The 123,469-nt window shown below is 41.2% G+C and overlaps 2 protein-coding genes across 6 annotated transcripts; both read left to right on the top strand.

Annotated features, from left to right (window-relative positions):
• The first annotated feature begins 15,891 nt into the window (after window positions 1-15,891).
• On the top strand, window positions 15,892-54,016 carry timm50 (translocase of inner mitochondrial membrane 50 homolog (S. cerevisiae)). 5 transcript variants are annotated; one of them, XM_029518246.1, is made up of 12 exons: window positions 15,892-16,113; window positions 18,373-18,383; window positions 19,580-19,734; window positions 19,891-19,922; window positions 28,143-28,164; window positions 39,465-39,523; window positions 43,095-43,214; window positions 45,714-45,818; window positions 46,252-46,350; window positions 51,283-51,439; window positions 52,030-52,136; window positions 52,227-54,016. In XM_029518246.1, the coding sequence occupies exons 1-12, from the start codon at window positions 15,904-15,906 to the stop codon at window positions 52,323-52,325; spliced, it is 1,176 nt and encodes a 391-aa protein (XP_029374106.1). In that variant the 5' UTR covers window positions 15,892-15,903; the 3' UTR covers window positions 52,326-54,016. The 5 variants fall into 5 exon arrangements, with proteins under 5 accessions (XP_029374106.1, XP_029374104.1, XP_029374103.1 ...); XM_029518247.1 differs by lacking the exons at window positions 15,892-16,113; window positions 18,373-18,383 and adding exons at window positions 17,681-17,852; window positions 18,804-18,844 and having other exon boundaries at window positions 19,578-19,734; XM_029518244.1 differs by lacking the exon at window positions 18,373-18,383 and having other exon boundaries at window positions 15,892-16,119; window positions 19,578-19,734; window positions 46,288-46,350.
• A 5,531-nt stretch (window positions 54,017-59,547) lies between these two features.
• LOC115052732 (delta-like protein C) lies at window positions 59,548-74,441 on the top strand. The gene is made up of 10 exons (XM_029517029.1): window positions 59,548-59,830; window positions 60,291-60,533; window positions 60,714-60,774; window positions 61,168-61,425; window positions 62,644-62,832; window positions 65,277-65,446; window positions 65,696-65,912; window positions 70,739-71,486; window positions 71,720-71,840; window positions 72,879-74,441. The coding sequence occupies exons 1-10, from the start codon at window positions 59,780-59,782 to the stop codon at window positions 72,882-72,884; spliced, it is 2,064 nt and encodes a 687-aa protein (XP_029372889.1). The 5' UTR covers window positions 59,548-59,779; the 3' UTR covers window positions 72,885-74,441.
• Window positions 74,442-123,469: the final 49,028 nt, after the last annotated feature.

The following is a 123,469-nucleotide window of genomic DNA, read 5'->3' as shown; positions in this document are numbered from 1 at the left end:
AACATACACACAGTGGCCCAAAATACAAAAACACAGAGTGGCGGAGGCTGGCTGGTCGTAGCAGACAGAATGACACTGGAGATAAACTACAGCAGCAAGATTCACCACTCCTGCCACACACACCGCAGTGCACAAAAGAAGGAGGGGGAAGAAGGAAATAAGAAAACAGAAAAAAAAGAGTCCCACACAATGTACACCAAAACCCAGATGTTTTTTTTATTGTTGCTCTATGATTAACCTGCTGATGTTAATCATTGTTTTCACACTTTGTTTCCAAGTTCCATTTTTCTCCTGGCCCCCAGACTAATGTTCTTTTCATTTAGCCTACATGTAGGCTATGAATGATAACTTTGTATGTGTCAGGATTTTTTTTAATGAATGTAGGATCTGTATTGCCAATGAAGGCACTAACAAAAATAGGCATGAAAAGGAAAAGTTCTAGTTTGTCGCACCCCACCTGTCATGTCTCTATTCCCCACTAGTGGGGTGTGCCCACACTTTGAGAACCACAGCTACAAAGCAAACCACTCCACAGAGGATACCATTTCCACAGCTCTACACACAGCACAGAAAGACCTATTTCAGAATGTTTTTTGCAGATTATAGCTCTGCAGTCAACACGTTGTTCCCTGAAGGCTGGATCTAGTAGCAAACTGGGAATATAGATAAAGGAGCATTTAAACTAACGTCCACAAACTGAGTGTAGACTCACACCTCTATTTCCATCTGTCCCTCAACATCCTATAGATTTTGTTCTGAGTCCTTTGTTCTATTTATTATATAAACTTGATTGCATGTCCACTCATCCTTTGAACACATTAATTAAATTAGCATACAACAGAATTGTACTGGGACTAATCTCTAACAATACCTACAAGACAGACCATAGAGATTTAGTATAGAGTGTCAGAAAATGGAGCAAAAACAATTGTCTCAAATTCAAGATAAAAAAGAGCAAATAGTTCATCTTTAGCTATTGAGTACATCTCAGTGCTATCTGTTCCAGTCATTGAAGACGTGCCTGAAGCTGTGACCCAGTGGTGGTGTCCAACCTTCATCAGATGTTTCGACTCTCAACCACAATATCCTCCAGTTGGCAGGTTGGCAGTGCTGGCCAGTCACTACCCGTCTAGTCCTGGTCCACAGCTCACGTGCTCCCTCCCACTCCAAAGCCAACAAAAGGCTCTCCACCCCCTACTCCAACTTACAGATGACCCTCTTTCTCCCTCAATCCCCACTGGTGCAGATTTGTTGGTGATGGGAGGGTGTCATACACTGAGATAGAAAGAAATGCAAAAGCGTTCCTTGACTTTTGGAGTCAATGCATTGTCCCTGCTCATCTAATTATTAGAGGGGAGGAGGTGGAAAGGGTCCTCCTCTGGGTACCCAAATCATTGAGGCTCTCACAAGGACTGTCAACAGTATTGCTCTGGTTAAAAATAATTGAAATAACAAAGTGCCATCAGAGCTGCTCAGGGCCTTCGACTGCTGCCAGAGATAGTTGGATTGCCCCTACCTCCTCTGGAAGATATATTCAAGTCACGCTATCTATGCAGAGCCAACAGCATCATAAATGGTGAGACCCATCTCTGTCATCACTCATTTTTCATTAGTGATGTGTCGGTCGCAAATGATACGGCCCTTAGAGTTGGCTCTTTGAAATGAACGACAGGAACCGGATCCTGCTTGGCTTGGACTCGCTTCATTTTCTTTCTGTTCAAGCTACACGTGAATGGTCAGCTACATGAGCACTGAGCAGGAGGGGGAGGGGCGGGGGCTACACACAGAACAGAGAGAGAACGGTTATCAGCACAGCCACACAGAGACGCTGGAAACAGACATGGGAACTGAAAGTGAGTGGCAGGAAAAGAAGCAAATTGTTGATGCATTTCAGTTTCATTGATCAAGCAAAGGCAGAATGGGTGACCAAGGCTTCAGTCTACCCATGTCTTGCACATGGGATGGCACAGAGACTGTGTATTGTGGCCACATCCCTCCCCTCTGAGCGAATCTTCTAAAAAACAGGGCAAATAATTACAGAGAGAAGGAACAGAAGCAGCCCCTCAAAGCTCAGGCACTTGGCCTTTCTCAATGCCAATCTTCTTGAAAGACTGGCTGAAACTGTTACCTGTTTTTCTTTTTGTTTTACAAATTTTTATTTATTGTTATTGTTTTTATTTTATTCTTTTTGTATTTATTGTTGTTTCACACTAAATAGTTAAAAGTTGATAAATAAATAGGTATACAATCAGAGATGGGACCTTTTGTCTAATTATGAAGGGTCTTTGCTTTTGCACTTAATTATATGTATTTATTTTTTGGAGTACTCCATGTTGAGTAAAATAAGCTTTGTGAATAATGAACATTTGATATAATGTATACATATTACATATAATTTGACATTATTTATGGTAATAAATTAATTAAGCAACAAAAAATCTGAGGAGCCGCTTGAGAGCCGAAAGAGCCGTCTCTTTTTAGTGAGCCGTGCCAAAAAACTCGGCTCTCTAAGCAGAGCCAGAATTCCCATTAAAATTTTTCATGCTTCCCTCTGGGGGGTGCTGCAAAGCCATCAGAGCACGCATCTCAAAGCTGAAGAACAGATTTTTTTCCAGGAATTATCACTGAATTAAATAGCAACAGATTCTGACCATATGACCATAAGAGCATAAAAGAATCAAAATAAATTGTTGTTGTGGCTGTTTTTTTTTTTAAATCATTATTGTCATTTTACCACCATCTGGTGGTATGTTTTTTTCCAGGACTTATCACTGAATTAAATAGCAACAGATTCTGACCATAAGACCATAAGAGCATAAAAGAATCTAAATAAATTGTTGTTGTGGCTGTTTTTTTTAAATCATTATTGTCATTTTACCACCATCTGGTGGTATGTGTAAAAATATTAGTAGGATTTCCTTTTTTCAACAAACAAAAACTCATTTCACCTTATTATCTATACCGAGTATCAGTCAGGACTGCAGGGGGTGCTGCAGCCAATCGCAATTGACGCCTGGTGGGGTACACCCTGACAGGTTGCCGGTCCAACCAATATATAGTGACAACAAGCATTTACATTTACATTCATACCTATAGGCAATTTAGAGTCACCAGATAACTTAAATGTGCATGTGTTTGGAATGTGGGAAGGAGCTGGAGTATCTAGAGGGAACCCACAAGAAAATATGCAAAGTGTACACAGAAAGGCATCAGCAACAGTAATCAATCCCAGGACCTTCTTGCTGTAAGGCATCAGCCCTAACCACCAGCTGAATATCTTAAGTTACCCTATATTTGTGAAGGACAATCAGTATTGGAAAGTTAAAATTGCACTACCATGGCGTGAAATTTATAAAATTTAAATAAGTTCTGTATCAAAAACTTGAGTTGAGAATTTGAGTGTTGTGACTGATGCATTCATATGGATGCAGTATTTTACTCTAATATCTGGCAGGGATTAAACAGTTTTAGAACCATTACATCTACAAAAGTTTGTAGTTCAGCACAGCACTTGAGTAAATCCCATGGTTAGAATCATCACTGACAAAAGTAGTGCTGGAAATGAACAGACCCAACCTCAGAAAATCTGTATTGGTTGTGCATCTTTTGAAGTGTAGCATGAACAATAATCAATGCCAGCTTACTCCTTTCTGTAATTCATTAATTCATGTTTCAAAAACAAATCACCAGAATTCAAAGGTTGTACTGAAAGCTTAATAATTTATTAAAACTAAATGCATCAGTGTTGCACCCTGAAAGTCAATGTGGCCAGGTCATCTACATGAAAAACAGGAACAAATACTCCAATCTTCATATTGAACAGTCAAATCTGACCCAACTTACAAACTCACAGCACTAAAATGGGTGTAGACATTTTTTTACGATATAAATCCCAGGTCGGCTGAAATATGCATTCTTCAAGAAAAAGGTTGGGAACCACTAGTTTAGAGGATTCTTGCTGATCCTCCATGTGTATCAGTTAACCCTCCTGTCGTGTTCGGGTCAAATCTGACCGATTTACAACTTAAAACACTCATAAATATTGTGTTTTACATCTGATTGCCTCAAGGCCTGATGATATCATCCACATTATGCACTTGAACATATAAAAGTGATGATCACCTCTTTCATTGAATTTTGAGTGTTTTAATCAACCTTGTTACACCTGTGCTGTTCCCGGTCAAAAGTGACCGCCATAGGAAATGAATGGGTATCATGACTATATTCATCCGTCAGACAGAAAACATCCCCATACACACCACCCCAACTCACTCACTCACTCACACACACATTTCAGATTGAACAATGTGTTTTGCGGGTACACATCTCTTTCCCACGTTTATGTGCCGATCCTCCCATGTGAACCAACTTCCCGATGAAACAATGTATCATATCTTCACACAGACTAGACAGGTGTCTGTTATGTGAACCCATCTCTTTCCCACGCTTTTGTGCCTATCCCCCACGTGAACCACACCTTCCAGACTAATCAATGTATCATCTTCACACAGACCCCATATATATAGCATGATGTTTGCCTTGCACTCCTTTTACTCTGAGCACAATGAGTAGGCCACTGACCAAGAGGTTCTCTGTCGAAGAGGTTCTGGTCCAGCTTTTTGGACATGATGAAGAGGGCACTGAAATTGAACCAGAGAGAGAGGAGGATGTCTCGGAAGTGGAAGACAACCTAGATTTTGATCCAGACTTTGAGGAGACTGACCAGTCAACAGATGGAGAGGGAGAGGCACCTGAGGAGACATTCCAGTCCAAGAGTGGACACTTGTTCTGGTCTTCATCCCCCCAGGACAGAGGAAGTAGAGCAAGAGTGGAAAACATCATAAAGATGACGCCAGGGCCAACATGGTATGCGACATCTCGTGTGGATGACATCAAGTCCAGCTTCCAACTCTTTTTACCAGAGTCCATTGAGGAAATTATACTCGAGATGACAAACCTGGAGGGGACGTGTGTGTTTGGGGACACCTGGAGAGAAATCGACCTGGTAGACCTCCAAGCCTACGTAGGTCTGTTGATTTTAGCTTCCCCCTGCACTGGTATCAACCAGAGGAAGAGAGGCACTCTCATCAAAATTAGCTTTCACTGTCACACACACTGTGTCATATGTTCCCAAGAAGAATAGAAATGTCATCCTGATGAGCTCACTGTCAGCACCACAGAGGACAGGAAGCCCCTTATGATCCAGGAGTACAACAAGAACAAAGGAGGCGCTGACTGCCTTGAGAAGGTAATGCAAAGTTTCATCCATCATGCATTTTATTTTATTTTTATTTATGTGAATCATAGCATTTGGTGTACGACAGATTCAATATTTTTCCCAACCTCTTATTTATTGTTCCTTTTATTGCAGCTTACTGGTACATACACCTGCCAGCAAATGACAGCCCGCTGGCCTGTGCCACTGTTCCACAACATCCTTGATGTGTCTGCTTTCAAGGCATATGTGGTGTGGACAGCCATCGACCCAACCTGGAATCAGGGGAAAAGTTTCAAGAGGAGACTTTTCCTAGCAGATCTGGGGCAAGCTTTGGTGACTCCTCTTATTCAAAGGCACCAGCACATTTCCTTTAAGTATTTAGTTAAGGTGCAAATTAATATATCTAGAAATGACTTATATTTGATGAAGGAAATGTGCTGGCGCCTTTGAATAAGAGGAGTCCCCTCTAACTAGTGACATAATGTGGTCAAAGTAAGAGCAGTATAATGTTACTGTAGGAGAATACAACATCCTTGTGACAGAGAAAGGATGGCTGATTTTGAGTTTTATTTCCAATATCAACCAAGTACTCTGTTTCTGAAACTTAAGCAATGTCTGTAAAATCTCACCTCTTGTCACAAGGAAGGTGTCCATCAAGAGTTTCAGACTTTGACCAGTTACTCTTCATGGACTCACATCTGGTTTCAGAGCTATGCACAAGCGCAAACATGTAGTGCCTTTGCCCTTCCTGGAGCATAGGAAAAATACACACATTCACAGGGATTAAATAGTTTTCTCTTGCTACAGGTATTCTCTCTAACAAATGAACTCTTGTAGTAATATGAATTATGACTGCCAGAGTCAAAGCAACAGTATTATAGTTCAATAGGCAAGAAACAATGTCAGGAGGAAGGAACAGACTTTAAAATATACAAGGAGTTTGGCTACAGAGACAGGCCTTAATATTCTGTCTTGAAAGAATTTTAAACAACAGCTTTATATCTATTCCTCATGCCCTAATCCATGCAGCACTAGACCACTACCACATCCCGCAACACATCAAGGGAATGATCACCAGCTACTTTGGAGGGATCCAGATGCGATTCAAGGCGGCCCATTTTACAACTCGGTGGCAGAGCCTAGAAAAGGGCATAGTGACTGGATGCACAATCTCCCCCATCCTTTTTGTCATGGGAATGAATCTGCTGATTACGGCTGCAGCAAAGGAGGCAAAGGGTCCAAAGATGGAGTCAGGCATTCAACAACCCTCAATAAGGGGTTACATGGATGACCTTACTGTGACAACCAGGACCCATGTGGAGGCGAGATGGGTGCTAGCAGCTCTGGACCATGTGGCAACATGGGCCAGACTGAAGTTCAAACCAAAGAAATCCCGTAGCATGGTGATCAGAAATGGGAAATTGACCAACAAGTTTAGGCTGCATGTGCAAGAGGAACTGATCCCGTCATTAGAGGAAAATCCCATCAAGTGTCTCGGAAAGTGGTTTGACAAATCACTGGCCGATCACAACAACATCGTCAATATGGAGAAGCAGACAGAGGAATGGTTGAGGAGAATCGAGAAGTCAGGACTGCCAGGGAAATTTAAAGCGTGGCTCTATCAACATGGACTGCTGCCAAGACTCACATGGTCACTGACTGTGTATGAAGCCCCGATGACAAGCGTGGAAGGAATGGAGAGAAAAATCAACAAGTATCTCCGGAAGTGGCTGGGGATTCCTCCAAGCTTCACCTCAGTAGGCCTGTACATCAGATCGGGACAACTTCAACTTCCTCTGACGTCTGTGGTCGAGGAATTTAAGATTGCCAAGTGCCGAGTCGTTATGACCTACAGAGACTCCCACGATGACCAAATCAAACATGCCGGGATCACCACGAGATCCGGCCGCAAGTGGGGAGCTGAGTCAGCGGTCGCACAAGCAGAGAGCATGCTGAAGATCCGTGACATCATCGGAGCACCGTGCATAGGAAGGCAGGGTCTTGGAGCAGCCCATTTCCAGCAGTGGAGCAAAGCAGGAACCAGGGACAGAAGAGCAATGATCCAGGAGGAGGTTAGAAGTCTGGAGGAGGAAGGGCGAAGGTCAAAGGCTGTGGCGCTATCTTCCCAAGGAGCCTGGACCAAGTGGGACGTCCCCAAGCGGAAGATTACTTGGGCAGACCTATGGAGGCTGGAACCATTTCGCATTTCCTTTTTACTGCGCTCAGTGTATGACACACTCCCAACCCCAGCAAACTTGCACAGGTGGGGACTGACTGACAGCCCACTGTGCAAGCTTTGTGGGGAGAAAGGAACCATGGCACACATCCTGTCTGGGTGTAAAACCGCACTTGCCCAAGGAAGGTACAGGTGGCGCCATGACAAGGTGCTCATGACACTTGCTGACACCCTTGAGCAGGAGAGGAAGAAGAAACGGCAGAAACATCTAAAGGCCACAGCAATCCAGTTTGTAAGGGAAGGGGGAAAGCCACCAACCACAGTTACAGCAAAACCCAGTCTACTGCAAAAGGCCCAATCTTGGGAAATGAAGGTCGACCTGGGGGGAAGGCTGAAGTTCCCGCAGTTTGTCCAGACATCCCTGAGGCCGGATGTGGTACTGTGGTCAGAAGAGGCGAAGAAGATCATCCTCATAGAACTGACTGTCCCATGGGAAGAGGGGTGTGAGCAGGCGTTTGAGAGAAAAAGTGCCAAGTATCAGGACCTTCTGCACCAGTGTAGGGAGAAGGGATGGCAGGCATGGCTGTTCCCTGTTGAGGTCGGCTGTCGAGGGTTTCCTGCCCAGTCGGTGTGGAGAATGTTCACAGCCATCGGACTGGGAGGGAGGGACAGAAAGGTTGCAGCTCGCAGGATGGGGGAGGCAGCGGAGAAAGCCTCGTGCTGGTTATGGAGTAGGAGGGAGGAGGTTAGCTGGAAGCCAGGAGGAGGAGATGGGCAGTGACTTGGCCACCACTGCCGGCCCGCCACAGGTAGGCTGTTGTGGTTGAGGGCCGAAACAGCCAGTGACCAGTGGATACCACCTGAAGACATCAAATCCTCCTGGCCAAGGCTACATTCACTCAAGGTGAATGAAGGAGAAGCATCCCCGGATGTATATGTAATCTAGAACCTCTGGGCAACCAGTGACTCCCAGGAAAGTCTGGGTGGCAACCAAGGAAGATTGGTGACGCTGGAAAGACAGTTGACCTCCAGGAAAGACTGGCGTGGGTGCATGAGGTTAGCAACCTCATTGCACAGCACTCGCAAGAGGGCACCAACCCAAGCTACAGAAACTAACACAGAGCAATACCCCCAGAGTCTCCCGAGAGGGGGGGAGGATGAGGGACTCAACCGGACTGATTCAATGGTAACGGCCAGGAACGGACTACGGACACAGAGACTGCTCACTCAGAAAACGCTAACTGGAGAGGCGTTGGAAGTAAAGTGTCATTGTGGAAAAATCTGCAAGAACATAAGAGGGCTCAATATCCATCGGAGCCGAACTGCCTGTGGAAAGGGGGGAGCACAGGTGCAGCGCACAGTGGTAACACCTGGTGAGACGCAGGTGAACTCCAGGCAGGATCAACCCCACAGTACCGGAGATCTCTCAGCACCTGAGTTACCTCAAGACCGCAGGAGGGACGAACCTGATGCCAATCCAGTGAGCCAACCACACCCTGCGAGGGAAAGAATACAATGGCCCAAGATGAGTGATAACCAGGAATGGAACCAACTAGATCAAGACCTCGACAAGATACTAGAAGCCACACGGGCGGGAACAGCCGAGCAGAAAGTTAGCACTCTTACAACGATAACCTATAACCTGGCAAGGGAGCGGTTTGGAGTAGAGGAGAAGAAAGTGGAGAGTAAGTCTGTACATCAGCCTAGCAGAAGAGAGAGAGAAATCAAGCGCATGAGGGGAGAAATTAAGGCACTATCCAGACAATTCAAAAAAGCCCCAATGGAGGAAAGGGAAGGCCTCAAGGACCTGACGAGTCAAATCCGGGATCGCTTACGCAGACTCAGAAGGGCAGAGTGGTTACGGAAGAAAAATAGGGACAGAGAGAAGAAACGGGCCCAGTTCATCAAAGACCCTTTCCAATTCACCAGAACTCTTCTAGGTGAGACAAAATCCGGGAAGCTGACCAGCCCGAGAGAAGAGGTGGAGGCATTCCTGGAGGAGACTCACAATGACATCTTCAGGAACCAGCGCCTGGAAGGTAACCCAACCATCAGCAGCGTAGAGGCCCCAGAAAAGGAACTCGATACCAATGATCCAACGTGGAAAGAAGTCCAGGAGGTAGTGAGGAAGGCCAGAACAGGATCTGCCCCCGGTCCCAGCGGTATACCCTACAAGGTATATAAAAAGTGCCCAATGCTCCTTCGGAGGATGTGGAAGCTGTTCCGAAGAATTTGGAGAAAGGGTGCCATTCCATCGTGCTGGAAGAGGGCAGAAGGATGCTTTGTACCAAAGGAAGAGAACTCCTCAACCATTGAGCAATTCCGAACCATATCTCTACTAAGTGTGGAAGGAAAAATCTTCTTTTCTGTATTGGCCAAAAGGATGACCTCTTACATGACGGACAACAAATACATCAATACGGCTATCCAGAAAGGCGGAATACTTGGCTTTTCCGGATGCCTGGAACACACGGGTGTTCTTACCCAGATGATCCGCGAGGCCAAGACCAGAAATGGCAACCTGACAGTAGTCTGGCTTGATCTGGCCAACGCCTATGGATCTATTCCTCATGCCCTAATCCATGCAGCACTAGACCACTACCACATCCCGCAACACATCAAGGGAATGATCACCAGCTACTTTGGAGGGATCCAGATGCGATTCAAGGCGGCCCATTTTACAACTCGGTGGCAGAGCCTAGAAAAGGGCATAGTGACTGGATGCACAATCTCCCCCATCCTTTTTGTCATGGGAATGAATCTGCTGATTACGGCTGCAGCAAAGGAGGCAAAGGGTCCAAAGATGGAGTCAGGCATTCAACAACCCTCAATAAGGGGTTACATGGATGACCTTACTGTGACAACCAGGACCCATGTGGAGGCGAGATGGGTGCTAGCAGCTCTGGACCATGTGGCAACATGGGCCAGACTGAAGTTCAAACCAAAGAAATCCCGTAGCATGGTGATCAGAAATGGGAAATTGACCAACAAGTTTAGGCTGCATGTGCAAGAGGAACTGATCCCGTCATTAGAGGAAAATCCCATCAAGTGTCTCGGAAAGTGGTTTGACAAATCACTGGCCGATCACAACAACATCGTCAATATGGAGAAGCAGACAGAGGAATGGTTGAGGAGAATCGAGAAGTCAGGACTGCCAGGGAAATTTAAAGCGTGGCTCTATCAACATGGACTGCTGCCAAGACTCACATGGTCACTGACTGTGTATGAAGCCCCGATGACAAGCGTGGAAGGAATGGAGAGAAAAATCAACAAGTATCTCCGGAAGTGGCTGGGGATTCCTCCAAGCTTCACCTCAGTAGGCCTGTACATCAGATCGGGACAACTTCAACTTCCTCTGACGTCTGTGGTCGAGGAATTTAAGATTGCCAAGTGCCGAGTCGTTATGACCTACAGAGACTCCCACGATGACCAAATCAAACATGCCGGGATCACCACGAGATCCGGCCGCAAGTGGGGAGCTGAGTCAGCGGTCGCACAAGCAGAGAGCATGCTGAAGATCCGTGACATCATCGGAGCACCGTGCATAGGAAGGCAGGGTCTTGGAGCAGCCCATTTCCAGCAGTGGAGCAAAGCAGGAACCAGGGACAGAAGAGCAATGATCCAGGAGGAGGTTAGAAGTCTGGAGGAGGAAGGGCGAAGGTCAAAGGCTGTGGCGCTATCTTCCCAAGGAGCCTGGACCAAGTGGGACGTCCCCAAGCGGAAGATTACTTGGGCAGACCTATGGAGGCTGGAACCATTTCGCATTTCCTTTTTACTGCGCTCAGTGTATGACACACTCCCAACCCCAGCAAACTTGCACAGGTGGGGACTGACTGACAGCCCACTGTGCAAGCTTTGTGGGGAGAAAGGAACCATGGCACACATCCTGTCTGGGTGTAAAACCGCACTTGCCCAAGGAAGGTACAGGTGGCGCCATGACAAGGTGCTCATGACACTTGCTGACACCCTTGAGCAGGAGAGGAAGAAGAAACGGCAGAAACATCTAAAGGCCACAGCAATCCAGTTTGTAAGGGAAGGGGGAAAGCCACCAACCACAGTTACAGCAAAACCCAGTCTACTGCAAAAGGCCCAATCTTGGGAAATGAAGGTCGACCTGGGGGGAAGGCTGAAGTTCCCGCAGTTTGTCCAGACATCCCTGAGGCCGGATGTGGTACTGTGGTCAGAAGAGGCGAAGAAGATCATCCTCATAGAACTGACTGTCCCATGGGAAGAGGGGTGTGAGCAGGCGTTTGAGAGAAAAAGTGCCAAGTATCAGGACCTTCTGCACCAGTGTAGGGAGAAGGGATGGCAGGCATGGCTGTTCCCTGTTGAGGTCGGCTGTCGAGGGTTTCCTGCCCAGTCGGTGTGGAGAATGTTCACAGCCATCGGACTGGGAGGGAGGGACAGAAAGGTTGCAGCTCGCAGGATGGGGGAGGCAGCGGAGAAAGCCTCGTGCTGGTTATGGAGTAGGAGGGAGGAGGTTAGCTGGAAGCCAGGAGGAGGAGATGGGCAGTGACTTGGCCACCACTGCCGGCCCGCCACAGGTAGGCTGTTGTGGTTGAGGGCCGAAACAGCCAGTGACCAGTGGATACCACCTGAAGACATCAAATCCTCCTGGCCAAGGCTACATTCACTCAAGGTGAATGAAGGAGAAGCATCCCCGGATGTATATGTAATCAGAAGATTTAACAAAAGTCAAAGGACAGGTTCACAGTCAGTCACACTCTTAGCAATTATCTGACCACAAGACCATGTGCAAACCCAGTGGCTGTACAGACCATGCTTAATAAAACAAAATTTGGACCAATTTGCTGAAGACAGGTTAGACACATGGACTAAAATGATACTGCGGATACACAAAACCAACTGCAAGAGAGCAACTCTACTGCCTCTACAGGCCATTCTAAGAAAAACGGTGATAATTGATATGTTGATGTGTGCACCCACATCATCTCAAATTTTAACCTCTGTCTTGGGTGAACCAAGCTTTATATTTTAACACTATCTCAGCTGCAAATTATCAGTGGGCCACAACAAAAAAATATTTTTGTTTGGTATGCTTCTAAGCAGCATGGTGGCATAGTGGTTAGTGTTAGTGTTGCCCCACAACACAAAGGTTGTGGGTTTGGCTCTCAGATCTGGGACCTTTTTGTGCATGTTCTCTCCATGCTTGTGTGGGGTTTCTTCCGGATGCTTTGGGTCCCTTCTGTGCTGAGTTTGAGTGTGAGTGTGAGTGGTTGTTGGTCGCTGTCTGTCGGCACTGTGATGGACTGGAAACCTGTCCAGGGTGTACCCTGCTCTCGGATTGGCTGGGTTTGGTGGAAGAAGATAGGTGGATGCCATGCTCCTTATTGCAAGCAAGTATGACGAAAAGGTTCTTATGAGGATATGAGAATCACATTTCTGTCAATTCAGTCTGCCTGTGAGTTTGAATAAGAGAACAAAACTGACTATCATCCAACTCCAAAACAAACCCATTAGCAGCTAGCACCAGCAACCAAACCATGGCCAGCCTTGGACCAGCCTCAGAGCCAGCTGCACCATCAAACCGTTAGCAGCCAGCAAGTGGAATACTGATGCCAAAAATTTTTACTTTACTACAGCCCTTAACCTTATGTCAAAGCCTCATGGAATGCTTCCTTTTACACAAGGAACTTGCAAGTGTACACAGGACAGCCATATGAAAAAATACATGTTAAACCACAAAAGGAAACTCTTCCTCTCGTTTGTTGGATGGATCACAGGGGTAGACTATGAATTCAATTAAGCTTGTGATGTGTAGTCAAGATAGTGTTCAATATCTAATTAAATTCACCTTGTCTCATGAATATTTGTTTTTCAATCCATATCTAAATTATAAGAGTCTTTTATCATTGCATTTCATCACAAAAAACTAACTTCATTTTATTACACACCAGCTATGCATTTTGATAATTTAGTTTTTGCCATGGAGGTAATCTTATGGCATATAATCAGAATGGCATGGTCATATGATTGGCTTATCATGGTAATTGGTCCAAATATCAAAAAAGAAAATGAAAGAAAAATAACCTGCTGAGCTCATCTAAATGGAACCCTAGTTCCTGGAAACATAGTTTTTCAGTACCCCATAATGTTTTTACCTATGTTTTGTTAGTGGAGTGTTGTGCATCTTTAAAACCAATCACTCTTCAAGGATACAGTGCTGAGGTCAGGGGACTCTCTTCATCTTCTTATCTTGTCATATGTGTATATTTAATAATCGGACCACAAGTATAAACATAACGAAATTCCAGTTTTAAGGTGTCCAAATCCGGTCCTGGAGGGCCACTGTCCTGAATATTTTAAATGTTTCCTGCTCCAACACACCTGGTTCAAATGAGTGGCTCCTGATCAGACTTCAGCAGAGCTTGATCACGAGCTGATCATTTCAATCAGGTATGTTGGACCAGGAAACATCTAAAACATGCAGGACAGTGGCCCTCCATGACTGGATTTGGACACCTCTATTTTAAAGATTTCTTTAATTATTTCATCTTTACTCACGAAAAGTAAAAGTAAGTTATTAGAGTTCTTAGTTTACCAACAGTAGGAAGAAGACATTAGAGAATGTGATTAGGAGAATTATATTTACTTCAATTATTCCTTTCAGTGGTCCTCATTTTGGCAGGTCAGGTAGTGTCTTAAACACATTCACCTAGAAAAAGGTCAGCTCCATTCCTCTTTAAGGACTTCAGTAGAAAAGACCCTGCTGATCTCCTTCATGACACATCAGTTTGGAGGCAGCAGTCACGTTCCAGCAGCTTAATCAGACTTTGAACTGGTCTAGCCAGTCTGATGAGAAGAGGTGTCATCATGGTGGCAAACTGCATCCTCAATCATGAATTAAACAGCAGGCTAATCAAGTTTGAATTGTTTGTAAATACAAGTGGCCTTGTGTGATTTTAGTCTGTCTCTTAATTAACTGATTGATTAAACCGTGGAATATCATTTGAGTCTAATGAACCAGAGACCTTTCTAGTGGCATTAGAAAACACTGGCATGAAAATGAAACTAAAAGAAATGTAAGACTGGTTCATAGGCACCTCCCCTACCTTTGTATTCTGTCAAATTCCAAACTGAAAACCTGATAGTGTTTGAATGTTTAGTTTGGAAATGTTTCAATTAACTTTCAGGTAGACCAGAATTTTTTTTTTTTTTTTTTTTTTTTTTTTCGTCTTCAGTGTTGTTGCCATTGCACAGTGTTTTCAAAAGTTCCAACTATTAAACATTGGAAAGTTCATTCTTTCATCTTCTACCACTTATCCATTTCCAGATCACAGGGCTGCTGGGGCCGATCCCAGCTCACAGTAGTCGAGGGCGGCGTCACCAGTCCATCACAGGGCCAACACAGAAAGACAGACAGAGACCAACAACCACTCACACTCAGACCTACAGACAATTTAGAGTCACCAATCAACGTAAACATGCATGTCGTTGCATGGTGGGAGGAAACCCACTCAAACACGGGGAGAACATGCAAACTCACAGAAAGACCCCAGGCCTGGGACTGAACCCACAACCTTCTTTGTGTGGGGCAACAACAATAACCACAATGCCATTATTGGAAAGTTCATTCATTCATTTTCATCCACTTATCAGTTTTTAGGTCTTGGGGGTGCTGGAGCCAATCCCAGCTCACACTGGACGAAGGCGGAGTCACCCTGGACAGGTCACCAGTCCATCACAGGGCCAACATACAGAGACAAAACACCACTTACACTCAGACCTGCGGACAATTTAGAGTCACCAATTAACCCAAACACAATTAGCCCTTGGATGGTGGGAGGAGCCCCACGCAGCCATGGAGAGATGGAATCAAATCAAATGAAATCAGATTTATTTATATAGTGCCAAATTATAACAAAGTTACATCAGGGCACTTTACACATAGAGCAGGTCTAGACCAAACTCTTTATAAAATGAGAAGACGCAAACTCTGTACAAAAAGGCTCTAGGCAGGCAACAGCGTTAACCACTATGCTGCCATTGTTAAATAAGTTGTGATATTATTGTGTATAAAAAAACAAATTGGTGGAGAATGCATATTATTTGTACATTGTTTATTTTACATGCCTGACATACCTTTGAAACTCATTGTTATATATTTGATTATAAAGATTCTTATGTAAAATAACATATTCAGTTATTACAATGAATAACTACAATGTACAATGAATTTATTAATATATATTTTTTATGTTTATGTCTGACGATGGTTTTGTTTGAACATGTCTTTGATAAAGGTGTCATAAGAGACCACACTTTGGGCATTTTCCATCAACCGTCATGACGGCTACGACACAATCGAAGGTCAGACTCACTCAAGCCTTTGATTCGACAGAAAACTATATGGCCCGCCTTCCTCCTGCTACACGTGGCCTGTCTCTTCTGTGACTGCACCTCCCGGCCTGTCACTCAAATAAGCACGAGCCAATCGAATGCTTTTGCCCTTTAGACTCCCTTCACACACGTTCGCCGGCAGCTAGCTATGCTATCCAAGATGTCGGCTACGTCTGTGTTACCCATGTGTGTGCGAGCGAGCCGGGGCCTCCTGAGGCTGAGGAGTGGTTCGTCTTCCACCGCCGCGGTGGACATCATTCGGACACTCTCCGTGGATAAGCCGACAGCCGGAACGGGGAGCGCGACGGGCGGACTGGCTCAGGCTATCCTCCAGGAGAAACTCCAACAGCAGCAGCAGGTCCAGGTGAGGAGAAGACTGTAGGTGCACTCGATTCTGAACTCAGCGGACTGCGATTTTGACAAGGGGAGCGGGTATTGCTGTGTGTGAGTTCGAACGTGAAACCCCGGCCTACTCAGCTGCCCATGTATTTGAAATTTTGGAACCACTTCTCTGACATTTCAAACCTTTGGGACGCTGAAAGCTAGCTTACATCCAAATATTAAGCGGACATACGAGAGACGCCAGCGGCAGTTGAATGTTTGTGGTGTGTAGGCTTTTTGGAGATAAATGTCAACTTTTGAGAACCGCCAGGATTTCTTCTGCTCCGCTCTCTTGTTCTCGCAGTACACTGAATGAATGAGCATGGGATTAGCCAGCGAGCCGGTTAGCGGGCTAATGTTAGCAGGCGGTTTTTTTAAGGGATTGCTGGCTTCTCAGTCTGTGATGGCTCAAGGGGAAAAAAACTAAGTGTGACAGTAACTTTCCGAACCCAGTTGGTTCAGTTTCCCAACTCATAGATTTCCATTAATTTCAGGGTGTTGTAATAGTCAGGCATTTTAAACCGAAGTTAAAACGTGACTGACATCAGGGGCTTCAGTTCACGGCTGTAATGTTGCGGATCCCCAACACACACATTGAAGCAGCTGTGTGTGGACATGTTATCTGTACGGACTGTGAGATAAATGGCGATGACTCCCAAGGTTTGTGTAGTTTGAAGGTTAGAACAGACATCCGTCCCCTCCCTCTGCTCCCCCCGTTCAGCCTTCTCCCGTAGTCGTAGGCCACACACACACGCACAGTGTGTGTGTGTAGCCTACTACAGATCAGTTAGTTCAGTGGCACTATATTTTAAGTTAAATTATTTTCCTTAAACAGTGCTGGAAAAACTCACACTATCATTACTACTGGCGTTCTATTCCGATATACTACTAAAAATCGTGTTAATATACCTATTATTAGATGTTAATTTTAACTGATGTGGCCCCATGAGAAAATAGTCTCTCACAGACTAGATGGCTGGATCTGCTCGTCTGTCCTGCCTGAATGATGTGGAGCGGGTGCTTTATAATGTATGATAAAAGAAATGAGACTCCAGACTCCTTTCAATCAGAGACCCAGCTTTTCTCGTCTCTTTGTATTGTTGTCTGAGATGCTGCTGCCCCAACAGACTGCATTAAAACTGGACATCAGGTGCTACTGACTGATATGGATAATCAGAATATATATATCGCTGAAACTTCTTTTGTTTCATGCATTAACTGAGCCCCCTTTTTCATAATAATCTTACTGACAGTTATTTTCAACATGCATGGATCCTCTTAAATCAGAGATACTTATTGCGCGGCTCGTCGAGCTTGGTGGCTCGTGTGGTAGCCTATAACAATATGGTAACCCAGCCAATATTCTTTTTTTTTCTTCCAAATTTCCTACATAAATATTCAGTGAACACTGCACTACAAATATTTGCAGTATACCTCTCCTTTGCTGTCAAGCTTGGCAAAGCAGCGCGTTTACGGCATTGATTACGACACCGTCACACTTGGTGACGTTACTGTAGCTCTACTAGCCAGCGTGAGATGCGGGCGCAAAATTGAGCGATTTTTAATTAAAAACAGGGAAAAAACCGGGCGGACAGATACACAGCGTTGTAACGAATAGTGAGGATAAAGAGTCTGAGGAAGCAGCAAACGAAAATCAACATGAAGATACCGGAGAGGGGATGAGCAGTCAGACGTCAAGTGTTCCAAGCAAAAACTGTGTGGCTCTCCCCTTGACTTTGCTTTGCTAATGTGGCTCTTGTGAAAAAAAATAATGAGGATACCTGTCTTAAATGGTGACTTAAAACTGCCACGTGAATTTGCTTTACTGTTTGAGATGATACACGGATGATACATAGATTAAAACTGTGAGAGCCAACAGATGCTGTGTATACTGATAGATTTGAGTCCATAGCATCCTATCCCTGGTTGATACACAGCCACCCTTTTCCAATGTTGTCTTTTCCATATAACAGGGGACAAAAATTCACCTAAACAGTATGATCTGAATTCACTTTGGGTCAGATGACTCTAAAGTAGAGTATTTTTCAGCCCCAGTTCTGATGAGCAGTGATGTAAATGTAACTCTTAGATCATGATGCAAAAGGACATGTCCAATCAGACTCTTGGGAGGCTAACTTTGAGCATGTTCAGAACTGTTCACCTGTTTGGCCAAGATGAGGCTCATGATCGATCTTGCAAAACATGGGTTTGCCAGAATGACCATGACCTACATCAGCAGAGTGGTGGGCAGTCATACTACTTGGTTGCCCATTATGTGAAGGGATCCAACAGTGTGGTGACGGGTGCCTTGACCAGGGGCTCCTCAAGTGAAAAAATGGATGCTGGAACGTTGAAGCCGGTCACATTCCCTTAAGAGAACTGTTGGTTCAACAAGAAAGTTGGCTAGCTTACTGAATTTCAAGGTGGTTGAGTGCCACATCATTTTGGGGGAAATATTAAATGCAAGCATAGGCTATTTTGGTTATAAATTGTGTTTGGATGCTGGGGATCCTGTTAGGACCCTGCTGTTGAGAAGGTGGATGTGGCAGTCCCTAGATCCTCAGCTTGTAGTTATACAGTTTTATGTTTTTGAGTCTTCATAGGCCATTTTCTTCTTCTTTTTTTTTTTTTTTTTTTTTTTTTTTTTTGCCTGTGTTGGATATGTAGGTGGAGTCCTCTGACGGCAGTAGCTGAAACACCTTGGCCAGGTGCTTCCTCAGTAGTATAAATGAGCTATCCTTCCTCAGTTATTGTCCCTGTCCCCCCCATCCTGTGATTGATTGATTTCTGGCATCAAATGTTCATCTTGCACTTTACACTCATGCACACATGTACTAAATTGGATAAAATCTAGAAATATAAAACCAGTGACTTTACTGATGACCACCTTCTGTTGTTTTTCTTGATTTATTTTGTGAAAATTGGGCTGTTAGAAAAAACGAAAAACATTTGAATATGAGTAAACCAGAGCTCCGCTATCAACCAAAAACATAATTGCTGCCTTCGAATCATATTCTCCAGATGTAAAATGAACATGTTTGTTTAGTATAAGATGGTTCATAACTTTTTTTTCTTTTTTTTTTTTTCTGCAATGAAAATGAAATTGAAATTGCCAATGCAATTGTAATATGGCTTTTTGTTTGTCAAAACGTACATCCCTTAAATAAATCCCCCCACACTGGGGAAGAGATGCATTGCATGTTTTAAGTTGATAAATATGCTTACTCTTACTGATATGCACCTCCTTGTATGTCTTCAAAGTCAGAAATAAAAAATATGAAGTTAAAATATGTTAGCTTGGGTGTTCAAGCTTTCAATTCATGACCACATGCCAATCCTGCAGTGCACACATCTGTTTTATTGACTTCATTGAAGGTTAAATTGAACCTTGAATGAGGTTTGTTTAGTTTTTTTAATTTCTTTCTTTCTTTCTTTCTTCAGAGACAGTCTCTTCCTGAAGGAAAGGAGGGGGAGAGGGAAGGAGAACAGACAGATGACAAGAAGCAGAAGGAGAACACTGCCTATGCTAAGAAGATGGTGCTACGGTTGGCGGGATTCATGGGGCTGGGCGGGGCAGTTGGCATCGTCTACATATTCGGTAAATGTGTTTTGTAATCTCATTGAAAACAGTCTTCAGTGAGTTTTGGTGCAAGGAAAATGCTTGTGTTGAAAACACAATGTTCTCTTTGTTTCACCTTTTTTAGATGTTTTCCTTGACATACTAAATGAATGCTTATTTTTATATTCCTTGCAGGCACCAATTCAGTGGACGAGCAAGGAAACACAGTAAGTTTGTAACTAACACACAATTCCTCAAGGTGTGATCCCACACACTCTACCAGTAGTACCTGACTGTGCAAATGCTTTTAGCTGAGAATGGTTGGAAAGCTTGTGTCCACACAATAAAGGCACATTTACTCATCTGATTAAGTTGAAATGGGGTGTTATCTGACCAAGTCAAGCTGGCATGGGTTTTTGCACGCTGGTGTTAGCTTTGTCTTTTAGTTACTTCATTTTGATGCGTGGTGAGGGAGATCCACTTCCTGCTCTGTAGGATGCTGCAGGGCACACTTCACATCTCTGTGCAACGTGTGCCTGTCTGGGAACCTTCCATTAAAACTGCCACTTTTCCTGAAAGTGACAAGAAAAGGCATTTGTGTGAGAAAGGAAGGGACCACACTTGTAGCACACTTATGTCACCTACAGCACCTCCTTTTGTTTCGTGACTGGAACATAATAAGGAGAGGGCACACTTGACTGCTAGCTGAGACATTAGGATTGTCTGAGCTGTGACAACATCAAAGGGCACGCTGACAACTCTTAAGTACGCAAGTTCACACCCATATTAAGAATAAGGGTAAATTTTGTTGTTATTATTTTATTTTTATTTATCCCTAAGGGGAAATGTGTTTTGAACAACAGTGACATGCAGGTGCATAAATCTACATTTTACATACAACTAACATATACAATGGGCATAACACTAGTGTTGTCTACACAATCATGAGATGTGAAAGAAAAGAGGGGAAAAAACAGGCCTTATGTTGCACCTTCCTGGACTACTGCACCACCCCACCATCAAATTGCACAGAGAATAACGAAACGAAATAAATAAAATGCCAGGTCTTCCAAGAATATTCATTCATCTTCTACCGCTTATCTGTTTACGGGTCGTGCGGGGTCCTGAAGCAAATCCCATCTCATACTGGGCAAGGGCGGAGTACACCCTGAACAGGTCCAGTCCATCACAGGGACAACACACAGAGACAGACAAAAACAAACCACCACTCACACCATATTTTGAGTCACCAGTTAACCTAAACATGCTTTTTTTTTTTTTTTTTTTTTGGATGGTGGGGGGAAACTGAAATACGTAGAGGAAACCCATGCAAGCCTGTCAGCTTGTCAGCATGCTCTGTTCACGACTATACAATAGGCAAAAAGAAAAAACTGACACTGTTGGTGGCCGTGTGAGGCCAGCTCTAAGCCTGCAGGCAGGATCTGCTGGAGGTGATGGCCTGGGAAGATGAGTGACTTCAAAGGGCACACTTTTCTCACTTCAAGATCATTTTATCAGCACCCAAGAGTCAAACGTGCTGGGATGGCTTCCTGCTTGGTAGCTTTTGTCCTTGCCTTTGAAGCTGAGCGGAAAGTGGAGTGATCCTTAGGAAATTGCATTTATTGTTGTTATTTAACCTCCTACAGCAAAAGGCTGAGAAATCAGATATACCTTTCACTGGAGTACTCAAACAACCTCCCAGTCCTTCAGTTTTGTCATCCATCATGGTGTTATTGGTACCTGACACCTGAGAATAAGAGTCTCCGTCCCATGGGTTTGCTGCCCAGATTAAAAACAGTCAAATGTTATGGGAACAAGACTTAAGACAGTGACGTTTGATTACCAGCAGGCCAAACTGTCATCCACCTCATGATATTCATGACCTTATGGTCTTATTTCAGAATCTTTTTACATAAGCATAATTTCTTTGGACACCAAAAGTTTTAAGTTTGCAGTTTTGATTTTCATTGTTTTTAGCAGATGCAAGCATGTGCAAGTGAAGTGTAACTGTCTTGTGCCACTTATACTTATCTCCTTATCTCTCCAAATTAATTAAATAATTTGTTGAACAATGTTATAAAATGTCACAATTTTGATTCTTGTGCCCACAACAGTTTTTGATCCAGGGGACCGAGACTCTCATTCTCAGCCCAGGCAGACAGCCCTTTCAAAATGGGACAGACTCAAAATAAGTTGGCAACAATTCTCTGTCAAGTTCTCCAGTCTCGCAGTTCATCAGCTCATTCATCTGCTACCATTTATCCATTTCTGGGTTACAGGGGATCACAGCCAATCCCAGCTCACACTGGGCAAGGGCAGAGTACCCCCTGGACAGGTCAGCAGTCCATCACAGGGCCAACACACAGAAACGATCAACCACTCATGGTTATACTTAGACTTATGGGCAGGTAACTTAGTCATGCACGTATTTAGGCTGTGGGAAGAAACAGGTGTAAACGGAGGAAACCCACGCTGGCATGTGGTGATCATGAAAACTCGACACAGAAAGGCATCAGGCCTGGGAATTGAAACCACAACCACCTCACTGTGAGGCAACAATCAGATATCGTTTTCCACAATATCTGAAAAAGACAACAAACTTTCTGTGCGAAATGTAGATGACAGTGAAATTCTTTGTGGTGGAAGTCATCAACAACATTACCATCAACCTCATTGCTAGACAGTATACCAGCGTTTAAATGGAGGATTCCCATCCCCCCACCAACCTGTAACCAATGATAATCAGTGATTGGCCCTGAAAAAGCATCTCTATTGGTGTGTGTGTGTGTTTGTTTATGACCACATATTCCCATTTTTACACAATGTAATGCCACTTGCTATTGTACTTATTCTATTTTGCTGAATGTTCCTTCCTTTTTGGGGCCAAAGAGTGTCGTCTACATGCACATTTGTATATTTACTTATAGGAATATCATTGAGTCTTTTTTTTTTTTTTTAATGCAAAGTGCTTAGTGCTGCTAATTTTACTTACTGGTTCAAAATAAAACTTATTGAAATGTGTCTATGGATTTTTCCAGTAGATTTTAACCTTTTATGCGCATTTTAATAATACTGGCAACCATGATATTTTTGATCACAAAAACCATGACATTTTCATGTAATTACATCCCTAGTGACAGGATTTTAGCGCCCATTTGAATCTTTAATGTTAACTATCTGACAGACATAACAAATACTGGTATTTGTTTATTTAAAAGACTCTTACTGGCAAGAAACCTTTGTAAATCTTGTACCTCTTACTTATGGCTTTCTGGATCTCACTCCATTTGATTTGGCGATTTACAGTTTTTAAGGTATCTCATGTCTTTTCTGAACATTGTTAACCAATATTTAAATTTTATGCTCAGATTTCCTGGAATTTTGTCCAGCACTCCCTGAGTTTGGAGTCTCATCCCTCTTTACTAGAATTCTTACATTTAATAGCTGACTGCCGTCTATCAACTTGCAATGTATTTTAAATTCTCCTTATTCTTGATTTTCTCTGTACGTACAATCGTTGTCGCTGTAAATGAGGGAAACTTCACTTAGCTACGAGTTAAAATGAGGTTTAAATGAATAAAAAAAATAGGTAAGAGTGAACTACCTGGCTGCAACTGCATTATGCGAACCACAGATTCAGCATCTGACCCATTTGTAATGCATGATGCAGTGCCTAAAGAGAGAAGACCATTTGACTGTCATTAACCAAAAGTGATTCTTCACCTTTTCAGAGAGCAGCATTTTAAAAACTTTTTTTTCTTTCGGAATTATTAATTTAATAGATTTAAAGCTAACACACAGTTTCTTCAACAGATCAACAAAGGCAACACCCTTATTTTCATTATTTCCTGAATTATTCATTTCTACAGTCTCAGTGCTGCTGCAGTGGTTGCATTTCAAAGCAGCCACTCATGCACATGAAGGGCAATTCATTTACCTTTTGACAGCAGGTACATGAAGCTGCTGTTTAGTTGCTGCCATTGGTTGACCACTGTGAAAATTAGGAATTTTCTTTGCTGTGACATCAGCTTCTTAAATTCAGAGCATGGTGGAATGAGGAGTGTGCTGTATTGTAAAGACCACCTCCTTCCCACTATCACACATTATAAACTCCTTGGCTGCATCCTGTGTAGGCACTTCAAAGTTGAGACACACTTCTCCCACTTGACCCCCCCTTCTTAAAAAAAAAAAAAAAAAAAAAAAAAAGCTGTCAAAGAGATTCTTCAAAGGACAACACCCCTCTCATTAACTTTGTCTCGTGTCAAGCTGTGTGGGAAATAAGGACTCTTCATCATACATTTATTTTCTCAGCAAATTGTTGCAGCTGCATGTGCAATAGGACAAAAAAAATAGTGGCTGTCAGAATGATAATGAAGTTAGGCAAGAAAAATGCATAATAAAATGTATACATTTGAATAAAAATAGTTTAGAAGCCAAGTAAAATAACTAAGACCTGGATCACCAGGCCAAGCTGGATCACTTGTAGCTCTTGCCAAAGAGTGTTGTGCACAGTTTAAAGCCTGTTTCTTTTTTTTTTTTTTTTTTGCCCTAATGTTATCTGCTGTCTAAAAAAAAAAAGTGGCTGGAAGGTGCTGTTCATGACTGTCATGAACAGCACCTATTTTCATAGTTTGTTTTTTTATTTTTACCCCAACTGAAACTGACATGCTGAAGAGACCACTCACACTATAATCATGACTCATAAATCCTACTTTGTTCTCATTGACTGGCTTAAAGACATAAAAATTGCCTGTATGGGGAAAAAAATTCCCTGTGTTTCCCTCACATGGAGTTTTCTGCTACATTTCCTCCTGACTCCTTTGGGTGGCACCATTGATTAGCTGAAAAAATGGGCATTCAACATTTGATCTTCAGAGCTAAGAGTTTTGAAATGTATATAATATTTGCAGTGGGGCAGTTGCCCTTTTCTGTGAAATATGTGTTTTCTGCTTCTGAAACATTTTATTTTTGTTGGTGTTTCAGTTGAAGTGGTATTTGTCTGCCTTGTATTTGAGTTCATTTGTAGTAATTAACAGTGTTTTTTGTGTGGGAACCTGGTTCCTTCCTGCTCTCCCAGGCTACAGTCCTGCAGTCATAGGTGTCGATAAGGGTTTAACGACCACTTTCACACCTCAGTCCACACTGACCCACACAATATAACAGCTCAGAACAACAAGAAGCAGCTGAACTCTGTCCCACATCACCACTGTATGTTAACATCTGCCAGGTCCTCCAGGATCTAGTTTTTTTTTTTTTTTTTTTTTTTTTTTTTTCTTCTGTGCTTGTTGCTATCCCAAATGCTTTATTTTGAGCGTTTCTCAAAAACCGTGCAATTTGTGTCATTTCTATGTGGCCCTTTTTTTTGGGGGGGGGGGGGGGGCAGTAAAATTGGCAAAAAAAATGCAATTGTAGTGCACCAAGTCATTGTTTGCGCCTTAATTCTGTCAGCTAATGTTTTTGTTTTTAAAAATTACAAGCTACCCCAATATTGTTGGGTTTGCTTTGCCTTACAAATAATTGCGTTTAGCAATTTAAATGTCTCATAAATTCACGCTGCTATTATAGTATAATATCTACACTTAAAATTTAATTCATGATGCTAATGTCAATATATGCTCATTGAATTGTGGCCATTGAATATTAGAAATGAAGCCATTCTAGATAAACAATGTGGGGCGCTAATTGTCTTCATGTGCCAGTAAACCATAGTAGAAGAAGGGGTTGCAATGAGAAGATGTCATTAAATGAGCAGCAGTCAAAACTCAAACAACAACGAGAATATTGATTGAAAAATGATTGACATTTCTGTTAGTTTCATTCAACAGGTTTTATACAAATGAATTGAAACAAATTTTAATGATTAGTTAAACGATTGTGGTTAGCTCAAATTAATCTCATCAGGCAATTATGAAATAAGTTTGGGACAGTGAAAATTCTCTGAACCCAAATTATTACAATTTACGGAAGTATTGTGAAACATGGATATGTGCCTTAAACTCATAGACACAGCATGTTTGTGTATTTCTTATCATATGTAGAATGTTCTGTATGTTGTATGAATGTTGTGTTTTACTGGACTATGTCGGCAGTACCTGCCATGTCATATGTGTTTGTGCTGCTTTGGGTACAATCGATCATAAATACAAATTTATGATCTGTTCCTGGATAGAAGTGTTCATTAATATGTACTGCACCTCCCGCATAAACATTAAATTAAAGTCCAATGTAGAAGTTTGGCTTTGTTTGAGGACACCTGCAATTGAAAGAAGTAGTGTCATCCTATGTATTTACAGAGACACAGTCACGGACCACCCTGAGCTGCTAGCTGCTGTCTAAACTGCAAGCAGCATCACCAGGTCGTTACCCCTATTAAGGACTAGGAGCCTATGAGAGATGAGAAGTTGTCATTTGAAAGGGGTGTGACTGCTGCCTATAGCCTTTACAATTAGAAAAAAATACTTTTTTGACCAGTGGAAAAAGAGCTTTAGAATTGAAATTGGACGCGAAAGAGCTGCCCTCTAACAGAGGGTCAAACTTTTTTCACTGGCCAAAAAACTGCTGTAGGCCTGATGTGTTGTGGCTTTGTTTTATCTATATTCTGGTCTTTTTATGCCTTTTTATTTCAGACAATAATTCGCAGATAGGCAACAGGACGACAGAGGGAAATCAGCTACAGCATAGGTTATCAAACGTTACAACACTTGTGTAGTGGGTTTGAGTTATGACTGACGATCCCCCTGTTCATTGTGTTCCTGTTACCACTAGCTGTGGTTTGTGATTCTTCAGACGAATTAAATCAAAAATGGGAGTGATCCAATATCATTATTGGGTGCCAACACTGTTTGCTTTTGTCCTCATGTGCTCACATTATAATATTGGAATTGGAAGCTTTATAAAATGCACAATGATAGCAAATATTAGTCAAACTGAGGAAAGGCAAAAGTGGGTGGCTTTCAGGTATAACACCATAATTTCTTTTTTTCTCCAGGAATTCTAAGTTAGAGGTATAGGCAGAGAGCTACACCATTAGTTGGCGAACCACTGAGGGCACATCACTGAAATTCTCTTATACTTTGGAACTTTTGTATAGAAATCTACTTACTTGTATTTGATTATGCATTGCTGTGCGCTTGATTGGTTCAAGCTTTTAATTTTGTTAAAAAAATGCATTTGAAAATTAAACTCCTGCATCTGTTTATACAAAGTCATACGGAATTGCAGTAAAAAAAAATCCTTTGGAACACATTTAGATTTCATGCATTAAATGCATTTTTGCATCTTGTTTGCAATGCAGTTTGTAGTAGGTTGTGTAACTAACTAACAAAAATAATGATAAAATCATAGAAAAACAAATACTCAGGGCATCAGTATCAGCAGATATCCAACTTCAGGAATTGGATTGGAATTAAAAAAAAAAAAATGGATCTCTAGTTTAAATTCCTGGAACCTAGTGTAGAAAAGTCTTGTTTGTTACAGGTGGTACTGGTTTTGTGTGATGGTTACATTTCAGATTTTAGACATGGACCTTATCATCTGACCAGTAGAGAGGAGGTCATGCATTAGAGGCTAGGGGAGGTTTTCTCTCCCATGTGGATTGTTTTCTTGGTCGAGCAGGAGAACTAATGAGGTGTTGGAAACAGCCACAGTCAGTGTGATTTACGGTTTTATCAACAGGTGGAGCCCCTCACCAGAGTTCCTCCTCATCAGAGCCCTTCAGTCATAGTGCTTCAAATCAATTCAATTCAGATTTATTTGTATCGCGCTAAATCATAACAAAGTTACATCAAGGCACTTTACATATAGAGCAGGTCTAGACCAAACTCTTAATTAACCCATTACTTAATTTAAAGAGACCTAACAGATCCCTCGATGTGCAAGCACTTGGCAACAGTGGCAAGGAAAAACTTCCTTTAAGAGGCAGAAACCTCGAGCAGAACCAGGCTCAGGGGGGTTCACAGTTCCTAATCACTGAATCCGTCACATACATTCACTGCTCTTGGGTGTTAATAGTCTCTAGCTACTGAGTCCTTCATACTGTTACTTCACCATTGTTCAGTCATTTAGTCTTTCAACACTGCTCCAGGCTGTCTCTGGTATCCTTGAACTTTTGTATGTTTCTGGTCATATCCTTCCAGGCTTCTTTCAGCTTCCTTCCCAGCTGACGCTTTTCTTTCTGTTCACTCTTCTGTTTTTTTTGTTTTTTTTTTTTAATTCGGCATTCCTTAATTTCTACTTCTCAGTCACTTTTCTCTTACTTCCATGTTCCTGTTTATTAGTTGTGAAATTGCTGCGACTCAGGTTTCTCCAGCCATTTGACTGTGCACTGATGCGGTCCTGATGTGCTGCTGACGTATGAACTTTCAGTGTGATTTGTAAACAGTCGTCTGTTGTGTGTAATGATTTTATTTTATTTTTTTTCTTCTTTGTTTCTCTTTTCTCTTTAACAGATTCCAGATGAGTTTGACAGTGGTGAGTATGAACACACTTAAATCTATATTTGTATGTGTGTGTTTAGGCACATTATACATTTTTAGTTCCTGGTAATTCTCTAGGAGTGACTAAAAGCTTCCTGCCAAGTGTTTCAATCAGACTATGGCCTGAAGCCCTGGGCAAATGATGCAAATCAGGCCTATGACTTGCGAAAAAACAAAGTAATCACAACTAAAAGTACTACACCCGAGCGGGAACTTAATTTTTACGTTTTACGTCCATCAATTGGTACACACAGGGTTCCTCGAAAGATTCTTGCTTCCTGGACAAAGTTTGTGTGTGTGCGCATGCGCGCGATTATGCTGAATGTTAAGATAATCATGGGAAAATATTGGGGGTGTAACAAATAAGCTATTTGAATCAAGACAATTGGTTTTGATTTAGAAGATGTGAGTGGATTGGTTTGATTGTTGCATGAGCCAATGGCAAAGTTATGGATTTGTTTTATTCTGTTGGTACAGTGTGCTGCTGAGTCTGAGTATGTCTGCTCAGTGTCTCCATCTCTATCTCTCTCGTTGCAGTAACGTCAGATAACACTCAGACAAGTATGGTGGCCAATCCATTGTCTGAAGCCATTAGCACATAGTCGTTAGCTTTTAGCAATGCTGTCTCCATGCTATGATTTATTCTAAAGCTTGACTGAAACTCTTCTAACAGGCCATTCTTATGGCGATGTTCACATAATTGGCTTGCAACTGCTTTTTCAGGATTTGTAGAGAAGAAAGGGAGGGTCTGTAACTAGCCAAAACATCTGGATAATAATTTAATTTTTTTTTGAGGAGAGCAATCTTGAAAGGCTGTGGTACATAACCAAGATATAAACTCACAGTGGTCAGATCCAGAATATACCTGTTTAATTAGTGGAAAAACCTCTTTAAGTAGTGTAGTAGGTACAGGTACTGCAGAAACCAGCTCAGAGAGATTTCAAGTTAAAAAAGATTCCAAATACCGAGCAGGCGTGACAGTTGATTGAGAAGCTGCTGCATTTGATTTGTTCTTGTTCTCTTCTATCAGCACGAAATAGTAAGAGCTTCTGGCTTTTTTATATGTTTTAAAGCTTTATTTCCAGGCTAAGTAGAATTCATTTGCATCACTGGACAGCCTTTCCAATTTTCCAATTTTGGGGTTTGCTTTCAGGCATGAATTTGAGGGCTACACCCATTGATAATCTAGATGCGGGTACTATTCGGATAAGAACTCCGATGGTAAAGACCAAGTGGAAAATATACTGCGACTAGCAGAACTAGTTATTCAGTTTTCAACTTTGAATGGGAGAGACTAAAGGTAAGGTTTTCAAGATGCCTATAGCCAGATTTTGGTCTAGGGTTGCTTAATTAGCTGGATTGAAATCGCAGCCACCCATCCTCCTCAACCTATGGTGTGAGGAATAGGGATGCAATGATAATAGATTTTGGTTGTACGATTATAGTCTGAGGAATAATCACAGTTTCACAATTATTATGCATGAATTAATTTCACAACAATACTCATGAACTAATGCATAAAATCACATGAGCATTCTTTAGAGATTTTCCTTTATTTTTATTAATAAATAATATTATTTATTGCCATCAGAAATAAGTAAGAAATCAGTAATAAAATTATGCAGTACAAAATAATAAACAAAACAAAATAAAGTCTATCTCTGCCTTTGGAATTAAAAAGTGACCTCTGCTCTGTAAACATTTGTCAGTATTTTTCTTTTGAAAAATATAAATGGAATCAAAGGCTGCAGCACCTCTGTCTGCATGGCTCTTTTGATTAAAAATATCACAAAATCATTTGGTATTTTCAGTTTGTGTATTCTTTCTATAATTCTTTTAGACCTGAGTAGAGAACAAACAAGGTGGGGAAAAAAAATGTCTAGTTGGCTTTTGTCTTAAACAGTATAGCTGCTTTTCTTAAACATAGATAACGCTAACATTGAAAATAAATAAAACACTGAACACTAATGTAATTTAACTCAGTTATTACCTGTTACCTTTACTTTGGCATGTTAAGCTGGGTGGTGGTCCTGCAAATGCTGCATCAAGTTTGATGCGTTTGAACCTTTAGCCGCAACTTATTTCTGGCAGGTTTTGCAGTGGGTGGATCTATCGTCTTGAAGGACTCCCTGATCATTCTTGCTGTATCCGAAATACTCCCACACTGCCGTCTTCACTTTTTTTTCGGTAGAGACTAAGCTTCGCTGCTTGTTCCTTATGCCATTGTTTAACTAATTTCGTGGAGCCTCCATGCCCCTTGACACAGCTGCACCTATGTTGCAACTTTGTTTTTGTTCCATGCAGGTTGCGCTGAAAATATTGTACCAACATAGAGTCTGTTTTTTGGGATTAAATTAACCGTGACGTTTTAAAGTGCGGTTAGTAAAATAGGTTAATCACTGCATCCCTAGTGAGAAATATGATAGTTAACATGATTGGAGAATGTAGATCCATTTATACTAACATACTCATTCTGCTGCAGCAAGTTTCAGTCATACAGAATAAATTCACAATATGATCAGTGATCAGATCATTAACTAACAGCAATTTCGATGATAGTGATCTAATATTTAATATTCCACATTTAAATTTTTGAGCATTTAGAACTGAATTGGTGGTTTTTATTTTAAACAAGTTTTTGTTATTAGCTCCTCCTCTGTTTACTTTTGGTTTAATATGTCAACTAAAATTAGGAGGTCGAGGGACAGACGCAATTTCTATAGACATAGTTTTTATTCTGTTCTGGGCATGCAACCTCTGTGACTGAGGTGCAGTCTAGTAAATTCAGTCAGATTCCTAGATATGAGAGTGGCCCCTTCCACGGTGGGACGGAAGCCATCTCTCCTAATCAGGCCCAGGTCTTCCCCAGGAAGTCATCCAGTTATCTATTATCCAAAACAATCATAACCAATCATCACTGGTCAGATTGGGCACAGGTCCAGACAAAACTACAGTGTCCGACATTGTTTTTGCAGAATAACACACGGACTCCATATTAATCTTTGTGACCTCCAACTGGCATAGTCAGGTATAGTTACTGCTGACATGATTTACCACTTTACCATATTTATACTTATCCATAGCGGGCAGTTTGAGATAAAATTGGATGAGCTGCTGTTTAATGTTTATCTATTTACATGTGTTCATGCATGCAGAAATTCATGAAGAAATGTAATTCAAATTAAAGGGTTGTCCACTGACTGCCTGCCATAGCTGGTCCACCAGTGAGCCCTCACATCTCATAACACATCATAAATCAACTACAAATTTTATGCAGAAACAACTAAATTCTTGCCTAAAAAAACTGCATTGCATGACTTAACAGTTGTTTGGAGCAAGGCATGTATAAATGATCCATGAAAAATGTAACTGTACAAAAATAAAAATGTATTAGTTAAAATTAAAAGTCAAAACTTCAATATCTGGCAGTTTATGTGAAAAGTGTATTGATAGTAGACAATGAACAACCTCTCAACTTTCAGAAACCACTGGAACTTCTCCGATAAAGCAAGCATTTGCAAACTTGCGTTAATTTGAAGTGTGTTTTTGCCAATGTGCTGCTGGTGGCATGCTCAGTTGAAAAGGGTTAGTAGATTTTTAATACATATTTTTAATCTTGGCAGTGTTGGTCCTCCATAACCTTTCACACAAGCACACACACACGCCATGGATGTTTTAAGGTGGTATCATGCTCTGTTTGCTGAGAGCCAGAAGCCTCCTTTTGACATTAAATGGCACGTTTATCTGGTTCACTTAACACTGTGACTGGCCAGATGTCTGGGATTAAAGTCTGGTGATAGGTAGGATGCAAGTTTGAGGACCAATATCAAATCAAACTTTATTTATATGACACCTTTCATACAAAAAAGTAAAAGTGCTTCACAATATAAAAGCAATATCTCTCCCACTTGCCCCACCACCACACACAATATACACACAATAATCACCAAACTCACGGGAATGAGGTTTAAGTTGGGTTAGTCAAAAGGACATGATGCTGGGAATAAAAATTGGGCTAATTTGTTTGTTGGGCTCATCATTGCGGTTTAAACATTTTCAATGCGTGTGTTTACCTATGATCTATATAAAGCAATATCTTCTACAAGTTACCGTGAGCCCACGTGTTATTGCTTAAGTGCTGCTCGACATTGTAACACAACCTCTTTAGCTGACATTGCCGTATGTTGGGTTAGGGTCACAGATAAAATACTATCAGGTTCAGTGAGTGGTTCTTCTCTATATATCTGCCCTGTGATGGACTAAGGACCGGCACAGGGTGTACCTGGCCCTCACCTAATGTCAGCTGGGATTTGGCCTAGCCCCACATTGATCCTAAGCAATAAAATCAATATGGATGGTTTTGGAGAGAATGAAACCTGAACTGCTGAACAACCTGAACAACTTCAGTTTGTTTTGTCATTAAGAGTAAGGCTCAGCTAGGTGGATGCTGAAACAGACAATGAATACCTCAAATGATCATGACATCATGATATGATCATCATATCATCATGTATTGATTTTACTTATAGGCGATAAACGATTTGACGTAAATGCTCCCCTGCACATTTCCCCTCAGCTCTCTCAGAACAATGAGGGCCAATCATGACTTCAGAGACCTATTAGGGACCTCAGGGACCAGGGCCATATCATCTCTGAGCTTAGAGACCGTGGGCAAAAGTTTACTATTCCTCTGGGGAGAGACATGGAAAAGCTCAACTCCTTCATCTCCTTCATCTTCCACTCCTCAGTGGAAGTGGAGTCTTATTCTCCTCTAAACTTGTTCTTTCCTTGCCACCTCCATCCTCCTCCTCCCCATTGCTCTTCCTCTTGTATCTTTTCTCGACCAGTTTCTCTCAGTCAGCCATGCCCTGCCATTTTTTTCCTCCTCTCCCTCCCCCAGCTCTTCCTCTGAGAGAAGCAGAAGGTGAGTGGAGGGATGGGCGCTGGATTGATGGATGAATGGATGTATAGTCTTCTGGGACTTGTTTGGCTACAGACTCTTTGTGTGCAAAGTGGCGGCATTTGTGTGTGTGTAATACTGAGGCGCGTCAGATACCATGGCAACCAGGAAACGCCAGGAAACACAACACGCAAAGCAGCCCCCCCACCCCGGATTTAATAACATTTAAAATAACCCTGTGTGTGTTGTCTTTGTGAAAAATACACATACACCTAAGAATAGATAAGGGAGACCAGAACTTCGTCTTCCGGCATTTAAATTATAATAGAATAAATCTTTCAGAGTGAAGTATCCAAAGTGAAACTGGAGGGACTCACTGAAGTGAAAATGGCACTTTTTTGTTTTTTTTTTTTTTTTGTTTTTTTTTTTTTGTTTTTCCTAAGAAAAGTTCACTGCTTGTAATTCAATATGTTCCAATCCCCGGGGTGCTTTGTGTTCTCTGAACAGTCATGTCCAAAACTAACTCTGAACACGAATCCTGTAGCTTAAATATCCCAGTTTTAGAAATTAAGTCCACTGTCCACACTACTGCTTGTCGTCCCTGTCCAGGCGAACGTTTTAGTTGCTTATCTAGCTCCGTATCTCTCCCCACAGGAACACACATGAAAGCACACACATTCTATGACATTGGGCAATTGCAAGCTCATCTAAATAGGAAGCAGGTTGTCTGCTTTCACTTTTACTCAGCTAATTAATTGTGGAAAATACCAGAAGGAAAATTGAAGGCAGTTGTAGCAACATACAGAATGTTGGTCAACAACAGCTGCTGCAAAGATAAGGTCAGTCACCCCTAAGGTTTGTTAAACATTTTGCTTCCACTCTGGTAAACATGTCATCAGGCAGTGAGACCATGTTTCAGTATGTCATTGTGCTACATTATGATGTAACCCTGAAGTTTTCAATGCGGTTGGTCACCAACCTTTCCAAAAGACTTTAAACCCTGCTTTAAACCCTGGACTAATTAACAGGAGGAGATAAAATAGCAAAAGAAATGTGCAGTGTAGAATTATCCTCAAATCCGAATTAAGTCAGTGCACTCAGAGGTAATAAATTGTGTAATCACAGATGAAGTGTGCAAGTTTCAACAGTTTTGTGAAGAGTGTGTGTGTGTGTGTGTGTGTGTGTGTGTGTGTGTGTGTGCGCCATGCCCTTATGCTCCCTGGGTGAACGTTTGCCCCTTCTCTGTAATGTCTCTCAGAGAAAAGACTTGTTGCCAATAACTTTTTAAAAACTTGATCACTTGCACATCAAATCAATGCTCTGCACAGGAACACCAACACTTTTATACGTGTTTTTTTTTTTTTTTTTTTTTTTTTTGTGCCGCTCAGTGTTTCCGTAAGAACAGAAAGAATATTTTACCTGAGTAAGCATGCTAAAAAAAACAAAAAAACTAAACAAAAACCTGGGTGTACTGAGTAATTTAGTTGGAAACGGGGGGTCATTAACTCATAGCGACTGCTCTGAATCTTCCCACTGACCTCCAAAGCAGTCCAATTGTCTCTGCAGACTCTTATCATTTGAAAATATGTTCAATTCATCTCAATATGTTATTTTAAATGCCTCACTGATGTGGTAGTTGTCCAGTCTGCTCACCTCTGGCGCCCATCCACATGCTTTATTTCAAGCAACTCCCCAGACACGCACACACGCGCACACACAGACACATTAAAGAGGCCAAGTCATGCTGCCGTTTATCACCCGGAGAGAAAAGACATGATTGACAGTGGAGGGAGGAGGTGTTGTTGTACAGCAGATGCTGACGCTAACCACGCCTTTTGTTAGGGATGGAGGCCCCTTCAACCATCTCTCCACAGTTCCCTCCTCTTTCCCTTCATCCCTCCTTCCTCATTTTTCATCCCTGATTACCTTCATTTTTGGGTTTGCTCCCTATGCTAGTTTTTGTTCCCTCCTTTGTCTTTAGTGTCTTCAAACTTTATCTACCCCTCCCTTATTCCTCCTCTTCTCCTTTTCACTGGTATGTCTTTCATTTCTATTTTTCATTTCATTCATTTTTTTCATTTTTTTTTATATCTATCGTTGTTTCTGCTATTTGTATCCCTCCTTTTTCCTTCCTTTCCTTTTGTTCATCCTCTGTCCCACATTTCATTATTTGCAAAGCCGCTTTCATCTGCTTCATTCACCAGTCCTAATGTCTGGTCTGCGCTCCTCTTTCCCAGAAGATTCCTCTTTGTGCCATTGTTGATTTCAAATTTCAGATTGGCAGCTGTAGATCCCACCTTCTTTTATTTTGGAGGACTGACACCCAAACCTGCTGTTTAATGTTGTTGTTACACATCACAGAAATATTTCCTTTGTCAAGCTTCCCAGGAGCTGGAGGATTACTTGGTACTGACAAGATTATGACAACTAATGTAAACAAAAGTACTAAATACAGCTCAAAATTGTTTTTTTTGTTTTGTTTTTTTTTTTATTAAGTTCCAGTATGTTTTTCCTGTCAGAGCTTTTTTTGTCAAGTTATTCACACCACATTATTCTGGCCTTTCAGGATGTTGTATAATGTTCATTGGTTGAAGTTGCACTGGTTGTGTTTCTACGCTATGCAGCACATGTACATTAGACTTCTTAGTAGGTAAAAATTCCCTTCTCCTCCTTTGAACCCTGAGCCTTAATCCTTGTACACTGAGCATGCCACTGGTGGCACATTTGCATCCCCACTTCTACTTACATGAATGTTTGGTCTATCTGAGTCAGCAGCGGTTTATGAAAGCTGGGAAGTTGCTCTTCACAGCTAATATAGGGACATTATGGTAATTCCACTCATGATGTTGCAGTTAACATACTCTTTTGACATACTGTAAACTGATGGATATTGAAGGTTCTAACTGTTGTGGAAAAATACTTACTCACAGGACATTTTATGTCCCTTTTTTATAGTTAAAATAAATTCTAGAAAGACAATAAAAACCTTTAGTGTTAAGGCGTTAATTTGATACTGATACTCAGATTTACATGGTTGCTTGCTTCCCTCCCTGTGTGACTAGGTGCATAAGAGTAGTCCAGTTTCTAAAACTCTTTTCTCACCCTAAACTCAAACAGGGGTGACCTCTACGTCTGCCCCATCTCCTTGACCACAATCATTCAGTCATCAGTCTTGTACTCCTTCTCTGCCACTGTGCTCCTCAAAGGCATGTCGACTGACATCGTCATTCCCATCAACAAGAAGAGTTTTAACCAGGCTGGTCTAGGGTTAAGGTTATCTAGGGTTTTGCGATGTTGGAACAAGCTCCTGAATCCAATCAGAGCAGGGGCCCTCCTCTCTGCCTACCTACAAAGCGTTTTAGTCTGCATAACTGAAAGATCTGCCTCCCGATAAATCTACATCTAGGGAGCGAAGTGACTGCCTGGGAGCATAAGGAACTATGAGCTCTCTGAGATATGATGGAGTTTGGTCATTCAGAGCTTTTGTACGTTAGGAGAAGGATTTTAAATTCTATTCTGACTTACTGCGAGCCAATGAAGAGAAACTAGCACAGGAGAAATGTGATCTGTTTTTCCAGTTCCTGTTAATATTCCTGCAGCAAGTTCTGAAATAAGTGAAGGCCTTTCTAAGGATTGTTGAGACATCCTGATAGCAGTGAATTAGAGTAGTCCAGTCTAGAGGTAACAAGCACATGCACTAGTTTTTCTACATACTCTTGAAACAGGATGTTTCTGATGTTTGCAATATTGCGTAGGTGAAAGAAGGCTGTCCTAGAAACTTGTTTTATATGACGGACAGTGCGAGTACAATGACTTCAGTTTTGCCTGAAGACAGATTAGCTAATAACATTTGTTTAGCAATGGATATTGATGCTTTGCCTCCAAATAACTTTGCCTAAGTGAAGCATATATAGGGTGAAAAGTTTTGGTCAAAAGAGAGAACCCTGTGGAACTCAATGTTTAACTTAAGCGTGTGAGGGGAGAAGTCATTTTTGACATGACCAAAGTGATATCTGCATGATTTAAACCAGCATAGTGTGACTCCTCTGATCCCAACTTCATGTTTCAGCCTTTGTAATAGAATATTGTGGTTTCAAAAGCAGCACTGAGATTCAACATGAGAAGTATGGAGGTCAATCCATTGTCTGTGTCCATTAAAATGTGGTTGGTAACTTTTATCAGTGCTTTTTCTGTGCTATGATGTATTCTAAAACCTGATTGAATCTCTTCAAACAAGCCATTCCTATGCAAATGTTCACATTATTGGCTTGCAACTGCTTTTTCAAGTCTCAGGCTGGGGTCTGGCTCTCCCTCCAGTCTGCGTGTTAAGCACAGCAACTGCAGAGGTGACGTTCAAATTAGTCATTTTTTTAATTAATTTCTTTATTTGTTTATTTACATGGTAAAATTTACTAATGACTTGCCAATGTCAGCTGGAGTTTGTTGGTTCATACCAACATCGTTGACCTCAGCAGTGATTCCTGCTGCCTTCTTGCATCCTTTGTTTCCACTTTTCCAGCTGCAAAATAAAACCACCTTGTTGCTTATCACATGCGATGATGATTTCAGTTTCTGCTTCAGAACAAAATTTTCTTCTTGGCCCTATTCTGCGACTTCATGCCGTAAAATGCAGGGGCACAGCATCTTAATTGAGAATATTTATTGGCAGGACATTCAAATTAAGATTGTTTTCGGCCAGTGCACTTTTCTACACCCAACCTTTCATCCACTGTGATTGAAAAGCTCAGTGAATCACACATGAAACCTGTCATAAAATAATTTTTACACCCATATCTGCAGTACACCTGTTTTATGCTTGTTTGATAAATGAGAACCAATCTGTTTTGATGCAAAATCCAAAATCCACATTACTTAATTTTTGTTATAAAGCTTTTCACCATTGTGGAAACACTGCAGGATCTGCTTTAGTTTGAAATGTCCACTCTCTTGTTGTGGTCTTGTGCTTGCCTTCCCTCTTGTACCCTGATTAGGTCGTATGAGCCTTGTCACTTTTAGTAAATTTGTTGTCATTAGCAAGGCTGTGCAGTTTACAGATGATCATTATTTTGATTATTGGTCATTTTGAGGCATCTGCAATTCAATTTTTGTATTACATCCTAAATATGATGCTAGGACTGGTACCAAAATAAATGCATTTTTTCTTAAGCTTTTCTGATCTGAAGAATATAATCTTTAGACTGAGGCATCTCAATAGCAGGTCAGTACAAACAATGTTTTGATACATTTTATATTTCTACATTTAAATTTTTTACATTGCATTATCATGATCAAGGAAATAACAGCTTCTGAACAATCTTCTTAAGGTTGTTTTAGTTAAAAAAATATATATATTTTTTGTGGTTGTAGCATCATGAACTTTTCACTATAGACCTCTAGACACTGACATTAAGACGAACATGAGACTGTGTGTGTAAAGTCTTTATTTTGACGAGCTTCAATTTGCTGTAAAAATAAATGAAACACTTTTGTTGGATGTTTTTCTGATAACGTAGAATTCACTAATTCTCCATCATCTTTTGACCCCCCCTACATCTGATACACATTACATATACTGTATACATACAATATACACACTCCCACATACAAAAACGTTTGTACAGACTCGCGTCATCACAGCAGGACTGTGGCAGATGGCCTTTGCTCCCTGCTTCAGCACGCTTTTATGAACTCTGGGGGATCAAGTCCTCTGGGATCCAAGCGTTCTAGCTTTGGCAGACATGTTTAAAGATGAACAGAGAGCATGCGTGCTTGTGTCTGACTGGCTATTGTGATCCCGTTTGTAGTAATGAGCCTACAGCCCCATGGGAAACAAAGTCTTTATTTTTATGTGTCATCAGCATGTTGTCAAATGCAGAAGCCATGAGCAAGACACATCTAGCTGGCTTGTCCACTGCTCACACCTCAGCCTCATTGATCAGATAGAACCATGTGACTTAACTGATCACCATACTGATAACTAATCCGCTGAGCCTCATGTTGGAAGCATTAGTTGTAGCACGTACCATGAGCCAACCAGTGGCCCTTTTTGCTGCATGTCACCTTCCTAATGTTCCTTTTCCTTTCACTGTGGCTTTTAAAATAGAGGTATAATATAGCTCTCAAATGTTGTTAAATTCAATGAGCATTGTTACATTAGGGAGGGCTATCCTACAACAAAATTTCCCCCATGTTTTCTGTTCTAAAACAGTTCAAACCTATAAATACAGAAGTTGTATGTCTTTTGTTTGCCTTTAATTCTAAGTTGTGTCAAGTTTTTAGTTTTTTTTGTTTGGTCGATGTAATATTAATATGTGAATTGTTTTGATTAATCATCTTTACTCAGACCATGAAAGACTTATACTTTTTTCCTGTGTGGATTCTGTTCCTCTTCTCAGACCCTCCAGTTGTGCAGCAGTTAAAAAGAACCTTCAAATACTTCAAGGACTACAGGCAGGTGAGCACTTGTCTTGTAAAACCAGGAGGAAATAATGTTTGAGCTTAAAGCAATTTAGTTTGTAACCCCGGAAATTTGGAGATGTGCAGTAGTATATAATAGGTTTTCCAAGGCATGTTAAGACAGTGTCTTTGAATTTGGTAATTTCAGGGTAAAACTAATGAAAAATCATGATGTTGGTTCCTGCACTGTACTATATGTATTAATTATTAAAATCATTTAGGCTTTAAAATGTTGCTAAGAACCTTGGCTCAATTTTCAACAAAACCATAAAGATGGACATGTCTTGATCAGACTTGTTTATCTTGAATATATCCTGGAAGCTGGTTTCTCTGTCTGCTGGACAGCCACCTTAAATGGGTTAGTTTCTGCTTCTGGTGAGGCCATGAATTCTGTTTCAATGGATTATGGAGAGGCTTTCCCCTAGGGATGCAACGGTACAGTTTTCCCACAGTTCAGTATGCGTCACGATTTTTGATGCATACTGAACATTATGCGGTACGGTTTCAATATGTTAATATAAAACTACTCACTAGAAAAGTCAATATATTGCATTTAAAAATAATTAAGCGCAAGCACAGAAATAGGTTGGGTGATAGTAAAATGGATGCAGGACAGTACATGATAATGAGGTTCAATTGTTTTCATCATATGACGAAATCCAGTGTTCTCAACCACCAAATATGGCTCCAGGTCTTTCACTCTGAAGACACCCACTGCTTTTGTTATCACTTTGTGTTTTTCTGAATTGGTTGCAAACCAGTTGGAAGGCAGCTGCAATTGACGACTGTGCTCTAATGTTAGCTGTTGAAAGCCGACTCTGACCTGCTCCAAGCTTCTCCAAGTGATACAGACTGGTAACGGCTGTTGCTTGTGTTACCTACGGAGTATTCAATAGCTGAAAATGACCGTCATTTTGCCCTTGTCATCGTAACTGACACTCAATCCAAAATGATCCCACATCATGGACTTGTAAGACGACGGCGCCTCTTCAAATTTCTTTTCATTTTCTTTTTCAGATTCCTGCTCACTCGCCATATTTGCTCAAGGTTTACTCTCCACTCTCTTTTCCAGTTATTTGCATCCTAGCACTGATTGGCTCCTGGGACATTCAGGGATCTCTGATTGGCTCTGAAGGCAGCATGAACAAAGCATTCCTGCTCTCTCTACTGTGTCTGCTCCTTGTGTAGCTAATCACACAGCATGCGCTGTACAAAGTTTTGATAAAGTTTTGTGACAGGCTGAAACACTGTTGCTTGCCTTTGTATTGAACCACACAGGGCATATTGAACGGTTCAGTAAAATATTGAATATTGTTTCATCCCTACTTTCCTCAGTCTCATAGTAGTATAACCCTTTAATACCGAGTGTGCCGCCAGCAGCACATTCACATAACACACACTTCAGATTACTACAAGTTAGTAGATGTTGGCTCTCCTGAATTTCCAGCGGTTTCTAAAAGCTGAGATGTTGCACTTCAGTCAATATAGGGTCCTTACTAGGGATGAGCGAATATACCACTATCCGTATCTCTTCAACCATCTACATTTTTTGTATCGTATTCGTAATGACAAGGGGCAAGACTTTAACTGGCATGGTTGAAGTGGGCATGATTTATATGAATGTTGTATTTTTAAGCCTGAAATCGATATAGGTTGATCAGAAGTTACTATATTTATTGCAAGCCTCAATATTTTTTATTTACAGCTTAATTTGTATTACACAAAGGGAAGAAGAGCAGTGAGAATGAGAAATGTGATATGGGCTACATGCAGCACCGTTTCTGTGATGAATCAAGTTTTTACCCCATAAACCCATAAATGGGGCAGATTTGAAACATTTGGGTTATAAAAAGCTATTTTAAAATGATGATGTAGTAGTGTGCATGTAGCCTACCTTTATTTCACGTTAAGGTTATTTGATGATCTTACCGGGTGACTCAATCAGGTAGTTGTAAATATTGATGTATGTCACCTCCGGCCATTCAGTGGAATAATTTCTCCATGAAAATGAAAGCAAACAGAAGGGACAATGAGAAAGACCCACATATGTGTTTTTCATTGTACCATTTTTTTCTCTCGTACAGTTAGCCTGTTAAAATAATCATCTGACATGTTTATGTTTTAAGCTAACTACTAGCTAACTACTGGACATTGGACTGGGCAATATAACGATAATTATCGCAAAATAACTTTTCTTAGACAGAAATATAAGACATAGTCAATAGAACTCATTCCATCCATTTTTTTACAGACAACACGAACAGCCAATGATAATGAGAACAGCGCCGTGCTGAACCAATCACACAGCTGGAATGGAGTTACAGCCACGTCAGGCTAGGTTGACACACACATAGAAGAGAGTAAGTGATGCAGCCGGCTTAAACGTAAGCACACGTGCTTATGTTTTGGCCACCAGTCTGTTAGGAGCGGAAGCGAAATACGTGAAAATGGCAGAAAATCTTAACACAAGCAACAGCGTCCCCAAAGAAGACACTCCAACGGACACAGGCCAAGGCTCAAAAGACAAGGACATTGTTGAGAAGAAAGGTCCTGATTTGGTAGTGTGGGGATATTTTGGCTATTTAAAGTCCAACAAGAAGCAGAGTAGTGTGCACTTGTGTTGAGCATTTGACTGGTCAAAATTAAGATTTTTGTTTATTATATAATCATTTTATTGTTTTTATTTTTTTTATACTTTTATGCTTAAAATAAGCAGCATCTCCAGGTGGACAATAGGAATCTTCAGTGTTAAGGGTTGAAAAGATATTTCAGGTTTTTCCTATGGAACAACTAATTGCTGCAGTAATGACATATGTTGTGACATGTAGTAACCACTCCTTCCTTCCTAGCTTTCATTTTGCCAACAGTCATTTTTTAAATAAAATATTATTCATTTGTGTAATATTTTGTTGTTATAAACATAACTATTAATATCTAATGATATTGATAGTAACTAAATGGTTATGATTATTTATATGCTGACAACCCTGCACGCACTGGTCTATTGTATTGTAAAATATATATGTAGACTAACATATTCGGAGACAATGGGTCCAACACTCATTTTTTTGCAACTTTCGTGACTTTTACTTTCACTCCTCTTTTGAACACGCAAAAACTGATTCACAGAAACAAATGCAAGCTCGTTACTTCCCTCCCTGAATAACTGAATGTGAAAACATTCAGCTGCGTGAACAGAATGAAGTTCATTTTGCTCTGTCCTTTTCTTTGTTTTAGCTCTTCCCAGAAGTCCCAGAAGACTGGGATTTAAATTGGGTTTTACTGTGAAAACCACGCTTTTAACTGTAAATAGCGAAATGTTTTTATGTTTACTGAACAACCCCCCCCCCTTTTCTCTTTAGCTTCATCTTGTTGCTATTAGAAGGACTTATTAAAAATTGATTATGTGTAGCTTGGATTTTCCCCCTCAAACTTCCAGTATTTACTCAAATTTGCCAACTTCCTCCTCTGACTCTGGACAGTGTTGTGAAATATGTTCATGTTCATAAATGTGCATTAATTTCCATAGGAACAGTGTGACCTGCTCTGTTTTTGTGTGTTATTTTTAGATGATTATTGAGCCAACAAGCCCAAAGCTGCTCCCCGATCCCCTCAAAGAGCCATACTACCAGCCTCCTTACACTCTGGTGCTAGAGCTCACTGATGTCCTGCTACACCCAGAGTGGTCGGTATGTGTTTTCACCCTCTCTGCTTGTATAAGAGTCTGTTCTTGGCCTCTCAGAACTGGTTCTTAAGATGTACTTTCATAGAAGAAATAGAGTGAAGCACAGTTCCTGGCTGAAGAGCATGTTGCCTTCATGAAGTTATTCCCTATTTCCACCACAGTAACCATGTATACCGGGTAATTATTTTAGAGTTTTAGCTGACTTTCGTGGGAATGAGCTGCAGTCTTTCTGGTTTCACACCATTGTACTAAACAGGTGACAGGTCTGTGTCTAAGTTCTGAAAGATATTACAACGGAAGTAGAGAAAATATGTTCACGTGTCCAGTGTATTCATCTGGATTATGTGTTTACACCATTGAAAACTGTTAACACCCTCTGCAGTAACCCTGGGTCTGAATGCTGATTGTAGCCTTTTCCATTACTAAGAAAAGCTAAATCACTCTTTCTATGACATTTTTCTGTGTAAATTGTTCCCTCTCTATAGCCCCCTTTCTACTGGGTAGCAAACCCAAGAAAACTAGGCAACAATTAGAAACACTAAGGAGTAAGGGGCTGAGTAGGACTGTTGGTGTTGTGGGGGGTTATTGGTTTTATGGGACAGGTGGAGTGTGTGTCGGAGTTGTACCCCACCACCTGTCATCTTGTTGACTGACTCTCTCCTTTTTATACTCATATACACACACACACACACACACTCTCCTCATACTCTCGGCCATACACTTTGTTGACTTACCTGACAGGTGTGCACCAGCTGTAACTCGACACCTGCTACCTGTTAAACAGATAAATGCAGAAAAGATAATACAGTGGCCCACAGTTGGGACTCTTTCATTCTTATGTATCACCCCCAGATACTCCATTATCATGTTCTCTGCACCCCCCCCAAAAAGTCCCAGCTTTTTCTTTAATCTTTTTCCTTGCTGAACATATTTAGAATAACCCACCCCCCCACCCCATCCTCTCTCCCCATTTCGCTCCACCAACAAACATTTTACAGCTGTAATCATGGCTGCAGATTACCAAGGAGTCCTGAGTCAGGGAGTCACTCTAAGACAACTCTCTATCTGAAAACATCAGTCTGTTCACTATCACTACAAAAACACAGATTGGCAATAACCCTAAGGCTGATGTTGATGCTATTTGTGTTTTTACTCAAACCGCAGCAAACAGGAGCTGACCTGAGTAGAGAAGGCTGTGATCTCTAAGCGTCTGACTGTCACAAAACAACGGACACAACACACACACCTTCTTACTTTTTCTGTCTCATTCCAGCTACAGTTTCAAACACTCTTTCCGTCAGCTTCAGCTTCACAGCTGTCATGCAAATAATGACACGTTTCTTTAATCAAGTGATTAATTAAAAGAAAACTGTCACATGGTTCACAATCACTATAATAAATATTATCTTGATAAGAATGATGAAAGTATGGTTTTTGGGAATGAGCAGGAACCAGTTTGCCTTCTCTGGGTTGACTAGCAGAATGTATTGTTTATTTTCATTCATTCATTCATTCATCTTCTACTGCTTTTCCATTTCCGGGTAATCCAGTTTTTTCCTCCAGTTTTTTTCATTTAGTCGTCACTTTCCTACATTTTTGAAAATAGAGGAAACTGTGTTTAGTGGCCTGAGATTCTTAAGTCTGAAAAGTGAAGCGAATGCTCAAATGCTTATCATCAGGGGACAACTCCACTGACATCATATTGCATTAAAGCCTATGTGAAAACAGCCCTACTTCCCATTTGATTTAGTATCTTAGTACATTATTTTAAAATTCCTTTCAGAGGAAATTTGGTGAGCTCCTTTCCTGTGAAATTAAATTAGCTGGAGGAATATCATTTCCAGACAGACATTTCTTTTCCTCTGCAGGTTTCTACAGGCCTGAGAGACTAACAAAAGCTTCACCTGCTGTTGTGAAGTTAATCATGAAATCTGTCATTCCTTTACTTCCTCTAGCATATGACTGGACAAGCTTTAGCTCTGTGTGACAAACGGCAGCTCTCTGCTTTGTGCAAGAGTACATTCTGTATGGACTGTATTCTTCTGTTATAGTCTAATGCATTATTGTCACAATGAAAGATAAAGCTTTGAAAGTGAAGTTTGACTACAACTAATCCTCAACTAACTAACTAACACACTGTTAATGTAGCTGGAGCTGTGTTTCATGTCTCATCTGTGCCTCAAAGTAATAGTTATGATTTTGTGGTCTGGGGTTGTGTCATCTACAGTCTGGTTGACACTTAAATTTCGAGCCACAAGCGTGAACTACTGTTTTCCAACATAGAATCCTCCTACACTCCTCATATAGGAGCTTAATGTGTGATGTAATACAGTGCATGCTCTAGGTACAAAGACTGCATGTGGTATACAAACTGCCCTTTCACAATTCTATCCTTTACTAGTACAATCTAATAGCCAAGTGTTTAGGGCGCATTAACTCAGAACAAGAAACTTCACTATACTGCAGTGTGTCAGTAATTACTTTCACTTTTTGCTGTCTCCAGTTGGCAACCGGCTGGCGCTTCAAGAAACGTCCAGGTATTGACTACTTGTTCCAGCAGTTGGCACCGCTCTATGAGATTGTCATCTTCACTGCAGAGACTGGCATGGTAAGACACGCACACTGGCAGATCATTTAGCTGTGTTTATCTGTAAACAGTCCGCAGAGACCTCAGTGTCATGCTGATTTGAGCTAATTGATCAACTCTGCTGTCTGGTCTTGAGGATCTTTAAACAGTCTCTCAGATCTTTGCTTTGTTTGTGTGTGTGAAGTGTGTTGACTTGATGAGTTTGTAACACTAGTTGTTTGTTATTATGGATTTAAAAAGAGATTAGTTTAGCTATGGATTAATCTATTTGAAGATTAATCGGCGATATATATATATATATATATATATATATATATATATATATATATATATATATATATATATATATATTTATTTTTATTTTATTTTTTATTTATTTATTTTATTATTTTTTTTTTATCAAAAGATTTGGGGGGAAAAAGTGACATGAATGAATGTGTGTGTGTTTGTTCAGACAGCTTACCCGTTGATTGACAGCATCGATCCACAGGGTTTCGTCATGTATCGTCTTTTCAGAGATGCAACTCGCTACATGGAGGGACATCATGTTAAGGTACGTTGTGTGTTTTTATGAGTATTTACTTGTTATTTTATCTTCCTAAGAATCAGTTTGAGTCAGATATTTTGTACGTCTTTAAGAAACCTTTGGAGATCAGTTTGAAGGTCAAGACTTCGTCCAGGTGAGAGTCCAGCTTAGGATCAGGCATTAGAATTGTATGTAGCTGTGATGTTTAAGGTTGGGATAAATGTTACAAACAAGGACAGTGTTTGCTTTTTACTAAACTTTTTAACTTTTTACTTGTATTGTGAAGATGGATGAAATGATGAGTAGAATTTTAACCGGTGCGCCTTATGTATGAATTCTTGTTGTGCTTACTGACCTTGAACCATTTTATGTCATACACTGCGCTCAAAAATCAGTCAAAATGTTTCAGTGTGACTTTGGTAAGTGACGAAGCCACTCCGCTTGATGGATTGTCAGAGCATTCCCAGCTGACACAGGGATGTTGTGTTAACGTTGGTCCTTGGTTGGATATGGGTTGCAACATCAGACAATGTTAGATAAGTATTTATGTAGTGCTGGCAACCAACCACCATCCAACATTTAGTCAGTGTTACCTTACTATAATTAGACGTCAAGCCAACGTTAGGTTTTTAACGTAAACCCAATTTTTAAATCCATATCATAATTCAATTATAATCAAATGTTTTAAATTGTTGTTCCAACGTCACACTCACTTCAGGTGTTTGCTATCGCTGGCAAAGATAAACCAATCAGCGAACAGAATGCAGTACACTTATCTCTGCCACTTTTTGTAATAACGGTACGTACTGTGCTTTGCTTTATGTTTTATCATGCGCCTTATAACCCGGTGCGCCTTATGTATGAAAATAGACCCGTTAATTGATATTGCGCCTTATAATGTGGTGTGCCTTATGGTCCACAAAATACAGTATTTATACAGTCCTTCGTTTCATATCAGCAAGCTAAAAAAAATCAAAGAATCATTATGATGTGATTTGATCCATCTATGAGACAGACATTTTGCTTTGTTTTTCAGATTTCCATCTGTATTTAACCTTATTAAGCACTTAGCACAGATGGCTATGCTATGGCTATATCTCCATCAGTGGTTTGCAGCTTACCACACGAAGGCCTTATTGTTAAATTTAAGACCAATAAAATTTTTGACCTGTATACTGCTGACTTACTCAATTGAAACTTACTATACAGGGAGGGCAACACATTTGTGGTAATGTCCTAAGATCCAACCTGCTTGGCATTTGGTAATGTCATTCCAGCATACTAATTAAATACTTGTCTCTCGTGTCTGATATTAAATAATCCCCCCCTGTAGGGAGTTATTGCTTTGGTGGGAGGTGAAATTTCTGGGAACTCTAAATGAGGATGAAAGAGTTGACTTTGTTAATGTTTGCTGCCTGTGGTGTATCCTACACACACATAACATAGCTTATGTAGTTCTCTTGTAGACTTGTGAACGATGTTGACATAAATCTGGGGGAAAGCTAAATATTTCTACCCTGACGATTACATAAGTGGGTTCAGTTCAGCTATAATGTGTCTTCAATATCAGCAGTTTCTTTTAACTAGTTGCAAATTGAAGTTAGAGGAGGTAATTTCGACTTGCCATATTTCCCCAAGGGTGTTTTCGTTTTCCCCTTCTTGACACACCTGTGGGAAATAATATTTCGCAGGTCAAAACTGCAATGTTATTTCAATTGATTTTTCCAACTTACAGTTGAGATTCTGACACTTTGAATACAGTTGTGAAGGAAGTTCGTGAATTTTTGGATCAGTCTGACTCTGACTGCAGCATTGCTGTTTTACTGGTGTTTGTCTCATTCAGAGCCCTTTTTGTCAGCTGTTTGTATAGCAAAAGTCTCTCAGATCAATCCTGTATTTTTCCGATGTCAGAGTGAGGAGAAGTTAGTCTGGGTTAAATGGGTTGTAGTTTACTGGAGCATATTTTTCACAATTACTGCTGAAAAGAATGAGCAAAACTCATGAACAGATAGAAAGTTCAAACCAGATCTTGTACAACCCATACGTGTTAATTCTGTTAGTTTTCTCAGTTTGTTATTTTTTTTATCTAGAAAATTAATAAAATTCTGTGTAATTTCTTTTGTGAACTTAATTAACTGAGGTTGCGCCAATTCTGAGTATGTAGTGACATTTTGAAATGTGGCTATGAAAGGGTTAAATTATTCATTTTATCAGAAAAGGCCTAAATTCATTTAAGTCATAGTTTGAAGCCGTGTTCATGTTATGCAGACAGATAAACGCCTGTACACTGTTGGTGTGTTATCCCCCCAGTATCTCCTCTCTGTAGCTGCCTTCTGCTGCTGATTTCTCCTCCTCCCCACTTCACTCCTTCCCTCCTTCATCCCTGCCCTCTCTCTCTCTCAGGCGTCAGTAACCTTCTGCCTCCAGCCCTTAGTTTCTCTCTCTCTCTCTCTCTCTCTCCCTGCATCTGTCCCTCCTCTTCCTCCTTTTTCACCATCCACCCTCATTCACCCTTGCCCCTTCCTCTTCTCCCCTCTTATTTATTTTTCATCCCTCCTTCATCAACCCCCTGCCTCCATCCTTTCTTCTGTCTCCCTCCAACTGTCATCTCTGTATGTCCTACTGAGAAACAGTCTGGAGGTTGTAAGGAGATGGTTAACCTACTTTCAAGAAAGAAGACACTTATCTCATCTCCATAATGCCAAGACAAGGGCTGAAGGCAACAGATGCCCATTGAGAGTTATTAAAGCTCCATATGCCAAAGGAGAGTCAGGAAACATATGTTAAGAGAAAGTTCTTCAGTGTGCTGTCAAATTCAATCATTGTTTATATGTTTCTGACGATGTACGTTTTCTGTGATGGCTGCGATGACATGACAGGAAGCCTCTGTGATATACAGATGGAAATGTCTTTGTGTGTATGTGTGTGAATGTGTGCATGCATTTCAGGAGTGTGTGGTGAAATAGCGGATTTTCTAAAGTTATACGTCAGTGCTGGGAAATGGGGAAGTATCCTGATTTAGGTGTACAGAGATGTGAAACAACAGGTATGGATCTGTTGATGTGTGAGTGTTACAGCAGAGGAACGGGGATGCCGTTATTACATTAATTCCTTTTGGCCAACCATGTACCACAACGTTGTGACACAAAATCCATTTATTTGCATTTATTTTTGCTTTTCAAGGGATTTGGATGTTGCATTTTGCCACATTGGGATTTAAATTATCTTGGGATTCACTGTGCAATCCAAGTTTACCTGTTTATTTAAAACAATTGGGACCAAACAAAGTGATACAAACTTTTGTGGAAGAGTCTTCTACCTATTGTATTCATTCTGCCAGTTGCTTCATTGTCTAATATTGCCCCAATAAAATTAATTTTGAGTTTAATACCATTAATTCCTCATGAGTTGTACTGTGTACTGTGTCGAAAACCTGACCAGCATCTAGCTGTTGACTGCTGCCCTGCATCTGAGCATCAGACCTGAAATGGATTAGATGTCTCATTGTCTGTAGAGTTAAGAAATACAACAGGACAGTTGGATTAACTGTCCTCCTTGACAACTGCTTGTTTTTATTGTGGCCTGCTGCCTGAACAGGGTTTACTTTCAGGATCTTCATGGAAACTGAATGGGTTTGTGTGATTCTGCTGTCAGAGGAGAGACAAATATTATATGTAATATATAACAAATATTCTAATAAACGCCATTACTTTAACTTAAGAATAGTATAATACATTAAGTACCTATCACGAATGTGATATGAGGTCATTTCACTCGAGCTGGATGGTAGAGCAACTGATCAGAGAAAGAGTTTAGTATGCTTTGATGTGATCCCTTTTGGGGGACATGTCCCAGAACTGTAAGATTTGAGTTCCACAGGGTGGGAATCAAATGAGATCTGACTGTGATGTCCTATGCTGACCAAGATAGGGTCAGCTCCTCACAGCAGTAGATGTCATCTCTGGTGTTCAAACAGAGGCAGCAGAGACAGATGGCTCCTGCCAATAACATGACACCACAGATTTGACAGAGGCATTTTATTACAAAGATATACAGAGAGGAACGGCAGCGTGGTTGCTGTAGTGATAGGAGATGAGGTATGAAAGCCTGGATGTTTTCGGGAGTGAATCTCAATTAGTGGAGCATTTGCTGCTGACATCTGCTTACAATGGTGAGACATTGCAGCTATGTGTTCAGAAAGTCACTGCTGGTGTGTGACCTTACTTTGCAACCTGTTCAGCTAAACTCTGAAATATTTGGGGCTTTAGTAATGGCCGATCGTTTTGATTTGTTGTTTTGATTTGCAGGGATATAGTACACTGCTACACCATTGTCTTTAAACACCTCAAACTGTTTTTATGACGTCATGGTCTCAACAACTTGGAAGTCAAAGTGCAGAGGTGATTCCTGTGAAAAATATGTATGTGTGTGTAGATGCTTCAATTTAGGTTATAGCCTTTCACATCACACACATGCTCTGAAGGAAGACAGATGCCTTTTATTCATTGGATTTGAGGAGGATGGACAAATATGTCCACTGGGGTTGACACATACACAAGTTTTTTGGTGGGGAGGCTGGGCACTAGATTAGCTTGGTGATAGTGACAAGAAGAGCATCCCTCTCCATTTGTTTCACATATACAAATGTACTCACATACTCATACCAGCTGGGGCTAGCAGAGAAAGTGTATGTGGGTTTGTTGGCTTTAATCTAGGTGGGTATTAGGGATTATTAGGCCAAAAAAAGGTTCTTAAAAGGATAAACAGCATCTGAGGGCTTCTGTTTGGCTAGAGGGAGCAAGGAGGGTGGTGGGTGGGGGGTGGATTAGGGACCCTAATAACCCCAAAGAATTCTATTATTATTTTCAAGATCAGGGCTCATAATTTATCTGTAGTGTAGGAAAATAGATTCTCCGCCACCCTTGCCTCATATTTTCATGTCTGCCTCTTGTCTCTCAGGACGTGTCCTGTCTGAACCGAGACACCAGTAAGGTGATTGTGGTGGACTGTAAGCGAGAGGCATTCAGTCTTCAGCCCTTCAACGGCATGGCTTTGAAAAAGTGGGATGGAAACTCAGAGGACAGGACACTTTATGACCTTGCCAACTTCCTCAAAAGTAAGACGCAGAGAGCAGGGTGTTCAGAGGCCCATCCCTTCCATCTGCCTTTTCATTTCCTTCCATCCATTTCCTTGTACATTGCTGTGTAGCGACACACTGAAACAATTACGGTGTCTGCTGAAGTAACATTTGAATGTTTAAGTATGAATTACAAAAAACAAATGGGGATCTTCTGAAGTCCCTTTGGTTGAAAAATCTGCTGAGAGGCAGTCAAATTTGAATTTACTTACAGGAAGAAAGTCACACACACTCACACACAGTCAAGTGGGTCAGCTTGAGAGTCAGTGTCTTGCACAAAAACATTTCAGCACGTGAACACTAGGAACAGAGTAGACAGCAAATTTAACTAGAAGAGAACTATTCAAATGACTGAAAGGTAAAAATCATCTTCTGAAATGTGCGTTAAAACAGATGGACAAATCACTCTTCAAATCACAAATCACTCTTATTCTTACAACATAACTGTGTCAATAAAATCAGCAAGTGTTCTTGTGCAGCTATTTCATTCATCCAAATCATTTGTACGTTGTTTGGCTTGTTAGACACGTAAGCATCTCCTGTTTGACCTCCTCTCCTTCATCCATCAGCCATTGCACTGAGCGGTATAGAGGATGTCCGCGCGGTGTTGGAGAACTACGCACTGGAAGACGACCCCATCGAGGCCTTCAAGCGCAGACAAGCTCAACTGGCGCAGGTAGGGAGTGAAATTGGGTGTGCCAAATGCTTCATCTACTGTGATCTTCTTTGAGGTAACTGATTTAAATCCTTTATCTCTGTCCGTCAGGACGAAGAGCAGCGTCTGGCTGAGCTCTCACAGCAGAAAAAACAGGGACTTTCTCTCAGTTCTATCACCTCACGGTTCTGGCGCTCCAAACAGCAGTGAGCCCTGATCACCTCTCACACTTCCACCAAATTGCAGCCCAGCTTTCTGCTAGTACGAAGGTGAGAGGAGAAGCCAGAGGCAAAGGGGCAGAGCTGGCTTGTGTACTGTAATAAGCAACCACTCATGTCTCAGTGGGAACAGGAACAAAGCGAGGACATTGACCGATGCCTGCACCAATGAGAGAGGCTCTTCCTGTTTTTGGAGGCAGGGCCTCAGTCTCTCTCCCCACCCCCCACCCCCCACCCTCTTCCACTGGTCATCTTGATGTCTAGTGATGAATATCTAACTGCAGACTGTTTAAAAAAAAAAAAAAAAAAAACAAAAAAAAAAAAAACAACTGGAGAAGATCCAGGTCCAGTTCTCAAAGTCTTGGTGGTGCAGGGAGATCTGAGAATAGCTAAGGTCGACTTCACTGCTCCCAGGATCAGACATAAGATCAGTGCTCTGTCGTGTATCACACCTTCAGAATGAATGTTTTATTTTATTTTATATTTCACGTTGTGTGTCAGAATGTGCTGATTGGCTGCTAGATAGGATGTTAGAATAATTAACCTGTTTCTAAAAAATAAATATAAACAACACACAGTGTTTGTAAGACTTTATTCAATATGTCTGTCAAAGTGTCCAGCAGCGGTGTAGAAATAAAGTCTGGAGCAGCAGCTGAACTTTTAATTTTCACATTAGTTCAACAAAGATTTGTCTGCTGTTACGCAACATCTTAATTAATTGATTAATATGAAGAAACCCATGTAAAAAGTGTCAGTGTTCTCTCTCAGTGGCTCAGTCTCTTTCAGCTTGTCTTTCACAAAAAGTATATGGTTTACTGTTTTGTTGTGTCTTTTTTTTTTTTTTTTTTACAGCTGCTTACTGTAGATTCTATTCAACAATGAGAAAGCTTTTAATTGGGACTATTTTCAGAGGCACATTAAACCAAAGGCAGCATGGCCAAAATTAAGTACATGTTTAAAGTGTATTAACTTTCCAGCATCCATTTCTACACATGCTAATTGTATTGGTCCAGCATTTGATAACATCACCCCATGAGGCCTGTCTCTATTTATTTATTAATCATATGAAATGTTACATTGGGTCAAACTCACTGAACTCCCTTTTCTGTACAACTTTCAAAAAGACTGAAATGAGAAAGTTCTGGCAATGGCCATCAAAGCTCAGCTGCTGCTCTTTTTCATGTGTTTATTGAACATTTGTGTTGATGTGAATTCGCCATCGCCTTTCTCCAATAAAGGAAACAAATCATGTTGATATTTTTGGATGCAAAAGCTTTCCCTCTGTTTTTTTCTTTACCTCCTAGTAAATTCAGCATCTTGTATTCCCGTCATATTCAAATATAAACCCGGGGACTTCTTGCCCAACAGCATAATTGGCTTTATGATTATCAGTCTTTCCAAAAATATAACAAGTTTTTTTTTTTTATTTCTTATTGCTATTGAAGTTTTCCTTAACATACTTCCTCTCTCCTCCTCGCCTCCTCTTCCTTTAACTGAATCTGCTGGGTGACAAAAACAACCAGTTTAAAATAGGCTTTCCCTCAAAGACACAAAGCCCAAACTAAAAGTATTTTCAGCAACTCAAAACTTAAATAGCTGAATGGCCAATTTCATCTGATCATTTTAATTGAATGTTTGAATTTATTTTTATTTGCAGTTTTCTTTTCTCGAAACAACACAAAGTTTCTGATGGGGTATAAAGAGAACATGTGTTTTGCTCCTGTGTATTTTGATACATAGAATGTATATAAAAAAAAAATAAATAATAAAAAAAACCACCTTAAAATCCAAACAGACCTCAGAATCCTTAAAATTCCTGGCTTTAAAGCAGGAACCCTGTGTTGCTTTAAGCCTGTAAAACTGTTTTTCTTTTTCTCTCTGCTGGATACCTGCTTTGCAACCTAGGGTCTTTCAATCCCATGAAGGTAAGGTGTCACCTCTTGAGTCCTTTTTGTGGTAATATCCAGAGAGAAGTATGGGTAAGGTGAATCTTTTGTTGGCACAAATATACAGGAATGCAAAAAGCAGGCGTGTTTTCTCTAGCCCAGTGGCAGCAGCTCTAGATCTTTATTTGGCATGAACTGTGGAAACACAAAAAAAGATTCCATGGTATAATCATAAAAGTACTAATGGGGAGGAGGGGAAGAAGATTTAATGTATAAATGGGAATGTTTCAAATACATTTAAGGGTTTTTTTGCCATATCAAAATTAAGTATATTTTTTTAGAATTCATTTTCACTTTTTCAATAACTGTCACAGTTTTGACTTAAAAATATTCAGAATCATAGGAATATGATTGTGCAAGAATTTGAATTTTACATTTTACTCTGTCTTTGTGTTTGGTAACTATGAAGCTGACAATTTTACTTATTCTCACATGGAGATGTATCATTTAACTATTACCTATGCAATAATAATAGATCAATTTTAGTTTCATCAAATTTTTTAATATATATATTATATATTAGGTATAATAAATAAAATAAAGCTTAAAGATAAATAAAGAAATGCCTAAATTGGCTGCAGTAGAAAAAAAAAAAAAAAAAAAAAAAAGGCTGCTCTCTTTAAATGTCTAGCCAGTCACATCTATGAACTGAAGAGGGTGGGGATGGTTGGTGTTCATACCAGTGTATTCAAAATCCTGTATTCACAGATTCGAGCAGGATGAACCTGGGCTTGGTATTTTAGCTTTGGTTTATAAATATAGAGATTTATGATTTTGACAAGATTTTAATAGGTCAGGAGTAAAAAAGTAAATGGAGCATTGAAGTAAACATACAATTTCAAGTAAAAAAGCATGTGTATGTAGAAGTACAGGAGAATTAGCAGAAAAATTGAACTAAATGATTGAAGTAAAAGCTCTGATCATAAAGATGTGTGTTAGATTCATCTATATCATGACCAAAAACAAGATTGGTAAGAAAGTCATTTTTAATACGGCAGCTTTTCTCTGGTTAAAAGTTGTGCTTTGCATTCATGTTAGCATCAAAAACACATGCTAAAGGTATGTCAGCTTGTGCTGGTTTTGCTCCCACAAAGCCTGCAGCCACCCTCCTCCACCAATACACAAACACACACACAGATTCACACATCAGTTTTGTTACATTTTTTACAATTACAAAATAATACCACAAAGAAACACAAAGTTGAATATGTTCAAATAAAAAGTGTTACTTTACTCCTCTCCCCTGGATGTTAAGGTGACTTAAAAGTTCTCATCTTATTATAAGACTGTCAAATAAATGTTGAGAAGTAGAGAAAGGATTACACACAGCGTGTGTGGTGGTGGGAGGGGGTGTTACAGTTCAACAGACGCTTCCGATTCCCCCTCTGATATGGAGGACACATGTTAATGAAGCCTATGTGTGAGTGGGCAAAGGTGGTAATATGTGCACGTGCACGACCCAATCTTTTAAGTCATGTTAAGTACATGGTTTGACAGGAGCGCGTGAAGAGTGAGGGCGAGAGTCGGGAGTAGGGGGCGGGGCTCTGACACCTACCTGCAAACCGCCTCTCAGCTGAAAGGCAAGCCCACGTGCCAAATCCCCTAATGATGTCTGTCTGTGTTTGTATGCGTGTGTGTGTCTGAGCGCGCGTGCGTGTTCATCTGAAGGGACTCCTTCAACGATTTATACACGTCTATATTCCCAGTGCCAAAGTTTGTCCGCAAAATCCGTCCAGACAGTGTCCTGAAATAAAATTTGCTATGAGGCTTCTCGTTCAGGCTACCTGCCAACACTTTGTCTTCACACCATTCAAATATTCAGTAATAAAGAGGTGGCTTGTTTTCAGCCAACGCCAAATCGCATATTTGTGTTTGATCACAGTTGTGTTCACATTTGTTTTCAGTTGGGACTAAACGTGTTTTCATTCATTCCAAGAGGTGTGAACCTGGGAACACTTGGGGCATTATGGAGGTTTATAAGGCCGGCCATTTGCCCTCCTGCAGCTCTGTTGTTTAGCTGTCAGATGCTAACAGCAGGCTAGTCGGGCTAACAGACTGTAGGGCTCAAAAACTAGCACCTTGGAGGTGACCCCCATTTCGGCCCACTGCCACAATACCTTCTCTATTTCCAGATGCTTTGCTAAATGAACATTTGCTTTGGGACAGCTAAGCAACTTCCAACTTTTGTAGTAGCAGTAGTTTGGGGGATGGGGGGCCCTGCCCATGTCCATGCAGAGTTGTCACCCAAGTCTCTTAACGGAGCTGCATTTACAGCATGAGCCCTCCCGCTGACACCTCGGTAGACTTTCCCACGGTCTCTGCTGCAGACCTCGGCCCCCACCACCCTCCAACTCCCCCCGGGTACACGACACACGCCTCATGTTCTCTCACCTCAACAAAAGTTCTTGCCACCTCTTTTACTACCATTTGGGCATGTGATGGACACTAACAGGTAGGTCGGTGGCTCTATGGATGGATAGTTCAATCAAATTCTGTTTAGAAAGAGCACAACTACCAAAAGTTGAGTCTAGAAGAGAAATTGGTCAATTGTTTATCTCCTGAGTCAGCTGGGCCTCTCCTAACACCATCCAACGGTATTGGCCACGCACTGTGACTCTGACGTGCGCGTGATAGCCTGTTACAGCAGACTCCTTTGTGGAGATGGGAGAATATCCGAGAGAAGCTTCCTGCGGGGTCACGCGCTCCTGCCCAACCAGAGGAGCGCGTGGTCCCTGTCTTTTGTGGAATCTTTGCAGACCTGAGAGAGGGTGGGGGTCCGTGTGTGTGTTTGGGTGAGGTGGGGTTAGATCGATAAGCAGATGGCGCCGATCGAATATGTGCATAATGTGGGCTGATGGTGTTGGTGCTGGGTGCACGCATCTCCTGATTCTCCGGGGTGCTCCCGTGCTGAGCAGGTTAATCACACATGGCGCATCAAAAAGCTAACCAATATGAGTTTACTGAAATGCTGCAGTGAACTACAACTCGAATGCACAGCTAATAAAATCTGTTCTGTTTCAGTCACAGCTTCAGTCACTTAAGGCTCTAATTAAGACCAAAATAAAGCCGACTATTAAAAAGACTATAGCAATGCCTCCAGACGAACTGCATAGTAAACTCTTCTGTGTCATTGATTGTTGTTATTAGAACTCAGAGCGTGTGCGTTTGTATGTGTGGCAAAATGCCTGTCTGTGAACAGACTGGAAGGAAAGTGTGTTTTTCTGGGATGCTTGGGTGTCTAATCAGCAACCGCTTATTCAGTTTAGTTTACCTCTGTTCGCACATGCACTGCCCGAAGACATACAGGCACACAATAGTGACTGCGTTTGACTATTCGCGGGCAGGGCAGATGAAGCGTGCCTCGTGCCGTGGGTGTGGCTCGGATGAGGGTCAGAGCCATCGGAGGCACGCGCTGTCCTATTAGAATAACAATAGAGGGCGAGTCCACGAAGAAGCCTCAGTCTGAGAGCATGTACCTCTCCAAACACCATGCACACGACAGGAAATCTGTGACATGACCCAGTCTGAGTCCAGCTCAGAGAGCCAATGTGACGTCACAGCCACGGTTACGAGAAAGGGCCACATTTATGATATTTTGACTTTAGTTATTTTTATGATGTCGTTATCATGTTTGTGTAGGTGATGAATAGTACACATTGAAATCAACCGAGTTCACCCAGACTTATTCACACGTCCCCTCTTTCTGTCACGCTTTAAAAACTGAACAGCGAACGTTCACTAATTTCTCCCCATCTATACCCTGAGCATCTAACCTCCTTCACCGAAAGGGAAAGGTCCAGCCCCCGCTTTAATCGGTGTCACGGAGACTCGGTTTATCCTGGATAACATTTGTTCCCACTGACCACCTCACTAACATGGCTGCACAACTGGTACTTGTACTTTACTTGGACTGACAAGGTTGAAGTAAAAAAAAAAATGATATCAGAGCTGTCATATTTCTGAATGAAATGTGCTTTGTGATAACCACGTCAGATCAGCTATATACACCCTGAGGTGAAGGTTATTATCATACAGCTGCGACTCAATGACACACACAATTACCACACTATAAAAGTGTGGATTTTAATCTGGAGAAATCAGATAAACTGTGGTGTGTGTGTGTGTGTGTGTGTGCGTGCGTCAGTAGGCGTGCCTCCACTCCTCCCTCCCGGAATGGCACGCGACACGAGGAAGAAATCAGAGGAAAGAAAAGAAAGTGAGTGACACGAAATTGGTCTCTGTGTGTTTCAGCCTCCCTCCGCCGTATACTCCCACTGCCTGTGGGCCATCATGCTGAGGGTTACACATGACTATTGAACATGAATAAGCGGTATATTTATGATTAAGTTAGTTTGAACCCCTTTTTCCTGCGGCCCTGTGCTTCAGAGGGAGAGAAGGAGCGGGGGCAGTAATAACAATCGACACCACTTTGATGCCCCTCAGTACAGTGAATGAGTGTATGTTGGTGACCACCGGGGGAAGGCGGTATAGGGGAGCGTTTGGCCCGCTGCTGTTGCTACTGTCGCCTGACAGTTTGTTCTATTACCCTACTGTAATTGCCCCCTTGGCGGTGAAAGCAAATCAAAGCGGGGGGCCCATTAGTTCCATCCACACCCACCCCACAATATCTCCCCCTACCACGCATGGCCCCAGAGAGGACTCATTATGACTCCACACTGCAAGAAATGTCCCATGTCTCCGTCCAACAACAAGAGACACCGACTTCAGTCCCCAGTCATTCCATTCCAGCTTGAGACGCACCTGACAGAATGGGAATCTGCCGCAGAGGGGGGAGTGCGCTCCCTCAGTGAAAGACACAGGGCGGTGACTGCGACAGGTTTGTACAGGGGTATGTTTCATGCTGAATAGAAACCAAACGCCGGTTAGCAGGCGCAGTGACAGACACATAACAATAAATCAAAAAGTTGGCACAGCTTCGGGTGTTAGCGTTGGCGGTTTTACCCCCTGCCGGCGAGCGAGCTCGACAAGGAGTTTCACTCAGTGGATTTATCTCTTAGGAGACAAAGTAAGCAAGGGAAAGTTTCGGTTTGAATAAACCAAGTTCAATTGCGAGTGCGCAGAGCGCGCGTCGGCTGCAGAAGACTTGTTCAGGTGAATATTTTTTGCAGCGCCCCACCCCCCCCCACCCACCCACACACACACACAGACACACACACACACACACACACACACACACACACACACACACACACACACACACCCTCCTCCTCCTCCTGTATAAAGCCTTGTTAACCGCTGCAGCCACAGTCCAGAGTTCAATAGCTGAGAACCTTTGTCCTGTTACTTTCTCTTGCTCCATCCACACCGCCGACACACACTAACTGCTCCTTGACTACAATTTTTACTTCATTCACGGAGCGTCTTGTAGTTTCGTTTTTTCGTTTGAGTTATTTCTTCATCCGTTTGGATTTTACACACATACTAAGCCACCTTGGACCTCAGGCGAACGTCCTCCCTGGATGCTCCGTGCCGACACGCCATGGCGCGTTTGTTATTGTCATGTCTTCTGCTGTTTGTATCAGCACAGGCGGTGAGTAGCAGTGGCAGCACACTTCAGGAATTCAGGTTCTTTTCATCCCCGCTTCGGCCTTTCTCCGCTGGTTTGTGGAGGCGCCAGGCGATTTGGAGACATGCGTTTTTACGCACAGTGTGCCGAGCTGTGAATCCGAGCGTTTCAAGAAGTGAATGTTGACTTCATATGCGCGGTTTCCTAAGTGCTTAGATTTTGATATGAAACATTAATGGATATTTACCCAGTAAACTCTGAACTGCTTGGTGTCAGAATTCACATTCATCGCTGATTTCTGCAAAAATAGAATGAAATGTGAACCGACATTTTCAGTGTGTAAGGTTATACATAAACCCACTGTTTACGTATTTTTTGTGCATTTTCCTAAATATCTACCCTTTATTCTCTCATTTCAACATCTATTCTCTATTTTACTCGTCCATATGCCCCTCTATTTCAACTCGTCCATATGCCCCCTCAGGCGATCTCCACTGGGGTCTTCGAACTGAAGATCGAGTCCTTCACCAGCTCCCGCGGCTTCTGCCGCTACGACACTCGGAGCTGCCAGCTCTTTTTCCGCGTGTGTCTTAAGCACTCGCAGGACGTCATCAACCCGGAGCCGCCGTGCACGTACGGCACCGCGCTCACAGAAATCCTCACAGCCGACTCCAACTCCATTTCCGAGAGCGCGCCCATCAGGGTGCCCTTTCGCTTTAAGTGGCCGGTAAGTGACAAAAACACCACGACTACTCTACTCTTCATTCTGAATGTGCAGAATCTTTTATGTTGAACCACATGTGTAATCTGACAACACGGGGGAATAAATAAATTACAATGACTAAATAAAGAGCTTCATAATCACACGCAGAGCCTCACTGGTTCACTTGGTCCTCTCTCCTTGCAGGGGATTTTCTCTCTGATCATTGAGGCCTGGAACGCGGAGAATTCAGGTCTGGAGTCGACAGGTAAGGACCCGCTGCTGCAGCGTCAGCTATTTACCGGCAAGCGGCGACAACACCACTGTTTCCCGCTGAAAGCATGTTTGGTCAAAGAAAAGACAACTTCAGCAGAGGTCCAGCTGTGAAGAGCAGTTTTACAGTCATGCTAAACATACATTAACTTCAGGAAGTTTCACCACAGACATGGACACAGTGACACACCATGTCACATTCACACTAATTCTACTATTTCAGATCACTTAGCTGCTTCTAGATCAAAATTGATCTTTTGCTGTCTCTATATGACTATGATGAACACAACAAATAGGTTATTCTTGTGGGAAGACAGGAGGGTTCTGGATCCATTTTGGAATCAGTCCAGTTAAAAACACCTCTTCCTCCCTCATATCTCATATCCAGAGAACCAGAACAACCTCATCAGCCGACTAGCGACCCGGCGCAGGCTAAATGTTGGAGAGGATTGGTCCCAGGACGTGCACTTTGGCAACCAGAGCGAGCTCCGCTACTCCTACCACGTTGTGTGCAATGAGCACTACTATGGCGAGGCCTGCTCCACCTACTGCAAACCCCGCAACGACAGCCTTGGCCACTACAGCTGTGATAACAAGGGGAGCCGCCACTGTCTGGAGGGCTGGAGCGGTGAATACTGCACCAAGGGTGAGTACAGCTCTACAACTATGACTATGATTGTTTTACTGTTTGATCCCTCCAGCCGACTAAAAACAGCAGTTTGACATTTTACAGCTTGTAAACATCTTAAATAATGGACACATCGTGGTCAATACATACAGTATTGATATAAATATAATAAATTCTTTCAGTAAATTAACTAAACAGGCTAAAAATCACCACACAGTCCCTTTAAGTCATTATATTGCTGTAATATCAAATTCTGGGTTTCCCGTAAGTATTTCTAGTTAATTGTGGGCATATGACAATGAAACGTATTATATCTCTTATAGCATTCATACGTTAATGATGTAGTCATCTGCGTTCAGTGTGGATGCTTTCATGTTTCCTGTTGTTTAGATTTCTAATCCATGTTCTCAGTCAAATTTTTTGTGTTTTGAATGGTTTTCTTTACACCAATGAAGCTTATTATAAAATTGAAAGCTCTTGTATGGCTGTGACTGCCAGTCACACCAGTTACACAATGAGCTCAGCGATACTTTAATAGAACTCCAAACTGGCTGTAAATCCGGAGTTAACATTGTTTCTGCACAGTTATATGATCCCCTCTTCCTGCAATCCTCTCCCTCCATTTTTATCCCAGCGTCCTTTCAGATTTGGAGAAAGAGAGGAGGTGTGGGTAAAGAATAGAGGCCTTGGCGCTTAATTTTTTTGTCCAGTGGCCTTGAAATTGTTAAGTCAAGCAGTTGTCAACGCTATCGTCGGTCCTGGTGACTGTAGAGGACAAAAAGAGATCTTAGAGCTTCTGCCATTTTCAGTGTGTGTGTGTGCGTGTGTGTTGGCTCTGACGTCTGCTACTTTTGTTTTGAGCTCAACAATGGGCCCCTGGTCGGCCCCCTGCCTGCCCGCTTTAACAGGGACACGCGCTGGAGCTTAATGTGCGCTGCCTTGCGTGAAAGAAGACAGCATGTGTTGCTTTTGTTGTGTGGACCAGCTGCTTCGTTCAGTACTTAACAAGCACTTGTAGAGGAGGTGTGTGTGTGTGTGTGTGTGTGTGTGTGTGTGAAAGAGAGAGAGAGAATGGAGGGGGGGATGTGATGGGAGGGGAGTTGTTTTGTGAGGAACTTGACATATATGCACTCACAGTAACATTCTCTACTTCTCTCTCCCCCTTTCTCACTTTCCCCTCTCTTTCTTTGACCTCGCTCCTCTCCCTGCATTCCCTCTCCTCCTTCCTTCCATCAGCCATCTGTCCAGCAGGGTGCAGTGAGAATGGTATCTGCAAGTCTCCTGGAGAGTGTGCATGCCGCCAAGGCTGGCAGGGTGAGCGCTGCGATGAGTGTGCCCGACACCCGGGCTGCATCCACGGGACTTGCCAACAGCCATGGCAGTGCGCCTGCAAGGAAGGGTGGGGAGGCCTGTACTGCGACCAAGGTGGGTTCACCATCGGAGGGACAGCCAGGTCCACGCAGGACTGAGTGCTTTATACCCAGATGATTTTGTCAGGTTTCTACTAGTTCAAAGTTGAGCTGTTTAGACCACCAACCAGCAACTCCGACCGAGTGTTAGGCTACCATTGACAAGAGTGGCCAGAGACCAAGGCTCATTACTAATTATGAATTTTAGTTACAAGTATGAGGAACTAAACTAGAGTGACCTAAACCTGGAGTTACTTTCAGTTCCTCAGCTGTCAGAAAAATATAACCTGCCACAAAAAAATGTTCCATCACAGGCTGCATCTTTGTTTACTTTATTAATGTTATTGTTGCATGATAATGCTGCATGCAATGTTTTTGTGGTGTGGGACATTCCTATGCCAGGACAAACTTTACCAGTCATTTTTAACAGAAGAAAAAAAGGTGTTTTTCCCCGTTGGCAATAAAGCTTGTGAATACAATAAGCAGTTCTTGGGTTTGAGAAGCCAGAGTGTTGTACTAGCATTTAAACCACAAAACTTTTAGATTTCAAATTTATCCCTAATTTAAAGAGTTACAAACAAACCAACAAAAATGTCAGAGGGCATTCAAATGGTTTTGATGGAGTGACATTAAGAAGTTTTAAAACTCGGTCAGTTGATTTCAAATGCTGCCAAGGTAGACTTTAAAACTGAATTTCATCTGTGAACAAGCTAATGTTTCATTCTTTTGTAGGGCTGGACTGTGATTATGTTATCACATCAATTCATTTATTAAATTATCAATTATCAGGTATATTTTACAGAGGAAATAATGTAGGTAAGCGCAAGATAAAAAAAAAACAAAACAAAACATAAAATGAAACGAAATGAAAAAGTAGTTAAGGATGTGACAAATCCTACAGATGAGGCCTGTGCAGGGTTAGGGTTAGGCACAAAACTCTAATCCATGTAAAAACAGATGGTATTATATGTACTTCAGCAAATAAAAAGGCTTTCAAATACAGTCACTACTCTATTTACGAACATTCATTTTACAAACATTCAGAGATGCGAACAGACAGAGCCAGCAAGTTAAAAGTATATTTGGAATGCTCCGCTTGGCAACCATGAACTCAAATCTTCTGCTTGCCTCTTCTGCCAAGTATGAATTTCACTGCTGTCCAGGCTGTGCAGCACTGTAGCCTATGGCACCCCAGCATTACTGTTCTTGGCACCTACATAAGCATATAGAGCTCGGTACCATTAAAATGCCAAACAAAAAACTGCTTGTGAACGATTCAGGATACAAACGGCCATTCGGATTGCAATTCGTTTGTAAATTGGGAAGTGACTTTATCCACATGATCGCATCTGTTTCAGCACAGAATGGCATCCCTTGCTTCAACAGTCATATAATGTACAAACCTTTTGACAATGTCCAGCCCATTCAATTTGAAAATGCCTTCATTTGAAACTTTATTTTACCCATAAAACCAAGTGACTTTTACTGCTTTATTTCTCAAATAGGAGACTTTATGTCATCTGCCCAGATGTCCTGTGGTGTGCCCCAGGGCTCAAGCTTTGATCCTCTCACATTTTTCTTGTATGTCTTTCTCAGTTAATGAGTTATTCCAGGTGGATATCTCACTTTGGTACACTTTCACACTTTCTTACTTGTGTAAGCACTACCAGTCAAACGTTTGGACATACTATCAGTTTGAATGATAAAGTGTGTCCAAGCATTTGGCTGGTGGTGTATATCTATATTGTAGTCAAACAGAACTTTTTGACCAGGTTCTGGTTAGATCTGTGCTCCCCATTCATGGCAATGTTTCAGGTTTAGCCGTCCTTGTATCTTAATACCTGCACCTTTCACAAATCAGAACCCCCCTCCATTAATATCAAAACAGCAATTTTTTTTTATAGCTGTTAGCTTATTTTGGTTGTCCTTGAAGGGAAAATTCTAACTAATGTAAATTTGCCATGCAATGGATGCCTTAGTTTTGTTTATGAATGGTTTATCCATTTTAAAGAAAATTCTTTCCTGACATGATTTAAAACCTGGGAACATTTGTCTTTTTCTGTGAGTTTTTATTGTAGTGTCCATTGAGCTGTTCTGTTCTCTGGCTCAGTGGAAGTAGCTGCACTTCATTTCTCATCTGGACAATTCTTACAAAAACGCATTATTTCGTTCAGTGTGAAACATTCTAGCACGCCACATATTAATCTTTCATTCGTGTTACCTGTGCAGAACTGGCATAAAAAAAAACAAAAAACTCTTTTCAAGGGTTTCACATGGCAATAGTTTCTCCAATGTCTGATGGCATCTTTATGATTTATTGCTTGACAACCTCCCACATTGCCTTTCACACAGTATAAATAAATAAATAGACATAGGCAGCTCCATTTGTAATTCTTTCCTGTTCCTCCAAGTTGGTTCTTCAAGCTAACCTGGCCACTGCTCTTTCTTTCTTTGCTCCAGACCTGAACTACTGCACCAATCACAAGCCGTGCCAGAATGATGCCTCATGTACCAACACGGGCCAGGGCAGTTACACCTGCACCTGTCGGCCAGGGTTCACCGGCACAAACTGTGAGCTGGAGACCAACGAGTGTGACAGCAACCCCTGCAAGAATGGTGGCAGCTGCAAAGTGAGTCATACCCTGGAACTGGAGGTGCCTCAAACTCAACTTCACCCATATCCATCAAGTTTTATTGAAGATAGATTTGTAGATTTGCATTTGTCTTTAATTTTTGGTCAAATAGCTGATTGTTCTTATCTGAATCCCCTTGCAAAAATTGAAGGAAATTGAAGCACCTTTCCTGCATTTCAACAAATACGTAATGAGAGTTCTGTACCGCAACCAACTCCTTCTTGTCTCATCTTGTCTCTCCCTCAGGATTTGGTGAATGATTATTCCTGTGCATGCCCTCAGGGCTTTTATGGAAAGAACTGTGAGATCAGTGCCATGACGTGTGCAGATGACCCATGTTTTAATGGAGGAACCTGTGTGGAGAACGTTGCTGGTGGGTACAGCTGCCGTTGCCTGCCCGCGTACACGGGCTCCAACTGCGAGAAGAGGATTGACAGATGCAGCAGCAACCCCTGTGCTAACGGTATGGACCATCTGAAACTTGCTTCATTCACATTTCGCCAATGCCTTGTAGCTCCCTCCAATTGGAGTTTATTGCGGAGTGAGTGCATATGCTAGTAGAAGTCAAAGTTTGCTGGTAAATTTTAGGAATGCATCTCTTTCATGCTGAAGTGATGATGAAGAGGGTGCAATGTAAACCTGTTTGTCTCTGGTTTGTGTGAATGATCGAGTGCTTGCTAAATTAATCTGTAGTGTGTAAGTACAGATGAATTCTCTTTGCAGAGGTTCAGACTTGCAGGTAGCTGGCATCAATCACTGCCTCTGTCATGCCCAGTGGAGCAGTTCTTGATGTAAATGGATCTCAAGAATCTTAGTGCATAGTGTTTTGCACTTCTGTTCTGCTCACATGTTCTGTCCACGAAAATGAGAATCTTGATATCTGATCTAGTTGACGTTTCCTGTTTCCTGTGTTTTTAATGGCTATGAATAGTCGGTTAAAGTGCATCAGCATTAGAGTTTAAGGTGGAGGTTGATCTCCGACCTGAGTTGATTTTCAATTGTTTAAAATTTGCCTGATCGGTTTGAAATGATGATCTCCTCTATTGCATAGATATAGCATTTCAGAAGTAATGACAGTTGTTCAAGCACAAATACATTTGTGGAATTTGTTTGGTCGATCATTCCTTGTTTCCAGGTGGGCTGCCTTGCGGCATCATCATTTGAAATGCAGATTGTCTTGGGCAAAGGCAAAATTCTGTTTAGTTGGCACAGGTACAGCCTCGATAAGGTGTTAGAAACGTGCAGGTAGTAGATTATAATAGTAGATTTTAACTCTGACTCACTGGAAGCGTGTCACAGATTGTTGTGTTCAGGAACATTTTTTCAGTTGTGAAATGTTGTCAAATTGAGCGAGGCGGGTTACAACCTGCACAGATCACCAGTCCATCACAGGGTCAACACACAGAGACAGACAGAGACCAACAACCACTCACACTCACATTCAGGAGGAAAATTTAGAGTCACCAATTAACCGAAACTTGCCTGTCTTTGGATTGTGGGAGGAAACCGGAGTACTCAGAGGAAATACACGCAGACACAGGGAGAACATGCAAACCACACACAGAAGGCACAGAAATATGTAGCCACAGGCCCCAGAACCGAATCCGCGACCTTCTTATTGTGGGGCAACAGTGCTGACCACTATGGCGCTGTGCTCCCCGGCATTGTAATTTACAAACAGACATGTCTGACCTTTTCTACTGAAATTGTTTACACCAATGTACTGCAATGTACTTATAGGGATGGCACAGCAAAGAAAAGAGCTCTGTGGAACATGGAACAGCAGTTACATAGACTGAGCTGTCAGTAAGATTCATTTTTCTGAGTGTACATTTTGTCATCAGACACAACAGATTAAGACACAAGTATTGTTTTTTTCACAACTAGTGTTATTTTCCAATTGACGTTAGAAGCACTTTTCTTGAGATTCAATCTGAATTTTGTTTCAGGTTTCTGTCATTTTGTTATTATATGTTGATGTTACAAGCATATGTTCCTGTTAAATATTATAGAAACAACAGATTGTTTGGAAAGTAAAGATCTGCTCATGAAAATAAAAAGTATTAGATATTATTATAGCTCAAAAGGGCATATGTTGTATTTAAGATTAAGGTGTTGGAACAGGTCCATATTGGAAAACGTCCACAGACTTGAGATCATTAAACCATTATATCAGTTTCAAGACATCAGACTGAATAGAAAAAAATTTAAAAACACTTCTCTGTTCTCTCTGAGTTAAGCTTCCACATGTTATGTATATTTGCTCATTTTGCATTTATATTATAAACAGTTAAAAAATCTGAAGTAGTAACTTGGGAATTGGGTCAATGGACTACTTGCGACATCCTTGAGGAGGTGCAGAGTCATAGAGTAGTAGAGGGGTTATAGCAACATTCAGTGCTCATCATCTTGTTGGTAGATGAAGCCATCAAGAGTGCATTAACCCCCAAAGTGACAGACACAGTAGGGCATGAATTTTATTGGTCAAGCAGGAAGTATGAAGAGAGTGTTTCTCAGAAATCATTTGTTTGTTGATTGTTATCTTAACTGTACACAAATATTTTTGTGTTGCCAAATTTCCAGGAAGAAGAGGAGAGAAAAGAATTAATTCAACCTAGCTGACACTTCTGACTTTATATCTCAGCTGAATCTGCGTAATAGACATTATTTACTGTATCAGGACAGCAGCTTAAATTTTAATAGAAATTGTATTTGTGAGAATAATCTGATTCAGTTGTGATTTGGTTTCTGTTATTCTCTTAATTCTGTGTGTGTGTGCAAACAAATGATAAACTGATAGAAATAGATTGTCTCTCAGGAACCCCTGTATGTCTTATCACCTTCCATCTGACAAGACAAACATTTTCCTTCTTACTGCTGCGGATGTCTACAGAAGTTTTTTAGCGGTACTCATGGAAATGCGCTGAACTTTTCGTCTGTTTCGCTCGCTCTCTCTGCCTGGTTGCGCTCGGGTTGTCTTCTTGGGTAGGAATGTTGTCTTAGCAGTGGATCAAAGTCTGATACTGCACCTCATTTCTCTCTGAAAACACTGACGTGGATCATTTATGTCTGAAGACAAAAAAAAAAAAAAAAAAAAAAAAAACGTGTTGACAAGCTCATTTAACCAGCCAGTCATCATGGCATGCAAAAGTAATGTTTATGCTGCTAGAGGAGCCTTGACCTTAGTGTGTGTGCACATTCAACCCACACTGCAGTCTGTTTGCTTCAGAACTGAACCTTTGCCAAAAGACACAATCAGTTTTGTTTGCGCATTCATTTCAGTCAAGCATGTTTTTAATCATCTTGCAGAGACTTGAAAGTTGCTTTAAAGGGAGAATTCATCCATAATCAATATCAGATATTTATATCACATGACATACAGGTCTTGAAAAGAAGCTGCTAAACATCAACTCTTTTGTAACTGAGGACTATGGAAGTATGAACCTGTGATTTCCAGTCAGCAACACCATCATTAAAGTAGTGTAGAAGAATATAAATAAACAAAAATAAATCATACACACTTGTGTATGTGAGTATATATAGCCTATATATACATATGTGTGTCTATTGATAGACAGAATCTGTGTTGATAGATTCTTCTATCTATAAATCTATCTATCTATAAATATATATGTATAGAGAGAGAGAGAGAGAGAGGCCTTGGGTTCAAACTCCAACCAAACTGAACCATGAAAGTCTCAGACCTGACTTGCTGTGGTGATCCCAAATAGGGAAAAGCCAAAAGGTGGGGGGAAATAGATGTATATATAAATATATATTGTTCTGATTTCAGTCACACATCCACTTTGGTGTTCTCTTAAAGGAGCAGACAGATTATCAGCATCAGATGGCTCCAGTGGCATTGCAACCCGAGACTATATCAATAAGTGTTCCAAATTACGCACATTTATCATATGGCCTGTTGAGTGGAGTGGAATCCTACTAAGTCCTCCCTCAGGTCCTCATTAGCTTGAAGAAGCTGTCGCCAGCTTATCTTGAATTTCTTACCATTCCTGTCTCTCATTGAGCCTGGGAGGCTAGGCCCTTTCTAGTTCTGCTCTGTTTGCAGTGCACAGCTGCACAGAACACCCAAATATGGAACTGTTTTTAATGTGTTTACACTTTGCACTGTTGCCCTTACACAAGTCCACAAATCATGTATAAACTTCTTCAAAAGTTCAGTAGCTGCAGGACGAGAGCCTTCCGGTCCTGCTCTTATTCCTCTCCTTTTCTTTCTTTACCAGCCTTTTCATGTCCTTTCCTCAATGTATTACCTTTCGAAGTTAAACTCAGTGTTCTCTAGTGTCATGTGACTTCCTGGTGGTGGAAAAAATCTAAGGATGTTTGTAATCAACCATGATTCCGTCCTAATGAACAGCATATGTTATGAGGAAATAATGTACTAAACTATCTTTCTCCAGACAGTGCAGTCTAATCCTCTGTCATGGACTGTGTTCATAACACAAAAGGGGTTTTGTTAATTACTTGTCAGGCAGCAACAACTGCACCCCTTTCAGAGTCTTGTAAACTCCAGAGATAATTCTCATCCAAAGATTTTTATGTCAAATTTTAAAAAGTATGTGGCCAAATCTTTCAGGTTAAACATTGTTTTTATTGCAGTTGAGAACAATATACAGTATCTTTCAACATGTAAGATGTTCAAGTGTGTTCGTGTTGGCAGACACTTTAGTGTCCCAAAAGGCTCCACTCTGGGTCTTTCCTAAAATGCTACCACTAGGAAATATTACCAGTGGCCATAGGATTTCCATTTGTGTGCCCCTGATACCCCTCCCAACCTTTCTGACACTCATTAATCTTGACCTCATTGAGATTAAGTGAGAGAAACTGCCCACACTTCTAATATCCCTTCAAGAACATTTTATCACAAGGTTCCAATGTGGTATGTTCCAAGAACAACCTTTCCCAATAGCACGATTTCAAAATGCAGCAGAATGTGTTTTCCCAGTAAGAATCCACTCCTTACTTAGCTGTTTCTTTTCAATGGGGTCCCTGCTCACCACAACAATTGGTGTGGATGGGGTTTCCTTGATTCCAAATGTGGTGTGTAATATTTTAGACTTGTACTGCAGTATTGCCAAAGGCAAAACATTATCAGTTTGACTTTTTGGAAAGAAAACATATAAGTTAAAAGATAAAAATAAAATTCAGCTCATTTCAGCTACATGCGATGTTTTAACATCTGTCCTGTCCCCTGTGTCCGACCCATCCTCTCAGCGTTGTGTTAAACTGTGTTTTTGACTAAGACCTTTTGTCTCTGTCTCTCTGTAGGTGCTGATTGTTTGGACCTCGGACAACGTTTCACGTGCCGCTGCAGGCCTGGCTTCACTGGATCTCGCTGTGAGACCAACATTGACGACTGCGCTGGCAACCCCTGCCACAATGCGGGTACCTGCATCGATGGCATTAATGACTTCACCTGCACGTGCACGCTTGGCTTCACAAGTAAGGACTGCTCCATGCGTGCCAGCCCGTGCGACCAGTTCCCCTGTGACAATGGTGGCACATGTTACACTCACTTCACTGGCCCAGTGTGCCAGTGTCCACTGGGCTTCATGGGAGCACGGTGTGAGTATCCTGTCAAGGTCACCATCCCAGCGACCATGAAACCGCCTTTGAATGGTGACTCCCCTCCAGCACTTATTGCTGCTGTAGCCCTTGGCCTGGTGACGCTAGCTCTGCTGGTTTGTGCCGCCATTCACATTCTCCGTCAACTGCGCCGAAGCAGGGAGCTAACAGCGATTTCCACATCAGTGAAGAACGACCTGGAGGCAGTCAACAACCGTAATGCAGTCATCGGTGGTGGTGGACCCATTAATGGGAACCTACCAGGAGCTCCGCTGGGCAGCCTGAGAGAGAAGGAGGCCTTCCTCATCTCTGGAGGACAACTTAAAGTGTCAAATAAGGATGCAGCGCTAGTGGACAAGGGCAGCGACAATATGGTCATGTTTAAAAACAAAATGGCAGACTGTAACCTGGCGAAAGAGGAGCAGCACCTGACTAAGAGCAAGTTTGACCTGTAAGCACCTGCTAGTGGTTTGATAGCTTTTTCTGCTTTTTTTGTGAGTGTCCATGTGTGTTTGTCGATGTGTGTATACTCCTGCCTCTGTCCTATCTGTTTTATTTGTCTGTTGTGTAAAGCCACGTCACAACTTGTTTGTTTAACAGTTTTCAGGCAGCTGCAACATCTTTTTAATGTCAAAATCTTTGTTGTTGCTGTACCAACTCCCACCCTCTCTCACTCTCACTTAGCAACAGTAAGAAGTGTGACGCAACCATCATCGTCCCCCCTCTCATGTTTGCAAAGGACAGTCTGTATCACCCAATGTTCATCAATCCTGAGCAGATGGAGCAATGTGTGTTTGCTACAGAGGTAAGAAAAGACATACTAACAAAGCCATGCGCATGCAAAAAAAAAAAAAAAAAAAAATCGACATGGTTTCAATTTACTTTTGTACATCAGAACTTGTAAAGAGAGCGGAGAAGCCGACATGATAATTCATAAGAATTATTATTATTATCATTATTTTAAATACGATGAGGATAATGTTGAATTTGGTTTTGTTTTTTAGATTGATCAGAATTTTTTCAGCTCATCAGAGAATGGGAGTCGAAAATGCAAACTTCTATCTAAACATAATAAATATTCACCACTGAAACTATGGTGAATGCCTGCGGATGTAGTTCAGTGGTAGAGTTTGCATGCAGCAGCCCCATGTTGAAACCCCAGCCACAACGCAAACCAGTGGCAAGCTCGTGCTAATCCCAAGCCCGGATAAACGGGGAGGGGTGCGACAGGAAGGGCATCTGGTGTACAAACTGTAGTCCAATCAATCATGCAAGTCACAGAGCTGACTTGCTGTAGCAACCCTGAACTGGGAAAAGCTGAAAAAGGCAAAAAATAATAAAGCTATGATGAATAAGTTTAATTTAATTATTTATCAGTAAGATACTCTACAGATTTAGTTCTCTAATGCTCTCCCTGCTGTTAACTGCTGTACTTAAATCAGCATTTTCAGCTGTGTGGCCAAATTTTTGTGAATTGTCAGGCCAATACTAGAGTGGTTGGATCTGATAACGGTGGTGAAAGTTAATTCCCTTATTTTGTCATACTCAAAATTGCATTTAATGTCGACTTTTATCAGTTTCATTTGTTTTTGAAAGAATTTTGCAACTTTAAGCGGTAGTAAACTGCCAATAAAACAGTAAAAACAAGATAAATTCAGATATTTTCACTTAACCTCACGTATGTTCACTATTACTGGTAATTTTGAGGGTTAGTTGTTGCCAAATCTCCACTTAGCAAGTTTATTCATTTTTTTTTTTTTCAAATTCAGCCAACTTCTGTTAATGAGTGAATGCTGTTCACATAAGATGATGACAAACTGCTGTTTCTCTTTTTCATCCCCAGGTATAACCTCCAGTTTTCAGTTCACCAGCAGAGGAACTTTTATGCTGAAGGCCTGAAGCATTTACTGTCGAGGACAGTTCAACCTTAGGGTCTATTGTGAACATTTTATTTAATATTTATTAACGCTACTCAGTGGACTTTTTAAAAATAATTTTCTTCGGGGATACTGACAGCGTTTGGTTGACAATGTTTTGTAAAAGAAAGAAGAGGGGAAAGAGAAAAGACTATGTCTGGCGTCATTTGCACTATTATCTTTTTTATACATTAAATCGTAATATAATTTTTCTGTCTGTATATCAAAATTTGCTTTTGATCAACCATGAATAACAGATGTGAAGAGTTGGAATTGTTTACCAGCTGGAAAGACTGGTGCCTTACCTATGCTTCCTAATCATTGTGGCAAACATTTCCTGTACAATTTCAGCAAAAGGCGTTGAATCGCCAAAGGTATCCTTCTGAGGACCTTATAGGAACGAAGGACGGTGCATTTTGGTTTTAAGTGAAAAAACCCAAGGGCCCGTCTACCAACACTCCGTCCATTTTTTTTTTTTCTTGTTTTGTATGTCAGTAAAGCATTACACTGTGACCTGTTAGAAGAAGAATGAAATCAGCCTTACAATCGTCGTCAAAGCTGTAACCTCTAAAGTGCCTCTTCTTATACAAAAAATCAACATTCAGAATAAGCAGAATTCGTTCCTTCTGGAACCAATTGAGGGATTTTATTTGTAACTCATATGTAAACCCTGTCTTTACAGGACCAGAAGACGCATTCACATCCACTGCACCCACTGTACCCTACCCTCACTGGTAATAAGTTTTCAAATCCATCATGTGAATTTTTTTAGCCCTCAACTCAATCATAATCTCCCAATCATAACCAACCCCAGTCCCAGATCCTAACCCTAGTCACAAAGACTTTTCAGTTGAAGTAGAGCGAGTTTGTGCCTCTATTAGCAAACAAATGATTTCCCTCATTTTCCCCTTGTAAACACATAATCTAGGTCAATGCCTGAAAGTCCAAGAATCCTACTGAGCTAACTATTTTAGCTCAATTCATTTTACAAACAGTTTCCGCCGTCGTGTTTCTAGGGCTACTTCTGCTTTTACTCCTTTTGAGAAATTAATTTCTCAATGAATCAAAAATCTGAAGAAAAATAGCCTACTGGATTTTGTTACCTTAACAAACTACTGCTGTCACAAGAGAAAAAGAGAAATAAGAGAATAAGAGAAAAAAGGAAAACTAGACTCAGAAAAAAGTTTTGAGTCTGAAGACATCATCATCTCTGGGTTCCCACAAGGGGTTCAAGTGACTTTTTTTTTTTTTTTCACCAAATCCATTTGATACCAAAAATATGTGTTTTCTTGTGTAGTCATGTCTTCTTTAATTTAAGGAAACAATGCAATGTGTATATATCCTCCAGAAGAAAGTTTTCCTATTTAATTTTGTCACTGTAAATAATTTTGTATTTATGAAAGAGAATTGTATATACGTCTATGTTAATGTGCCTAAAGTGTTAGTCAGAATCAAGAAATATATTTTTTCATAAATAAATTAGATAATAACATTAATCCTGATGTTTTGTTTCATATTTCTTTCTGCTGTTTAGTATCTATTTTTAGATATATTTGGGGTTTTTAAAAACCAAAAAGCATCTCTGCATAGCGTGATCTCTCATGGCTGACAGTTTTCACCCTTTCCATTGATCAAAAAGACCTATTAACATCTGGTTATTGTCGGCAAAGGGAAAGTCTACACCAGCTTTCAGGACCAGGTCAAAAGGCAGTAAACAAAAGTATTTATTAACTGGCTGTGACTGGCGATGATTTGAAAACAATGCGAGGTGAACATGCAACTTTTCACCTTCTTCTGAGAGCACAGACAAAGCTGTGACTTGCATTACAGTATTGTCACACTGGAAACAAATGAAATACAGTCATTGATAAATGCATTTCACAGACAATCCAACTCTTTTACAGGTGCAGCAACCTGGAGGTGTGACGTTTGCACGGTGGCTCATGGCTCCCGCCTCAATCTGTGTGTATCCTCAGTCTGAGCAGCGAAGAAAACTCACCTTTAAAAACTATCACACCAGTAGATCCACAAAATGGACTAAAACACACAACTCAGTCAGGCAATGGACAGGCAATTTACTAGAAGTAAAGACATGTTAAGTTTGATCAGTCACAAACAGGCAGAGGTACAAACTCACTGGGCAAAAAGCTGAATGAAAAACACAAACTGGTTGACGGCGCTGAGGAAGAATGCTAGAAGGTACAAAGACGATTTGACTATCAACAGGCACAAGCCAATACTACAGCGGAGGGAAACAAAGGGTCAGGGTGGGAGGGAAGTCACAGGACCTGAAATGAGACAAAAGGTAAGTGTACAAAATAAAACAGGAAGTGAATAACATAACTGAGAACAGGAAATAAGAGCAGGACTTAGCTATTCTCACTGGATCTGAAGAACTGCTTTTATTATCTGTATTAACTGAGGTGAAGAAGCCAAACAAAAGCAAATCTGCAAGGCTGGATCTTTGGCCCAGGTGGGCAACGACTGCTTTATTTTGACATCACATAGCTCCTAAAGTTCTAACGATTGAGTGGATTGAATACTTAATAATTGCCATGCACTGGATGGCATGTACCTAAATAAAATAAATATGACTTCATTGTACTAAGTACAACCGCAAAGCCATTTGAAATCCTTGCAAACTTAGGTTGATTAACAAATGACATGAAGCCCACAGCGTCTTTCGTGATCAACTTTTTTATTTTTAACCACAAGTGGAATAAATTGTTATGTTTTTAGTTCTTGAGAAAAATAGCCTATGTGAACTCCTCACAATACCAGTTACAAACAAATCAACTGCCTACAGTTTAGATTTTGCAGCTCTGCTCCTGTCTCAGACCAAAAAATGTGTTGACATCACAGTAGTCTTGGCAGAGGCAGTAAATAGGCTGTCTCTGGCTGCCTCTTTACATCCATATATGTCGAAACTCTTATCCCAATATAGGGCAGGACATATTCTGAGATCCTCTGGTAGGTGAAAACCAAAAGCCGAAACTTGGATTTTATATAATTTGACTTTAATCTACACTACACTTCATTTTGATCTGTTCTGATGTTTTACATTTGAACCATGAAGTACCGTTTTACTTCCATTAAAAAGTAAAAATAATGCATTATTATTGATTTTATGGATTTTTTTGTGACACATTATCCTGCTGCTGCAGATCCCAAATGTGATTAAAAAAAAAAAAAAAGGGAACATTCTCTCACCTTTTCCCTCCTTTCTTTCCCTTTCTCTCACTTTATTTAAGTTTTATTCTCTTGCCGAACTGATACAGTGTGTCCTTGTTAATGAGTAGCTGCGGCAGCATGTCAAATGGTCAAGCACACAGATCCAAAGAAATACTCAGCCCAATAGCAGGTGTGTGCAGAGAACTGATGAAACTTCACCTTCACCTGATCAGCTTTGCCTCTAAAACACACACACCTGTCCTCAGGCTGAACTGTGAACTATCCTGAGTGGCACCTGGTGGAAACATAAACCTATGGAAATGCACAAAACATACAAAGGTGACATTGTGCCTATTTGACTCCTGTTGCAGATGTTGGGGTGATCCCCACTTTGCTCAAAATGAATAGAGGCTCTGCATCATGTACAGACATGGTTCTAGATTTCTTTGTTCAGGCGGCATTGAAAGATGTTGAATGGTTAGTGAACCACAAGACCCCAGGACTTATTCCCAGAAGGAGAGACCCCCCACAGGGAGGTGGTTAGGACCACTGGCTCACAGCAGCAACAGGGTTTGATTCTGCGGGGAGTTTGCATGTTCTCCCTCCGGGGTATACAGCTTCCTCCCACAGTCTATAGACATGCACCTTTGGCTTAATTGGTGACTTTAAATTGCCCGTTGGTATTGTCTGTCTCCACACTTCAGACTTGCCACAGACTAGCAGTCTGTGCAGGGTGTATCCACCCTCACCACACATCAGCTGGGATTGTCTCTAGCCCTGCCACAACCCTGATGGATGGCAGTGTAGATAATAGATGGATAAATGGAGTTGCCCTCTGATGGTCATTGGATGGATTGCAGGTTTAAGCTTCAGCACTGGTTGTTGGTGCCCCATGTGTGGCACAAACTCACAAGTCCAAACATCACTGGATCAACTCCTTGTCGGTGTTTGTTTTGTTTTAAATTGTAGACACATTGCAAATCAGCTTAGGAGCCAAGAGAGGATCTACAGTAGGGCTGAAAGCAACCACAGGGCCATAAGGGAGGAGGCATCAAGAGAGAAGAGCATGTTCAAAGCAGTAGAGGGTTTTAGTAGACCTTGGTCACATGCCATTCAGTGACCAAAAGCAGACTACAAATTCATGGTTTATGGCAGTCTTCTCACATACAGTGCTGTGAAAAAGTATTTCACCCCTTACTAATTTCTCACTTTTTTTTTGCTCCTTTGTCACTCTTAGCCATTTCAGATCAAACACACTTAAATGTAAGTTTATAAGATAACTCAAGTAAACACAAAATGCAGTTTTAACTGCCAATTTTATTTATTAAGGGAAAAAAAGCCATGCGAAAAGACATGGCCCATGTGAAAAGTAATTGCCCCCTAAACCTAATAACTGGTTTAACCACCTTTAGCAGCAACGACTGCTGTCAAGCATTTACGATAACTGGCAACGAGTCTCTCACATCGCTGTGGAGGAATTTCGGCCCACTCCTTTTCAGAATTGTTTTAAATCAGCCACATTGGAGGGTTTCCAAACATGAATCTCCTTTTTAAGGTCATGCCACAGTATCTCAATTGGGTTCAGTTTGGACTTTGAGTAGGCCACTCCAAAACCCTCATTTTGTTTTTTAAGCCATTCAGAAGTAGACTTGCTGGTGTGCTTTGGATCGTTGTCCTGCTGTTGTCCTGTTGTTCTCCTTCAGGATTTGTTGGTAGAGAGCAGAGTTCATGTAGTCCCACCACCATGTAGATAGATATAACTTTATTGATCCCCAAGGGGAAATTCATCTAGTCAGCTCATCAAAAAAAAAATAAATAAATAAATAAATAAAATAAAATAAAATAATAATAATAAATAAATAAAATTGAAAAAAAAAAAAGAAATAAAATCAAAATGATCCAGTCAGCAGGGGTTGAAATCTCTAGATATTAATACAAGTACCTCAGAATGTTGTATCCTAGCAACAGTTTCATGGAGAACTTCACATGGAGCTTCTGCAGTTGTGTTGGTTGGAATGTAAAGTATTGTTATGATATGACTGAATTCTCTTGGTACATAGTATGGTCTCATACCAGCTGCCAATAATTCAGTATCTGGACAGCACATCTTCTCCTTGACAGTCATAAAGCCAGTCCTCCTCCCTTCTTCTTTCCACTATCTTTAGTGTCTCTGTCAATCCACATGAGAGTGAAGCCAGGTAGTTCCACACATTAATCAGAGATGTTTTGATTCAACCAGGTTTCAGTAAAACACATGAGGCTGCACTCACAGTATACTTTCTGAAGTATTCACCAATATCTCCATCTCATCATGTTTGTTGGGCAGAGAGTTGACATTTCCCATGACAAATGATAACAGAAAGGGCTTATATCTCCATTTCCTGGCCTTCACCTTTACACCAGCACAGCAACCACGAAAACACCCCTTTGTCTCAGCTGGAATCGAATCGTATCCTCCAGATTTGCCGTGGAGTCCCAAAGATTTTGAAATGGTTTTGTAACCTTTTCCAGTCAATTACTTTTCTTCTTGTCTGCTCCTGGAATTTCTTTGGATCGTGGCATGATGTCTTAGGTTCAACATGGCCTACTTCACTTTGTCAAACTGGTTTGTCAGCTTCTATTTAAGTGATCTCTTGACTTGAAAGTGTCAGGTTTTGAGTTTAGTCTGTCTAGTGTTCTGTCCTTGTAACTTCCTGTATTATTTTGAAGTCCTGGTTCTGTTGTGTTCCCTGTTACTTTACTTCCTGGTTGTGTCCCATGTTGATTGCCTTCCCTGCCCTAATGTGGATCACCTGTGTCTTGTCTAGCACTGTATTTAAGTCCAGTTTTCAGGCTAGTCCTTGTCAGATCCTTGTTGCTTGTCCATGCCCTGTGGTTTTGTCCATGGTTTCTTGTTCAGTTTATGTTGAACAAGACATGCTGGCTCCTGCGATTGGGTCCTCACCCTGCAACGCACTCGCACCGCGTTTCCCGTTGTGACAGAAGGATCCGACCAGAACATGGACCCATCGGAGTCTATGCTTGCCTGCGGCCCTTTTTGGGGAGCCCGTCTGGCCCGGGAGGGTCCTCGCTCAGTTTGGCAGGCACTGGGGACTGAGCGGCTGCCCATCCTGCCTGCTGTTCCCCAGCCCACGGGACTCGGTTTTGTGGGTCTCTGGCTTTCTCCCCAGGAGGATGTTCGGGAGGCGTGGATGGTAGAGGTTGGTTGGATGTCGTCCCTGCTGCAGGAACTGCAGGGGCACCTGCGACGGACCTCCGGCCCACCCACGCAGCCACCTCCCACTCCTGACCCTGTTCCTGTCCAGGCTGGGCTGCCGCAGCCACCCTGTGTTCCTGTTCCTGCCTCATCTGCGTCGCCACCTCCTGAGGCCTGGCCTCCTCCTCCCCTCGTCTTACGATGGCCCTCCATCCCATGTTTGTTTTTTGGTTTTGGACGTCTGTTAACCGTCCTTTAAGGGGGTACTGTCAGGTTTTGAGTTTAGTCTGTCTAGTGTTCTGTCCTTGTAACTTCCTGTCTTATTTTGAAGTCCTGGTTCTGTTGCGTTCCCTGTTACTTTGCTTCTTGGTTGTGTCCCATGTTTCCCGTTGTGACAGAAAGGTCTGTAAGCAATCAGGCCTGGGTTTGGCTACGAAATTGAACTCAGCTTTCCACAATATGATTAAACAGTTACCTCATCATTTAGGTGATCAGGTGCCCTGGTGGTTAGCTGTTGCCCCACAACAAGAAGTTCATGGGTTCGGTTCTCAAGGTGGGGAGTTGGCTATGTGGAGTTTGCATCTTCTCCCCGTGCCTGTGTGGGTTTCCTCCAGGTACTCCGGTTTCCTCCCACTGTCCAGAGACATCATGTTTGGGTTAACTGGTGACTCTAAATTGTGAGTGTGTTGGCCCTGTGATGGACTGGGAACCTGTCCAGGGTGACCTTGCCCTTGTCCAGGGTGAGCTGGGATTGGCTCAGCAACCCCCGTGAAAGTGATAAGCGATAGAGGATGAATCAGTGCAGTATAGATCAGTGTTTAAGTTCTTAAGTGGGCATCAGAAGCTTTTCTAAATCAGGAAATAGAAATTTCATTTATGCTTGACCACCAGCTTCTCTCTGAGAAACCTGGGTTTGGGCATTGATGTCCTATGTAGCTATTCTCTTACTGACTTCTGTGTATTTGATTTTGCATTTCTTTAAGTGCTATGTTTGAGGTCTAAATCGGTTCAATTTTCTTTTTTTTCTTTTTCTTTTTTTTTTTTTAAAAACAATGCAGTTAAATACACAGTATTATTCAGTGTGATTTATTAAAAGAAAAAAAAAAAAGCCCTGAAGGGATTGTATCAGCTGCAGAAAAGATGGAAATTGTTTTGTTTTTTTTTTCCCCCCCAAAATCCACCCTGATGACCTCAAATTTAGATTGTTGAAAATTTTGTGGATAGAGTGACTTTCCATTATAAATAATTGATGATAATAATAATAATGGGCTTCACATTCTGACCACTTACAGGTGAAGTGGATAAAAATGAATATCTTCATCATGGTTCCTGTTAATGGATGGGATATATAGGCAATAAGTGAACACTATTCTCAAAGTTAATGTGTTAGCGCAGGAAAAATGTTCAAGTGTAAGGATTTGAGTAAGTTTCAGAGGGGTCAGGTTGTGATGGTGAGACGACTGGGCCAGAGAATCTCCAAAACTGTAGTGTTCCTGGTCTGAATTGGTCAGTATCTATTAAAAGTTCTCCAAGGAAGGAAAAGGGGTGAACGGGCGACAGCATCATGGGAAGCCAAGGCTCACTAATGCCCAGGGGAATGAGGGCTGGCCTGTTGCCTAGGTTGCTGAAGAAGTTGATGCTCGCAAACAAAGGGCATCAGAACTGGATCACGGGGCAATGGATGAAGTGTCGCTTACCTGGGGAACACATGGCACCAGGATGCACTATGGAAAGAAGGCAAGTCACCAGAGGCAGTGTGATGCTTTGGACAATGCTCTGCAGGGAGACCTTGGCTCCTGCCATCATTGTGGATGTTACTTTGACACATACCACCTATCTGAGCTTTGCTGCAGACCATATACAGTATTCCCTGATGGCTGTGGTTTCTTCAGCAGGATAATGTTAAACAAACCAAAAATGGTCCAGGAATGGTTTGAGGAGCACAACAATGAGTTTGAGGCGTTGGCTTAGCCTCCATATTCCCCAGATGTCTTTCCAGTCGAGCATCTGGGGGAGATGCTGGACAAACAAGACTGCTGCATGGAGGCCACAGGACATAAAGGTTGTGCTGCTAACATCTTGGTATTACAGCACACCTTCAGGAGTCTAGTGGAGTCCAAGCCCCGATGGATTAGGGCTGTTTTGGCAGCCAACGGGGGACCAACACAACATTGTATTTCATCAATGATATTAAAGTCTGAATGACTTTATTTGTTCATATTAATACATGCTAATTTGGCAACAAATCATTGGTCCATTTTGAAACATTTCAATAACTGTTGGATGAATTGATGTTCAGTTATCCACAGATATTCATGCTCCTCACAGGACGGGACCTAATCACTGATGCATTTTCCATCATAAGGTTAACATTTAGAACCACCCATTTTACTGTCAATTGATGGACTTATCAATGTCCATAACACTGACACTGAGAGCATGGACTGCATTTCTAACACATGAGAAGGTGATTACAAGTTGATTACTTACAAATACTGAAAATGAAACCTCATAAGATGTAAACGTAGATTCTGTTTTGATAAATCACCGTTGACAAAGGCTCTTGTGTTGCAATGGGAAACACAGCCTGGTAGCGTGAGAGTTAGAAAACCAGAAGAAATCCAGAAAAAAGACAGAAGAACAGACAGAGAGAGAGAGAGAGCAAAGCAGAGTGTCAAGAACACACACAGATGAAACACACACCTGTCATGACTCGATCACTGTCCCTGATCTCTGACCTCTTCTCCTCCCTCTGTCTTTCCCATCTTGTTGTGGATACAAACAGTCTGTCTACCCTCAATCGTACATGACATGTAGTGTGTGTGTTTCAAAATTGTGTGGCAGAAACAGGAACAGGAGGGATAAAAAGACATGAATCAAGGATATATTCTCCTACCTTCCTGTTCCTCTGCCTTTACTTAACTACTTTACTATGACCGACACACAAAGACAGAGAGAGAGGGAGAGATTGTCTGTGGGAAGCTCAAATATGTTTCTGGCATCTTCTTTCATGGCACAGAAAACAGTTTAATAGAGCATTCATTTGTTCATCTTCAACTGCTTATCCATTTCAGGGTCGCAGGCTGTTTAAGAAATATTAAGAGGAAATATTCTGACTGAAAAATAATAAAAATTAAAATGTTTCTGATTAACCCAGACTCTGACAGGGGACTGAGACCACAAATAGTTTCAGATATGATCTGATGATGGGATCAGAAAGCCAGATTGTAAGAGATGAGTGTATTCTGCTTCTGATCATTTGATATGCAGCTGCTGAGAGCCTGCAGGACTTCCCTTGTTCAGTAGTAGTATTAGTACAAGGCCATAAAGGGACATGGGCTACACACACTCACATACCTAAGTGTGCTCTATCACCTCTTGTATTTGTTATATGTACCAATGACTGTGAAAACAATTCTGATTATCATGACCGTGGCCCTGTGGTGGCAGATTTCAGTGTATGACTTTTTAAAATCAGTGCTGCTTAAAGAAAGGAGTCCTTATTTCATCTCTCTTGTACAGATCGATTGTCAGGCAGTTGAACTACCAAGACACAGGACAAAATTACTAAACAATCCATTGTTCCTGTTGTCCTCAATTACAAAAAAAAAAAAAGTATTGCCACATCCAGAAATACTGAGATGGTACTGCTATTGTTATGTGTATTCAGGAATCTGAATACAGGGATCTGATAAAGTGACTGGGGTCACACAAACTACCTCCTACTGAACACCTCAAAGAAAACGGCAATGAAAGTGGATTTCTGAAAGGACAAGCTCCACCTTCAGCCAGTGAAGATTTGTGTAGTGGACATCGAAGTGGCACCTTTAAATATCTGGGAGTACACTTGGACAACAGTTTGGACTGGTCCCCTGACAGATATACTCTACAGAAAGGGGCAGAATCTCATCTTTGTCTGAAGGAGGATCAGATTTTTAGACACTTGCTGAAAGATGCCGCAGTTGTTTTACCAATTTGTGGTGACAGGTATACTGTTCTATGCTGCGGTCTGTTGGAGAGGCAGCATGAAACAAAAGAATGCAAGGCAGCCAGACAAACTGGTAGAAAAAGCTGGCTTTGTGATTTGAATCAGATCAGACTCACTGTGGTCTGTGGTGGACGGATGCACACAGAAGAAGGCAGAAACCATCTTAAATAATTTAACCGTCCACTTCAGAACACCCCAGTGGATCAGAGAATCACAGCAGTGGACGGTTACTACATTGGTGATGAAAAATACAGAAAATCATTCATTCCCACTGCCAGCAGACTTTACTACTCCTTAACTATTAGATGATAAGTTAGCAAACAGCAGGGCCCCCCCACCGCTGAGCAGCAGGTCCTTCTCCAGTCCTAGAAGTTAGGAGGTGGAACTTGTTTGGACTTGTTTTTCCAGCATATCCCAGACATGGTCAATTGCTTGGTGAGTGTTAGTCTCTGTAAATATTATTATGAGAACATTTTGACCAGCCATTCATGTAAAATGCCTTGTACCACAATGGACTGTTCTGTGTTTGACAAAGGTCATGGAGTGAGCCATGATGGAGCTGCTGAGCTTCTACAAACCCAAAATCAGCTGCTGTGACTGTGGAGAGTCAGAGGTCGCCTCAGCAGGAAGTGCCTGAACAACAGAAATAGCCAGGCACACAGTCTGAGAGAGTGTGTGTGTCTGTGTGAGGTGAGAGAGGTGAGGGGGCTTGAATGAGAAAGAATCTGTGAGAGAAGGAAGGAATGTGAGATTTACAAGCACAAGCACAAGTATGAAACCAGGATCCGGCTGGTGTGGCTTGGTGAAAAGTTCATGTGACAGGTAACAACCCATCATTTGTATTGTGTTGTACACTTGATAACACTTCAATGCAGGTGATCATCCATACAACCATTTCATCTAATCTAAACTGGCTTGTATGCGTGCCCTTGGACTAGAGTGGTCCTTTGGCATGAATTGTGGCTCCCTTACAGTCATGCTGAAATAATTATGAAGATATAGATACAGATTTATTTCAGTGAGAGTGAACAAGAGTTTTTATGTAGTTCCAGTGGGTGAGTACAGGCTACATGCTTCCCCTCTTCCTCCTTTCCTCTTCCTTTACCTCCTTATTTCCTTCCACGTGTACACATATACCTACAGCTCTGAAAACACAGGAACCAGAGGACAGACAGACATTGCTGTCAACACACACAAACATAAACGCCCCCACCCCCATTTGACCCTGTTTTGTCCCAGCTGGACCTTGATGCTGTAGGTGGCATAAATCTCTTAGGTTCTCACTCTCTCTCTCTTCTCACACACACACACACACACAGGGCCACCCAGTCCTCTGCAGGTCACTTAACAGGAAGCAGAGGCCACAGACAGGAGATAAAAACACTATTTATCCTCTGCAGTGTGTGCCACTGTTTTCCTGCTGCTCTTATGCTATACTGAAAGAGATGATCTGTTGTGATCTCAAGTTTGCTCTGAATTAAACATACTAGAAGTCGCAAACTTTTGAGTATGAGATAAAAAAAAAATCGAGCATAAGCCAAACAAAATCACCTGGTGGAGCTCAACGGTATTTTATTCCTCTGTCTGTTTCCCACCATCCTCCTCTTAGGGGCTGACCTTTGACCTTGCCCTTCGTGGGAATGCCTTCGAAAGGATGAGTTGGCGTGACGACAGGGAGAACATTACCACGACAGTGATGAGTCTAACAGAACCCACAACACCTGTCTGATCCCCCCTCCACATAACAACACACACGCGCGCACACACACACACACACACACACACACACACACACACACACACACATACAAGAGTAATAATGTTGTCTTATTTAATGTTCATGTTGTTAATATTGATTTACTCTTCTTGGTCAACGCACATTGGAAGTCCAACCAGCTTTAATGTGAAGGCACCAATTCACACAAAAAAGCAAGAGTTCTTTTGTAGAAGTTACTTGGAGTCAGTTTGAAATTAAATGGAACTTTTTTTTCTCCAATATTTTGTTTAACGCACGTTCATGTAGAGGAAAATGTTTAAAAACCTGGTTTTACATGTATGCGGTTCAGAGATTCCCAGAGACATCGGGATTCTGTGATCCCCTTTCTTATAATCAAAACCACCATCCTTTACTTATCATATTATGAATTGAAAATGTCAAGAAATTTTGATTTAGAAATTTAGTGAAATGGAACCTATTCGTGAACAGAGTCTGCAGGCCTAAGTAACAGCACTCATTTGTTGATTCATCTTCTACCACTTATCTGTTTCTGGGCCGCGGAGGTTGTTGGAGCTAATCCCAGCTCACATTGGGAGAGGGCGGGGTCACCCTGGACAGGTTGTCAGTCCATCACAGGGCCAACACACAGAAACTAACAACAATTAGCATAAAATAAAGAAAACACGCAAACATGGTATGAATTAAAATGAACCATTTGAATTTCAATTGAATTATTGCTTGGGGCTATAAAAATTTATTTTAATGGAGAAAACATTTCTTGTACATTTGGGGGGAAGCGAACATAGGAGTAACACTCTCCATCTCTTTCCCTACCACTGTAATCAGGTGCTGACAAGAAAAATTTACAACCTGCAATCAATCACACACTGTGGGAACTGAGGAGAGAGGGGGAAGAGAGACAGAGAGGGAGAGAGGAACACAGAGAAAGAGACTCAGACAGAGCGAAGGAAATACTCAGAGAGAGAGAATCAGAGACTGAGGCACAGAGAAAGAGTGAGATTGAGAGCAACAAACAAACAGACACAAAGATATTGAGAGAGCACCTTGCATTGTTGAAGTGTTGAAAATGTCCTCTTGTCTGATCGACTGTTGAGTTTTAAATGTATAGCAGGATGGAGAAAGAAGAAGGACAGAAGAAGAGAAGAGGAAATGGAAAATACAAAATATTAACAGTAGGGGAGAAGAAGAGGTTAGGGAAGCAAGAAGCACTGTGTAACAGCATGCATTAGCAGTAATGTGAGTACAAAGCACTGTGATGCTGGGCTGGCATAGGTGAAGGTGTTGCGCAGCATGTGTAGCTGCGAAATTTGTACTAGGCAGAAGATGTGTGCATGACAAACTTTGAGCTTACAATCGGCAAGGGGAGTGTTCCAAACACAATGGTAACTTGAGGCTCTGTCTGTTTGTGTCTCTGAATATTCGTAAAACTACTGTTCACAAAATGAATGTTCGTAGTGACTATTTGCCCAATTGGCAACATAGCTTATCATAAATGTTATACGAGGGAAATAAATGGTGAAAGAAACCCAAAATCATGCATGATTTGTGAACAAGTATTTGAATCTGCGGACGAATTAACCAAGTTCTGTTCCTCAGCATCACCAGCTACTTCTAAGAAAAACAAGATCATAAATTACTTGAATGGGGTTGGGGGGAGGAGGTGGGAGGCTGGACACTTTTGCTGATCTTTCCTTCTCTGTTTGTAGTGCCTTCTCTCTACCATTAATATTACTAGAAGCAAAGATACAAGGGAACAGATGTCATGCTCGCTCTGAGAACATCCACGCATTATCTGTATCACTTATACGTGCAGGACATGCAGGAGCCAAACCAGGTAAGGGCAGGTACACTGGACAGGTCAACTGTATCTCAGGATCAACATGTGGGGGCATAGAGAAAGAGACAACCATCCACACTTATATTCGGGCCTACAAGTTATTTAGACTTGCCAATCATCTCGCTGTACCTGTCTTTGGACTAAGAACGAAACTGGTGAACCAGGGGGGAAACTACTCAGCTACAAGGAGGACCTCTTGCTGTGAGGCAACGGTGCTAACCACGGCACCAATGTGCTGGTCCATGTGGGGGCACTGAACATGTAAACACCCATCAAGCAAATGCATGGTGTTGCTTCTCACCAGCTTTGCCTCTCACGTTCTTTAAGCCTCTGCGATTTCAGTTCTTTCAGGGCTTCTTCATAATGCTTCTCAGCTTTAGCATGATTTTCCTCATCCCGCTGAGCTACAGCTGCCAAATCGGGTTCCTGGATGAAATAAAGAGTGGTACACACAAGTGAAAATATTTTAGTGAGTTTATGATTATGCCATGGTTTTATACAAATTTTGGTTTCAGGTGTTCTGCTTGGTTTGGTCTTTGACCTCAAATGTTCCACACAAGCCAGATCTAATGAAAAGCTGCTCGGTATTGAAGCCCGTGAATCACGTACTGAATTTGGGGAGTAAGAAGTAAGATAAATGGTCTGAAGGAAATGAAGGAAAAAAATCATTTACAAAAAGAGGAAATGCTCAGAAGGGAAAGAAAGAAAAAAGTTAAGATGATATAATAAAGCTATCTTACTGGCCCCGGTCAGCCCTGACCGCTTCATCCCTGTAAGCTGACTGAAGATGGTCCCCTACATCTGACACTATATGGTCAGCACTCTTCTGTGTTCTCTCCTCATTTCTCGTTCTTTTCAAACAAACAAACAAACCAAAAAAATAGAAAATTAAATATAAATTGATGTTATTGATAGAGCAGCACCTTGGATTATAACCCGGTGATACGTCTGTGCTGCACACAAAGGCACGAGCCTGGACATAGCTCTATGTATGTACATATAGAAAAATAAAATGGTTAATTCGTTTCAGGAATAGTGATCTGACAAGCCCTCCCTTAAATCAGTCAGTCAGCTGGAAGGGGAGATTGATTTATAGATGCTGTTTGTTTTTTAATAATTGAGTGAGGAATGCTGTGGGAACACTTGAGTTTATACAGCAGAAACAGCTGTTCCACACTGTGTGTCTGTCTCACCACCTCTGTCTCTCTTTAACACGCACACACACACACACACACACACACACACACATATACAGTCAGTAGTTTGTCACAGTTAGGAAGTTTCATGTTAAGGATGAGAGGTACTGGGCTGCATTATGTGGTCTCATAGTGTCTGTGAACAAAAGAACAGTGTGTTTTTCTTACTTTTAAAAATTTAGCTATGAAAGTAGATTTTGCAGAATGTGAGCTCAGCAAAACTTCTGCCAGAGGAAGCTGCTCCCCACTCTCCGCCACAGAGATAACCTCTCACCTGCCTCGACAGCCATCACATTTTAACCCCTCTTAAGGCCCAACGTTCAGACTGTGAATTGTGAAATATGGCAAAGGTGTCTGGGAGAGAATCCAACGGAAGTTTGGATGGATGGAATTAGATAAGACGATGAGAAAGTGCAATGGACGAGATCTATGCAGAGAGACACAGGAGAGACACAAGGGACCATCAACTGGCTGCAGAAAATATAACGTTACCTTGAAGATCATGCTGTGCAGTGAAAGCAAATCTATTTGTGACAAAAAAATCTTTAAGTGAGGTACAGTTGTTATTTCAATCAAATATGACATTAATTTTTAATGCTATTTAGACTGAAATGGACCAGAAAGTGTGGAATGGAGAACCTGAGTCTTTAAATTAAATCTGCATATATTTATTGGATCACTCAGAAATCAGTCAGCCAATCACAAGAGGGTTAGGGTTAGGGTAACCCTAACCCCCTAACCCTACCCTATTTATACTAAAGCTCCAGAGAGAATCCTCAGAAAGAAGACTAATCAGCAGCAACAAAAAAGAAACCTGGCTTAAGCTTCTTAAAAGTGTTTTCGTACTCTATGCCAAAGCACGTCAGCAGATAACCATAAACCTAATCAGTGAGTTCCTTCATGAAACAATGTCATATTGTTAACCTTTTTTGTATGTAACCAACCAGAAGAGTTGTTAAATTGGAGATAAAGTTTGTGACAGATGCGTCAGATATGTTGAAAGTAGTCAGACAGTGTTTGATTTGTCACACAACATGCCATTTTTCCTGATAGACAGGTGCCCTGAGAACACAATGGCCCAGTTACAATGAGAAAATAGGAATAGGAAGAGGAAGAGGGGCGTTGGTATGTTGAAGACTGATAAAGATCTGCTGCCTCCAATCAGGGGTTTTTCCCAGGAGAGCAGTCTGGCAGTGTGTGTTTGCGCAGTCTCAGTATGTAATGATTTCCTGTTTTGTTGTTCCTGTATTTTCCTCTTTTCTTTTTATTTGTGTTTCTTGTGACCAGTGGTTTTAAGAATGACATCAGTCATAGTTTCTGGAGACTTGCAAAATTAAACTTCTGACTCAGTATACACTCTGATAATACGCTTCCACTTCTGATTAGATCGTTTGTTATCTGTCAGTGTCGATTGATACCTGGAAGGTATTTTCAGTGTGTGTCAGAGTAGGTCAGATTTGGAGGTCAAATCTGATGGTTATGTCATATTGAAGACGTGTTTCATTTGGTTTCTAGTGGCCAAACAGAAAGGTTTCTGGACTGTCTCTGGCCACAGTTAATAGCTGTTAACTCTAAATATAAAGTTTCCCACTATATATTTGATTATTAGCTACTGGAGACTCCCTTCTTTGATCACTGCTATGTCATCGTGTAACAAGACGCACAGCCTGTGGGAACCTGGCAGGCAGTAAAACACAGAAGTGCATCACGTGTGTGGTTTTTGGCACGTACTTTTTTAAATAAATGTTGCCTTCCAGTATCTGTGGGGTTTTCAGGTTATCACATCAAGTCAAGCACTCAAAGAAGGTTTACAAGAAACAATTCTTTTCCTGCTGACGATTTCGGTTTTGTTTATATGCTCTTGTTTCATATGGAAAGGATTCTGTATGAGTGCCTACACACTGAGGGAATATTGAAGCACTGAAACTGATTTGATTATTTGACTAGATTATTTGACTAGATTTTGAACTGCCTCTATCTTCTGGTTGTGTTCTCAAGATTATTGCAAATTTTATTCAATTTGAAGTTACATTTTTTCCATTTTATAGAGGCTAGTGGTTTTCAACCTTATACTTTAGAACCAGGTGACATTTAAATGATCAGATGTCTGGATCTGATCTGACAGAAAAACAAGGTGATTATATGTGAAAATCTCCACTCCCAGCATCTTATAAAGCATCACTCAATCAATAACTTTAAATGTGAAATTGTTTTCTCCTTCAAATAGCACAGGTAAAAACCTCCTGAACCTTGATACTGAAGGCTACTGATGGAAATGGTCATGAAAACAATGATTTCTATAATACTATTTAATTATGCCCTTTTTATTGGTTTGATTGAGAAACCTCATGATTGGAGTAGTTGTAATTTAATTTTAAAATGTAATTTAACATTAACAAAATGACGGTGAAACATTTAAAAAATCCATTCAAATAATTACTAAACCAAATTAAATATGATTTAGGTTTGGATGCATGTTACTTCTGGATTTCTGGAACTGTATTTTTCAATTTATAATTAATAGGGAGGAAATGGGAAGCTGCAGCTTTGATACACTGAACTTAAAAGCTCAAAAAAGAATAGTCAGCCATGTTCCAACTGCTAACTGACTTTGTTCTATTACCAGGAAGCTTTAGAAAAAAGTCCAAAGCAGTTTTTGTTTTTTTGGCAGTCATCAGGTATTTCCCCATTGTAACATGCATTTGGACAAAGCCTCAGACTTGAAATCAGATTTTTTGAAACATGTTTGTCTATGGTGAGGAAGTCCAAACCCCTGAGGAGTCGCATTAATATTTGTGGGAGTTGTACAGTAAATAAAGTCTAAAAAGAACTTTTTTGAGATCTCACAATGTAGTAATCCTACAAGAGACATGAGCCACTTTCCAGTTAGTGACTCAGTTAGTGAGTGATGGGTATGCCATCTCAAAATGTGGACCACAAGAACATAAGCGATTTGGGGAGAAACTCAAAGTCAGGTGGAGAACATAACTGAACACACAATGCAGATTGTGAAAAGGGGATTTATTGTGCTGAAGGTACTCAAAATATGTACAGTGCACTGGTCAGAATTTGATGGAAAAAAATAATACAGGGAGTGTAGACAATTGTAGGGTATGGCCACAATGGCTGAGGAACACAGAAGCACAACAACTTGAACTTTTGCTTCTTCAAGATAGAAAGTAAGAGGAGTGTGAAGGCTGCTGCACAATAGACTGCATGACAGGAAGCAAACCTGCACAAGCAATCCATCATCCTGATACATAAAGTATACACTGAGGTCAGCCAAACTAGGATTTGGCCGATTGCCCAACAGAATGAATCACTTATATGTAGCTTCCCGTCACGTGTGGTCAGTGGAGCGCATTAATGTTAAGACAATGATTTCTAAAACTTTGTAATGCCATGTGTGTAAGACATACTGTAAGCCCCACCCAACCAGATTCTCCATCTATTCTATTTCAATAACTCTGATATTTCTCAAGAATTTTTGATTTGCCGCCCAACCTGACCACTATGGCTCATTGGCTATGTTTTCGTCATCAGATAAGAGGGCTACATTTGTTTGTTTTGGCCTTGTTAAAGTGTTTCAACAAGGTCCAGAAACATTTTGAACATGCTAATGCTAATGCTAACCAATCAAAACTTGGTTAGCTTGTTACTTGTTTGCTGTTTCCCACAGTGTGCTGCAGCAGCTTCAATAGAAAATTTACTTTTGCAAATGCAAAGAGAGTAAGCCCACAGAACGCAAAATGCACAAAGCCTGTATTTAAAAACTCGACTTTAAAAGATGCTGTTTAGACTTCTGGAGTTTTGTGACCTCACACCAAAGCAATGGCCCTCAGCCACGCTTCCCAAACCAAGTCTTTTTTAACAAAATCTTTATAGTCCATTGAATCATATCCATCATACAGCTGTTCTTATCCTTATGCTCTCTGAAGGAGTTATTTGCTTTCATCAGCGTTACATACATAGATCTTGGGGTAGCTTTATCCCTAACGTTCCCACCATTCGCATTTCATAGTTTCATTTCATTTAATCTTGCTGTGCGTTTGACTTAAATAGTAAATTGTGTCATGTTGAAAACATTACAGGAATGTTAGGTAGGTACTAGGTACTAGGAGGGAATGGCCTATTTGGATAACTTGCTGAGTCACAGTGAAAATATGATGCAGATTTTGTGCGTGAAGAGAAAAATAAATATAGGGACACATCACCAGTAAAAGGTACGCTGTGTAGCTTTAACCTAATTTGAATAATTATTTTGCCTGGAAAGCTTGTTTGCAAATATACCTGAAAGTTTCCCAGCAGCATCCTGTTTCACATTTAAACAAACATTAGTTACCCAATTGCAAGTTGAAAAGAAGAGCTACATTTTACAGGTCATAGTGGGAAAGTCTGAGGGAATTAAAGGGTTAGGGTTTCTGGGGTTTTAAATCTGTGATTGGAAAATAATCTAAAAGTTTGTTTTAGCCCTGGGCCTAACAGTGCAGTTTATGTCTGCCAGTGGGGGGCCAATGCGATCAAGTGGTTAGTGCTTAGTGGAGGAATAACTTTAAGGCAAAAGTGTGAAAATAAATTGCAATAATAAGAAATCTCATAAAGTTACATTTAGTTGTAGGTTGTCATCTTTGCTAACTTCACTGATGTTTACTAGATGTTTACTAGAACATTCTTGTAACATCCTCCTTCTCTTTAGCTGGCTGGTTGATTATCCATTCATTCAGTCTGTTGTGAAGGCAATATTAGGAGAGCTGTTTGAGTCTTCTGGTATCGTGCACAGCAGCTAATGAGTATTTCTTCTTCTTTTGTTTTCCCACTCAGAGAATTTCCATTAGTGATGTTGAAGTTATCTCACTCAGTGTGAGCTGTGATTTACTCCAGCACCCCCTGCGACCCAGAAACAGATAAGAGGTAGAAGATGATTGAACGCCTGAAAGAAAGAACGTTAAAGCCAGAACTTTGCTACTACTGTTGACTTATAAAGTTAGTTGGCAAAACATTGGATTCTTCTTGTTATCCCCAGACAAACATGCAGAGAACAATACATTTTTTCTAAAGTCCTAAAGAAATCCTAAATCCAGCCCCAGTTCCTGGCTCTAGCCAGGAGGAAAACAATGCAGGAAGCTATAGCTTTGATGATATTCAACATCATATAAATCATTATGAGAAAAATTAGCTTTGGTTCTGTGACTATAAGTAAGCATTGTCACACCCAGCTCCAACTCCTACTGTAGGTTGCTTCACTTCCTGGTCTTTGTCTTTTTTCCCCATGTATGACTGCCAGCCCCGTCCCAATATGTTTCAACTGTGTCTTATTGTCTTCCCATTTAATGGCGTGAGTGTTCTCTGTCAGTTGGTCTTTGTTGACTTCTGGATTGTTCTTGACCTAATCTTTTGCCTAACTAAGGGCAGTGCAACTTTTATGATGAAAAGACTCAGTTTGCCCCCTCTTGCCTACCTCAAGGAAGCGCAAAACATAACACAGCTTATAAAATGCATATACACTTATACTACATATACTAAAACTATAGTTTGCTGTATTTATGAAACTATAGAACTGCAATGAAAAAATTGATCTTTATCAGTTATAAGAAAGGAAAACAGAAAACTTCTGTTTTGAAGAGGAGAAAAAAAAGTGTTGTGTAGGCTGAAACATAGAACTACACAGGCCAGTTTAAGTTCTCCCGATATTCGTATAAAGTGAATCAAATACAATGTAAAATGTTGTGTTTCAGTGTGTCATTGTCCTTTCCTGTTTTTGTTTTTGTTTTTTTTCCTCAGCTACACACAGCAGTCAACCAAAACACCTGAACATAAAACACATCGACAGTATCTCAGCGCTCGATCTAAAATTTCACAAAATAATAGTCTGTTTGGAAGCCATCACTTTTTTTTGAGGGGGGATGGGTAGGAATTAAAATTAAATTAACATTTTTTTAAGCCACAAAGAGCTACAATGGAGGGGTTAAAGAGCTGTACATGGCTCCTGAGCTTCAGGTTGCAGGCCCTTGGCCTAACTCTTCGGATTTGTTTGGTTGACCTGCTTGATTACCTTAGCACCAACCAGTTCTTATTCAAGACATTTTTGGGGGCGTTTCTTTGATTAAGTTAGCTTTGTGGCTACAACTTTTTGTGATTAGTAGTTGTTGTAAAGTGTCAGGAGTTTCATGACTTAGCCTGTGAACTAGCTAGTTAATAAGCAAATAAATTAGTAAATAAATTAGATATATATAATATATAAGATATATATAAGATATATAACAGTGTATGCTTCACATCGTGATTAAATAGACGTGTGGCTCCACGTGCCCTGCGTCTTTGCCCATGGCCCCTCAGCTGATATCACAGAATATACATCCATCATCCATCTTCTAAAAAAACACAAAAACTAATTTTATTCAGTTTCAGAGTATAAACCACAATTCAACCTTTCAACATAATGATATACAATTTTAATGAAACACAGACTACAAAGAGTAAATAGAGGACACATACTAAACTTTGTCTACTACTTTAAACCACAATGTAAATAATAGCCACCATTCCTTTCTAGAGGAAATACATAATAGCAGATGTATTTGAAACTTGTTTCGAGTTTGAGCCCATGCTTGTGTCTTTAATTTCCTCAGAATTCCTTCTCTGGAAACCACAGGAAAGGAGTCAGGTGGTAAAGCCTGAAAGATAGGAAGTTGTTCTGAATGAGCTGAAACTGTATTTCTCAATCATTGTTTCACCACAGTGAAAAGAACCTGGAAAGCATTGCATCCTCAAATTGAATCCTTTTTTACTTATGGTGGATAGCGAAGCCGTTTAAGTGTGTTGGCTTTGTGCATACGAGTGTGTTTGGGAAAGAGTGAGAGAGCAACAGGCAGATTGGGGCAGAGACAGCAGTGAAATGAACGTTGCACAGGACTATTGCGGCACATGTGGAGAGAGAGCGCTCGGTTTAACAATTTGATCTCTACTGATCCTCACCTCCGTTCATGAACCCTCGGTAGTGACTGAAATCTGGCAAGGTGGGAGTTCACAGAGATATGGTGAGGGTCTGTAGTCACTACTCCATCATATGAAAAGAAGGAAATGAGTGATTTGGTTAAGGGTGGCACAATGGGCATTTGTCTTGCAGAAACTTCTGGGTTCATGACCCATTGATGTGCATGGGGAGCAAGACCACAGAGCAATGGACAAAGGTTGTCATGCCAAATGGATCGGATTTTCTTTTTCATTTTGTGAATGGCTGGATGTGTATGTGTGTCCCTTGCCACGATGCATTATAGGAAGAAAACAATGGAAAACATACTGGGCAATGTTCTACTGAGAAAACTGGGTCGTCAATCGTGGATGTTACTTTGACACATAGCACCAATGTTAGTGACTCTGCTGTTTAAGTTCTTGTTTTACAGTTACATGTGCTTTTGTTTTGGTATGACATGTTCCTGACTCCACCTGCCTACTTTGTTTGATGTTCCTCCATTTTTGTGAGCACACCTGATTTCTGATTTTGATGAAGGTTTTGTGGGTATTTAAGCCTTTGTGCCTATCAGTCTCTGCCAGATCGTGTGAGCCTGTTTCCTGAGCTGTTCCAATATTGTTGCCAAGTGCTGGCTCATTGGGGGATCTGTTGGATCTCTTTAAATAATTTTATAAAGAGTTTGGTCCAGACCTGCTCTTTATGTAAAATGCCTTGATGTAACTTTGCTATGATTTATACAAATAAATCTGATTTGATGTACTAAATTCCATAGAGATCAATCCTATCGAGCATCAATGGGACGTGCTGGACAAACAAGTCCAACTCATGATGAATGAATTAACCACACAGTTTTCAGGGCTTCAAGTTGACTAATGCTCACCAAGCAATCGACTATGTGTGGGACATGCTGGACAAACAAGTCTGACTCATGCAGGTTCCGCCTCACAACCTCTAGGACTGAACTAGGAACTGGGACTTCTGGGATCTGTTGCTCACATCTTTGCACACATGTCACAGCTAACCTTGAGAGGTCTAGTGGAGTCTACGCCTTCTGGGTCAGAGCTGTCTTGGTGACAAAAGGGATGGACACATTACTGGGCAGGTGGTTGAAATGTTACGGCGGATTGGTATATGTATCTTAAGTTAACAGATTTCAGTCATTCAAAATATGTTTCTGGGTGAAAGGGTGAAATGAGACATACAACAAAACAGCAAGCACAACTGACCTTTTTCACTATCTGCTGAGTTTTTATACAAAACACAGAAGGATCCAAACAGAAATGGCATTTTTTGCTAAAGTTATAAAAGTCCTATGGACATAGCTTTAATATCCCTGGAATGATGCCATATATCTGGCCATGTTTAAACGTGTGGGACATTGACTTGCAGGTTTGCAGGTTTGCAAGCCCCAACCTACTACTAAAACCACTACTCTGTGGTGCATACAATGAAAAAGCAAAAACAGCACACACAAAAAAGGTATTGTTTTCTAAGATGTCCTTAGGGCGTGTGGAACAACATTCACAGAGATTATGTCTAACAAAGAGAGTGAAAACTGAACAAAAACAAGCAAAGTTTCAGAGAGAGGCTTCCTTCAAGTAAATGTTTTGCACACAAACACCAATGTCTATGTAAAAAAAACATGAAGCTGTTGAGTTTGTGTGCGTGTGCGTGCATGTGTGCAAGTGTGTGTTGCATACTTACACACAAGTCTTTGACAACGCAAGACTATGATTCATCCATTCAACACTTTATTTGCAGAGAAACACCACATTTCACATCTGTGTCACACCAGGAGAGGTTTTAAACTTTTCTACATGATCTTCTAACAGAAAACACAATGCCATGATACTTTGTAGTTTCCATTGCTGACAGAGCTGGAACAGGTTTGAACTGCAGACGATGTGCTAGTTATTAATAATGGATTATGTTTTTCTCAGCTTCATATTTCAGTCACAGGCTGATAGTCAGGAACTCCTACCATCTAACTTCATGTTAAAATTTGGAGGTAAAACAGGAAGGAAACTCCAACAGAGCTGGACTAAGAATTGTTCAGTCTGCCTTGAGAGGCAATAAAGGAAATAAGGGGAAGAGACAGGGCAACCAAGAACAGCTGTATACATATTGTTGGTTGTAACAGTGAAAATGTTACAGGTAAAAGCAATACATGAATTAATAAGATATAAACGGAGAGAGAGAGGAATTCAGAAAGTGAGTTCACCGTCAATGGTTGTCAGGACAAGTAGTAAAAGTTTCCTAAATATTTTCTAGAATTTTGAAAAGAATTTTGGAAAAAATAAATAAATAAATAAATAAAATAAAAAAAGAATCAAGGTTAGATTAATCCAAATTTATGCTCTAGGGATTTCTGGGACGGTCTGACAACTTACATAGGACTGAGCCAAAGTGTCTTCATGAGGATGAAGCAACATGACACCAATTTGCACAGTTCTATGGCCGATCGGATTTCCTGACTATTAGAATAAGGCCGAATGTGGTCAGACTTAAAAAATAGCATTTTTGCATTAACAAGCACCACATTGTGTGCTGTTATTTTGCTGTTGCTCTACTCTGTATCTTTCTTGTATATTAGTCACACATCTGACACAGATCATAATGCTGAAAACTCCTAGATTTACCCCCCAACCAGGACAGCTTCAGATCTTTTAACTGCCTTACATGAGTATAACATTTTACATTAAACAACACTGAGCAGTTTTACAATTTTCCAAGAGTAAAATCAGATAGTTAGTTTACTCAGGAGGGAAAAGATTGCAGATTTAAATTACCTGAGAAGGCGCTCTGTTTTCCTTCCAAGTGCCTTTTTGGCCAGTCCACTCATTCATTTGTGACATCTAGAAAAAACAAACCCCCAAGATCAAAGAATTCTAAAGTTGAACATTATCAGATACTTCTACTGAGGTTCCCCTTTTCCAGTTATCCATTTTGTGATCCTGCAGTCATCGTATGAATAAGAGGGGATGTCAGTGGTGCATAGGCACCACTTAAATGTTAAAAATCTTCAGTTTGCCATTACAGATTTGGTTCTCAGAAGTGATGATAAATGTACAGATCAGAAATGTATGTATTTATAGTTTCTTTGATTTTAATTTCTCTGCCTGACGTAGATCCATGTTGGCACATACTGTAAGTAGCTATAGTCATAGAGAAGACTTCTATTGCATCTTTGATTAGTGCATGGCATTGTAACCTCAAACAATTCTTCAAGCAAAACCTTTTCTCTGTGCAACAACAGTAAAACTGCTACGGCTGCTGAGATAAATTTTTTGGTTCACAGGCGTTGATCAGAGGATTTGGAGTTTTGAGTAGGTGAGAAAAATACACAAAAAACACCCTGTGTATCAACCCTGCCCCCTAAAATAGGGATGAAATACCACTGCATATGTAAACGTCAACAAGACTTTCAACCTCAAAAACCACATTTGAGGGCTTTGTCTATGTTTTTGCTATATCGCCTATAGGTCACCTCCTGAAACACCCCTATATTGGTCAGCTCATCAGACTTTTATCACCATGTTAATAAAAACAGAGATACATTTGTGGAACAGTCAGAATTTTGTTAGAAACAAGCCCTAATGGGGATGCTGTGGCTGAATAGGTTTTGACTGCTGTTTAATGAAGAACCCCAACTGGTAGATTTATAGACCGCTGATGTCTCTACCATGTGTTATTCCTGTTATGTCTGTCAATACATAGTAATTAATCTTTCATAGCACTTTAATGCGCAGATGATTGAACTGAGCGACAACATGATCCTAGGGTCTGACTGCTGTATGAACATATTTTACTGTCATCATGTGCTTCATAGATGTGTTGATTAACAGAGCAATGAACCCTTGACTGCATGCACGGGATCAGAAACGTGGCTGTGTAGAAAATGTGTTTCAAATTACACTAAAATGGAAAATCAAACAGACATATGCAAGCGTCATGCAAAAATCACACAGTTACTGGGGTTACATTGTACACTGGGTCAAAGTAGTAGTCAGCATGCAAGATGTTTCACTCCTCTTGGTTTCACCTTAAAAGCTGATATTTAGAAGGGTGAGAGTGCGTCTGATATAAATGTCAGTGCAAGTGTTTTATAGCAACTTAGGAGGGAGGAAATGATTGGACATGGTCACGCTACACAGCACAGCAGCTTCCTCTGGAGGAAGAGTAAAGTAATGTGGCTCACCTGTTCACCTGTCAATCAAAGCAGCAGCTCATAAAAACAGTGGCAACAACAACATCAGGAACAAAAATCTGATCCTCTGCTGCTCAGTTTCATGCATCCATCTGTCTCCACAGGAAGGTCAGTGGTCAATGACACTGAAGTTGTGTTTATGCATTACTGAATTAAAGGCGATCTTGCTGGGGCTGTCTTGGTATTTATTTCAGCGTGACCCACATGTTACAGCAGTATCTCACAGTTTTTGCATAATACATGGTTCTCACTGCAGAAATAGTGTGAGTGACACCACCTTCTGATAGTAATATGGAGCTCATTATACTATCATCATACTCCACCATCAGTCAGCACCCATATACCATGCCAGCTAATCGAAAATTCACTAGGCAAAGAAAGTGTTGTTTTATGTGTTACATCTAAAAGAGTGTTTCTTCCTTATGATGCTGTTAGTAATTAAATTAAATGGAGCTGGTGGGAAACGACATTCATGTTAGACACCAGTGCTCGGATTGTTCAGTATATGAGTGTCCAACATGGCTTGTGAAAATGCTTGACAGCTTTTTGATGATACGGCATTGAATTATTTTTAAGATTATGGCCATGGCTGTATCCCATCATATCCAACAGCTACGCTGTCTCTGCTGCCATTCATGTGTATATTTTTGGCTTGACCTCAGCCAAGTTTGCCCTGCAGCTCTTTTAAATTTATTTGCCACACTTTCTATGAGTTGCTTTTTTCAGTCTGCATTTTTGCCAGCAAGTTGGAAAAAAACATTGTTATCCAGACAGAGGCTGTGCTTTATGTGAGAAACACAATAAGTGCCTTTTTTAACTTCTCATCTGAGCAATCATTAGACAGTAAATCCAACTGATATCACCATGGAGTCTTTGCCTTTATCTCACATGTTTGCTGTTGCTGTTGTGTTGATTTTTTGAAATACTCAATGCACTGTCACCATGATCGGTCTGGACATATGTGCTTCTCTCTAACCTTTCTAAAGCTATAACCACAACAACTGACACAGTAGGAACTCACACACATTTGTGTTTCCCAGTCAAGGCAGTTCCAGGACCTGATGGCCGACTGATCAGTAAACATACTCAGAGAAGCAAAGCAAGATAGGAGTACTAAGAAGAGTATTCTTCTTCCTCTACTCTTGTTTCCAGGAAACAAGCAGCTGACACAAGACTAAAGGAAAACAGGATGCAAGTAGTAGAAAAAATTCATCACACACAGTTCATAGATTTTGATGAAGTCAGTAAAATAGCATTTTAGACCCGTTACTTTAAAATTTAATTAGTTATAATTACTATAATTAGTTCTCTAAAAAGGTAACTAAGCTGGTAATTGGGTTACAGCATAGTAAAAGTAACTAGTTACTAGAAAAGTGATTATTGCATTACAATTTTTATATGGGCCAGTATTTGAAAAAAAAAAAGTGTATTCTTTACCCTTTAATGGAACTATCAATTAAGCAGTTTATTTATAATAAAAACTGAATATTGTATGTGTCACGTAATAGAATTTCTTAATAACTGAAAACATTGTAATGGCTGGATGACTAGTTTGTGAACTCGACCTTTGAATTTACTCAACTTGCGTCCTGGTTGTTTTGGGTGTGTCATCACCCCAAAAAAAATATAAAAAAACGTTTTTTACAGCTGCTTTTCTGCTGAGCGAGCTGGTAGTGCCGACAGTTTAATAAACTCAATTCCAGTAACGTGTCTCATTTAATTGGGATAAAAGGTACTTTAGAAACAAAATCAAATCAAATCAGATTTATTTGTATAGCACCAAATCATAACATCAAGGCACTTTACATATAGAGCAGGTCTAGACCAAACTCTTTATTATTTAAAGAGACCCAACAGATCCCCCGATGAGCAAACACTTGGCAACAGTGGCAAGGAAAAACTTCCTTTAAAAGGCAGAAACCTCGAGCAGAACCAGGCTCTGCCTCGACCGGTTGGGTTGAGAGTGAGAGAGAGGGGGGGGGGAGACAGAGACTTTGGCAGAACATGGTTAGTAAATGCAGTATAAATGCTTAGAACTGGGTGAAACTGTGTTTTTTAAGAAGGATGGTTCTTATCAGCGCATGCAAGGGGGGAGGAAGGGAGAGCGAGAGGGAGGGAGAGAGAAAGGGGGAGAGGGGGAGAGAGGGTAACAGGGAGAGAGAGAGAGAGAGAGAGAAGCTCAGTCCTTCCCCCAGCAGCCTAGGCCTACAGCAGCATAGCTAAAGAGTAGAGGACTTTAACGTTTTAACTATAAGCTCTGTCAGACAGGAAAGCCTGGTCTTGAAAATTACTAAAGAGTCCGCCCCCTGGACAGATACTGGAAGTTGGTTCCATAGAAAAGGAGCCTGATGAACAACAATTTGTTAGATTATCTGTTACTGAAAAAAGGAACACTGTTTATTTTCACACTCTAATTCCCATCTCCGTCTATAAGTGCATCCATTTCCTGTCAGTACATATCCTCTTCCTCTCAACACAATGTCACAACACTGAGGGGAAATTTATTTTTTACCAGAAACTTGTTCACTGATCACATGCAGGTATTATCTTCAGTGGTTATTGTGTATGACATGGATTGACAGAACTTTCCAGACTATATCCATCTAAAGGGTCAGGCAGTTTGTGCCTGACACAGTAGAACAGCTGGAGCAGACTACGAAAAACAATGGCTGAAGTGACTGGTAGTAAAGGACCTACACACCAACAATGACACTGACAGAGAGACAGGAAATATTAAATAGACACACACACAGAGACAGATAGTCATACAGAGAGACAGACAGATGAGTGCATTTTGTGCACAGCAGTGCAATCATAAAATACTAGTAAACTCTGATCCATAATTATATACCAACTTTAAGTTTAGCAATTCCATTTATTTATTTTTTTACTTTGACATTAACACAAATGAGTAAACTTGAAGGGTCAGCTTGAGTTGCACTAGCTGAAGTTGGTTTGATAATCAGTCTTTCAGCGTTGCTGCAATTGCAATTTGTGAGTCTGGAAGTGACCCAGATAAACCTGCAGAGGTTTCTGGTTGTGCATGTCTCATCATGCCTCAGCTGCTCTCAGCTATGTGGCCCTGCCAGTCTCCACCTGAGCTGTGTGCAATCAAACACACATGAATCAGGCACAACTGCAGACCAGCAGGTTGAAAGTCCTGGTGCTCAGCTTTGTTTTCAAGTGTTTCAGAGTTGTGCCAGCCTTCTACAACAGTAGAAGAAGAAAAAAAAAGAAAAGCATAGACAAAGTATTCCTATTCCGAGAAAAGACAGCAGGTAACTTACAGCACCATGATATAGAATGAAAAATCTCAGCTTTCAAAATAACAGAAAATTCCAAAATGGACTTTTTGGAAAAAATTTATTTAATGCTGCAAATTGATTGATGTTGACTTCAGTAATTTTCACATGGGGGTCTTTTGGGCCTAACTCAAAATTGGAGACTCCAGTGGTCATAAGAGAAACTGCTCAGCACTTCTGTGTTTTTCATTTTTCAGCTTCAGCGGTTGTGTGTTTAAGTATTGTTTGTGATGAAACACTTTGCCAGTTGTTGACCTTTTTACTGTCATAGGCAGTTCAGTTAATGTCAAAGTCCCCACTGAACATGCTTTACTAATTATTGTCTTGTCTCTTTAACCACAAAAACAACATGCAGAAATGGAAAAATACCAATGCTTGATGGTCTTTATTGTATTGAGCAATGACAACAACAAATATTACCAAAATAACTGTTGATAAAACTACGTTTCTGAAAACCAGTTAATGCCTGAGCTTCGGTTGTCTTAGTAGGTGCATTTTCATGTCTCGGGGCTGGAAGGTCTGGAAATCCATATATAGATAGTCATCATATTAATTATGATATCATTTTGCTCAAACAACTTGAAGGATAGAATTCAATTCCATAGCCAAAAGGTCAGAGGTAAATGTCACTCTGGCATCAAAATTTTCTCCAAAGACAGTCCCAACTTTTACTCAACAGTGTAACTCAAGAGTCAGAGTCTGTGACCATACATCCAGTAATTAGATTAGATGTTTGAGACCTTCAGGTCATGATTATATTTGATGAACTTTGGAAAGAGCTGGAAAACAGTTTTTTTTTCTTCTTGCTCACAATCATTATGCTAAGCAAGGTTAATCACATCTTATTCCTTAACACAGAGACATAAATTTGAACTCCACACCTCATGAAATCCCAAATATCTTACTCTCTGTTAAAGCCAGGGTGAGGGTTACTGTTGTGAAATTTGTTTCTCACGTTACGCTCTAACTTGTTAAAGTAGCAAGTTAGCGCATAGTGATTTAATCAGGTTGACAACTTACAGGAATGCCAGCTCATATAAGGAAAGGTTGTGTGCTCCTTTCATACAGTGTGATATGTTTGACCTTGGTGTGCTTCTTCCCCACTGTGTGACTGTGCAGTGCTGACAGGACTGGCAAGCACTCCTTACTGTTAGTAATTGTCTTTATTGTCAGTCTGTGATCCAAACTGACAACTCCATCACTGTCAATAATTTTACGCCAGAGCTGATACCAGGAGACAACATCCCCAGATTTAACAAAAGGGACAGCAGGGAGGGCAGAATGTCTGTCTCTTCACATTTCCCAGTTGGGTCAGATTGTTTTTTTGCCCTACATAAAACACAGTGTAACCAATGCTGCATCAGTGTCTCCTGTCTTTTCAGGGACACTGAAAATCAGTGTGTAAATCTACCTGCAAGAAGTAGCCTATTGGTCACTTCAGTTTTAGCTTATTACTGCTGATGAAGTCCTAAAAACATTATTTTAATTCCCCATAAGATGTTTCTATATTTCCTTCATGTTATGTCCTTTTTGCTTGAGTTTTCTTGAGTTAAAGTTGTGACGGCGGTATGATGTGGCAGTTGTTGCCAATGTCACCACATATTAAGAAGGGTTTGAACCTTCCAGGGGTTCAATTAATCACCCCAGCCCCGACCATTCTTTCGCAGTCCAAAGATATGAAGGGTAAGTGCCAAAATATCAGCTCTTATACAGAGTAGTGACCAGTAACAGGTGCACTTTGCCCTCGCTCATTGTCAACTGGATTGGCTTCTGCTCCCCCACACCGCTAAAAGGGATACGGTATATGGATAATGAATAATGATTGGATGTTATTGTGCTTGGTTTTGTGAACAGTGATGATGATGCCCTTGTATGATGCTCTCACCAAACCACATTTCCATTGAAAAGCGTATCTCTTTCAAAACCTGTTCAGACCTTTGTAAAGGATGAAGTAGTCACACCCATTTGTTCCCCAGTAGGGTCTCATCAGCCTCAACTAGCAGTATTGAAAGCAACAAATTAGTTGTGTGCTTCTGACCCCTGGCCCCTGAGTACCACCAATCGTGCATCTCATGTATGCCTGGTATGTATGAATGGTCATATATGTGTGTTAGGGGAGGATTTATATCATTTGCCAACAGACTAATTTTCTGTTGCAGAGAGATGGTAGTGTGGACAAAGCCCCAAACAACTTTATTGGAGCCATCAATGGATACATTTGACTGGTGGTCACCAGCACGAGGGCAGTGTTGGTGTGACATCACTGTAGGTCGTTTGAACTGTGCAATGTGAATGTGTGTGTAAATAGAAATGTTGTCCTATGACAACTACAAGTACAAATTCAAAGAGATGGCTAAAATAATGACACTAAGAAAATTGCTAACCACGACTAATGATGTTCGCTCAGTCAGTGTTGCTGGGATCAGTCATAAGATGCTTTCACTTCCACAGCACTGTTTAAACCTATGTTGCTACATTCCCTGAGCTCAGTGTGTTGACGATTGTGTAACCTGTTCAGTCTTCCTGAGTTCCTTCTGGATTTAATAATAATCACTTGGGGTCAACACAAGGACATCTAGCTCAGCAGCAGTTCTTTTCCTCTTGGCCATCGCTCACCTTCACGCACACCCAGAGCTGCAGGTGGTGCGTTCAGGTAAACTCAGGAATTAAATTAAGAGACGATAAGCATCTATGGTGCATTCAAGGAGGTTTGTTCTTTACAGGTCTGTGGAAACTAACCAGGGTTACACTTGTAACTTATAGAATTCAGCTAATATGATGAAACACTTCTTTAGAGTTGTTCACTTAGCTGTGACTATTGTTGACACAGACTGGGAGAAGTAACAGATATTTAACCAGAAGTGTACCATTCTCAAAAATTCTAGTTAACTGGAATATCATCAATCAAGTTATGTGATTGCACAACTGAGAATTGAACTATGTTCTCACATATTCAGTCAGACCTCAGTCCTGACTCTCCCAATGAAAAAATTGTTTTTGTAAAAACCAACTGTCTGAATAATGGATGCAAATGTACTCGTTTGCTTTTTCTCCTCTGGTTCCAGATATGACAAAAATATGTGTATCTCTGCCATCTTGTCCAAAGACTTCACAATGACACAGAATGTTGCCCAGGTCTATTGTAGATTAGTGAAGCAGAATGCTAACTCATGAGAGGCAGTTACTTTAATGGGTTCCTAATTCATTGGAAACTCGTCAGCTGGCTCATGAGTGTTTCGTTACAAGAATTCACCAGTTCAGTCCACAGATTGTCAGCATTTTTATTTTTTAAAGTTTTAGATTTGATGAAATGGAAGTTAATCATAAAAATTAAAACTAACCAATACTTTTACTCTGTTAAGATGACTACATTGATATTTAATTGCAGATAATAATTTGATAACATATCCCACTTGCTAATATACACATACAGGGTCCCCTGTAAGTGGAACTCTCTGGGCTTTCAAGGTATTTGTGAAGGCCTAAGAAAAAATATTGAAAGAATTTTTGTACTAATAATGATATATATATATATATATATAATTTACATTTTCAATGATTATTATTCAGTCAGTAAGAGTGACAGTTTCTTGATCTTTGTGACTTGTGATCTTGTGTTGAAGTCACAAAGATCTTGGACTAATATTTCTTGGCAAACAATGGGTTAATATAATAGAATGAGAAACGAACCAATCACAATGTTCACAATCACAATGTTTCTTCCAATGGTATCTGTACTAGTCAGTCATGGAGTTCCAGTCATGGAGTCCAGCACGGTTCGGTACTTGGACCAATCCTCTTTACGCTTTATCTGCTTCCTCTAGGCAACATTATCAGGAAACACAGCATCAACTTCCACTGCTATGCAGACGATACCCAGCTGTACCTGTCAATGAAGCCAAATGAAGTCACTCAGATAGTCAGACTGCAGGTATGTCTTAAAGACATAAAAGTCTGGATGACTGGAAATTTTTTACTTCTCAACTCTGGGGGGGGATCGGGGGATCTGTTGGGTCTCTTTAAATAAATTTATAAAGAGTTTGGTCTAGACCTGCTCTATATGTAAAGTGCCTTGATGTAACTTTGTTATGATTTGGCGCTATACAAATAAATCTGATTTGATTTGATTTGATTTGATTGTACTCGGCCCTAAGCACCTCAGAAAAATACTATCTAATCATCTCATCAGTCGGGACGGCATCACATTTTGGCTTCCAGCTCCACTGTAAGAAACCAGGACATGTCCTTTGTCCCTCACATAAAACAAGTTAGTCGGGCAGCTTTCTTCCACCTGAGAAACATCCTTTCTCAGGATGATGCAGAAAAACTAGTCCATGCATTTGTAACTTCTAGGCTGGACTACTGTAACTCATTACTATCTGGATGTCCAAACAAATCTCTAAAAGGCCTTCAGTTGATTCAGAACACTGCTGCACGAATATTAACAGGAAAACTAGGAAAAGAGATCATATCTCTCCTGTGTTAGCTGCTCTTCGTTGGCTGCTAGTAAAATATAGAGTAGAATTCAAAATCCTTCTTTTAACATATAAAGCTCTTAATGGCCAAGCTCCATCATATCTCAGAGAGCTCATAGTTCCTTACTGTCCTTGTAGACCACTACGCTCTCTAGATGGAGGTTTACTTGTGGTTTTTTAGAGTCTCCAAGAGTAAATCTGGAGGCAGATTGTTCAGTTATCAGGCTCCTCTTCTATGGAACCAACTTCCAGTATCGGTCCAGGGGGCGGACTCTTTAGTAATTTTCAAGACCAGGCTTAAAACTTTCCTGTATGACAGAGCTTATAGTTAAAAAGTTAAAGTCCTCTACTCTTTAGCTATGCTGCTGTAGGCCTAGGCTGCTGGGGGAAGGACTGAGCTTCTCTCTCTCTCTCTCTCTCTCTCTCTCCCTGTTACCCTCTCTCCCCCTCTCCCTTTTCTCTCTCCCTCCCTCTCGCTCTCCCTTCCTAACCCTAACCCCCTTGCATGCGCTGATAAGAACCATCCTTCTTAAAAAACACAGTTTCACCCAGTTCTAAGCATTTATACTGCATTTACTAACCATGTTCTGCCAAAGTCTCTGTCTCTCCCAGTTCCTCTCCTCTCTCTCCCTGTCCTCATCCTGCAGGTGGTGACTCATTGCCATCCCATGTTCCTGCAACACCTGTTGGTCCCATATTTCATTTCATGAATTCTGTACTACAGCTCAACTCCATGAACTTCATGCAGCAATATGTTCCTGCCTACACCCCCCCCCCTCCAATGCCTGTCTCACTCTTTCTCTCTCTCTCTCTCCCACTCTCAACCCAACCGGTCGAGGCAGATGGCCGCCCCCCCTGAGCCTGGTTCTGCTCGAGGTTTCTGCCTCTTAAAGGAAGTTTTTCCTTGCCACTGTCACCAAGTGCTTGCTCATCGGGGGATCTGTTGGGTTCTCTTTAAATCATTTTATAAAGAGTTTGGTCGAGACCTGCTCTACATGTAAAGTGCCTTGATGTAACTTTGTTATGATTTGGCGCTATACAAATAAATCTGATTTCATTTCATTTCATGTGATCTGTGTAGGCTGTTAAATCAGCGATTCCTCCTGCTGGACATTCAGTGGCTGTAACAAAGGGCCATGTAATTGAAGTCAATGTGGGCCTGAATTTGAGTTCGACAGCTGTCTTAGCCAATTATATTGCATTGAGTTGTGGGCTGGACCATATCACGACATCTTCCGGGTATTTGCAAATACCTAAGAGAACATATATAAGTCAAGTGACCTGCTAAAACAGTGGAGAAAGTGGAGAGGAGAGAGACAGAAGACAATTTAGACAACAGGGAAATGGCGGAGTGTAGAAGAAGAAGACCATGTGGGTTATATTTTGGATACTCCCTTTTCACGATTTACTTTTCAGGCAAAAGCTAGATATTATCCAAAAAGGTTGACCATCACCTGACTTGCCAGAATGGTGCAAGCTAGCAAGGGCTACCATTGCCATTTTCAAGCTAACAACTACAGTCAGAGACACAGCAGCAGCAGCACAAAACTGAATTTGCAAGAAGTGTACTGTCTCCCTAAACCTACAATTTGCAGACAGTTTTATAGCCATTAAGGCCAGTGAAAAATGGCTGAGCATAACTTACAAAGAGCTTTTTCCTTTTCCCATTTCACCTTAGGAGGTGTTTGTGTCATACTTTTGGCAGAAATATTAAATCTGCATTGTCTAAGTTGAAACAAACACAAAAAACACTGGCTCAGCATTGGATCCATCTTTAGTTGTTGAATAGTAACCAATGATCATTCTAGATATTTTACTTTCGTTCCAACTAAACAAATATGTGAGGTAAGTAAATGTGTGATTCTTTTGTTTCATCCATGTGACAGGGCTCCAGCTATTATTTGTATTGCTATGTTTAATCTTTTATTGCTACATGTAGTCCTATTGAAGGCCCAGGGTCTGGGTCCACAGTTTGCCAATGCCTATAAGAGTCCATATGCTGCACTTTTTCCAGACTGTCATTTAAGATATCAGTCTACCTGGCAGCACGGCAGCACAGTGGTTAGCGCTGTCGGCCCATAGCAAGAAGGTCGCGGGTTCAGTTTGCATGTTTTTCCCGTGCTGGTGTGGGTTTCCTCCAGGTACTCCGGTTTCCTCCCACTCTAAATTGACTCTAAATTGTCTGTAGGTCTGAGTGTGACTGTAAGTGGTTGTTTCTGTCTGCCTCTGTGTGTTTGCCCTGTGATGGATATATTCCGCCCCTCTCCCAGAGTTAGCTGGGATGGGCTCCAGCACCGACTGCGCAACCTGGAAACAGAAAAGCGGTAGAAGATGGATGGATGGATCACTATAGCTGTACAACAGGGTCATGAGCCAATCAGAAGACTCTCTGAGCTTCTCTTTTTCTCATTGGCTGACTATTGTTAAGTGCTTTGTTTTGACACAAATTTGCACATCAGTATATTCCACGACCTGGAAACGGAAAAGCAGTAGAAGATGGATGGATGGGTGAACATTAGAATATTATGCAATTAGACTCCTACACTATGTTTGATTGCAATGGAATGATACACTACATTTGTTTGTTTCCAGTGTAATTACTGCGAAAAAGCCAGTTCATCAGATTCTTTTCGTCCTGGTTCATTTGAACAGAGGAGTGTGCAGCAGTGAGAGACTGACACAGAGAAATAAACTCTTTCTGGGACTGAGTATCGGCCCGCCAGCTGGGATCCAAAGGTTGACGGGATTCCGAGAGGGGAAAGACAACGGAGGTGAGTTCAGTCTTGACTTAAAAAGAGTGAGTGGCCACGGCGAATGACTAGGGGTAATTGTGCGTAAACAAGCCCTGAATATTCTAGACACTGGCAGGTAAAGAATAAGAGGGACCAAGGGAGTCCCAGAAAGAGACCAAGGGAGTCTCGTGAGACCAAGGGAGTCTCTGCAGAGGACGACGGAGTCCTGGTGTGCCCCCTTAATGTCCGAGTAGGAGAGTGAATGTGAGTGTGAAAGGAGATTGACATACCACTAGGTATTTTGTCTCATATAAAACAGTGGGATTTGTAAGTAGTCAACTTGTGTGGATGCAGAGGCAAGAATTCTCCACTCGAAAGAGTTGAAGTGAGAATTACCACAACAGGAAATTGAGAGACTACCCCACTGATAAAAATCGACCTCTAGAATACCCTAGGTGTTGCAAAGGTCGAACCAAATTATTAAAATGGGGAAGGGGTTGAGTAAAGAAAAACCAAGAGATAAATTGCAGTGTCAAGATTTGAAATTCATAGAACAACAGGATCCATGTAAAAATAAAAAGTTAGACAGATGGATCGTTAAACACAATTTCGACAGAAAATTAAATACACAAAAGATAAGTGTATTACAAGAAAGTATTACAAAAAAAACTAAGAAGAATCCAAAAAAAATGAAGCAGGAAGGTTTACAAAGTTTTTTACAAAGTAAAAAAAAAAAAAAAAAAACAGAACAGGAACGTAGACAAAAAGATAATGACGAAGACCGTGAAAAAGACTTAATGTATCAGAGAAAAGAAGACAATGAGACAGGACCTAGCAGACGACCTAGAGACGACCGAGACTTAGGCCAAGGGGCCGAGGGGGGAGCTGCTGGTCCAGCTCCCTCAGGACCAGGACTTTACCCAGACATAAGTGAGTTACCACCATATGATGGACCAACAGAAACCCCTAGAAGTACTCGATCTAGGGGAGGAGTAGGAGACTGGTCCAAAATAATGGGAAAAATCTTTTCCCTGGGAGAGAAATCTCCGCCGGTAGTACAGCAGGATGAGGTAGGGACAGTGATTGAGGTAGCAAATCCAAATGTCGACGATGCCAACAACCCCGTTATTCTAGTTTATAGGACGTGGACTATAGACGATGTAAAGAAGGCCATAGAAGGAGTAACCTCCCATAAGGAGGATGTCACACAGTTTGTTCAGGATATGGAAAATTTGCGACATTCTTATCACCTGAACGGACAAGAAGTACAACAGGTTTGGATGCAGGCACTAGGACCAGACTGGCACTATATCAGGGGCCGATGGAATCCTTTGGGCCTAAATGGCTGTCCCCTGACTCATGATGACCCGGAGTTGAATAACCATGTACGAGACCTGAATGACAGAGTTATTCTACGGTTTAGACATATAGCTAACTACACCGAGATAGGTAGAGTAAAACAAAAGGAGGATGAACCCTTTGAAGAATACAAGATAAGAATGACAACTAAATTCAAAACCCACAGTGGATTGCAAGATGATGGGAATGTAAATGGGGCATTCCAGCAACAATTAAAAAATGCTCTCCATGCAGGATCGAAAGATGGAATACGTTGCTGGGTTAATAAACATTACATAGGATTCGCTACAGGGACCATGGAGGACTACCTTAACCATGCCCTCCATGCAGAAAAAGTAATTAAGGAGAAGAAAGGTGGAAAGGCAGGGGGAGTGTTTTATCAGGACAAAGAAGAGGAAAAAGAGGTGTTCTACCAAGATAGCGGCAGAGGACGTGGTGGATACAGAGGGAGAGGAGGCTTTAGAGGCAGAGGCCGAGGAGGAAGTGACAGAGGAGGATATCAACAAAACCCTAGAGAGTGTTGGCGTTGTGGAAGAGAGGGACATATTGCCAGAAACTGTCCACAAAAAAATCAGGCAAGTTGAAATGACTAGGCCAGTCAGATAAAAAAATTGATGAGGACTCATTAGGAGCTGAGGAGATCCTAAATCTCCAAGACCTACTAGCATTAAACACAGCAAAACCAGAGGTAACTTTATATGTGAATGGCAAAAGCATTGTTTTCCTGTGTGATACGGGGGCGTGTAGAACAACGTGCAAAGAAATGATACCAAACCCCAAAATTTAGCAAGCAAAGTGTAACCGTGCGATCTGCTAGTGGAAAGTTAACTGAAGTAGCCGAGTCAGAACCATTGTGGTTGAGAGACCCCCAAGGACGGACATGCCAGCTGTCTATTTTGATGTTTCCAGAGTGTCCAGTTAATCTCTTAGGACATAATTTGAGTGCTGGAGGAAGAACAATAGTGGAAGACAGAAAAACCACTATCCTCCAAGCTCCTAAACCATTAACAAAAAGACAAATGATGTCATTCTTAGGCCTAACAAATTACTGCAGAAACTGGGTGCCAAACTATGCAGACATGCAGTCTCAGCACTATTGTTACAAACTAATATGACTTTTCTATCAACAGCCAGACACTTGTCATGTATGTCTATTCTCTTATCCCAACCTCATTTAACAATAGAGAGATGCACGGCTTTAAACCCGGCAACATTGTTGCCAGTACCTGATGATGGAGTGAAACACGATTGTCAAGAATTAGCTGAACAAACAGCTAAAAGTAGAGCAGATCTTAAAGATCAACCACTAGAAAGAGAAGTGTTATTTGTAGATGGTTCCTCAAAGAAGAATGAACAAGGGAAAACCCAGACAGGCTATGCAGTAGTTACACAAAACGCAGTGTTAAAAGCAGAAAAATTACCCTCCCACTACTCAGCACAAGCTGCAGAGTTAGTGGCATTAACAGAAGCATGTAAATTGATGAAGAATAAGGAAGCCACAATTTATACAGACAGCCAGTATGCTTTCGCAACAATATACATTTTTGCACAATACTGGAAAAACAGAGGCATGGTTACCTCTACAGGTAAACCAGTAACTCATGCTGAACTCTTATCAGGTTTGCTGCAAGCAGAGCAGCTGCCAAAAGCCGTTGCAATATGTAAATGTACAGCTCACAGACAGGCACAGATGAAGTTTCTCTAGGAAATGCATTTGCAGATAAAATAGCAAAAGCAGCAGCAGCAGCACAGGTTCAAGTGCTAACTGTGCAAGAATGTACAACCTTAGAGGACACTACACTAAAAGGCATGCAACAACAAAGTCCTCAATCTGAAAAAGATATATGGCTAAAAAATGGAGCGAAGCTACTAAACGACATGTATGTATGACCAGACGGCAAACCTATCCTACCAAAAAATGTATACAAGTGGGCGGCAATATTGAGCCATGGTGTGACACATGTCTCAACAGGAGGGATGGTAGGACAGATACATCAGCATTATGCCACTTATGGATTTAACTCTTATTCAAAATATTTTTGTAGATCATGTTTAGCATGTGCAAGACACAACCCTCAAGGGAATTTAAGGCCACGTAGAGGGCGATTCCCTACACCTCAATATCCGTTCCAAATTATCCATATGGACTTTATAGAGCTAAATCAAAGTGAAGGAAAGAAATACTGTCTAGTCATAATAGACGCCTTTTCAAAATGGATAGAGCTTTTTCCAACAAAACATCCAGATGTGATAACAGTAGCTAAGGCACCGTGTAAAGACATAATACCAAGATACAGAATTCCTGAGAAAATATATAGTGATAACAGCGCACATTTTGTAAATCAGACAGTGAAAAAGATTGGAATAATGTTCCATATCGATCTAAAGAATCATTGTGCTTATCATCCTCAAAGTACAGGCCTGGTAGAAAGAATGAATGGAACTATAAAAAATAGATTAAAGAAATGTATTGAAGAAACAGAAAGATCAACATGGATTCATTTAACGCACTGTAAAAAGGTCATTTCAGTTGAAAGCTCCGATAGGGGAGGTGAGCCAAAGACTGATAATAGGGTAGATCCAGACGTTTAGAGGCTGGATAGACCTGAAAGTCAGTGAAGTTTTTACAAGACACCAAACCAAGTAGAGGAGACCGATTTTCGACTAAAATGACTCCTAAGTGGTTACCATGGACCATCAGAGGATGGTTGGTGACTATATTCCTTATAATAACCTTTCTGTTAGTATGGTACCTGTGGAAGCCACCCCAAGGGGCCCTAATATGACCACCCCCGCTGAAGCAGAAAAAACGGAACAGAAAAATGACACCATAGGAGGCCTCATGACTGGCCCCAAAAGTACTGTTAACATACAAATTATTAACCATGATGGTGAGATGAAAGTCGATGAATGGTTCCAAGTTATAACAGGTATTTCAGGACAAAGCAACAACTGGTTACTTATTGTAGAACAAGCTGCAAACACGACTATAGGTGATTGTTAAGTGTGTATGGGTCCTAGGCCGATACTACAAACAATACCTGCAACGATCGATAAACAATGTGTTGTGGAAGTGATGAATAAAACTAATCCGGACATCACTTGTGCGAAGTGGGATTTTGTGTTTCCAGTCACTATGTCAGAAAAAAAGAAACCTATATTTTCCAAGAGTTGCATTTGGAAACTTCACCTGTATAAATCTAACAGGAGGTGGAGAGCCTTTGGGCAATCTCTCCAGTGAGTGGTGCTCCGAGATAATAACTGTGACTGGACATTTCAAACCGGTGCCTCGAGGGGACATTTGGTGGTGGTGTGGTGACGACAGATTATTTGACAAATTGCCTAAAAATGTGACAGGATTCTGTGGTCTAGTAACACTATTACTACCAGTGTCCATACACCCTATCTCTGCTAAAGAACTCACTGCTAATTTATCGAGTGTTTTGCCTGAACAATGGCACCGCAAGAAAAGATCTGCAACCTGGTTAGCAGACCGGTGATCCTACATACATTGATGCAATCAGTGTACCATGAGGTGTTCCAGATAAATACAAATTAGTAGATCAAGTAGCAGCAGGATTTGAGTCATTTTTATGTTGGTGGTGTACAATTAATAAAAATGTAGACAGGATCAACTACATCCACTACAATGTTCAAAAGTTAGGTAATTGGACACAGAGCGGTTTCGAGGCGGTACATGGACAGTTGTCTGCGACCTCTCTCATGGCATTCCAGAACAGGATAGCCCTGGACATGTTGTTGGCTGAGAAAGGAGGTGTGTGTGCTATGTTCAGAGAGCAGTGTTGCACGTTCATCCCCAACAACACAGCTGCTGATGGCAGCCTTACTTACAAGATGAAAGAACACACTGGGGTTGACACCTCAATGTGGGATTCCTGGATGGATGTTTTCAGAAAATATAAAGCTCTAGTGTCCTCTGTTTTGGTCTCTATAGCAGTGTTTGCTGCAATCTTAACCTTGTGTGGATGTTGTTGTGTGCCCTGCCTGCGTTCTCTTATTAACTCTAATTACTACAGCAATTTCACCCATGGAAGATAAAGTGGCTCAAATGTACCCCTTGCTGGAAAGTAATTCTCAAACCGATGAGGTAGTGGGGAAGAAGATTCGATTAAAAATGTACTGGATTTGTTCTCTGCTTAAAAAGATTATGAATGTTAAAGACATAACCTCCAAGTGTAAACTTACTTGTGCTCATAAAAATGATCTTGCAGTTGAAAATCTTCATGAAGTGACTGAGTAGAGTGATATGAGAATTTGAGCAAGAATGTGATAAACAGGAGGGAAATGTTAGAATAAATGTACATAAAATGATTATCACAGTATTGCACAACTTTTACTAACCCTGCAGGAATGCAGAAACTTGTGTTTTTCTTACAGGAGCTGAGATCATACCTCCGGAAGATAAACAACGACCTTCGAAGAGGAATATGAAGACAGGGAGGAGGTGGAAGCCAGATTACTTTGGGTTATGAACTAGCTCCTCAAAGTGTTTGTGTGTCATGTTTCAGAGGTGTAACTTGAATATGATTATACAACAAGCATCTATTCATCTACTACGTTGCAGCTGTGTGTTCCCCGCCCTTTAGAGCTGCAACATCATGTAACTAAGGACCACCCTAAGGAGTGTTTAATAATGTTCTAGGTGGCTTAAACCTGACACATTTGGTATAACATAAGTGAATAAAATGAAAAAAGTGTGATTGAAACTTATCTATTTTTATTTCCCATTTACAAAATACTGGATCAGGACTTGAACCCCGCCCTCCACCTGCTTGCTCCAGGTTAAGGTTGAGGTTGTTCAACCCCCATTCAGACCCAGACTCATATGAGCAGTCTTTTGAGGAAGACATACCAGAATATTCAAGGTAATGACATCTTTTGTCTGTTGTTAGCTTGAACTGGCAGCAGCTGATGCACTGATAAAGTTTCAGATTAATTCAGTCTGACCCCCCCACCACCACCACTGCATTTTCAGACTATTGTTTCCTTAGGTTTGTGACATATGAGTCTGGTCTGGTTCCACAAAACTGTCATTGGTTCACAAAGTTCAAAGTAGAGACACTCAGACATAGTGTTGATTATTTAACTCAGCATGTTTAATATATAAAAACATCATCTGCACAGCAACATATTTGGTTGGTTATCACAGCATCCTGGAATCGATTCCTGTCTGACTTATGCTACAAGTCATTCCCCTCCCTCTCTCCTTGTTTTCTGTCAGCCTATTTGTCACTTACCAGTTTAAATAAAAGTATTTAAAAAAAAACCCAGAAAACTATAATTCAAAACATAATCTGCATACATTAACATTATTAGAAACTGTCATGAGATAGGGCCTAAAATATTTTGTTATCTCGTCATTTATCTCGTCATTTCATTCGTCATTTTTTCATGTTCCTGATCCTGGAAACAGATGTCAGGAACAGACGCATAGGTAAACTGTTTATAGTGAATGCTTTTTAGTTTGTGGTTCAGCTTTTCCATGATATGAGTCACCTGTGTAATTGATGTGATTTTATCGTGGGCAGATTTGTCATGGAGTTTACTTTACCAACAAATCTTTGCATTTGGGGTTTCCCAAACCTTCTGTTATATACTACACAGACGTGACGACAGCAAAAGAGGTTTCAAACCACCGGTATGCCATGAAGATGGTTAGTCTATCCTTAAATGTTGTCAGCATGTTAGTTGAATTTTTCCAACTCACCAAAATGGCTTAAATGAAACTCAGGAAATGACTGATACAAACATAACAGGCAAATCTAAACGAAAACCTTCATACACACACAGTCACATCATCACTCACCTTATGTGTTATCTTGTTACACAACTATTCATGACGCCCTAGACATCCTTAATGGGATAAACATCCTGAAGCCCTAAAAGACAAAGAGGAGGCACCAAATCAAAACATTCAATGGAGGATTTTCATTTGTTCTCCCGCCAATAAAGCTGCAGCAACTAAAACGTCATGGCCATCAGTATTTGTTGGCCTGAAGTAATGAACTGTGTGTTGACCGATATATACCCATTACTATTTGCTGAGGTTGCTGTTGGTTTTAGTGTCTTTAAGCTTTAAGCGGAAAAAGCAGAGGTGGGGGACTCATTATTTATATTAACCACCGCTGGTGTAGCCCAGGACACGTCACTGTGAAAGAGGTCTTGTGTTGTCCGGATTTGGAACTGCTAGCCGTTAGCCTTCGGCCTTACTACATACCCAGGGAGTTCAGTCACGTGATCGCTCTCTGTGTTTACATCCCTCCGAGCGCCGATGCAGCCGTTGCCTGTGAGAAGATCCACACAGTAACAGCAAGGCTGCAGACACAGCACCCTGAGGCGTTCATTATCATCTCTGGGGATTTTAATCATGCCACATTGGACTCCACCTTGGCTGCCTTTTACCAGGCTGTAGACTGCCCCACGAGGAATAATAAGACAATTGATCTTCTGTATACCAATGTCAGGGATGCATACAGAGCCACCCCCCTCCCCCCACTTGGGAAGTCTGATCACAATCTGGTCCACCTACAGCCCCAGTACACCCCCCTGGTGCAAAGGCAGTCGAATACAACACGCTCTATCAGGAAGTGGTCGTCTGAAGTGGAGGACGCCCTGAGGGACTGCTTTGAAGCCACGGACTGGGATGTGCTGCTGAAACCCCATGGTGAGGACATTGAAGGGCAGACACACTGTCTGACCGATTATTTAAATTTCTGTTTAGACGTGGTGACCCCTGCTAAGACTGTACGCTGCTACCCAAACAATAAACCCTGGGTGACTCAAGAGGTTAAAGCTGTCCTTAACAGGAAGAAGGTAGCTTTCAGGAGCAAGGACAGAGAGGCAATTAAATCAGCACAGCGGGAGGTGAAACAGTGCCTGAAAGAGGCAAAAAACAACTACAGGAGGAAAGTTGAACACAAACTGAGTGAAAGTCGCATGAGGGAGGTCTGGGATGGTGTTAATACCATCACAGGCCACAGGGTAAAGACTGTGACAGCAAGAGGGTCAGTGGAGGAGGCAAACAGACTTAATAACTTTTTTAACCGGTTTGACCAGCCCACGACCCTCCCACCCTCACTGCAGCCCCCTCCTCCTCCTCCCCTCCCCCCAGTGCACCTTCTCCACAACAACAATGCTGTCCCCTTCTCCCCCCTCCCCTCCCCACATCCTTCTCCCTGCATAACTGCAGACCAGGTCAGGGGAGAACTGAGGAAGCTTCACCCCAGGAAAGCGGCAGGTCCTGACAAGGTGTCCCCCCGGCTGCTTAAGACCTGCGCTGCTGAACTAGGGGAGCCACTCCAGCATGTTTTCAACCTTAGCTTACAGCTAGGGAAAGTGCCCACTTTATGGAAAACATCGTGCATCGTTCCAGTTCCTAAAAAGAACCGGCCCAGCGAGCTGAACGACTTCCGACCAGTGGCACTCACATCACAGCTGATGAAGACACTGGAGCGGCTCTTCCTCAATCTCCTCAGGCCCCAAGTGCAACATGCCCAGGACCCCCTACAGTTTGCCTATCGGGCAGGTGTTGGTGTGGAGGATGCCATCCTGTATCTTCTGCATCGCGCCCACTCGCACCTGGATAAGGGAGGCGGCACGGTGAGGATCCTTTTTCTGGATTTCTCAAGTGCCTTTAATACCATCCAGCCCCTTATGCTTCAGGACAAACTGCTGAGGATGCAAGTGGACCCCTGCTTGGTGTCCTGGATCTCCAACTACCTCACCGACAGACCGCAGTATGTCAGGCTGACGGACACCACGTCTGACACTGTGGTCAGCAGTACAGGAGCACCGCAGGGGACAGTGCTGGCCCCCCTTCTCTTCACCCTATACACCTCAGACTTCTGCTACAGCTCGGAGCTGTGTCACATCCAGAAGTTTGCAGATGACACAGTTATCATGGGGTGTATTAGGGATGATAGAGAAGAAGAGTACAGGAGTCTGGTGAATGACTTTGTTGTCTGGAGCCAAAGGAACCACCTGCACCTCAACACCTCAAAGACTAAAGAGCTAGTCATGGACTTTGGGAAGTCCAGACCGTGTCCACGTCCAGTGCTGGTCAGGGGTGATGAGGTGGAGGTTGTAGGTAACTACAAATACCTTGGGGTTTGGCTGGATAACAAGCTGGACTGGTCATGTAACTCAGAACACCTGTACAAGAGGGGCCAGTGTAGACTGTACTTCCTGAGGAGACTGCGATCTTTTAACATCTGCAGGAAACTGCTGCAGATGTTTTACCAGTCTGTGGTTGCCAGTGCCCTCTTCTATGCTGTGGTGTGTTGGGGTGGCAGTACATCCACAAAGCACTCAAACAGGTTGGACAAGCTGATCAGGCGAGCTAGCTCTGTGGTTGGCACAAAGCTGGACTCTCTGGTGACAGTTGCAGAGAGGAGATCCAGAAACAAACTGCTGGCTATTATGGACAACGCCAGTCACCCTCTGCAGCCTGTCATCAGTGCACAGAAAAGCCTGTTGAGTGACAGACTGCTTCTCCCCAGGTGCAGAACCAACAGATTCAAAGACTCCTTTGTCCCCCGAGCAATAAAACTGTATAACTCTGCACTAGGTGGGAGGGGGAGGAGTAGCAGGAAGAAAGAGGGATTGGAGAAGATGGGACACTAAAAAAAAAAAAAAAAAAAAAAAAAAAAAAAAAAAAAAACTGAATATTTATGGTTGTACATTTGTTGTTTATATATTTCAAACTGTGTGCTTTCTTTTACTGTTCTTGTCGGTGCTGTACCTGCTGGAACAACAATTTCCCTGACGGAGACCTCCCAAGGGATTAATAAAGTCTATCTTATCTTATCTTATCTTATCTTATCTTCTTCTTTGGTTTCTGCCTCTCGTCTCACTGTTTACCTGCTGTTTATTGCTGTAGTGGATAGGGGCTTTTTCAGTAGTTTCTCTGAAAACAATACGACTGTGAACCAAAACAGAATAGTTCTGTCTGTACAGATAAACAGGGAGCTGAAACTAACCCATCTCTACATACACACCTTTCCCATTGTTCACATTGTTACTGGCAAACAATCAACATATGTTGTCTTGTACTTACATTTTACATCAGGCATAACCGTATGACTATCTGCCTAATACTGTGTTCGTCCCTCTTTGCCAAAAGAGCCCTGGTCTCCGCTAGACCACATGTACCATAGTATTTGGTACCAAGATGTTAGCAGCAGATCCTTTAAGTCCTATAAGTCACAAGGTGGGACCTTCATGGGCTGTACTTATTTGTCCAACACATCCCACAGATGCTTTACTGGAATGAGATCTGGGGAATATGGAGACCAAGCCAACGCCTCAAACTAATTGTTGTGCTCCTCAAACCATTCCTGAACCATTTTTGCTTTGTTTCACATTATCCTGCTGAAGAAGCCACAGCCATCAGGGAATACTGTATATGGTCTGCAACAAAGCTCAGATAGGTGGTATGTGTCAAAGTAACATCCACAATGATGACAGGAGCCAAGGTTTCCCTGCAGAGCATTGTGCAAAGCATCACACTGCCTCTGTCGGCTTGCCTTCATTACATAGTGCATCCTGGTGCCATGAGGTCCAGTTCTGATGTTCGTTGTTGGTCCTTTTAGCAGTGCAGTGGTCAGCATGGATACCCTGACTGGTCTGCAGCTATCCAGCCTCACATACAAGAACAAACTGTGTATTCTTACACCTTCCTACCTGAACCAGCATGGATTTATTCACCAATCTGAGGAACAGGAGCTGGTCTGTTTGATCGGACCACACACAGCCAGAACTTCTTTCCCTTGTCCAAGTCTGATACACCAGAGTCCAAATTCCTAGTTAGTTTACCGATAACTGGCAATAAAAAAGGTTACACGCTTCCTATTAACACGCTTTTTATAAAGGGATTAATTTAAACAAATTGATAATAGCATTTATTATCACTTTATATATCAGTTGTATGTAATGGACAGAACACTTTTTGGGATGCCAGGTTGTGGAAAAATCCTCTCCAGCCATTGTGTTTTTAGTTGACAGTTTTTTTTATCAGGAAGATGAGCCCAAATGAACTTCTCAATCACATTGACCCAGAATTTGTTGGAAACTGTCTATCGGAAATATGAACAGTGCTATCAAATATTTATCAACATATAAATATACATTGTTAGCATTACTGACTGTTGGCTGTTTGAGAAAGTGTGAGCCACTTTCTCAAACAGCTATTAACAGCTGCATTAAAAATAATAAACAATAAATTGAAACACAGAAACGTTTTGTTAAAAACAACCATAAACAATGATGCTCACAAGTCTGTGTTCAGAAAGTACTTTGCGAGCCCTCACAGCCTCACAACCCTCATGCCTAGGCTGGACATTTGGAAACTGGAATAATCATATGAGGTTTTTAATAAAACTCAAGTGCCTGTGTGTTCAGTTTTCCCTCTTGTTTGTCCCTCTCTCCCCCTCCCCCTCTCTTTTGCCTCCAGGTGATAACACCCTGAATGAGTTTCACCGGTAAGGACCTGGCCAGGCTGCTCATTGGGCCCTCCAGGTTGGAGCTGTCCAATCAGGATTCAGGGCAATCAAGAAAAGGAGCCAACCCCTGTGATTCACTCTCTTTCCTGCACTGAACCTGTTTGAGTTGCCTGTTATGCAAATTGTGTTGAATTCTGCAAGGTATGTAGTGGGAGTTTGAGGACATTAGGTCTCTTTTTCTTTCCTTTCTCCACATGCCTGGCAATTACACTATGTCTGATTCTGTTCAGCTGTGAATTGCACTCCAGCTGTAAGATACTGGGAATGGGATGATTCAAAAACACATTGATCTTTATGCATCCCTGTTTCTTGCAGGAGCTGAGCACTCCAGCAAAACTTCTGAGATTCAAGTAGCAAAGGCGTCACACTGAAATGAAACTCTTCCCCATCTCTGTGAAATGACTACAATAGGGGTTTCCCCACTGTAAACAAGCACATTTTATCAGCATGCGTCCATCAAACAGAAGCTGCTCACAGCAAAACAACAGGAAACAAGCAGGATGTTTCAATACGTAGTGGGGTTTACTTATCACAGATTCCCGTTAATGCAGCAATTTTTCACCAAGTAGTAACCAAGTCTGAAAAGATTCATTTCTGACTCATAATGTGGACTGACCACAGGTAAACAGCTAAAGTTGCCAAGAATTTAACATCCAAACAGTATTTCATTTCATGTGGGTTTTTTTTTATGTGCCGTTTGCTAGTTAAGTGGTTACTACAAAAAAAACATCAATTATTTTTGTTACACAATAATTACAACTGAGCAATTAGACTATTTTAAAAGTCGCCCCTCACCCCCCTCCCCTTTGATAGCTAAAACAGTGTCCACTCTTGCTGGAAAGGTTTTTCTGTCTCTGGGGATTTTTGCCCACTCATGTTGTGTTATGACGATCCTCGTTTTATGTGTGTACCGATTCTTGGTTTGAGTGACAGCTCCCACTAACAATCCCAGCAGCGAGTTGCATTTTTAATGTATGGAAAATACTTTACAAATAAAATTTAATTTGTAGCCACTATCCCGTAGCAGCCCCACCCACATTTTGAGAGACCCACATTACAGCTGTTGTCAAAATGACAATGCCACTGGTTTCTAAAAAGGCCAAAACTAGGGCATTTGTGTCTTCGTGGACACAAGATTTTGGCTTTGCATTTTTGAAGGACTGTGCTGTGTGCACTTTGTGTTGTGAAAATGTTGTGTGCCGAATGTGGCACTTTGAGACGAAGCACACGGAGACTTTCAAAGACCAAAGCCACAAAGCAGAGTAAATTAAACGTGCTGTGTCCAGGTATGACAGACAAGCTAGCTCCCTCAAAGAGAGAGGGGGGAGGGTTGAGTAGAGCAGGGACAGAATGAGAGCACGAGGAGGAGATACTGAACTTTTTTTTAAATAATCAATGAATTTAAATTAAATAAAGTAAAGTAAATGATTGCATAAGTATTCACCCCCTTCAGGTCAGTATTTAGTAGATGCACCTTTGGCTGCAATCACATCACTTAGTCTGTGTGGGTATGTCTCAGTCAGACTGGTACATCTGGACATGGCAATTTTCACCATTCCTTGAAAAACAGCTCCAACTTTGTCAGCTTGCTCTGGGATCGGCCGTGAGAAACTCTTTTCAAGTTCAGCCACACATTCTCAATTGGACTGAGATCTAGGCTTTAACTCGGCCACTCCGGAACATTCACCTTGTTTTCTTTGAACCATTTTGTGTAGCTTTTGCTGTATGCTTGAGGTCGTTATCTTGCTAGAAAATAAATCTTCTCCCAAGTCGGAGTTCTCTTGCAGATTGGATCTCATCAGACTAAAGAACCTTCTTCTCATC

This window comes from Echeneis naucrates, chromosome 13, assembly GCF_900963305.1.
Source record: "Echeneis naucrates chromosome 13, fEcheNa1.1, whole genome shotgun sequence".
Taxonomy (NCBI): domain Eukaryota; kingdom Metazoa; phylum Chordata; class Actinopteri; order Carangiformes; family Echeneidae; genus Echeneis; species Echeneis naucrates.
Note: the sequence above shows the minus strand (reverse complement) of the source record. Positions and strands in the feature narration are given on the sequence as shown.

Excerpts from the sequence above, each read along its gene's own strand:
- timm50 (XM_029518246.1), top strand. The coding sequence starts at position 15,904 with ATGCTATCCAAGATGTCGGCTACGTCTGTGTTACCCATGTGTGTGCGA. Across the intron at positions 45,819-46,251 it reads TCACTGCAGAGACTGGCATG|ACAGCTTACCCGTTGATTGA; the intron begins GTAAGACACGCA and ends GTGTTTGTTCAG. Across the intron at positions 46,351-51,282 it reads TGGAGGGACATCATGTTAAG|GACGTGTCCTGTCTGAACCG; the intron begins GTACGTTGTGTG and ends CTTGTCTCTCAG.
- LOC115052732 (XM_029517029.1), top strand. The coding sequence starts at position 59,780 with ATGGCGCGTTTGTTATTGTCATGTCTTCTGCTGTTTGTATCAGCACAG. Across the intron at positions 60,775-61,167 it reads TTCAGGTCTGGAGTCGACAG|AGAACCAGAACAACCTCATC; the intron begins GTAAGGACCCGC and ends TCTCATATCCAG. Across the intron at positions 62,833-65,276 it reads AGGCCTGTACTGCGACCAAG|ACCTGAACTACTGCACCAAT; the intron begins GTGGGTTCACCA and ends TCTTTGCTCCAG.